Genomic DNA, 107,880 nt, shown 5'->3' with positions numbered 1-107,880 from the left:
AAAAATTAGACAGTTCGCTTGAATAAATCAGGCTTTCCAATGCTACATAAGAGAGAGCGCCATTTTGGACAAAATTATTCACTGGAATGATTTGAACTGTCCGAATACATATGAGAGAAAAAGGACAGTTTAAGACAAACTGATTCACTAGAATGAATCACACGTAACCTTTTTAAGTGTGATTTACGCTCTGCAGTAAAGTAATATGATCACTGTGCTAGATCACTATGTCGTTCCACACAATGCATTTAAATGGAGGCGGGTCTTTTACATTCTGTTTCTTTTATTTCCACATTATTAGTATATCCCTGGCAACTTTGATTGTGTGGACACGTGCCATCTAAGACCTTATGTGGCCTCACCACTGAACAAACAATCTAAGAATTTTTTTTTTATAGATCCAATTAATTACCTAGATTGATTCATGTGGTTTCACGGAGATTACTTGAATGTGTTTATTTTCCACACGCAGCACATTGCATGCCCCTTTTCTGAAAACAGCCTGAGGTAACTTCTCAATAGAAAGACAGCTCATGAGAAAGTAAAACAATGTGGGTACAGCAAAAGAAAAAAAATTCAGTGTCTCACTTTAGGCTGACATTCCACACACAGGACCAAAATCCTCATTTCAAGAGGTGAAGGAGAGTTGAAAGCTTGACCTTTAACCCCCGAACCTACTCTTTTCCGATTCACTTATACGCATACACTGATATGTCGAATTACATCACCCTGACCCACCTCAAAACAAACAAAAACACACAAAGGAGTTCTCTGTGTTAGTTAGAATGAAGATGTGACTGATCTGAAAACTCAGTGCAGTAAAAACAAGCAAACACAGGCTGAAAGTAAGTCTTTTGTACAATTCTTTTCTAAAATCAATTTAATTAGCTGGACAAAGAGCTAATCCAGTATATAACAAAAAATTCTAAAGTAGGACATATATAATTTATTTTGAAATAAAAAAAATAAAAGAAAATGAGAATGATTCTTTCCCATTCAAAATGGCTGCCAGGATGTTGGAGATGGGCTGATAATTTTTTTTAATTTTTTTTTATTTAATAACATTTATTTATTTTGCAGATGCTTTTATCCAGTGACTTACATATAAGGAATACAGCAAGCGATGTGTCATAAAGAGGCAAATAAAAAAACAAAACAAAAAAAAACACAAGAACTGCTCATAATAAAGTTTCAGACATTGCTTAGAGTAGCATAAGCAAAAAGAGAGGGATTAGAGGGAAAATGAAAGCACAGAATTATTATTATTATTATTTTTTTTTTTTTCTTACATATGAGTTAAGTGCTTACAGAAGAGTTTTCAGCTGACTTTTAAATATTGTCAGGAATTCTGCATTCCAGATGAAGGTGGGGAGATCATTCCACCAGCAAGGAACTGTGAATGAAAATGTACTGGAAAGTGATTTCGTGCCTCTCTGTGATGGCACCACAAGCCGTCGCTCCCTTACCAGTCGCAGGCTTCTGGAGGGGATGTAGACTCGTAAGAGCGAGTGGAAGTAGGAGGGTGCTGAGCCTATGGTAGATCTGTAAGCAAGCATCAATGTCTTAAACTTCAATCAATGCAACTGGATGCCAGTGCAGAGAGATGAAGAGAGGTGTGACGTAGGCCCCTCTTGGGCTCATTGAAAACAAGACGCGATGCAGCTTTCTGAATCATTTGTACAGGGTTTGACTGCACATGATGGAAGTCCAGCCATAAGAGCATTGCAGTAATCAAGCCTAGTAATGACCAGGTCCTGGACGAGAAGTATGCTTTGTTAGGTGGATGTTGAAATCGTGCTGTAGAGTCGGATTGGCAGGAAAGCTCAGTCTTTGCCAGGTTGAGCTGCAGGTGATGTTCTTTCATCCATGCTGAGACGTCCGCCAGACAGCTTGAGATATTGTAATTCACAGTGCTGCCCCCTAATATTCGACTAACATTTAGTCAATGAGAAGAGGCTTAGTCGACCAAAATTTTATTAGTCGCAGGAAAAAAAAAATTCCACAGGAAGTTGCAAAGTCACACAGTCTATGACGGAATGATCATTAACAGCTGGTCTATGTGGTAATTTCAGTACATCGAACAGGACATCCATACACTCACCTATCATTCATTGACCTCAAATATGGTTTATCAAACATGTAAGTAGCAACTTTACATGACCACTCGCTTTAACGTTAACCTAGAAAAATGTGGGCTTTCAAGTGTTGGTGTGGAGGGTGAAAGCTGAATAGTAGGGTGCTTACTGCATGACAGCTAAACATGGAGGCACCGGTGCAATCACTTGCATTTAAAATAATCAGTCATTTGTGGTCATACAGATAAGAGTAATACATCTTTTGAATCTGTGAAGAGTCTATTTTTATTTGTGTGCACTCACAATAACAAAACGTACTTTTGTAAAATAATGAAAGCAAACAGGGTTCGCTTTCTGCCGTCTCTCTCTGTGAACTTGGAGCACGCTGAATAAAAGAGCCGAAACTCTATGTAAACTTGCCTGATAGGCATGAAAAATATAGCTTAAATGTAGAAAGTGAAATGTGTACTTTTAAATGAACCAATTCAAATGGAAAACAAATATTTTCAGATTATGTACAACCCGAATTCTGAAAAAGTTGGGACGTCACATGAGCCAATATTTTATTCACAATAGAACATAGATAAATGTTTAAACTGAGAAATTTTACAATTTTATGCACAAAATGAGCTCATTTCAAATTTGATGCCTGCTACAGGTCTCAAAATAGTTGGGATGGAGGCATGTTTACCATGGTGTAGCATCTCCTCTTTTCAAAACAGTTTGAAGGCATCTGGGCATCGAAGTTATGGGTTTCTGGAGTTTTGGTGTTGAAATTTGGTCCCATTCTTGCTCGATATAGGTTTCCAGCTGCTGAAGAGTTTGTGGTTGCCTTTGACGTATTTTTCATTTAATGTTGCTCTAAAACCTTTATATACACACACACACACACACACACCTTTCAGCACTCATAGTGCCTTCCAAAACATGCAAGCTGCCCATACTGTATGCACTTATGCACCTCCATACCATCAGAGATGCTGGCTTTTGAACTGAACGCTGATAACACGTTGGAAGGTCTCCCTCCTCTTTAGCCCAGAGGACATGGCGTCCGTGATTTCCAACAAGAATGTCAAATTTGGACTCGTCTGACCATAGAACACTTTTCCACTTTGAAACAGTCCATTTTAAATGAGCCTTGGCCCACAGGACACAACGGCGCTTCTGGACCATGTTCACATATGGCTTCCTTTTTGCATGATAGAGCTTTAGTTGGCATCTGCAGATGGCACAGTGGATTGTGTTTACCGACAGTGGTTTCTGGAAGTATTCCTGGGCCCATTTAGTAATGTCATTGACACAATCATGCCGATGAGTGATGCAGTGTCGTCTGAGGGCCTGAAGACCACAGGCATCCAATGAAGGTCTTCAGCCTTGTCCCTTACACAGAGATTTCTCCAGTTTTTCTGAATCTTTTGATGATATTATGCACTTTAGATGATGAGATTTGCAAAGCCTTTGCAATTTCACGTTGAGGAACATTGTTTTTAAAGTATTCCACAATCTTTTTACATACTCTTTCACAGCTCTGCCCATCTTTACTTCTGAGAGAGACTGCCTCTCTAAGACATCCCTTTATAGCTAATCATGTTACAGACCTGATATCAATTAACTTAATTAGTTGCTAGATGTTCTCCTAGCTGAATCTTTTCAAAATGTCTTGCTTTTTCAGCCATTTTTGCCCCTGTGCCAACTTTGAGACCTGTAGCAGTTTAAACATTTATGTAATCTATGTTCTATTGTGAATAAAATATTGGCTCATGTGATTTGAAAGTCTTTTAGTTTTCATTTTATTCAAATTTAAAAAACATCCCAACTTTTCCAGAATTCAGGTTGTAATCCATATGAAACATGCATATAGGCACGTTCACTACTGCAGAGATGACGAGTCAGCATCGTCGACTTCATCACTGCAGCCGAAAATACAGAAAACACTAGTTTATCAATTAATTATTAAAATGTTAAACCAATCTCCTTGCGGGTTTTTCTCCCGATGCATTCATAATGATTACTTCTTGCTGGTGCGCTGCAGCAAGCTTATGTGTGTGTTTGAACGCTGATTAGGCTATAGGCATTAAAGGTTCTTTATTATGAGTTTTTTGGTTCATTAATAAACGTGCGATTAGTTGATTAGTTGACTAATTGCTTAAAATGAACGACTATTACTCGAACAGAAAATTTAGTCGAGGGCACTCAAGGGACACTGGATGGAAATGCCACAATGCGCATAAATTATGTGCTAACTGAATTTATGTGATACAAAAACATGCGCATAAGCTATGATGGAAACGCCAAATAAATTTCTTGATATGCATCAAAAAAAGACGGGATTTTGTGATAGCGTAAGTGGACTCACCAACCGTCCGATATTGTTGCACAACATCTGAAATGCTGTTTTGGTCATTCTATAATGCCCGAGCAAGGTCTTTCATTAAAGTGGTTTAGTATAATTCCCTCCCAGAAGCGCCTCCCACGATTGCGTTCACAAACACTAAGCATCTGAATGCAAGATAACATGACAGCGTTTATTGCAGTTTGTACACTGCACACTCTGAGGCGCAAGTAATTTATTATATATGAAAAATATTATATACAGTTGCTTCTACTGCAGCAATTTCCATTTTTCTTAGGATATTTAACGGCAGTTTATCAGGAAGTGACGATTTTGTTCTTGACTCACTGGATGGAAACAGTGCTTTATTCACAAATGTTTTATGCGATATTCCAAATTTGCACACAAGTCACAACTTTGGATGGAAACAAAGCTAGGTGATTGGCTACAATGATCAACACTTCAAAAACATGTAAATGGACATCAATGACGCTCTTCAATCAAGTGCTTTCATAGATACATGGGAGCGTTTGAAAGCTTTCAAGCCTGCTTTCAAACGCTCACGCTTTCAAATTCAAACACTTTCACGTGCCTTCAAACGCTCCCATGCGTTGATCATTGTAGCCAATCAGACATATCTGATGAGCGTGTGAACACAAAGGCCAATCAGGTGTTTACTAATCTGCTCAACAGTGCTCAAAGAGTCACATTTTTAATTTTAGTACTGACTTGGTATCGCGGTCGGTACTTTTGACAACACTAGTGAATAGCACAAATCAAAGGATAATGTCTAAAAACGAACATCTGTTAGTTGGTTCAGTCACTAAAATTAACATTGAGTCAATTACTTTTACAAATTTTTATTTATTTATTTTTTTTTTTACTTGCATGTGCTCTGCAACAGTGAAAAAATACATTAGATATGACATTGGGTCGAACAATTACAAAAATAAAACAAAATGAAACCATACTGCAAACATTTTTCATATAAGCATACATCATTCTGAAATTAACATTAAAGTATCCAAATTAACACCCAAAACCTTTCTTTGAAAGACAGTTGGATTCATAACAAAAGATGTTTTTATAAATCACAAATTAAACCCAACACCTTTAGTGCAACTATCATTTTACATCAACCCCAACAGCTCGCTCTGAAGACCTGCAGACCACAAATTCAACATGATCAACTTTATCTGTGATGCAAAACTCTTCATGAGGCTTTATATGGCCATGATTTATGACTGAATATCAGCCACTTTTTGATAAATCATACTGAAATCTTGGAGAAAAAAAAAAAAAAAAAAAAAAAAAAAGTGCTAATTGCCAATTAGTGCAAAGATGACCTTGATAGAAGGACTAATGGAATATGCTTAAAGTAGACAGTTTAAAAATTAGGAGAAGGGGAATTGAGGTTAACCGGAAAAAGAATACAGATAAACTGATGAATGTGGTCCGTCACAAAATCCAATTCATGCTTAGCGTCGTCCTGTGTTTCAGGTCATTGTAGAGAGAGGTCAAAGGGTCAGTGCTCATTTATGATGCTACAGCCAGATATCCTGTAGCTGATCTGCAGTCAGGGGAAAAAAAAAAAAAAAAAAAAAAAAAAAAACAAACAAACAAACAAACTTAATCTTACAATAAAAAAAGACCAAGGGCCGAATTTACTAAACAGGCCAAATTAGCATTAGACAGCAAAATCACATAAAAGCACCGATTTACTGACAATGCACAAAAAAAAAAAAAAAAAAAAAAAAGACAAGACGCAGCAGCTCATTTCTATTATGACCAACACAATCTACCTAAAATGGTGCAAATTAGGGTACGTTTACATGACAACGATGTTGTCAAAATGACCCTCGTTCACACGGATCTGCAAAATGATTAAAAGCGCTGTATAGTTGACGATGTCACTTGTAAAGAAACACTACGTGCCTATAGACTGAACATGTAATACGCATGTGCATGATGTCACCATTTTCAAAAATTTGCATTTTGTAGTTCACACAGAGACAATAACTCTATAGTTTTCAAAAACTTGCACATTGAAACCCATTTTCAAAAGTTTGCATCATCAGGTCTGGGTGATCTAACACCACAGGCACAGCAAATTAAAAAAAAAAAAAAAAAAAAAAAAAATTAAATAAATGCAACTTGGCAACAGATACGTTCAGATGTCTTACTAATAAATAAATAAATAAATAATAAAAATAAAAATAGAACAATGTCTAAAAGCTGCTGTGACATGGTGTACAGCAAACAAGCTAAAAAGCCCAGAACTAAGTTTCTATAAGCTGTCGACCCCCCCCCAAAAAATGAATGTTTAAAGACACAAAAGTGGATAAAGGCAGTGAGACAGAGCACAACGGGTCATATTACTATAAGAACTACAATGGAGGGGAACGTATTCGGCGACAGGTGAAATAATTCTTTGACGTGGTTAAAAATAATGAATGGTTTGTTTTTGTTTGTTTAGCATATGTTGTCACCGATTACGTTCCCCTCCAGTGTATTTCTTATAGTAATATGACCAGTTGCGATCTGTCTCACTTCCTGTATCCACTTTTGTGTCCTTAAACATTCATTTTTTGGGGTCGACAGCTCATTTCTGGGTTTTTTAGCTTGTTAGCTGTACACCTTGTCTTACAGCAGCTTTTAGGCATTGTTCTGTTTTTTGTAATAAGTCAGAAATGACAAGGAGGCAGCCTCACGCAATACAAAGTCAATGGAGACGGTTGAATCGTATAACAGCAACTACCACAACCTTGTCCAGTGCAAAATGGGTTAAGATGAGTGCAAAACTCAGTTCCTGAAAGGCCACAGCCTTGCAGAGTTTAGTTCCATCCCTGCTCAACACACATACCTGTAGTTTTGTTTATAAACAATGTAGTCTCAGTGGGAAAATAAATAAATGCGTAAGAGTTCAGGTAAGAGGCTAAATGTATGTTGAGACAAATCTATGTAATAGATGTATAAAAAAAAAAAAAAGAACATCAGCATAATTTCATGTGTAAAACCACAGAGCAATTCAGAAGCAAAAAGGACCAAAACGCAAAAGGTGTAATGGACCCGAATGCAACAGGGTTAAATACTCTCCTCCCATAAATGTTGTGTCTGAAACGGAAAATCCTACAAATGCACATGCAATATGGTCAGCCGCAAAAATAATTGCCCATGCCTTTTCAATGCTAATTTCTCACAGCATGTCTTTATAAAAAAAAAAAAAAAAAAAAAACGAACTACTGTCAGAATTTACTAATGCCAAATGAGGGTTTGCGCTGTTGCAAGCTGTAAGTAAATTTAGCTGCAAGTGTGTAATATTCATGTGCAGATAAAACAAGCAAGCTATGGGTAGGATGACGTACTGAAAATCTCTAACATAGTGAGTGTGAAAATCTCAGTTCATTCAGAGCATAAAAGTGTGGATGAAAAGGGTTCAAACATTCTCATTAAGAGAAACTATACAGTACAGGTATCAGCAAATCTAATGGCTGTGCAAATATGCAATTTGATTTTTAAAGGAATCGTTCACCCCTCAAACTCGTATACACACTCTGTCACTGCAAACCTGTATGAATTTCTTCAGTGAATCACCTGAAGGAGGTGGTCTCTGCCAGAATGGAAGCGAACTCTGGAACAGTTCGCTTGTGGTAAGAAACCAATCTGATAAACAAAACTATCAATGAAACAAGCGACACATCTTTTAGTGTATAATTTTTTGGTGAACATTACTTATTGTTGAATACCAAAAAGCAACACCTTAATGTCACTGCTCTTTTCCTAAACAGGAGGAATTGCAAGAATGCAGTCCTGACAAGGCCTTGATTTCATTCTCTAATGGATTTATCAGTTACAGTGGGAACCCAGGCTTACATACACATTCATATTTGTGTTGGCAATGACAGCTAGTCCACGGAGCTAACAATCCATTGTGGACAACTGCTACGAGCAAAGCCCTCTCAAAATAAACTGGTGAACCAATGAGAGGACAGTTTTACTTGCATGTGACTTGGATAAATTGCGATATGCATTTGTTATAAAGTTGAATTTTCTCATTGGTTCAGTTTACCTTCACAAGGCTACATTTCAATTTATGTCTCCATTTCACAAAGCAAAAGGTCTGAAAATGCCCTAAGAGGTATGCAAAGTGTGAAGTATTGAGTGCAGTATTTAGACTTACTCCATGTTGTTCTTTAGTCGGTGTATGGTCCGCTTGTCCAGATAGCGACAGAAAAGTGTTAGCAGGTTGGAGGGCAGAAGTAATGGCTCAACAAGTGTTGTCTGGGATAGCTGCCGGGCCACATGGAATACGGTATCCGTCCTTGACGGTTGTTAGAAAAATTACGTTACAATTTTAACATTTTTTTTAAAAATAGTATTTTTGTCTTGTTTCCAGTCCAAATATCTAAAAATTCTTAAGTCAAGATGCATTTACTAGATAAGCAAAACAGCATAAGATATTATATCTTGTTTTCTGGGAGAAAAAAAAAAAAAAAAAAAAAAAAAAAAAAAAAATATTAAAACAGAAACAAGATTTTTTTTTCTTACCCCACCGGCAGAGAATTTAGCTTGTTTTAAGGAAAAACTTAGATTTTGGACTGGAAACAAGACAAAATACTAAATTAGAAAAGCATGTTTATAGATTTTCAGTGACTTGTGCCTTAAATTTGGATCTGTTTCTCACACAAAGTTACCGTATGATTTCTATGTACATGATATTTGACATACAGAGACACAGACTAATGTAATTGTTCTAAGTAATTTGAAGGCAAGCACAAATGGTACCAGGTCTCAAAATCTCCAATGCTGGGCTCCATGGGAAGGTCAGAAGATAAGAGCCTTTCTCCCTGCGAGAGCAGAGCATACAGCAGCGACAGACCAAACTGCAAAGCAACAATTAAGTTAATTTAAGAATGCTGCTTTTTTTTTTTTTTTTTTTTTAAATACAGTACACATTGTAAAGACTACCTGCCTTCATTAAACCTGAAAATACTAGAAAGCAATACCACTAGGAAGCCCTGAAAAAATGTAAAGCTGTTAAACATTAGCTAACTGTAGTTATAGTAAAACCACATACACAGAAAAGGACAAAAAATATATAATAATAATAATAATAATAATAATAAAAACAAAATTATAATAAACTGCCTGAAAGCTGACCTTGTTTTGGCAGGCCAGCGTTAACCGTGTGTCTTTTGAGTCGGGCAGTGATGTGGTGAACTCTTTGAGAATTCTGATTAGCTGACTGAATGCAAGTCCATCAATCACAGCACGGAGAGATGGATACAAAACAGGCAGGGCCTGTGAAGAGGTTTGAGCGTGAATATGTGATCAACATCAAAAGCTATACTGAAAACACAAATTATTACACATGTTCCAGACCTCATCTGTATCTCTGCTCATCAATACCGGGAGGTGTTTGGTCACCACGCTCAGGATATGTAGGGATGCATCATGTGACAGGAAGGGCAGGAGTCTGGCCAACATCCTCTTTCCTTTAGATACAAGTAGACACGAAATAAATTCCTCTCCTGAATCCCTGTAGGGAGGGAGAAGAATATGAATTATATTATAATATATATATATATATATATATATATATATAAATAAAATAAATAAATAAAATAGACCACAGGAGTATGAAATCAAACTTATGGTTCGTTTCCACCGAGTGGTACGGTTCAGTTCAGTACAATTCGGGACAGCAAACCCTGATCCGGATTGCATTTCCACCACCAACCCTTACTTGATAGGCGTGGTGTATGCCGGAAAGTAGTGATTACCGTCACTTTCTTCACACGAGAATGACGTCAAACAACAATGGATGACATACAGCAGGTTTGTTTGAGCAAAGGCTGAAGGCTGCAAAAGGAAAAAAAGCCGAAAAATACACATTGTGTTGCAATGGTATTGTGTTGTCATTCAACTTGTAGCACGCGCAAGTGATGATTCTCTGTAAACCAATCAACGTTCTGCAGTGAGTGTAGCTCCACCCTTTTGGTATCCATACTATTGGTACTATTATGCTTGGTACCCCAACGGAAGAGTCCCAAAAAAGTGGTATGGTATGGTTCAGAATTAGGGTACCATTCACAACTTTTGACAATGGAAATGGCAAAAATTGCATACCTTACTGCCCAGTGGAAACAAGCCATTATACTGTACATTCAAAACTAAATTAAAAGAAGTTTCTTACAATAGATTAGTGCACCTCAGCTCAGTGTAAAGCTGCTGCACCTTCCTCTTCATGTTCTGCATCAACTGCCTCTCCTCATCTTTGTCAGACACTGTTGCCTTCATTTTCTCTGCCTCTTCTACTTCTAACAAAACTATGTACAACTGTGAGAAAGCAAAGTGGTTAAACAGTCATACGGTGCTCAAAATCAGAATGCAACTAAAGTTACCCCCTAAAGTAGAGTACTAAATACGGAAGACAAAATATGTCGCTACTTTGGTTTCATTGTGACTTTGTGAAGTACATCTGAGATTCATGGATTAATGGAGGAAAAAAAAAAAAAAAAAAAAAAAAAAAAAGTTGTTTCAATGCAGTTGTTGACTGAATATTGAGATGTGTGTGTTCCACTCAAAAGTGAATGCAGATGAATGCAAGTTTGCAGTGGCAGGTTTAAGCAGACTAAAAGATTGGAGAAGTCATGCATATCACAAGAGAGTGTCATTTTCACTTGAAGGACCAGTTATAACAATAACAATGATTATTTATAATCAAAAAAAAAAAAAAAAAAAGAAGAAAAGCAGACACTAACAATATGGAGAATAGAGCTGGGCGATATGGCCAAAAACCTCACAATATTTTTTTTCCATATCATATGATATCAATATTTAATCACATTATTCTTTTAACGTTAATAGACATTGGGAATACATTTAAACTTGTTCACAATTAAACAGAGTACAGAGTAGCTACCTTTTAATTTAGGGCCCCATGAAATCCATTTTATTTTTCCCTAAATTCTGTTTTCCCATTTTATTTTTTGGGGGATTCTGTTTGATTACAAATTTATATAAACTTTAGCAATTTAATAAAAGCTTTAAAAATGTAAATCAAATGAATGTATAACAATTACTTAAAACATTTTTATTTTTTGTCAAATAAGATGCACAACAGAACTGTTTTAATTTAAAACATGGATGAAAAAAATATCTTGGTTGTATGATAATAATAATAATACTTTTAGAAGTACATTTTAGTATACAGTAGTGATCTATTTCTGTCAATTCATTGAAGTCAATTTGTTGTGAAGAACTTTCAGTTTTAGTGTGTATTTATTTGATGGTAGACTCTCAAAGCAGCTCTGGAGATGAAGTTCATGTGTTCATGTCCTCATGAGACTGCAAACGCTGAAAACACTGAGCGTCACATGCGTCTGAGTTTGTGTATCAGATGAAACCGCACAGTTCATTCAAAGAGAGACACTCAGAAATCACTTATTAGCAACATGCACTGACTGGCTGTCGTCACGTTTATTTCTGCTGTGTGATAGGCTGTTAGATTAATCCATATAGAGTAAAAATGTCCAGAACTTATCATTGATGCAAATTTTATCGATATGATATAGTTTAGTTTATCGCCCAGCCCTAATGGAGAACATGTGCGGGATGGCAAGTCACTGATGGTTGGTGACATGTTTGGTTAGGGCACAGTATAAGAGTGAAAAAAAATGTTCCAAACCAAAATAAAAACTTCAGAACCAGATTCAAATATTAAAGTGGTTACTTTACCTTCTCAATGGTGCTCAACACCTCCAACCTTTGCTGTCTAGTGTCTTTGTGCTCCTGCTCAAATAAGAAGGTACAGCTTTTTTTTTTTAGCCCCCCTCCTCACCAAAATATTCCAAATTATTTTTGCATCTTCAGTTAAAGACAGCAAATCTCACCTCATCAGGTGTGTTTGCATGAACAGCATCAATTGCTCTTCTGGGAGAGAAACAGGTGGACACCGCAACCTGCCCGAGCGAACCTTCAATGTGGACCACTGTAGTAATGTAGTAATGCAAGAATCACTACAAACTACTCGTACTGTAAATTTATAAAACAGGCATTCCATCAGATTATTGTGCCAGACCTGGGATGTACGAGACCGTTTTCGTAACATAAGGGGTTGTGAGTTTAGGTGGTTCCTTCTTTAGCCGGTCACCCAGGAACTCCTCTTCATTAAGTTTGGCTTCCATCCTCTGATAGTACTCCTGAAGAGGTTAAAAATAACACTCATACATTTGTAAGGAAGTAACTTTTTTAAAGCCAGCACACAGCCAACAGGACAGTGTTGAGAAAACAGATGTCGAACAGTAGTTAAACCCAACAACTTCCTTGCCCATTTTCAGGAGGGCGGAGCAGTTTAGGACTGATACAGACCTGGTAATAGTAGTCATCCAGATGTGGATTCTCACTCTGTAGCTGGATCATCTGCAACCTGATTATCCATTCCTTTTCTTTATCGGTCATGATTTGAGAATATGGGTCCCAGCTCACTGGTTTTCTAAGAATTACATTTCAATTCAGAAAAGGGAAAGACAACATTTCCTGGTAAACATTTATTTCCATAAGACAACGTTCATTGCACTTACCTGTGAGGTCTCTGCTGTCGCTGACTCAAAAGCCGCTTGTGCTGTGGGTGGAACTGAGCAACAGGACCTGGTGCTCTAAAAGTTGACAAATAAAAATCAGTTATGGAAAGACCAAATAGTAGCTAGTAAGATCAAATTACAGAACCAAAGTTGAAAACTTAACCTCAAAATAAAATCCTGTCATAAGAATTTTTTTATTTTTTTATTTTTTTTATTTATTTTTTTTTTTTTTACAGCCAATACCAGATTTCTTATTCAATACGAATTTAAGTTATCAGGATGTAGAAGCTTTTAATTTATCATCATCATCATCATCATCATCATCATCATCATCATCATCATCATCATCTTAGTACCCGTAACTTGTTCATCTATATTAGAATATATCCTAATACAAGTGCACAACATGTCTTCACTTCCTTCGTAGTAAAATTAAGCCAAAATATTCTAGAAAATGCCAGAGTGTGTGCATTAGTGAAGCAATATCAAGGTCCCACCCATACCCCCACAGACTCAATCGCAAGCACAGCTGTTAATCATGACATTACCCCACCATTTTTACAGCCTCAAACTAAAATTACTGGAGAAAAAAAAAAAAAAAAAAACACACTTGGACATAAGTCAGCATGGTAAGAATTACCTAAAATGTCAGAATCCATCTTTAGAAAAAAAAAAAAAAAAATGATTTCAAGTGTGATTGGATTTATTTTTTTAAAGTTTGACTAAATTAACCCATTCGATTACATGGAGAGGATGGGGTTTATGACCTATACTGCAGACAGCCACCAGGGGGCAACGGAAAAGTTTTGGCTTTAATTTTCAGGACATGTGCTGCACACTTGAGATACATACAGGTGCTGGTCATATAATTAGAATATCATCAAAAAGTTGATTTATTTCACTAATTCCATTCAAAAAGTGAAACTTGTATATATTCATTCATTACACACAGATTGATATATTTCAAATGTTTATTTCTTTTAATTTTGATGATTATAACTGACAACTAAGGAAAATCCCAAATTCAGTATCTCAGAAAATTAGAATACTACTTAAGACCAATACAAAGAAAGGATTTTTAGAAATCTTGGCCAACTGAGAAGTATGAACATGAAAAGTATGAGCATGTACAGCACTCAATACTTAGTTGGGGCTCCTTTTGCCTGAATTACTGCAGCAATGCGGCGTGGCATGGAGTCGATCAGTCTGTGGCACTGCTCAGGTGTTATAAGAGCCCAGGTTGCTCTGATAGTGGCCTTCAGCTCTTCTGCATTGTTGGGTCTGGCATATCGCATCTTCCTCTTCACAATACCCCATAGATTTTCTATGGGGTTAAGGTCAGGCGAGTTTGCTGGCCAATTAAGAACTGGGATACCATGGTCCTTAAACCAGGTACTGGTAGCTTTGGCACTGTGTGCAGGTGCCAAGTCCTGTTGGAAAATGAAATCTGCATCTCCATAAAGTTGGTCAGCAGCAGGAAGCATGAAGTGCTCTAAAACTTCCTGGTATACGGCTGCGTTGACCTTGGACCTCAGAAAACACAGTGGACCAACACCAGCGGATGACATGGCACCCCAAACCATCACTGACTGTGGAAACTTTACACTGGACCTCAAGCAACATGGATTGTGTGCCTCTCCTCTCTTCCTCCAGACTCTGGGACCCTGATTTCCAAAGGAAATGCAAAATTTACTTTCATCAGAGAACATAACTTTGGACCACTCAGCAGCAGTCCAGTCCTTTTTGTCTTTAGCCCAGGCGAGACGCTTCTGACGCTGTCTGTTGTTCAAGAGTGGCTTGACACAAGGAATGCAACAGCTAAAACCCATGTCTTGCATACGTCTGTGCGTAGTGGTTCTTGAAGCACTGACTCCAGCTGCAGTCCACTCTTTGTGAATCTCCCCCACATTTTTGAATGGGTTTTGTTTCACAATCCTCTCCAGGGTGCGGTTATCCCTATTGCTTGTACACTTTTTTTTCTACCACATCTTTACCTTCCCTTCGCCTCTCTATTAATGTGCTTGGACACAGAGCTCTGTGAACAGCCAGCCTCTTTTGCAATGACCTTTTGTGTCTTGCCCTCCTTGTGCAAGGTGTCAGTGGTCGTCTTTTGGACAACTGTCAAGTCAGCAGTCTTCCCCATGATTGTGTAGCCTACAGAACTAGACTGAGAGACCATTTAAAGGCCTTTGCAGGTGTTTTGAGTTAATTAGCTGATTAGAGTGTGGCACCAGGTGGCTTCAATATTGAACCTTTATTTATATTTATATATATATATATATATATATATATATATATATATATATATATATATATATATATATATATATATATATATATATACATATATATACAAAATTGACTCCGTTTTAGGCTTTTTACTGAAGCACAATATGAAGATATTTGGTAGAATTTTCACACTCATTCATGCGTGAAATGGGAGTAAGAATGTTTTCACAAGCAAATCATGATTAATCGACTTTCATTCTACATTTTTCTAAATGTACAAAAAATTTTTTAGGAACAACTGAAATTGCTCTTCTGAGTGAACCACACATATATAGAGAGCTAGACAGTTACTCGGTGTGTGTGTGTGTGTGTACACATTTTGTGAATTAGGCAGAAATTTCTCATGAGAAGTTCTCCTGTGCGTATAAATGAATCCAAGCAAATATTAGTAAATGAGACCCATTTGTTATCAAATCTCATTTGCACTTACACAAACTTTCCATGATGTGGTCAGTTTCGAGACATCACACCTAGTGTGACCTTTTCATGAGTCAAGTTTGAATAAATGGAAGTACATTATTCAGTTTGCTTTACAATGTGGCTGTATGACTTGGTCTATAACGTATTGAAGTTGTATACATCCCAGTACCATTAACCATTTGAAAAAATGCTTGATAGCAGGGTTTGGAAGAACATGACGGTTCATATTTTTCTTTGAAATCTTCAAAAGTATTCCTTTACAGAGTAGATGACCAACCTGAAGCCCTGCATGATGTTGGAGGATGGGCTGTAGAATGGAGCAGGCCTGGGGGAGTCCGTCCCGAACTGCAGGTGCATGAGTTTGGGCGTGTGGGGCATTGGGGTAGAGAGATGAGGACGGGAAGGTGACAGAAAGCCTCCAGGCTGGACAAAAACAAAAACGGATATGAGCTTCTGGACAAAAAAAAAAAAAAAAAAAAAAAAAAAAAAAAGGTGGCTTTATTCAGGAACAGAAAATTAGCAATTGTATGAACAAGAGGGTCACCTGGTTATATTGTTGCTGGGGTGTAAAGAGTCTTTGGGGACGAAAAGGTGAACAAGGCACCATGGGACTCTTTTGTGCCTAAACAAGAGAAAGAAAAAAGTAGATCCATTTCTGTACATCTTGCTCTTTATTAAAAACTGGATTGACACAGCAGACTGCCTAAACTTCTAGATAATTACTGGTGTTTGCCAAGTAAAGCATGACTAGAGCAAATTCAAGGGTTTTGAACAAACCGCTAACCATATTAAATAATTAACTTAAATAGAATTGGCTTTTGTATCGTTATAATGCTAAAGTCAAAGAATAAAGTTGACTGTGAATCTTTTTTCAAGCCACTATAAAAAGACCTGTCAGATGTATACACCTTTGGGACACTGAAAGGTTTGTGAACACTACACAAATCTGAATTGTGAAAATGGACATGACAGCTAATCTGACTGCTAAGCTAAACCAAATAGGGGTACTGAGCATGCACAATTAAATATCCTGTATGAGCTGATATTTCAAACCAGTTTAGACAGCAAAACAAAACATCAGATAATGTGCTTTAAAAAAATAAAAAAATAAAAATAACTTCTCTCTCTGAAACTTTCCCAGCAGCACTCTGTGAGTCCCCAAACCCAATTTGTTTGTTGATGGTTTAACGACATTAACCCCATCACAGAAAATAAGCTTAGGACAAGCTATTGTTTGTTTATGGTTTAAATTTCTAAAACTAAAACTGGTCTCACTTTATTAAAATCTTTACATAAGAATCAAAAGGAGGATCTAAACCCATTAACAAAAACTTATGGTTTAGTCTGGAATGTCAAGCTATTATTGACTTGGGTACAAGAAAAACTGTAGAAAACACCTAGCAATGCTAATAACCACCAAGAACATTCTAGAGTAGTGGCAGCTAGTTTTGCACAGGGAAACACCACTCAAATTTACCTTTACAGAACGTAAAACTCAATCTCCTCTAGTTCCCCATTTATATTAGAAACCCCACTACCTGATAATGACATCTCTGGTTAAAGGATCCAACAAAAGGCTGTCCTCTCCTGCCCCGGCTAGTGGAAAAAGGCCTCATAGGAGAAAGAAAGTTTGGAGAGACAGGTGGGACCCTGCCACGTCCTGATCGGTCAATCACTCCCACGATCGCCTGGTCCTAAATGGTGAGAAGATCAAAATGATCTTTGAAACAGATGGTTATGTTGTATAATTGCAAATGACACATCTGAGATTTGCTTGATCACCTGATATATAGATGCTGGAGGTGGCCTACTGGACTTTAAAGATGCCATCATCCACTGTGAAGTAGAGGGGGAAGAAAAAAAAAAAAAAGAAAAAAAATATTGCACCTCAGGTCAAATAAAAAAAATAATATTGCTAAATATTGAAGACTACACACTGTATTTGAATTGAGGTCCTCCCAGTAGGAGCTGAGGCTGCAATCCACAATGGCACTATCAAGGCTCTAAAAACAAATCCAATTCAGAAAAAAGACAATTTGTGTTCACACCAGCATTTCTGAAATGTTAAAAAAAAAAAAAAAAAAAAACAGGCAGGTAAACCTTCAGGCTTGGTCGACCCTCCACAGTCTTCACCACAGCTGGGTCATCAAACAGCTGGCCTCGACCAGCTCTCCCTCTCTGAGACCGGCCCGTTGGAGTGTGGGGCCAAATGCGAGGTCCCGGTCTGGGGGGTGAACGGGAACTGTGAGAAGAAGGTGGTCTAGGAGGTGGTGGAGGTGAAGACCTTGGTGTTGGAGTGCTGTCACTACATAGCAGCAGTAGATCCGTAGGGTCTGCATCTGGATTTTCACCACTCGCACCATCATCTGGCAATTTTTGCATAGTGGTGTTTAGGGAGTTTGAGAGGGAAAAAAAAAAAAAAACATGCTGCAGGGATAATTCTTAAAAGTGATTACAATGCATCTAGCAATACAAATACAATATTACCCTCCACTTAAACAAAAATGGATGGGGACCTTTCTGCTTTATACAACTTTAAATGGATCATATATTGGTTTCCAAACCCTTCCTCAGTCAGTTACCAATTTGTGCATGTTATGATTTTATAATATAATAATACCTAAGCCAAATGTTTCCTCATTGTAGAGGTCAATCTCCTCATCCTCTTCAGCCATTTCCTGCAACAGTCCACATTCATCATCCTCTTCTTTGTCGCTCCACTGATCTCCATTCTCTGGCCAAATGGCATCAGGAACAGATTCCCCGTTTTTCTCCTGAGAGACACAAAATATATATAATAAAACATTGCTAACAATCACCTTATTAGCAATGGATTACATACAAATAAAATATGGTAACACTTTACAAGAAGATTCAATTTGTTAGCCATGTTAGCTAACATGCTAAAAGTTCAGTCCATCTTCAGTTTAACATTTACTATAACATTAAAATCAAAAGTTGTATCTGCTGATATTTAATTTACCTGGGCTAGCATGAACAAACAATGAACAGTTGTATTTTTAATAACGTTAACAAAGACTAATAAATACTGTAACAAATGTATTGCGCATTATTCGTTATTGTCTGTAAAAGCATTAACTAATGGGACCTTATTGTAAAGTACTATCGAAAATATTACGTTTAAATGAGTACATTTATAATAGGCTATATGCACGGCATTGCTTTCATCCAAAATGTTCATCTTATTTACAATGTTATTGTTTCATCTACTTACGGGATGTTCAGAATCACCCATTTAAATATTGTCAGTATTTCAATATTTTGTTAAATATTTCGTCAAGCATCCACATTCGCTAAACTTCTACAACTGCCCGTGATGTAACATGTGCTTATCAGTGTTTGCAAATGAACACACCTGCGCGCCCTTAGGTGGTGCTTCACGCAAGGCCGACGTAACTACCATAGACATTAAAGGGGACACGTTCCCACTCCCACCAACAACTAAATACTGATACAGCAAAAATAATAATATTGTGAAATATTGTTACATTTTAAAATAACTGTTTTCTATTTGAATATATTTTAAAATGCAATTTATTCCTGTGATGGTAAAGCTGAATTTTCAGCATCCGTCTTCTTCAGTGTCACATGATCCCTCAAAAATCATTCTAATATGCTAATTTACTGCTCAAGAAACATTTATTATTATTATCAATGTATTTTTTTTTTCAGGATTCTTTGTTTAATAGAAAGTTCAAAAGAACGGCATTTTTCTGAAATAGAAAGCTTTTGTAACATTATAAAATAAATGCCTTCACTGTTAGTTTTGATCAATTTAATGCATCCTTGCTAATTAAAATTATTCATTTCTTTATTTTTCTTTTAAAAATAAATAAATAAATAAAGACCCCAAACAGCAAATTTGTGACTTAGTAGTGTGCATATTGGGAGACTAAACCAAAGTCCCTTTCAAGGAAAGCCTGTTCACTCGTCGGCGGCCATATTTGCAACGCCTCCGGGCAGCTATTTTGGGCATCCAAGGCCAAGTCCAATCTATTTGAATGGGGGAATCCTGAAATCTCAAAAACTGCTTGGCGAACTCCAAATTAAATTACATATTTCAAATCAGCAACAAAAATAAATGTTGTTTCTTATGCTAAAATAGCATTTAAAAAGCTTATTTTTCATGCTAGACAAGCTAATGCGCACGTGCAGTTCTATGCGCGAGTCTCAGGTTTCTATGGGAACCGGAGCCGGCAGCTACAATGACGAAATGGCTTTATCAATCAGCGATTGGCTCTTTTACTTAGAAGGCGGGACGTATTCCACCCTATCGCGCGTTGAAGTTTCTCCTATTCATAAGTGAACCGTGTGCCCTGATTAGCCAAGATCTCCCTATACACAAAACCAGCACTACAAATTAATAAAATAACACATTATAGTACAGACGCTTTTTTAGATAACATAATAGATTTTAATTTCATAAGAACATGGATTAGTCTGTAAAAGTGTCATTATATAATTTGGACCACCAGAGTGTGGTATTTTCAGCACTGGTGTCGCCAGTGTGAGGTGTTTCCAGCATCGGTTTCCAGCGCCTAGAATTATGGAATCATTTTCCGAAGCACTTTTAGAAAGCTCCGTTTCTCCCACCACTAACTTGCTGACCGTTCCAAGATGGGGGCGCATATGTGGCATCTTCTTATGAATATGATAGAGACAGTGAAGGCAGCGAAGGATAGGTGTCTCAGGAGACAGGATGTGGCACGATCATTGGATTCGGACGTGCCATGTTACCTTCCTACAGAATTTGTTTGTCAGATTATGATATAAATCTAATCCTAATAAATTTTACACAATGTTAATTAATCACATATTATTTAATTAGAATAATTATTCATTAAAAGCTCATATTATCGCCTACTTTAACTTAATTTATAAAAAAACATAATTTAACGTCAAAACTGTTTAACTGTACTCATGTACCCGACGTCAGGTGTCCGTATGCATAATTCGAAATGTAGTTGCTATAGCGACGCGTGTAATGAATTTTGACTGAATATATACACTCGAACTATCGGTATCTGTTGGTTGAGAGACAAGGCGACTTAAGAGACTTTTGAAGAGTATTTTCTGTGCTGAGATTGTGATTTTTGAAGGAGTTCGGAGGATATTTTCTTTGAGTTTTATAGTTTTATTTTTGAAGGAGTTCTTCTCTTTGAAAGAGACACGTTTGGTTTATTGTTTGAGTTTTATTTTTCATTTTTTTCTTTTTTTTTCTTGGAGTTTGGAGGAGATTTTCAGTGGCTCGCATGGGTGAAAGACGAGGTGAGTGTTTTAATTTTTCATTTGTTTATATTGGTATGTTAAAGTTTGATATTTTACATTATTTGACTTAATTCATGTGAAGTAATTTGTGAAAGTTAAGCCATTTGAACCCATTTTTTTTTTCAAAGCTAAATGATCACATGTATTTTATTCCTTGTAAATGAAACACTGCATACCTTTTCTAAAAAGCAAATTCAAAAAAGTATTTTTTTTTCTTGTCACAATTATAATGGGGGGAAACAGCTGATTTGCTCATTTGTAATTCACAACCCAATAGAAAGTTGAAAAATATAATTTACCATAATTTGATGTAACTACTGAACTTGATTATTGATTATCAATATAACATTACCAATAGAGCCTTTAAGTATTTGATGTGTGAAATATTTCAGCCTCAGGCCGCTCCAGATCCAGGAGTGGAGCTTTCACCCAGATGGCTAGTCATGTTGGGACACATGGCTTCGGTGACAATGATCAGGAACTGCTGCCAAACCCAAACCAGCCACTGAGTCAAGAGCTACCTGGCTATTTAGCTCCTCTGCCTTCCGAGTTGGCTTCTTCTGTGTCAACAGATCATCAGACTCACAGGAAGAGGAAGTGGCAGAGCGGCAGCCAGCAAGCTCCAGATGATGGACATCCATCCACCTCATATAAGAGACCTGCCAAACGGTCTCGCACAGGTCAGCATAGGCTTATATTAAAGAAGTAAGCCTAGCCAATACTTAAATTACTAATAGAGGCTTTAAGTATTTGATGTGTGAAATATTTCAGCTTCAGGCCGCTCCAGACCCAGGAGTGCAGCTTTTACCCAGACGGCCAGTCAGGAGGTTGGGAGACATGGCTCTGGTGACAACAATAATCAGGAACCGCTGCCAAACCCAACCCAGCCACTGAGTCAAGAGCTACCTGGCTATTTAGCACCTCTGCCTTCCGAGTTGGCTTCTTCTGTGTCAACAGATCATCAGACTCACAGGAAGAGGAAGTGGCAGAGCGGCAGCCAGCAAGCTCCAGATGATGGACATCCATCCACCTCATATAAGAGACCTGCCAAACGGTCTTGCACAGGTCAGAATAGGCTTATATTAAAGAAGTTATGGCTCAACTATTAATTGATTTGTCATTGTAAAATATTCTCAAGATCTTTGATGTAAAAACTGCATTAAAGTAAAATTCTTTTAGAGATTTATATACTGCAACATGTCTTAAAGACATCTTGTGATCTTATATTTTGCAGAAGCATATGCGAAGGGCCCATTGCTGGGGCAAGGTGGATTTGGCTCTGTGTATGCTGGGACCCGCAGGTCTGATGGACTGCCAGTAAGACATTTTCTTCCCTCCTTCATTCAAACAGCCTTTAGAAGTGTTCTCAGAATTGATAATAGTAAATGTCATATGTCACAATGAGGCAGGTGTGATTTACTGTGCTTTCTGTCTACAGGTTGCCATCAAGTATGTCTCTAAAGGCAAGATGAACAAGAGGCTGAATGTTGTAAGTTCCAGCGTGAATCTGTTGTTCTGTTTCACATTTTATTGGTTTGCACACACACACACTTCCGCATTCAGCCCTGGATGTAATGCAACATTTGTCATTGCAGGAAGGCCAGGGTCTGCTGCCGCTGGAGGTCGCACTGATGACCCGGGTCAATTCAGCTCCTGCCTGCCCCAATGTCCTGCAGCTCGTGGAGTGGTTTGACTGTCCCACTGATTACATCATGATCCTGGAACGACCAGTTCCTTGCCAAGATCTCCAGAGTTTCTATGAGGAGAACGGCTGTCTGGATGAGAACCTGGCCAAGAAAGTGCTGGTCCAGCTCATCACTGCGCTGAAACATTGCGAGAGCCGAGGAGTCTTGCACCGGGACGTCAAGCCACAGAACCTGCTGATTTCCACAGCTTCACATGACATCAAGCTGCTGGACTTTGGTTGTGGAGACCTCCTAAAGGACTCGGCCTACACATCGTTTTCAGGTTGGTTTGCATTACAGAAAGAAAGCTCTTACTACTTCAGTCTGTGTGATGTTCTTATACATGGATATTTTGTAAACGTTTGATTATCCACCAAAAGGAAACTCTACATTGATTCAGAAATACATTTAGTTTGGACTGGAACCTTTTCAGTGGATGTTTTTGATCTTTTTGGGTATCTCAGGCACTCGTCAGTACGCTCCTCCTGAGTGGTTTCTTCAGCAATGCTATCATGCAGGACCGGCTACTGTTTGGTCAGTGGGGGTGACGCTCTAAAAAGATCCTATGTGGTTTTTTACCCTTCAGAGCCGCATGGAGGGTCACCTCTAACAGCAGACTGCACTTCCCTAGAGAGCTGTCTACAGGCAAGAGATAGCATTCAGAGATAGAGCCAGACAGAGAAGTTTGTTCTGTTGTGTTATTGAAGGCAAGTACTGTGTTATGTGTAACAGAGTGCCGTCAGTTGATTAGCTGGTGTCTCAGTGCAGAGGTGGCAGACCGTCCCAGCTTAGACGACATTGAGCACCATCCCTGGTTACACAGAACAGGTGGCCAGTGACGTTACACTTATCTGAAGCACAGCAGTCATAGGTTGGATGGATTGTTAGAATCAGTCTAGATAAAAGGTTTTAATGATTTGTATAGGGTGATCAGGATTGACACAGGACCTGCAGAGACAGCTTCCTGTGCACCTACGGAAAAGAGGAGTGGACCATGAACTAATGGACGCTCCACAAACATGTTATTTTATCCTCTGCTCCACTGGTAGGGTCCCTGTGTGCATGAATATGCAGCCCCAGCTGAAACCGGAGCCCGATTGGTCAGAGATCGGCTAGTTGGGCAGAGTCTAAGGTAGCAAAATGTGTATTTTTCCTCACAATTAGAGTAGAAAACTTGGGACAGAGTATAAACTAGCATAATGCGCTTTTGAAAATTTGGACAAGGAAATAAGAAAAATCAGAATAACAAATCTTAGAGGTCAGGTAAGTCCAGTAGGTGGCAATACATACAGGTGCTGGTCATATAATTAGAATATCATCAAAAAGTTGATTTATTTCAATAATTCCATTCAAAAAGTGAAACTTGTATATTATATTCATTCATTACACACAGACTAATATATTTCAAATGTTTATTTCTTTTAATTTTGATGATTATAACTGACAACTAAGGAAAATCCCAAATTCAGTATCTCAGAAAATTAGAATATTGTGAAAAGGTTCAATATTGAAGACACCTGGTGCCACACTCTAATCAGCTAATTAACTCAAAACACCTGCAAAGGCCTTTAAATGGTCTCTCAGTCTAGTTCTGTAGGCTACACAATCATGGGGAAGACTGCTGACTTGACAGTTGTCCAAAAGACGACCATTGACACCTTGCACAAGGAGGGCAAGACACAAAAGGTCATTGCAAAAGAGGCTGGCTGTTCACAGAGCTCTGTGTCCAAGAACATTAATAGAGAGGCGAAGGGAAGGAAAAGATGTGGTAGAAAAAAGTGTACAAGCAATAGGGATAACCGCACCCTGGAGAGGATTGTGAAACAAAACCCATTCAAAAATGTGGGGGAGATTCACAAAGAGTGGACTGCAGCTGGAGTCAGTGCTTCAAGAACCACTACGCACAGACGTATGCAAGACATGGGTTTCAGCTGTCGCATTCCTTGTGTCAAGCCACTCTTGAACAACAGACAGCGTCAGAAGCGTCTCGCCTGGGCTAAAGACAAAAAGGACTGGACTGCTGCTGAGTGGTCCAAAGTTATGTTCTCTGATGAAAGTAAATTTTGCATTTCCTTTGGAAATCAGGGTCCCAGAGTCTGGAGGAAGAGAGGAGAGGCACACAATCCACGTTGCTTGAGGTCCAGTGTAAAGTTTCCACAGTCAGTGATGGTTTGGGGTGCCATGTCATCTGCTGGTGTTGGTCCACTGTGTTTTCTGAGGTCCAAGGTCAACGCAGCCGTATACCAGGAAGTTTTAGAGCACTTCATGCTTCCTGCTGCTGACCAACTTTATGGAGATGCAGATTTCATTTTCCAACAGGACTTGGCACCTGCACACAGTGCCAAAGCTACCAGTACCTGGTTTAAGGACCATGGTATCCCAGTTCTTAATTGGCCAGCAAACTCGCCTGACCTTAACCCCATAGAAAATCTATGGGGTATTGTGAAGAGGAAGATGCGATATGTCAGACCCAACAATGCAGAAGAGCTGAAGGCCACTATCAGAGCAACCTGGGCTCTTATAACACCTGAGCAGTGCCACAGACTGATCGACTCCATGCCATGCCGCATTGCTGCAGTAATTCAGGCAAAAGGAGCCCCAACTAAGTATTGAGTGCTGTACATGCTCATACTTTTCATGTTCATACTTTTCAGTTGGCCAAGATTTCTAAAAATCCTTTCTTTGTATTGGTCTTAAGTAATATTCTAATTTTCTGAGATACTGAATTTGGGATTTTCCTTAGTTGTCAGTTATAATCATCAAAATTAAAAGAAATAAACATCTGAAATATATCAGTCTGTGTGTAATGAATGAATATAATATACAAGTTTCACTTTTTGAATGGAATTAGTGAAATAAATCAACTTTTTGATGATATTCTAATTATATGACCAGCACCTGTTCATAGAATGCAAAACACTAAAGATTTTTTTTATGCTCAGAACAATAATCAACATATGATAAGGTAGTCAAATGGAACCGGTTGCACTGAGCACCTGGGTTATTATCAGTAACTAAAACTAAAACCATAAAAAAAAAAAAAAAATACATTTTTGTTGCTTGAAACAATTAAGATAAACAGTAATTGAAAAAAAAAGATTATAAAATACTTATTTTATTTCTGCTTGTTGCTTGGAAGTTTACATGGACAGACCCTCGACCCCTCAATTTTGACTTTGGGAGCGAGTCTACTCGTATGTACACTTCAGGCAGCTTCATATATCACAATGCGACAACTCTAGAGTATGATTTGTGAATTATTTAGAGATTTAACATTAACCTTGATTTAACCTCTGTCATAGTCAATTTTCATTTGTGTAATTTTTAATTTAAAAAGTTTTTTCCCAGCAGCCTAAGTGTACCTATAGACCTAAAGAACAGTATATAAAACAACTTATAGTGAAAACTGTAAATACAGGGCTTGACGCTTACTTTTTTCCCGAGGAGCACATGTGCTCGTAAGTTGAAAAATTTAGGAGCGCATTAAAAACTGTAGGGATGCAATGCAAATTTTTCAAACATGTTTTAGCTTAATAAGGGGATATAAAGAGACATTATAAGGAGAATACAAAATGTACACAAGGTTTTAAATATTTCTGCTTCAAACTGTTTTGAATAATTATGTAATTATTTATAGTCCTACTTTAAACTGTTTATATAGGCATGTGACAATATCAAATTTTCATTTAATGATAATTGCTGAAGATTTTATTAGGGTAGCCTATTTGGTAATAGCTTTAGGTAACAGGTAACTCTGAACATTGAATTATACAGTAAAACAATACACAAAAATGTATAAAGCACACAAATGTTTCAAACAGATTAAAATGCAATACAAGAACAATAGGTAACACTTTACAATATGGTCCCATTGGTTAACGTTAGTTAATGCAATTAAGTAGGCTAACGTTAACTAACAATAGCTTGGTTCAGTAGTTACTATTCTTTGTTAACATTAATCAATAAGAATACAACTGTTCATTGTTAGTTCATGTTAGCTCAAGTCTATTAATAATAGCAGATACAACTTTTGATTTTAATAATGTACACTGTAACAAAATGTCGCCTTGGTTTTATTCCAAAAAAATTATTTCAAAAGGCAATTATTTGCATCAGACTTAAGTATTTTGAACTCATCTAATTTGTGTTTGACCAATTAGACTTTACATGTCTTCAACAGGGATCCCTGCGACTGAGGTGGCATAGAGTACCAGCTTTGACTGATATGGGAACCTCTGGGGCAACCAAGACATGGAGCTCTAGGACCTCGTCAACCATGATGGGTAGCTTGGAGTCCAGGTTGTCCAAGAAAGGAACTTTTGTGGAAGGAGCATCTGGGGCGGCAGCTCTGACTGAGACTAACAGGACTCTCTGGGACTGGAACAGCTAAGATGGAAATGGCTGAGACAGGAAGCCCTAGCAGTGGTGAGGCCTTATGCAGCAGCTCTGAGACTGGGGTGTCCATGATAGGGAGCATCAGTAAAAAAGAGGGGCAAAGAAATTAACTATGGACAAAAAACTATGCACACATCCCCAGGCCACAAGATGCAAATACTGATACCTCAACCCTGGTGCCAGATGCTACCAGAGATGGCCAGCCTCACAAGACGCTAAGAACTGGAGGGGTGGAGAGGCCACTCGTGTAAACCTGCCAGATGCTAAGCTGACTAAAAAGCACTTCCTTGGTGGCTGTGACAGGGTGCTCTTGTCTCCACAACTTATGGGATGACCTAAAACAAAAAGGTTTATTGTCTAAAATCAAGTTTATTGTCTAAATACAATACAGAACAGATTTGACATGGCATTTAAAAACTGTTCATAACTTGTCATCTCTGAACACTTTTTGTTGATCTTAGGTACCTTAAACCAGTTGTGGAGAAGGAGCCTGTCAAGAAGAATCCTCTCTTCAGGATCGGGATGCAGACAGACATTGATCAAATGGCTGCATTCTGTGCAGACTATTACCTTTAACTTCCTTTACACCTGCTCACTTTTTTTTTTTTAATCATATTATTCTAAGCTGCACAGTTTGGAAAAATTCAAATTCAAAGCACTGGCTTTGCACAGAAACAGTTATAACAGAAACGGTTATATACATAAGGTGAAGTGTGTAAGATTTTTTTTATATATAGCTCAATGTATAGCGAGAGTTTGGGCCGTGACTACTGTAGCAGGCGGAGCCATGGGAAAAGAAATTCAGCTTTAGTTACAGCGGTGAACGCCAAAATTCGTCGCATTTACTGTATACCTTCAAAGATTAAACGGGTCATGAACACGTCAAAGTGAACAGAACATTGTGATGCTACGCACTACAAAGCATGCTTTAATACCATATAGCATCATCGTGCACCTGTTCAGAAGGACAAATTTTCATAAAGACAAATGCAACACAGCCAAAAGTATTGGACCTGAAACATGCCTTCACAAGAACCAGTAAGAGCTGTGTTTGCGCGAAAGGGGCATTTGCAAGGTTTTTTGAAAACGTGCTTTATTTTGTAATTCCGCTCGGTGCCACTAGTGTCACAAAAACTACATACTTCACTTTTAAAGGAAAGATAAGGAAAATTTTATATTAATCATGTTTTAGGTGCTGTTTTCATAGATGCCAAGTCACATGGTCATGACTAACCAGCTCTCTCCTTATTAAAATTTGTACAGAATGCAGTGATCTGATTAGCCAGTGCCTAACCTGGGATCCAACATCAATGGATTAGAAATGATCTGGATTGGAGAAGTTCAGGAGATTCACTCGATCAGTGATTTCAGGTGTGAGGAAATGTAACAGAGTGGGATTATTATTACTTGTCTTTAATTCTGGATTATTTGTAGTGAGATTTTCAATTTGCGTTCATTGTAATGTCAAGTCAAGTCACCTTCATTTATATAGTGCTTTATGCAATCCAGATTGTTTCAAAGCGGCTTCACGGTAATAAACAGGAAAATAGCAGAATATGTAATGCAAACAGAATTCAATTCTGTTGTAAATCAGCTCTAAAAACATTCATGAGTTGACTTGTCCATATAATATTTGTATTGGATAGGAAATAACATACTTGCTGTCCTTGGTGGAGGGCTTGAGCTCGAGACTTGACCCGAAGCCTGAAGTCTAACTCCAACCTGACAGGGAACTCAAGCCGCCACACCAGAGACCTCAGAGCCTGTCCATGCCTGAGCAAGAACATGAGAGACTTCAAGACTGGAAAGAAGCCATCAAGTCATCACAGCCACATTTGCTTTCTTTTTAAAAGTAATTTTTGCTTTGTTTTTAAAAGTCAAGACAAGTCATCTTTGTTTATATAGCGTTTTAATGTTGGGGAGTAAAGTTACATGTAACGGCATTACGTGATTTAATTACAAAATAAATGTAACTGTAATCCGTTGAGAAAAAAATGTGTAATTGAATTAGTTACTTATGAAAATGCTAACGATTAAAAAGGGAGTTGCATCTGAATATTTTCTGTAAAAAGCTAGGATATGTTGAATAATATTAATTTGTTGCTTTGCCTGTTTTTTATGTGCACAATGCCTTCTCCTGCCATTTAAAGACCGTTTAGTAAAGTGATGCTATTCTGATGCTTTTGATTGGCTTTCTTTCTTGAATTTGCAGCGCACCACACCTGCCAATTACATCAATCCACATTGCCGCTCAAAGAGTTGCCACCATGGCGAGTGATAAAAATTCATTCCAGTGCTGGAAATTTAAAAATGATTTCATCCAGAAATCTGTATTTAACCTCAGAACGATCTCAAAGTAAAAATAGATGCTAAAGTCTGATTTTGTGGTGGCTGTGCTCTTTAAAATTAAACTATTATGATCTTAATTCAAGTGATGAAGGATTTTGAAAGTCTGACAGTAATCAGTGTTGAGAACTACTGTAAGGTTAACCCTGCCTGGTTTAAATGTTTGAAAATGATTAGCAGTTAAAAACATTCGTTAGAAATTTAGAAAAGTGATCAAATGTAATTAGTTACATTACTTTAATAAGGTAATTGAAATTACACTACTTATTACATTTTAAATAGGGTAACTTGTAATCTGTAACCTATTACTGCACTTAATACAATACAGATTGTTTCAAAGCAGCTTTATAGTGTTAAACAGGAAGATAATGATCAATGATGCAAACACAATTCAGTTCTTGTTTTGGAGAAAACATCAGGGTCAGTAAATAATATATTGAAAATTGAATTGAAAATAAATAAATAAAGAAAGGATTTTTTTACATTTAAAGGTAACATGAGCAAACAGATGTTTTTTTTTTCTTTTTTTTTAAAAGAGGAAGTTAACTAGTTATTTCACCAGGCTACTTCATATCCTAAGAAGCAAATAGCTTGACAAAGTTTCTTCAAATTATGTCTTGAAAAAGAGTAGCCTACACTTTTAACAAGTGTAATTCTTATAATAAATAAATAAATAAATAAATAAAATACTTTAAAGAATATACTTGAGTGTGAACTGAATGTAATGTTTTCGGACACTGCATGCTCATTGCAATGAGATAGGCTAACATTTATGTTAAATGCAATTAGCTCAACTTTTGACTGTTTTTTTTTCGATCCACTTAAGTAGGACTTAAATGTAATTTCATAATGTCTTCTATCGTCACTGAAATATGGTTCAAATGTACGGACAATAATTTATGGTAAACTAAAATACACTTTAATTTCATTTTTATTGAAACTTGTATGCTTTTAAATATGTTCTTCCTACAGTACCTCCTTATCCTGCCTGCGGAGGCAGCATTTTTCAGTTTTCGGACGCAGCCAGAAACAATGACCACGCCGCTAAGCGACGCCTATTTCCGGGTATACCCGCAGTATGAGGAATGCAGACGTCAGTGTCAGCTGTTTTTACACAACATGCTCTCATGCCGGTAGGACATACTTCCACAATAACATAGAATGTGATGAGAAGAACCAGTCCTCCAGTCGACAACTGCATATCGAGTATCGACTAACCATCGGATCAGGTGGAAGCTTTACCAGTGACAGTAAGCGGGCTTGACTCCTATGGTGGATTTCCACGCCCAGCTGTACTCGCCTTCGGATGAAATCTTACAGGCAGCCGTTCAGATAAGGTGTGGGTTCCCTTTTCACTGCGCGCATTTGTCTGTTGTATTTATTATCTACGTTGATATAGACTATAGTTTGCTCGTAGTGGCTTTATCATGTGAGTTGATGTGTTTTTGACATTGTTTACATTCCCGGGTCATTCAGTGGCAGATGTTTTTACTCACATTGATATGGAAAAACTTCAATTTAAACTCTCTTTTGAACATACACATTTTTAAAATTTAATGCTTAAGATTTGCAATAATAGTATTATTATTGTTGTTTGCATTTTTTTTTTTTGTTTCTTTGAAAGTCACTTATAACGAGAATGTAAATATCCATTTTCTTATAATGCAGCCAGGTATTATTTATAAAACATTATTTTACAATTTACATATAAACATTTTGAATGAAATATACTTTTTGAAATAATTATTTTATATTTTCACCAGTGTTACACAATAATTTGTGTCTTTGAAAATATTTATAATTAAAAGAAGCACTCCATGACTGTCAAAAGAACATGACATATATATATATTTCAGATGGAAACATGACCGCAGTTGTAGAATGACCCTTCTATGACTATCAGAAAATGATAACATACAGTACACATCAAATCACATGTCTATCACATGTCTGGATTTTTATATCAGTCATCTTTTGGTTGGATTATTATTGGATACTAATTTGAGATTTATTATTTGACATTTTAATGTGCTGATTTTTCCCCTGATCAAGTGGGTGAAGCATTTTTAAGCATTTTCCATGATAGCTATGCCAATTGATTGGTCCAAAGAACAAACCAACAACAACAACAACAATTAATGTTAATGCAACCTTCTTGTCTGTGTGACAAGAACAATTCAAGCAGATGATATAAACACTTTTGTGGCATTTTAAAGGTTTGAAGGTCAGACACAGGTAATGATGGCCTTTAAGTAATGTGACACTCCCTTGCTACAAAAGGACTGATACTGATGTGGCCAAAACTGTGAGGCCAATAATGATCTCTTATAATTTTTAATGATTCATGATTGCATAATGCTTATAGATGTGTTTTAGTCTAGCCTGTATGAAACAAATAATGACCATGCTGATCTTTGCTTACTCTTACGTGTTTTTAATGATAAGAAGCGAATTAGCCACTTTTTTGTCTAATATGATTATCAATAAGATAAGCTTTACTGGTGCTAGTTAGTAGGGTCCAGCAGGTTTGTTTGCTGTGGTTCAGAACATGCTGGATTAAAAGAACCATGTGCTCAATATAATTACTGCGTGTCTCACCCCCCATCCCCCCACCCCTAACATAAACTCTACTCTCTGCTGTTCTTGGCTTTCTCCGATATCTGATCTCCATAGATAATTCATGCTTTGGCCTCTCTGGCAGAGTTTGTGGTGGTTGGGTGTGGTTTGTGCAGTAGCCTGAGCAAGCCAGAGGGTGTCTGTGCATGGTAAAGAAATGTCCCAGTTGTGCCATCAGTCCATAGATACATTTGGTCAATTTTTTTTTTATGCTCTGCTGCTTTGCCAACCTATTAACCCTTGAGATGTATACCTAGCATTTTAAGTTATCATATGTGATGAGAGATCATTATAAGACAGATATTTAGCATCTTTGACAGTAGGGTAGGGCGATATAATCAAAATCTTATATCATGATAACAATAGTTTTTTTTTTTCTGTAAATAATGTTTTTTAAATTTCACAATTCTCAAAAACAACATTATAAATAAATCTCAAGAAATATATTTAAAAAATTCATGATTTTTTATATCATATGTTTATGTACAACTTACGTCATACAAATTAATTCAAAATAGACGATTTTAAGCCTAATGCATGGATCCAATATAGGCATTTGTTTTTTTAAATTAAATCAGATTTATTCTGCCATATTGCGTTTTGCACTTTCTCCCATACTTAGTGATATAAATGCACCGTCTTTCTATATATAAAGTCTTTGTTTGCATAGAGGGCAATGGTCAAAAATTCACCCTCATTGTTGTGATAGTCTCAAGCTACTACAGAAAAATACTTGTTGGTTGTTGCTGCTAAAGGAGGATTAGTACAGGTTACTATTCACTTGTTTCACACATTTTCACACAGGCACATTTTTGTGTGCATTATTTGCACAGTGGCCTAGATACAGTGACTTGTTTGTTTAGTTCAGAATTTGCTTGATGCAGCTTTGTTGCCTCATTGTCTGCACTATCAGGTGATTTGTTCAGATTAGGTGCTCTGAAATAGAGCAAGTCAACCCACAAAGGTAGCAACATAAAATAAGGAAAATAAGCACCTTTTTTTAAATTTATTTATTTATTTATTTTTTTATACATATTGCATGCACTTTGTTTTTCCAGCATTTCATGGGCCATCAAATATGTTGCTGGCTTTTGAACTGAATGCTGATAACACGCTAGAAGGTCTCCCTCCTCTTTAGCCTGGGATTTCTAACAAGAATGTCAAATTTGGACTCGTCTGACCATAGAACACTTTTACACTTTGAAACTTTTTAAATGAGCCTTGGCCCACAGGACACGACGGCACTTCTGGACCATGTTCACACATATTGTTTCCTTTTTGCATGATAGAGCTTTAGTTGGCCTCTGCAGACGGCATGGCGGATTGTGTTTACCGATAGTGGTTTCTGAAAGTATTCCTGGGCCCATTTAGTAATGTCATTGACACAATCATGCCGATGAGTGATGCAGTGTCGTCTGAGGGCCCGATGATGTTATGCGCTGTAGATGATGCATTTTTATTGGCTGGTCAGTAGACGTAGGTCGTAGCAGCAAACACACTGTGCATTGATCAGGCTGAATTTCTGACACTGTCAGAAAAATATTGTAGGCTATCTTTGGTCGTAAGACCGGGAAAACGGCTGTCTTTGAACCTCTCTCACTGTACGACATAGGACCACAGATTAAGAGCCACAATCACAGAAATCGCCACGATTGTTTCACGATGGCAATCTTTCGTCTGGGACAGCCAAAAATCGTGCCGTGTATCCCGGGCTTTAGACATCCCTTTTATAGCTAGGCTAATCATGTTACAGACCTGATATCAATTCACTTAATTAGTTGCTAGATGTTCTCCCAGCTGAATCTTTTCAAAATTTCTGTAAGTGTAAAATTTCTCCGTTTAAACATTTGTTATATCTATGTTCTATTGTGAATAAAATATTGGCTCATGTGATTTGAAAGTCTTTTAGTTTTCATTTTATACAAATATAAAAAACGTCCCAACATTTCTGGAAATCGGGTTGTATAAGATTTAGATTTTCTGTGTGGTTTTCAAAACTGTCACCTTATCATCATGTTAGCTCTTCTACCAGACCAAGAGGTGTAGGCAGAGGCAAAAGAAGAGATAGCAGGAAACAAAGGTATTAAAAAAAAAAAAAAAATGAGCACACTATATTTAAAAATCTTATTTGCATATTTCTCAGTGTTTGTTTACATGTAAGAGAGAGACTGTAGATTTTAAATCTGCATATCTGTTGAAACCAAAGTAGTACACTAGCATAGATGACTTTGAAGCTAGCAGATGTGTTCAGTGCATGCTTTATGGTGATGAAGCTAGTCCTTAGCTGAAAAAAAAAAAAAAAAGTCGGTAACACTTTACTTTAAGGTTCTTTATTAACATTATTAACATGAACTAATAATGAACTGCACTTATACAGCGTTTATTAATCTTTGTTAATGTTAATTTCAACATTTACTAATACATTATTAAAATCTTGTTAACATTAGTTAATGCACTGTGAACTAACATGAACAAACAATGAACAACTGTATTTTCATTAACTAACGTAAACAAAGATTAGTAAATACTGTAACAAATGTGGTTAGCTCATGTTAGTTAATACATTAACTAATGAACCTTATTGTAAAGTGTTACCAAAAAGTCTCTACCTGCATTTCTGCAAAACTCCAAAAACTTACCTATACATACAATTCACTGCAGTTTCCAACTGAACAATATTGGCAGTAAAGCACCAACAAATTTTGTACTTTTTCACACAACGATAACAGTGATTTCATAACAATAACAGCACAGAGGAACAATATAATTGGAATCACTTTCAGAACATTTTTTTTTTTCCAGCTGATGAATGATAAAAACATTGACAGCCAATCACAATCCATTCAACTTTAAAGAACTTGAACATTTAAAGCGGCAGGCGACATAACTGCATTGTGTGCTTATAATAAACAAAAGGTTATTGTACGTTGGCGTGGATGCAACTGCAACTTCCATTTAATGTTGATTTAATAAAAAAATAAAAGTAAATGCCTCCTAACATTCTGTTTCTCCCCCCAACATTCAGACTGATAGTCAACAGATATGAGTTCAGTGTCTGAATATTATTACATCTGGTCCCCCCATTCTGAATATTTGGTGACATTCTTGTCAACAGCTAGTAGCTACTGAGATTCACTATGGACTAAACCATTTGATGAGGGCAGAGAGGGGTGTGATGAGAATGAAGCTGTGAAGTTTATTTGCTGTAGGGTAAGTCAACATAGATAGTGCTTGTTTAAATGCTTCTTTGGTGCTTTGCAAGCTGAAAGAAAAAATGGGAGTGATTTATTTTTTTCTTTGTCCCAACCTGATTAAAAATAGCCAATGTACAGTTTTCTGTTATTCACCTTTTGCAGTGCCTTAACAATATAGTTCACCTACAAATGAACGTTTTGTCATCAGTTATGCAGCCTAATGCCATTCAGAATGCTTTTTCCCCTCATTGCTCTTTTCCATAAAAGCTATTGTCAAGGTCTAAAACTGAATAAAAAGCCCCCACAAAAGTTGTTTGTGGATGAGTACATTATATTCTTCTGCAGCAATATTATTCTGTTGATTATGAAAAAGTTTTGGGAGATAATGTGATGAACATCCTCCAAGATAACGTGTGTGTGATATAATAATCTTGTGACTATGAGATGATATACTTCCTTTTTCATGGAGGCTGGAGGGTGCATCATCACAGTTGACTGCTACGTATGATTTTCAAACAGAAAGCTATATAAAGAGCTGTGTGATACGCAACACCTCAGTTGAAGGTGACTTGGGGGGTCATCATCTCTATTTAGCATGTAACCTCTAATGGTTTTCCAGTGTTTTCACCTTTAGCAGGGCTGTATAGGCTTACTTTTTAACTCAACTGTATTCATTTTCAGTTTTTCTCTTTCCCTTTTTCTCTTTTAATGAAAATGTTCTTTATTTAGTCAATATTTCATTGTGTCACTTTCACACATATCATCATAATATGTCCAATGCAGGCCCATTGACATGCCAGTAGAGACATTTCAGCAAATTATGTTACATTGCTTATTGTATGTTTCAAACACTTTCAAAGTGAAATGTCCAGTGTGTACATGAATCTGGCGATGTTTTATTTTGTTGGTTGCTATAAGTATTGTGGCAGTTCGGAAATGTCCAGTGAGTGTCACTAAAGGTTAATGCTCTAATTCCATTTGGAAATAATGTACCACCTACACTAAGCCCTACCCTATACCTAACCGGTAGCATATGGGAGATAAAAGCGCATTTGTTGAAGCAACCATGTCATGACTTGGTTGTACAAGTCTTTGAACTCTTTTATCTTGACTCGTGCTTCCTTGGACTCGTACACAAGTGGTTTGCGTTGCAAGTGCAATGCTGTACCAGGTGAGCTACCAAGCAAGTTTACTACGTTACTACTATTTGTTACTACTAATGGAAAATATTCCTTTTTTTGTTTAAATATTCCTCATTATCACTATCGTTAACAGTATGTTTTAGGCTAACCTTTAACCTTTTACACCTGTAATAGAAGACAAACTCTTTTGTAACAGCAGGACTGTAACAGTTTAGAAGGTTGTGGTTATGTTGTCTGTGCCATTAATGGTTTGCTTTGTTAAGGGCTTGGTGGTATGATAGTATATACCGTTCAGAGATTATACTGTTTATACCATAGTAGATATTCTGTATTTGAGCAGAAATGCTTTACATTACACATGAGAAGAAACATGGAAAAGAAAAATTGTAAAAACAGATTAGGATATGCATCAAACAAGTCAAGACAAGGAAGAACTTGTTATTAAGGGCGTAATGTTAAGTGGAGATTAGTTAATTACAGTTGCCGAGCAACATAACAATTTGCCACAAAATATAGAATATCTATAATTCAAATGTGTGTCACAGGAATGTAAATGAATAATCTTATCTTTTGGTTTGTATCCATACATTTTCAAATAAAAAAGTAAATAAAAGAAAATAAATAAATACATTTCATTTGTGAAGTATTTAATTAATTTTATTATCAAAAATAGGAATGATTATACAAAGATAAACATTGTTTTGAGGACTTGCCAGTTATTATTATATTGCTACTGTTACAGGTTATATACTGTATGTTATACACACATACTGTATGTTATACATACAGTATGTATAACATACATACTATTATATGTATGTATGTTTAAACTCAGCAAAAAAAGATACGTCCCTTTTTCAGCATACTGTATTTTAAAGAAAATACAAATAAGCTTTACAAATCTTTATTGGAAAGGGTTTAAATAATGTTTTTTTTTTTCCAATGCTTGTTCAATAAACCGTAAACAATTAGCCTATTGCACATGCACCCGTGGAACAGTCCTTTAGACACTAAGGCCCTGTTTACACCTGGGGCCCATTCTTCGTACGTTGCTAACTCAGTTAGCTGGATTTGATTGATGAGGATTTGGCATTATCTTGGATTGTTCGGTTCTTCAACGCTCATTCTGGACTTGCTGTCATAGCAACAGGTCCGTAAGCTTAAACCTGCTCGCAGGCTGATTTCATTTAAACAGGATTAGATTGCATCTTTTTAAGCGGAGGTGATGCTCAAAGTTTGTCCGAGCCACTGCAACTTTCTCACAAGAGTACCCTAATGTAAACCAGGGACAATAATAATGATTTAAAAATAAATTTGAAAATAATATTATAATGTCATGTAGTATATCATAATATAGACACAGCCAGTTTTACTCATTGAGAGATTCATTTGTGAGGGAATAATTACCTAATAATTTTATTGGAGTCTTACACACATGATGTACAGATATTCTATGCCGTGCGTGCATTAATTTGAACCCGTGACAGCTACTATGGGAGTGGCTTGATGAAGCGCAGGAGATGCAGATAACTTGGGGCACATTCAAGCTCAAACCGGTGCACAACGTTTTGCTACGGTTTCCGGGTTGAACGACATGTTTCGTAGAAACGGTGTGCAACGGGGTTTGAGATACATTTTCTCTTGTTTGGTGGGTGTGTCAAAAATGTCAGCCCAATCAGCAACAACATGTATATAAACCATGCGGTATTAAAGAGACAGCTCGCACAATGGGTATGAATGTAACAAAGTACTATACATATTTATATATTTTGCTATTGTATTTTGGAGTGACACTTTCAAAAACTTTTCTATTCTCCTCTGATTATATAATGGTAAATATTACAATATCATAGCACAACAACAGTGATCAGCAATAATGATAAGCCTAATACTCACAATAGAAATAATAAGGTCATAAAGATCATAACACAGTCTCGGAGGTAAGAAGTGGATTATCCTTCATCTGAAATGTTTGTCTTTTCATCCTGAAATGCGAGGCAAATGTTGGATCACAATAATTAGGAACAACAGTTTCCACAAATCCCTTCACTCGATTGGGATGTTCTCTTATTCTGGATGGCAAGGGCAGTGAGCGTATTTTGCCATATTAAACACGTATTTATACTGATTTCATCAGGCTCCGAAAATTCTTCAAAAAGAACACAAAGAATGGCCTTCTCAGCTGCCATAGTTGCAACTCTTGCGTCATCAGAACAGGATGTTCAATGCACCACTGTTTCCGTTTAAAAAACATTTTGCAACGTTTTATCGGGGCTGAACGCAGCCCTGATCTTGACCCTTAAGAAACTTTAATTAATGCTGTCAAATCTGCTTCAAAGGTAAATTAGTTGCTAATTACAACATTGAAATAAAAAGTGCCTGTACAAATACTAGAAATCGTGAATATAGCCTAAATAACTGGGTAATCATGTAAAAAAAAACAAAAAAAAACGGTGCACATTTTATTTATCTATGATAACATTTATGTCATTCGTCTGTCATTATATTCGCTTGGCTGTTTCCTTATAAATGTCTAGAAATTCGTCAAGTTTTTCGTCAGGTGTCTTTTTTAAATATATGATGTCATTACGTTCCCGTCTTGACTCCAGCCAATCGCTGCATTGCTGATCGTGGTTTCGATTATCGATACATCTGCTCTTTTCAGGGAACACGAGAACGCGCAGTAATCTTAGACAACTTAATCCAGATATTTTTATCCAATCCGCAAATTCGTTGAAGAACCAAATTAGCCAGAGTTCAGTTATCACGATTAGAAGATCTAGCATCTGTCAAATCATCTCAGATGTATTAGGGAGGTACGAAGAACGGACCCCATGTATTAAGATGCGTTTTGGTCAATCGGATCACAAGTGGATGACGCTAAATACAGGTGTAAATGGGGTCTAAAAGGTTTTAAGCATTGTCCACTTTCGACCAATTCCAGAGGTTGTCAAATACGTATTCGACCGGATTGCTTTTGTAGTGTAGACGCTAATGTGGTCGAATGTGTTTGAAGAGCCACAAAAAACAGCCTATACTCTCCAAATACTGACAATGTGTAAACATTATGGGAAGCGCGCTAGCTAGAGGGGATTTAAACTTTGTTAGCTGAAGACCCAAGTTTGGTTGGTACCAAGCACAATGTTCTCTCATCATTCCTGATTTCAACACGCACTCACAGTGTTCGGCGTGGTCTTGCGGCTAGCAGAGCAGAAACTAAAGCTGATGCTTTCCGTATGTTTTTCCGTCGTCTCCATGCGTCTCATGTGTAAATTGTGCAAGCTTATTTTGCCCATGCTGAAAAAAGAACATTTACCCAGCTATAGGCATTCCCTTTAAGAAATCAAGACAGAAGTGGTTGAAAACCAAAAGAGACAGATTTAAACACCAGGTGCAAACAGGAATGTGTCTGCTTCGTCTACTTGTAATCTGATTGACCAAAACGCGTCTTAATACCAGGTGTAAACATGGCCTAAGTCTATGTTCACTCTGTCAGTACAAATCCGATTATTTGTGTATCCGATTGTAATATGATCTAAATGATTTGTGATCTATGATGACTGTCCACACTGTGTATCACAACTGTTCAGATCTGATTTGTGTGTCCCGTGGCTCTCTTTAGTTTTCCGGAATGTCTGCGTTGGTTTCCATGGCAATGACATTGTGTTGGTAGGACTGCGACAAAAATGACATGGAGGTGTTTGCAATGTTGTCTTACAATATGACATGATATGTGTCATATTCTAAGAATATGATATGTGTAGTTGCAGTGCTGGATTACTAATGAAGCAACAATCTATGACATGCGTGACTACTATATCAGCACGGCAATGATGACATGCGTGAACATGTCATAACCATGCTGATATAGAGCCAAATCGCATGACTACGAGTGTGATATTGCTCATAAATATGTACACCCTTTTTACCTTCAGAACTGCTTTTATTCTTCATGACATAAATTTAACAAGGTGCTGGAAACATTCCTCAGAGATTTTGTTCCATATTGACACGATAGCATCAAAGATCCAGGATGGATCCATGCTTTCCTGTTGTTTATGCCAAATTCTGACCCTACCATCTGAATGTCGCAGCAGAAATTGAGACTCATCAAACTAGGCATTTTTCCAATCTTCTATTTTCCAATTTTGATGAGCCCGTGTGAATTGTAGCCTCAGTTTCCTGTTCTTAGCTGACAGGAGTGGCACCCGGTGTGGTCTTCTGCTGCTGTAGCCCATCTGCTTCAAGGTTCAATGTGTTGTGCATTCAGAGATGCTCTTCTGCATACCTTGGTTGTAACAAGTGGTTATTTGATTTACTGTTGCCTTTATATCAGCTGGAACCAGTTTGGCCATTCTACTCTGACCTCTGGCATCAACAAGGCATTTTCACCCACAGAACTGCCGCTCACTGGATATTTTCTCTGTAAACCCTACAGATGGTTGAGCATGAAAATCCCAGTATACCAGCAGTTTCTGAAATACTCAGACCAGCCCATCTGGCACGAACAACTTTGCCACGTTTAAAGTCACTTAAATCACTTTTCTTCCCCATTTTGATGCTCAGTTTGAACTTCAGCAGATCATCTTGACCGTGTCTAAATGGTAAATCCACCGAGTTGCTGCCATGTACTGGCTGATGTACCTAATAATGTGACCTGTGAGTGTATGAAATATCCTCTCACTTTTAACTGCTTTAATTTTCAGCAAATGTCTTGAAACATGTCTAATTTTTTTTTAAATCTGGGAAATTATACAGTGGAGTGTGAGTAGGCAGGGAGGACTGTTAAAGCATCACTACCATTTGCCTTAGTGTTCTTAGTTCTGACTTTATCAGTGAGAGTGTATCAGAAATATGAGCAAACTGTATGTCTGTCATTCTGTCTTATTGTCAGTCTTTGACAGGCAGTATTTGATGTCTAATGCATGTGTCTATGTGCACCACCTCATGTGTCATTTTGTAAACATGGGTGTGCCTGGGAGTTTGACTGCAAACACATTAACCCACTTAGCACAACATACAGTACAAACACAAATATTGAGGGAAAGCAAACGTGAGTCTTAGCAGTAGATATATTTTTCCACATTTTGCAATGTGGAAGTAAGCTATTTTTTTATGTGCAAGACTTCCGATTCACTAGCACCTATAGGTAAATAACTAGAAGAATAGAAGTGCCATAAACTGTAAATCTGTGTGTTTATGATTATGATAATGAAATTAAAATAATATGATAACAATTGAAAGTTTGCAACATAAAGCAGTATAATGGTATGTTTTACCATTTTTATGTTTTTAAGCAGTATGATTTTGTACAGGTAGAATAACTGGAAGCAAATGACACTGGAAGCCAGACAAGTTACAAATGGCTGTGCCCACTCTTTCGTGAAAAATATGGTGGATAGTCTTATATCTTCATTTAATCCAGTAGGCCCAGGAAGAGAACTTCCTGGAATTTTTGCATGACAGTATTCCTTGTCACATGTGCTCTTGTGTATATATAAACTTACTGTACAATAATAACCTGGGGCTGTATTCACAAAACAATTTATCTTGCAACTAAGAGTTTTCCTAAATAGCAGTAAAAGTTCTTAAGAGTTTTCTCTTAAAACCTATTCACAAAACTGCTGAGACCAACTTTTACTAAGGAATGGAGAGAAGTCTTAAAGGGTTAGTTCACCCAAAAATGAAAATTCTGTCATTAATTAGGTCATAAGACCTTTGTTCGTCTTCAGAACACAAATTAAGATATTTTTGATGAAATCTGAGAGCTCTCTGACTCCTCAATAGACAGTAATTTAACCACCACTTTCAAGGTCCAGAAAGGTACTAAAGACATCGTTAAAATAGTCAACGTGACTGCAGTGGTTCAACCTTAATTTTATGAAGCAACAAGAATACTTTTTTGCACAAAAACGAAAATAAATAACAACTTTATTCAACAATATCTTCCCTTCTGTGTCATTCTCTTATGCTGTTTACGTCCACTGCTTCCAGGTTCTATGTCAGAATGCTGACTCATTATTGCTCTTCCGCCCAAATTGACGTGCACGGTCGTCCGCCGGAAGCTCTTTCTTTGAATTTATAAAGTTTTAAATATGGATATTTTTCTTACAAAAATGCATCCTTTCGCTTCAAAAGGCCTTTATTAACCCTCCTGAGTCGTATGGATTACTTTTTTTATGGATGGATGCATTTTATCTGTCTTCAGAATTTGGCCTATCATTCACAACCGTTATAAACCTTGGAGGACTAAGGATATTTGTAAATATATCTCGGATTGTGTTCGTCTGAAAGAAAATGGTCATATACACCTAGGATGGCTTGAGGGTGAGTAAATTATGGGATTATTTTCATTTTTGGGTGAACTATTCCTTTAAGATGTTTTGTGAATAGGGCCCCTGAACTATATCTGCAGACCAGACTATCGTACATTTTTGTACATTTTGGGGGGTTGGCCCCACAAAATCAATGTAAATCATCTAATTTATAATTATTTATAATTATATTTGGACACACAATGGCTCAGTGTCACCTCTCAACAAAAAGGTCCCTGATTCGAGTCTGACTCGAGAGGCCTTTTTGAGAAATGTACGTGTTTTCCCTGTGTTGATGTCAGTTCCCTTTGGCCCAAGACATGCTGGGATAGACTCCAGCATTCCCTGTGACCCTACAGTGGATAAGGAATATGGATTGTTTGGATGGATGGATTGTTGGAACTTGATGGACATAAAGCAAAGGATAATATTATTTATAACAACTGAATAAGGGGCCATGCACATATCACGTCTAAAACGCGTGGAAAGCGCAGCCGCACAGCTTTCTCCTTCTTTCCAAAGCGCTTGCGCTCTCCACGAGGAGTAGGAAGTTTCAGCAAAGGATAAATTGATTTCTAGCCCTTGCATTTGCTTTACTACTAGATTTATTTATGGAGATGAGATATAAAAACCACCCTGTACAGCGATGATCAGCAGTTTGGCTGAGATTTCAATGTTTTGTTATGGAGGCTGCATTTTCAGGACCGCATTTCTAGGACTGCAGTTCTAGGACCCTAGCAATGATTTAGTTGTTTAATTGATTAAGTTTAATTTATATATTGTTCTAACCAACCCCTAGCCCTGAACCTACCCGTTGGTAATGCTATTGATTCAATTTAATTGATATATTGTCCTAACCAACCCCAATCTCTAAACCTACCCATTGGTAACCCTGTTTAAATATTTAAAACTAGATGGCGCTGTCACAAAAACTAGGGTCCTAAAAGTGCAGCCTCCGGCAAAGCTACTGGAAGGCAAGCCTGCAACCTTTAGCCAAAAAAGCGTAACGGCTAATGCTAATGCGTAACGGCTAATGCTAATGCCAAAGGATGAGAGGCTTCACTATGCTGATTAAACAGCTTTTGTGGGGAAATAGCTAATCATTTAATTAATCGACAGCCTGTTTGCTAATCTTCAGCATGTTTTACACTAAATAATACTTTCGCTGGGAACTATATGTAAATTTTAGCTTGATTAAAAATGTATTTTTTTTTAAGAGAATGCAGACTAGGGAATGTTGCGACTGATGTCACTGCCATTACACGATAGGCTGAGAAGGGAGCACGTGATTAAGTTAGCCGTTACACTTTCTCCAATGGTAAGAGATACAGAGCCTCTTATCTCCCTATTATATACAATCTCTGCCTCCGGTATTGCAGGCAGATAATATTGGAAGCTGATCAGTTGGTTCTTGTCACATGACCGACGGTATATTTGCGGCATTCTGAAAAGTTGAGAATTTTTCATTTCGATGCGCCTGAAAAACGCACCGCATGTGCGTTGCGACCGCGTCGCTTCCACGCCTGCCGCGCGGCTACATTTGAAATAACTGACTTGCGCGCGGAAAAGACGCGATATGTGAACGGCCACTGAACAATGCAAAACAGCCTCATATTATGTAGATTAACACTAAAACAGTAAAACTAATAAAACTCATAAAATGGCCTGGATTTTAATTTCTGGATGACCTGCAATCAAAGGCATTGTAAAATTGACTATACATCAGATTTATTATATTAATGCTGCATATGAAGTTGCTTGCTCATCAACCCTAAAACAAAACTGTGCTAGTATAGTGCCTAATACCCAGAAATGTTGATGATATAAAACTGATTTGTAGGGAGGAACGGTGCAATTCACCCTCAATGTTGTGCAAAACTTTTTATTACAATTATAGTCCAATTCTTTAGAGGATTGAATGGGTAATAAACATCATAACATGGTTCCAATACAGAAGTATCTCAGCTGGTCACAGGGCATGTTGCTTTGTCTTGCTCCTGAATAGATACTTTGTATCCACCAACTTTTGGCAAATGGTGATATCTTTACTTGGTCATGCTTTATCCCTCCAGTGAATTCATTAATATGGACAGGGCTTTTAAACATTTGTCACATAATGAATGAATACAATGAATAATGCTTTGTGCCCCTGCATCAGGTTAATCTTTATCACATTACACACGTGGCTTTCACCTCTCTGATCTTAATCAGAGTATTGTCTGGAAGTGTGAGCCTCTCATATGATGCCTACTTTTGTTGTCCTTGTATATTATTGGCCTGCAATTTCAAAGCCTCAAGGACTGCATTTAATAGCGTTATTGTTTGACTTCCTTATGCTGACCCCCTCAAGCAAGGGGAAGTCTGAGGACAAGGACTAAGATGTTAGGCTCATCTATAACTAAATTTTCCATAGGCGCTGAACCAGTGGGTGCTCGAGCCCCCGAAAAACAAAAGGTATTCTTCATTTATTTTAACCAATCAAACAAATCATTTGAGATTCTGAAACCTCTCTGATTGGTGGATCTCATATTGCATGCCAACGGGTCATAATACACAGTTCTACCATTATTTAGCACTACAACATAACTTGCACATTTTTTGCACAATGATAAATTGCATTTAAGTAATTAATAAAATAATTAATCAACAGATTTGAATTTCTAGAAATGTAATAGTGTGTTATGTGTATGCTAGGTTAAAGAGATGTCTTTTTAATCTAGATTTAAACTGATAAGAGTGTGTCTGCATCAAGAACAACACTAAGAAGACTGTTCCAAAGTTTGGGTACTAAATAGGAAAATAATCTACTTCCCGCAATCGATTTTGATATGTATTATCAACTGGTCAGAATTTTGAAACTGCAATAGACGTGAAGGACTATAATGCGTTAAGAGCTTGCTCAAGTACTGAGGACCATTTAGAGCTTTGTAAGTAATTAGCAAGATTTTAAAATGTATGCAACGTTTAATAGGGAGCCAGTGCAGTGTTGACAGAACCGGGCTAATATGGTCATACTTCCTGGTTCTAGTAAGAACTCTAGCTGCTGCATTTTTGGATCAGCTGAAGTTTGTTTATTAAGCCTGCAGGGCAACCACCCAGTAGAGCATTAAAGTAATCTAGCCTTGAGGTCATGAATGCATGAACTAACTTTTCTGAAACTTGGTTTGCATCATCACTCATCAAAATGTCCTGTTGTCTTTGTGTGCCAAGCTGCTTTGTTAAGTTTAGACATATTGTTCAGCAGCTATAGGTCAACTCGGGCATTAACTTACAACTTTGCAATGCTTCAGCGAATCAAAACTCTTTTGATAACTTTTTGCCAGCACTGTCCCTAGCTGCTCCAAAGCATTAAAAAAAAAAAAAAAAAAAAAAATTGAACTGATAAGCATTTTTAAATAACAGATCACTGAAATATTGAGAAAAAGCTGATTCCAATCTCAGTTGGAGGCATAGTCAGTTGTTGAAGTTCTTTCCAATACATGGACATATGTCGTAAAAAAAAAAAAAAATGACTCTTTGAATTGGCTTTGCTCAATGTGGATACAGAACAACACAGAGGAGCAGAGAGAGAAACATAATGTCTGCTGAGAGAGAGGAGTAGTTGAAAGAGGAGAGTAGCTGGATAAGGACAAGGCAGAAGAAGAGGTAGGGGAGAGGAATAAGAATGTGTGCTGGACTGTGCATCTTTATGTTTTCCCTTACACATGTGGAACCAAAGATTCATATATGTTGGATTTTTTGTTGATCACTGGCAGCAATTTCATGTTTATAATAAAGCTTTTACTACAGTGATTCCAGTACCGCTAATCTGTATGAATACGCGGTCTGCGTAGGTCGCCAACTACCAATGGGGAACCATCGACACCCCACCCCTACAGTATGTCCTGGAAAGCAATTTCAACCAAGATGGCAATTGAAGTTCTACATAGAGAACCCATTTGACCAGTGGCGGCCCTGAGCAATTCTCAATTTTTTTTTTTTTTTTTTTTTTTTTTGCATTTTGAAATGTAGACTTGGTATTTAATGAACATAATGTGGTTTTGAGCAGAAAATTAACTATTTGGCTAATTGTGTGATGTAGGTGAGTTGCTGTGTTAAGAGTTTAGAAAAAGTACTTTAAGTATTGGTAAACGTTAACAATTGTAAAAAAAAAAAAAAAAAAAAAAAAAAAACTATAAGGGGCCAAGCACAAGAAAGGTATGACGAGGCATTCAGGCATGGCTGTGAGCATCAGACCAACTGCAACAATGAGTGATTAAAGACATTTTTAGATTATTTTAGTCAAAACTGTTGAAAAACCACAAATACAATCACTAGTAGTATGATTTAATTGTTTATCACTTTTGACCATTAGGTTTGTTACCAAATTGATGTGGTGTGGTCAGTATGAGGTGACGATGACATGCATTGAAGTGTGGTGTCAATATGCCAATGCTTTGTAGAGTTACAACCTCAGAATCAGCTTGGCACCATGCCATTAATTTCATTGATGTATTATTCGAAAGCAGTTTTGTCTATCAAAAAGCTTTTAATAACTTCGCATTTTTATATTGTGATATCTTGATATAAAATGTATCGTTACACCCCTAGAAAATTCAAAATGGTGCAAAAAAACACAGCAAAGTTGTCTGCAATTCTTCCATTTGAAATGTTGTGTAATGTGTGACCCCCTATCGTCGATCCAACGTGTAATGTGCCCAAGACAGCAACTAAATGGTACCCCAGAAAGTTATTGTGAGAAGAACAGTGATCAGATGACTTTGTGTTCTTTGCATTACATTCCAACTTGAAAGTTTTAGAGCACCCCCCCCACCCCCCCCCCCCCCCCCCCCCCCCCTTATCATTATACATTATACGTACATCAGCATAGATGTAGTCCTTACAAAAATGCAACATGCTTAGCACCAAAAAAAAAAAAGAGTTGAAACTGCTGAAACTTCACTTGCCCCAGTGTGCATTATCATCATGGCATTTTTCATCATCATGGAAAGTTTACTAATTTTTCTATCTTTAAATCACAGAACGTGCATGTAAAATATTGTGAAATGGCTCTGTCATCAGTGTGACATTAAATCATGCATACCTTGCATTTCCAGACTCTGCACCACTGGCTGTTGTATACAACATGCAAACAATTTGCTTTTTTTCATATTTCGTCTTCTTTCTCTCTTTTTGCAGTTTTGTCCTCACATCCATGGTTGTCAACCTAGCTGATGGAAAGGAACGCTGTCAAACAGCTCAGCATGGTCTCCAGGCTGCCCAAGTTTGCTTCCCAAACCTCAGGCACCACCATGACCCCCCTTCCCCAAGGATCTGCCCTCCCGGTTTCCTCCTTAGAGTCTAAAAGTGGACCTATAGGCAGGCACAATAGTTCGACACGTGTGCAATCCCTAAATTGGAGAAAGGGTGAAGAGGATAGTGGAAATAAAGTTCAACAGTCTGGCAGATTGGATGAGGAGAGTAGTGTACCTATAGATTCACAGATGGTGACTGAAAAGCCTTCCCCTGCAGCTGCAGTTAAATGTAAGAGTACAATCCCCACTGCACAAAGTAGCTATCCCAGGAGTATACCCCAGCCTAGCAAAACCATTTCCCGCATGACTACTCCCAAACGCCCCTCCACAGGAAATCCCCTCAATGGTATAGCTACTCTGAATGGAGTCAGTGGTGGTAATGGGCATTATGGCTCCTCAGGGCCTGGTCTTGGTCATGTATCCCAACAAAGAACCCTGCAGAGCAAACGGTCCCTGTCCAATGACATTGCCAAGTCTGCCTCTAAAGAGAGTCTCATAGTGCGCTCTCAGAGTTTCACCCACTTCAAGAAGGCAGCTTGCCCCACCAACCCACCTATGACCCGTTCTTTCTCCTTTAACAAAGCTACAGAGCTTGCTCAAGAACTCCCCAAACCTTTAGCACAATCTCCAGTGGCTAGATCACCCCTCATTCAGCCAAATCCAGTATTATACGAAGGGAAAGTAGGTAAATATGAGATTGCAAGGCCCTCTGTAACAACTAGTGTTCCTCTTTTGCCAACGACCACAATAAAGAAATCCCTTTTACCCAGCTTTTCAGTTAAGAAACCCTCTGTGCTCAGTTATAGACTTACACGTCCAACACTCACCAAACATCTCCGTCCCGTTGTCTCTGGAACTGTCCAAAAAGAAGCAGAATTAAGTAAAAATATCCAAGACCCTACACCGATAGCAGAAACCAGTTCAGAACCATCTAGCACCAATGAAAGTATTGAAACTTCTCCAAATGAGACTTCATTTGAAGTAAAGGAAGTTGAAGACATTCTGGGCCCCTCTATGGAGGTTTTGGAGGATATGTCGCTATCATCGTCCTCCTCTGTGGAGAACAATGATACTAGTGAAGAGTACATGGATGACTTTGATAATCTCGGAAATGGAGGTGAGGCCCTGTTTCTGCCTGTCCTCAATGAGGGGTTTGACCACTTAGGACTATGTACAGATGACAGCACTCTAATCACCAAGTGCAACGAGGAATCATCGATGACCAACCTGCACACCTTCTTATCCGAAACTGTTGACTGGGCAGGGATGGGACTTACAGGTGTGACTGAGAATTTATCTACTTCTATTGCTACTAATTGAAAATGTATGCATTTTTTTTCTGACTTTTGACTGTTCAAACCCTAGTTACCTTTAGAGTGTAATTCACGACCCATGAGAAGAGTGAAATGATTGGTGTTATCTGATTGGTTTGGCAGTTCTTGCTGAAGTTCTTGGTGAAGACTCGCTGATTAACTAAATGAAAAACCTCAAAAGCTTTCCTTTTGCACTGCCTTCAGATTACTGCTATACTCATAATAAAAGTTAACGTATTGATAAATAATTATTTGAGATTTAACATAACTATTTGAGTTACGACTGGCTTGAGGGGAGTCCAGCCCCCGCCATTGTGTTTTTTTTAATGTGCCATTTGTTCTTTTACTTGACTAATTTTTTTTAAGAGTTGTTACTGAATTTTAAATTCAGCAAATAGTCATGTTACGCATAATCATGACTGATCATTGTTTACATTATCAATCACTGGCGTCACAGGGTACTCGTGCACATCCCTAATAATAGTAATGTGTAGGGATGTAACAATATATCGTGTCGCAATCACAATGAAAAAATGCAAAAATATGTATCGTGGATAGTGACAATATGTATTATGTATAGTCAAAGACTTTATATCTTAAATGGACTTTGGTATAGTTCATGAAACTTACTGAGAAAAAATTCAAGTTTACAGAGTTTTAGTGTCAGTACGACATTAAACTACTATATGTAGTGTTGAATATAATGTATAATAATAAAATGGGGGAATATTTGTGAGTCCTGATAATACCAAATGTCTTATGTTACCAGTAAAAAGTGGACTTCATTACTTTAAATATATCTAGTCAGTGACAGATTGCAAGCATATCCATCTAAAATAATTCTGTATTTTCAGCTTCAGAATCATGAATATTTTTATTCTGGTGTCACCATTGTCCTGTGCATTGGGTTACCAGCACCAAGCCTAGTCCAAGCCTATTTATTTCCACCCCCAATGTAATACCAAATTTAGCATTTTTAACAACAGTACATTTTTTGTTAACCTTTTACCATAAGTCTTGGAATATCTCAATAATATCGTATCGTGAGTTTAGTTTTGTGATATGTATCGAATCGTGACATGGGGGTATCGTTACACCCCTAGTAGCTAGTGTTGTGTTGTAATTCTTAATATTTGAAACAACACAATAAATGAAGTCAACATCTTACCTTTGGTGATTTAAGACCAGTTGGAGGTTATTTATGATGAATTTTTAGAGTTTTTAAATTAAAAAAAAAAGAAAAAGAAAATAGCAGTTAAGAAGATTTTGATTCTCCATAATGTTTTGTGAATCTGGCCTCTCATCACCCTATTAGGTTTAGTAATGACAGGTTGACATTACATTATCCCTTAGCCACAAGCCAGTGTGATTTAAACTAAAAAGGTGTTAAAAGGTGAAGTATGTCATTTTTCATTGTTAAAAAAATAATCTCAGTATATACTATACATAGCCTACATTAACTGTTTTTATCTGTACTTCCCAGCATTGTGTGTAATATTGTATGCATAGTGTATACACTTGTGGCAAAGCTGCATACACTTGTTTGATGCTGCCTTAGATTTTGGCCCAAACAATGTACCTCATAAGGCAACATAATGATGTTGTAACAGCCTTTTGGAATAGTATTCCATCTTTAATGTGCCTCAAAATCCTGTCTGTTTAGCTTTTGAAAAAGGTTTTCCATATTTCAACAATATGAGCATCCATACTTTCACTAAGATTACTTTAAAATATATTTCTGTCACTTTCTTACCCAGTTCATTGTCTGTCTTTCAGCTGGTAAAGATGACTTTGTGCATGAGACGTCTCCAACAGACGATTTTCCTCATGGCTCGTCTCTGGACCTGTCGCCCTCAGACAGCTCTGGAGGGACTTACATGTGGGATGAAGAGGGGATGGAGGCACTGGGAGGGTCTGGACACCCCTGTGGAAGTTTTGGCTCTGATCTCAACAGCATGGTGAGTCCAAAGCCTTATGAAATGATCGACCTAAGCAACTTAGAGAGAAGAGAGAAATAACACAACAACACAGCATTTTTTCATAAACATTTTCACAATTAGTGGATTAGTCATTATTTTATCTAGATTTTTTTTCTTATGTATTTTTATTTTAGTAGTGGTTTTCTAACTTCCTTAAGCAGAATGCCCTTGTGGTCTTTGGCCCTGCAGTGGAGAATCGCTCCTCTAGGCAACTCTCTGCAATCTTATTTCCAAGCTCCTAAAATACACTGTCAAAGCTTTCTTGAATCAGTGTGCTTTATGGTTGACATTTAAAATCTCAGCTGATGAGCACAGTTGATTTCATCTGTCTTAAAAAATAAGGACTGTCTTGTGTTCATAGCCCAGAGACTGACTAGATAAGTCTGTCAGCTTGAGTTATTGAAGACGCGTCTCTGATTATACATCATAATACTGAGAGTACTCCAAATTGGCTCCTGCTGATAGTCATTTGTCTTTCTTCTGGAAGCAGCCGATCAGATTGTCAGCTTCATCGCAGTTAGTAAATAGTGAGGTGAAATCAAAGTCAAATGAGAGGATGACTCGGCATTTATGCTTAAAGCGCTAGCCTTTATCTTTCTTTGCATCTATGATAGCTTGTTAAATGCCTGTACTTATTATATTTATCTTTATGTGTTTAACAAATCACTCAATTATTGTAACTGCATCTCTGTTTAGTAATTATTTAGCAAAATATTTCATTTTAAATATGGCACATATTAGATAAACAACAGATGCATTGTGCTCAAGCGCAGCTTTTTGCCCCAGACGCAGCCGATGCGAGACGACAAAACAATCTGCTTTCGTCGCCACAATTCTTTGATGTCGACTTGATGTGTCACGGCCTTTAGAAAGCCAACAAGGTGTACAGTGCATTCAGAAAGTATTCAGACCCCTTCATTTTTCACATTTTGTGATATTGCAGCCTTATTCTTTAAATTGTATTTTAACAATCACATTGACAAATGAGTATTGAGAATTTAGATCCTTTGCTATGACCCTCAGATGCATCCCATTTTTCTGGAAGATCTTTGATCTAATTCTACTTTTTGACCAAAGTCCACCTCTGGCAACCTGCCTATATAAGGTCTAACAGCTGAAAATGCATATCAGAGCAAAAATCGAGCCATGAGGTCAAAGGCTCACAAACAGGATTGTTTCGAGGCACAGATCTGGAATGATGTTTGAAACAACCATGACTCATAGAGCTGGTGGTCCAGCCAAAGTGAGCAATCGGTGGAGAAGGACCTTGGTAAGAGAGATTACCAAGAACCTGAGATAATGTTTGGAGATGGGAGAAACTTGCATAAGTACAGCCATTACTTCCGAAATTTAAAGCAGAGTGGCCAGACGAAAGCCTCTCCTCAGTGAAGACACATTAAAGCCCACTTGGAATTTTCAAAAACACACCTAAAAGATCTTAGACTGTGAGAAACAAGATTCTCTGGTTTGATTAACCTCAATACCATTTCTGTAGGAAACCAGCTAAACAAAGCAGCTGCAGTAGTGCTGTGCAGCCTCTTTATTAGCCTATCTTCAAGGACCACATGGGGGCAGCAGAAACTCACAAACATTCAAAGATGGTGAAAAAAGTAGTGTCAGAATTTTCAACTATTTTCTTCTGACAATACAGCCAATGTGCATTGCGTTTTACAGATTAATGTGATGTCACCTATTTCACTTTGTGTCATTGAGGTCTAGTTTCATTTATGTATTCACCCATACTTGTTTTGGTTTGTTTAAGGTGCTTCACCACTCTGCTATGTAATTTCATCAGTTGTGTGATAAAATATAGGCAAAATCATGACAGTTCTATGTTTTGGCCACTGTGAAGGTGTGAATTAGGATGAAAAGTTGTAAGTAGCTGACAGTATCCACCTTTCTCATGTGTGGCTGATATAGATGGCCTCTTTTACACCTTTTAGAATGTATATAATTGATTAAAAAAGGTGTTTTTTTTTTAAATATTGGTCTACTTAAATTGGAAGACAGTCAATCTGATCGACCACAGTTCCTTTTGTTTTTATTTGTCATTTAGGCCTCTTTTTCTTAAATACATTAATATTATTATAGCAATGAAATTTACCAATACAGCCTCCCAATGGCTGTACAGAAAATAATGGAAAAATAGTGTAAAATGTGTGTAGACTTTGTAATCAATTTCTGCCCATTCAAAAGTACCATACAAGTTTTTAACAAACCTAACTTAGCAAAAAAATTGACAGTTCTGCTTATGGAAATCTAGTTTATAAATCAGTATGCCCCAAGATGCCGTGGTTTACAGTGAATTTTAAACAGCTAAGTGGTGTTGCTGGATATAGAATAGTAGAATAGTTGAAGCTACACATAGACTCAGTGTCGCAGTAATAGTGATGCAATGAGATCACAGGTGTGTTTGTATATTACAATGGCTTCGAACACAGCTCGGCCAATCATAATCAAGGACTGTAACTATCTGTTTCATAAATGCTATTAAGCACCTCAAACAAAATCTCTTAAATATATAGCATGTTTAACCTGATATCTTGTAAACACAACTTTGTTTCCAGACATTCCAGATTTAGTCTTTTCATCCTTTCCAGCCTGGTGTCAGTTTTAGCCTTAGTCTTTTCATGGGTGCTCTGTTGCTTCTTCAGCTTGGGGCGTTGTTTCCTTTAAATACTGTTCTTTAACTTATTCGACAGTTACATCACTTAAAAACGTTTACACTAGTGGCAGTAAAACACCTACAACTTTCACACAAATTATGATTACAGGTGCAGATTATCAATAAATAACGATTTGTTTCCACAAGGTTGCTTGCACAATACTGTTATAACCTCAAAACACTTTTACAGTAATGCATGCATGATTTGTAAATTAATATATTTTGACATGTGCATCAAATAACCTGCTCCATATGTTTGACATTTACATAGCAAACTTGCTCAGGTGAAACACAGATCATGATTAAAGAGATTAAAGGCTTGTAGTAGGAAGCTAAAATGGCATGGTTTCATTTCTGAACGGCCGCAATATGTACAACAGTCAATAATAAAACGTTGCCAGATTCACACTCATCTGTTTAGAATAAAACTGAACACGCTTTTAGTGCCTCTCACTGGATATTTTGCTTTGAAAGTTTATTGAAATGTGCAATAAGTAACGTAATATCATTTTAAAGAAATGTTGCCACAGGCATGGGTTGACTGAAAATCATAAACCAGTGTTTTGTCTCAAAATATATGTGATAATTTTAAGTATTCTCATTCGTTTCTAGAAGGACTCCAAGGACTTAAGCTAACTGGCATGTATAGAGTGCTGCAGTGAAGTTGTGATGTTGCACTTTTATTGGCCAGTCCAGAAGTTTGCATCACCCTGACAAAAGCTGTATAGGATTTTTCCATTGGCGTTTAGATTATTATAAAACTTATATATAAAAATATATAAAACTTTTCCCTGAAAGTTTGAGTTAGAATAGTTTGCAAGAGTGCGGACTAGTGAGTAGATGAATGTTCCTGTTTGGTGTGATGATGTTTAATGTCCCTGACATCCTCTGTAGGCAAGTCCTATTTAGCTTGTTAGCAGCTGCCATTTCAAGACAAGTAACAGCTTTAAATCACTAAGGGTAGTACAGATCTATTTAATTTCATAGAATAAACTGTGAAAATATCTTGAGCTTGTTTTAACCACAGACCTTATTTCAGGCATTTAACCAAAAACCATTCTAAAAACCCATTGACTTTAAGACAGTGGAACAAGAAGTGATAAAATGCTAACTTGTTTTCGGGTTTTGGCCTACAAAAATGCATTACCCCTGCAGGACTCTATAAGCAAATAATGTGAGCTAGCAAATATTTGACTCCCTGTTTATAGTAATTATTCTGAAGTGTTAATCCATTTTGGAGAAACCTTGGTTAATTACCAAATACAGTAAATGTCTCTCTCTCTCTCTCTCTCTCACACACACACACACACACACACACACACACACACACACACACACACACACACACACACACACACAGTGACTTGTCAAGTTTTAAACCAAGGAACAGAAGTGACTCAGGATGCAACCAAGTGAGAAATCTCTGAGCGATGGTGTTCTGCTCCCTCTCCACACAGAACGTCTGTCATGCTCAGATATCAGTGCTCCTTCTCTGATTGGCTGAGTCAGAAAGGATGATTTCCTCCCCACTGCTTATGGGTATGTCCTCAGACAGTTCAGCTGACCCAGTGTGCTGTGCTGCGACACCTGCTCTCTGACTAGGGTAATGCTGAACGCAGGATATGAAAGTCATGCAACTTTGTTTCAAAGTGACGTGTCTGAGACACTGTGAAGCCAAACAAGCTAAATTTATAGGAAGCCGTGTGGTAGTGTACTCATAAAAGTAGAGAAAATAAATGTATATAGGATGTATTTTAAATTACAGTCTTTAACTTCTGGGAAAATGAACCAACAGTGTTTGGATCAAACTGATTTTTGTATGGCATGCCTGACAATGGTTTGTTTTATCAAAACATTGCTGTTGGAATTAAGAAACATTAAAAAAGGGGAAAACCTGAACAGATAAAATAACTGACCGGTCAGATGAGACAGTGCTCCACTAGGGGGCAGCGTGTTTCCAACATGGTGAATTGCTACAAGATTGTTGTTTGCAAGAGAGATGCTGTGACGTTATACATAATTTTGTTATCTCTCTTTCTTTCACTCTTTTATTCTTTGTTCTGATCTTTCTCGCTTTCACTTTCACATATGGGCTTTCATTGCAACTTTCTCAACATTGCCTAGTCATTTGGGCTGTTTAGAAGTTTGATGCATGTCCCTTGTTCACCAGGACCGTCTGTTGTTGTTGCCTGCCAAGCGTCACTTGAGGGCCCTCACTATGGCACTGAATCCATTAAGATAACACATGTTTCTCATGTTTTTTTCTCTTTCCTGAAGGCAAAACCTAATATATAACCATCCCCAGAAGAATCTGCAAGATTGCTACTATTTTAATTTTAAACACCATTACAAAGGGTTTAACTAAGTAACTTTTTCCCACTGTATAAAAGTTTTAGGGTGCAATGGGGCTAAATGTGCTTTTCACTACTTTCTTAGGGGCCATTTACACACACGTTTTGGGGGGGCTGAAAATGCAAACTTTTGAAAACAGGTTTCAAAGTTTTTGAAGTTTTTTTTTTTTTTTTTTCAAGCTTTTGAAAACAATACTGTTACCATCTCTGCGTAAACTACAAAAACACTAATTTGAGAAAATGGTGATGTCATGCGCATCTGATTATCTCCAAGGTAGACTCCCAACTTAAAGGGTTAGTTCACTCAAAAATTAAAATGATTTACTCACCCTCAAGCCATCCTAGGTGTATATAACTTCAGACGAACACAGTTGGAGATATATTTGAAAATATCCTGGCTCTTTCAAGCTTTATAATGGTGGTGAATGGGCCCAAAAAATCCATCCATCCATCCATCCATCCTAAAAATAATCCATACAGCTCCATGCAAGGGGTTAATAAATGCCTTCTAAAGCAAAGTGATGGATTTTTTTGAGAAAAATATCCATATTTAAAACTTCATAAACTAAAATAACTAGCTTCTGGTAGATGAACGTATGCATACTATGCAAGTCGACTTGCGCCAAAAGAGTAACCCCTGATGTGATGTAGGACACAGGATGTAGGAGTAGCGTAAGCTTAGACGCCTCTCACGGTTTAAACAAATAGGGCTGGGCAACAAACTCAAGCTCCTCTTCTCTTATATCGAAATCTTCCGACATTTCTCTTTAAAATTTCTCGTTTTTGACTTCAAATTTGTGACTGGGGTTTTGTTTTGCTCTATCTTCTGCGCTTCTGCATTCATCATCGCGTCATGCATCGGGTCAGGGATTACTCTTCCGCCGCAAATCGATGCATATGCCATCTGCCGGAAGCTAGTTCCCTTTCAATATTACAGTCGTACTGTGTCATCTGCCTTTAGGCAAGACGCAACGGGGAAACTCCTATTTTCACCGATTTCTGAAGCCTTTTTCAATCATGCAGTGAAACTGCACGGGCATTGGTTCGTGGAGTTCAAGTAAACGAACCAATGACGGCGTGGCGGAGCCGTGTGAGCCAATGGTGAGCGAGTCCGCTCGAGCCCGCCAAAATGGCCGTCTCACCTTGGCAAATTAATTCATTCTCCTTCAGCGACGCAGATCACATCTCTTCGTTGATCCTGAGACTTGAAGCCGCCTTCTACCTGCAAGCAGCTGGAATTCGCAGCTGATCAGCTCACCGCTCTGCAGCAGCAAGATCAGCTCGCCGCTCTCAAGCAGCCCACCGCTCACGAGCAGCTTTCCCTTTCAAGCTCGCCGCTCAGTTTGCCACTCTTGTGCAGCTCTGATCAGTGCGCCGCTTCGTCAGCAGCCAGATCAGTTTGCGCTCTCAAGCAGCTCTGTTCTCCATGTTTGCCAAAGTGAGACGGCCGCCAATTTGGCGGGTTCAAGCGGGCTCGTTGGGTCTTGCCCAAAGGCAGACAACGCTGTACTCGTTCCGTATCTAAGGGAACCGAGATTACGTTAGTAACCGAGTAAGTTATTATAGTTAAAGTTTTAATTATGGATATTTTTCTTAAAAAAAAAACCCATCGCTTCGCTAAGGAAAGCCTTTATTAACCCCCCTGGATCTGTATGGATTAATTTTATGATGGATGGATGCATTTTTTGGGCTTCAAAATCGTGCCCCCCATTCACTACCATTAAAGCTTGCAAGAGCCAGGATATTTTTAAATATATCTCTGATTGTGTTTATCTGAAAGAAGATAGTCATATACACCTAGAATGGCTTGAGGGTGAGTAAATAATGGGATAGTTTTCATTTTTGGATGAACTAACCCTTTAATAAATGATATTAACAATTTTAATCTAACCCCAATAATAGGAGCGCTTTTTACCCCAAATACCATATTTTTATGTAATATCTTCAGTTATTAAAAAACTTCTGAATTACCTTGAAACTGAAAACTAACTGGACCTTTGTCTTAAAATATATTTAGTAATATTAATGATTGTCATTTGAATTGACAATTGTGTTGTTGCCAACAATCGTGTCAAGGATCAGACACATTGCCAGGTTTAAAAAAAAATAAAAAAATCTGCATTGAGTTTTGTGCCATCTAGTGGTTAAGAAGAAAATTAAATCAAATGTGACTTTTACCTTGGTTCACCTTTAGCCCTGTTGTACCCTACCCATAAAAAATAGAAAAAGGAAAAGAAAGGGAGCCCTACTAGATGTACTTTCAAAATTACAGAAATGTGAAGGCAAGTCTGTTTACAAACATAAAGACTTATCCTTTTTAAGTAATATCTATGACTTACAGTATTTCCTGGTGGTGGACTTTGTTCCATTGTGAGGTCTTTCTGGCTTGCTCATTAGCTAGTAACATTTTCAGTCAGCAATTTAAGTTGCTTTGTTTGAGTTGCTTTGACTCATTAAGATTAAAGCAACCCCAGCCTCTGGAACAGTGCTAGATAATCAATATTTATTTAGAGGCCTGACAGAGCTGAGCAAACAGCACTGTGCACAGTACAGTAGTTTCACTAGATCCGATAAGCAACCATTTAACTTAGACTAAATAACTCTCCTTATAATACAGCAAATAGTGATGATATGCCACACTTAATGAACAAAATGCAGAGAGAATGCTTTTTTCATTAATGGAATATTTCACTTAAAGCGAAAATTCTGCCATAACTCCGTCATTCTCATGTCATTTCAAACCCTTATGATGGTATTTCTTCTGTGAAAAATAAAAGGAGACATTTAGAAGATTGTCTCTTTTTTTTGGCATACAGTGAATGTGAAGCCCCAGAGTGACAAAAATATCATCTTGCCATCTATCCATCAATGAGAACCAATGGTATTTGGTATCACTTACATCTGGGCATATTTGAATGTATGCAAGTGATGAAGGAGATGAAGATTTTAGTAAATAACAACATAAATTTGGTCTTTGTAACAAATCTATTGTATGGATTTAGATGATTTTTAAAGACAACTTTTTAAATAATTTTTTAATTCTTTTTTCTTTTTTAAATGGTCATTTTTGGAGCTTGATAGTTCACACCAACATGAATGTATGGCAGAAAAATTTGGTCCAATTAGGTCCATGGCAAGCGATTTGTTCAAACCAATGTTCATCAGTGTGTAGAATTTCTTCTTAACCCTGATCTAATGGTGCATTTTGATGGTCCTGATCTGTCTCTCCACTTGACAATTCCTAGCTTCCTCTACATTCTGACCCATTCTTCATTGGCCATTGTATGGAGGGAGGATGACAGTGGCTTCCTTCTGGGTGACCTTGTCATTATTTCTTCTAATCTGATGATCTAGTTTGCCGTAGATGTAATTGTTTTTCTACCTTTACCATTTTCTCCTTCCCATTACTAAATGCTGTTGGGACAGTAAACCGAGAACCGGGAAATTGTAACATCTTTCCCTGAAGTAGAAATGATAAAATTATGCATTTCTTGTGAGGTTTTATATCATTTAGATCTTATAGAGATATTATTGATATGTACATTTCTGTATTTCACCATCATTTGTATAAACAAATATTGTGGGAGAACAGTTTCACTACAGTAAAAATCTACACGTCTATTAGTTAAAACAAAGTAAATGAGAATTTGTCATGTATTTGGGCCAGATTGCTGGCAATGAAAAATAACATGAATTCATTTATTTATTTTTATTATTTATTTCAGGTTTATTTGACAGGGACAATGCACATCAATAATGTACGATGTGCCAGAATTAGCCAAAAGGCATGTCATGTCAAGTCAGATTAAAATCATATTATGATAATAGATAGATTGTCATAACATGTCAGTAGAGGGCTAAAGATCCGGGCCCATGGCGTCATCATAGAGATGCAGCCAAAGTGAGGGCTCCAAGCCCTAGCAAAAGGTGGTGAGGAGGGCTGGCTCATTCCAGGAAACTGCCATGAGGGTATGGAACTGCAGAGCATAATCAGTAATCGAGGAGTTTCCCTGAAGTAGACGATAAAGCTGTTTGTTCACTGATGAGTCACTGACAGCTTGATGACGGGGCCGGCCTAGTGCCAGATAGTACTGGCCCACTGCAGCGCTTTACCAGTGAGCAAGGAGATGACAAAGGCAATTTTCGTTCTTTCTGTAGGATAGCACTGCGCCTTCATCTCTGGCACGGCAACAGTAAGCAACTGCAATCCTCCTGAGCAGGGCACTGAAGTGCCCATGGGACTGGCTTAGAGCGGTGAAATGGCGTGCGCAGATGGAGAATGAGGACTGGTGAATGAGGAAATGGCAGTATCTTCTTAGCGTGGTGTTTCATGAGCACTCGACCAAGCTCTTGAACCAATTCCTCAATCAGGTCTATGGCAGGTAAAATGGGTGGATCTGTTGGTGAGTGGTCTGGTCTTCTGTCATGTATAGAAGGATCCAGAGAAAAATCACCACATTTTTATAAATTGGTTATATATGTTAAAAAAAGAAAAGAAAAAGAAATTGGTCAAAATCAGACTGTACAACTAGTACAATACAACAACTAGTCATCTGAAACCATTTGACTGGTGTGTGAAGAAAAGGCTGAAATATAAGTTACTGAAAATCTTTTTTTTCCTCCTGTAGTGAATCAGTTGATCTAGAAAGCGAAACCATCCCATGAAACCTTCAGGGAGAAACAAGACCAGATCACCCTTGTCTTTATTTTGCAGTAATGACTAGCTGACTGTATATTGTCTTGCACTTTCGTCTGTTCCTCACATAAAGCTATTAAACGTGAAATATAGTCCTTGAGTTGTATAGACTTCTTTAATGATACCTTTATTGTGCTTTTTTGTCCTTTTTGAAGCATGAAGCCAAAGTCCCCCGTCATTTTAATTGCATGGGGAAGGTTTTGTTTACGTGAGGTCCTTCATTAATTCGCTGACTATTTGTCTGGTGCAAAATGTTAACAAAGAACTGATGACCTAAATACAACAGACATTAAATCTACTTTTCACACCCTCTTTCTTTCTGTCTCCCTCCTTGAAACCACTGCCTAGAGTGCTACAGAATTTCAATTCAATGCGTTCAGGCTGTCACACGCCACTGACACAAGAAACCATCTAAAATATTGATTGGTGACTTTCTCTTCCACCCCCTCTGCTACTACTCAAAAACCCATATTTATTTTATTTATTTATTTTTCTTTTCTGTGGTAATCTGTCAGCTTGGTAATATTTCTGGTTTGTTTCAGTTTGCTGCTGTGACGATTTTACAACAGCATAACTACTTTACAAAATGGTACACCAGTGTCAAGAAATCCAACATGAAGGTTTAGGAGATTAATTTCTCATGTAGACCTTTATTTTCCCATAAGAACCTATTTTTAAGACTGTAAACGATAAGTTAACAATACATGAACAATGAATTAATTGTGAACACTACTATGTTAATCATGTTGTTTTAACACCCAGTTCACTAACGTAAATTTGCAAATATGCCGGGATCAGGTTGCTCTATGATGGTCATTGACTGACAAGCCACCATGTTCCAAAAATCTGATAGACCATATTAAGTTGGCAAGTTTACTTGCACCAGTTCGCACCAGCTCTTGTTCCAAAACACAGCTATCAAATTAAACTGAATTTTCTAGCTGGGCGGTCTAATCACAATAGAAAAAATTCTAAATTGATATAGAGTGAAATTTTTACAATTCTTGATACTAATGAAGATTCCACAGCAAAAACTAATACTGTATTGAACAAATTACTTTATTGAAGTATTTTGAAAAAAGTATAGAATGGATTATAAAAACAAGAGGGAAGGATTTTTTTTTTTTTTTTTTAATGAGAAATGGATGTCAGGCATGGGAAGGTTTAATTTTATGCTATCAACAAATTGGAAAAAAGAATCAAATGCAAAAACAAACCATAATGTATTGCCATTGTCTTTATTGCTTGATTATTATTAAACACTGATTCTTCATTGCAATTATCAATTAGTGTTTAATTCAGAGCATATTTCACATATGGTTTGGTGAGACATAAATATATGACATCTATCATAAAGCAAAGCAAAAGCTTTGAAAATCAAGTTATGCAATGAACAAGGTAATTGCATGTATGTTTGGATAGCGCCGGTCACATCTGGGCCATGTTTAAAAGGCTGTACCTCCATTGTGTGAAGGCTTGGAGGCTGTGTGAGAAAAGCCTTTTGTTGTCTTAAAGAAAAAAGCACCATGAAATAGCAAATTACTGTCTGATGGGAAAAAAAGGCCAAAAATGGAGCAGACCGTAAAGCTCATTCAGGAGCAGTTCCTGTGTCTTGAAACAAGGCTGCTCTGAGAGCTACAGAAATGAGAGGGACTGCAGATAATGATGTTTCCCAAATACAATTCAGACATGCTAGTTATTTAGTTTCTACTTGCAAGGTCAGATATTATTTTCTTGCATCTGTTCTCATGGTTGAGGTAGGCAAGCACTTACGAGGCCTACTTGAAACTATATCTGCCTCTCCCACTTTATTTGCATTTTAATAGCTAAATCGAAAAACCTTGGCCCAGTCAATAGTCTGTAGTATGTACCATGCTGATATACGTCCAAAACAAACTCTTGCAGGTAGGGTTGTCATGGTACCAAAATTCCAGTAGACAGGACCAATTCCATCTAAATTTCATGGTTCTCTGTACCAATTTCAGTAACATAGCAAAAATTGTTATTTTTTAGTGGTCTTGAGCAGATTCTGACTACTTAAACACCTCTGATTGGCCATTGCATTAATGCTCTCAAGAGATATGTCTGTGATTGTTACAATGATCAACACTTCAAAAACATGTTGTAAATAGAAACCTTTGATGCGCCTCACAGCGCCTGACGCGCCTGACTAATTTGAAACTATAACATTTCTGTAATAAAACCATTTACTGTTAATACAGTAAAACAGTGAAAAATTTTAGTAATGTTTATGATGTGTAGCCTAAAAAAAGTATGATTTACTTTTGTGCATGGCAGCAGTATCATCTCCTCTTCTCATCAGTGCTGTTTGTTGAGGCTGTCTAAATGTTTGACCTGCTTCATATCACCGTAAATGAGCAATATCACACAAGCAGGAACACAATATGGCTCAGCACGGCTGTTATTACCTCAGGCATGAGGCCTTGTGCTGATATAGAGCCTTTGCACATGACTTTGAGTGTGATATTGCTTTTACGTAAAAGAGACGTCATTCACCCCAATGGAAATCATATTTACACTTTCTTAATAGCTCCCTATCCCCTATATCAGGGATTTACAAACTTTTTTTGTCAGCTGAACCCCTTTGACATAAAATATTTTCTTGAAGTACTCTCTGAGATTTGTAGTTGATATTAAGAATTTAACAACACATTTGCATGTTTGTCGCTCTTTGATGTTGATATATTATAATTATTTTGTCATATATTTGTGATTGTAAAGTGATAAACATTTCATCTCATGGGAAAACTATATTGGTTCTTGTAAAGACTGAACCCAAGTGTGAACACCCTTAAAATGCAACTAATTCTATTTGGCATCAGAGTGTGGTATCTTTGTTATCATACTTATTAAAGATAAGTATAATTATTTTATTTTACACTATAAGATACTAAATGCTAATATGTCTTAAATTATTCACTTTCAAATGTTATTCATGTTTCAAACATTTATTTTGGCAGAAAATTCCAAGGATACCTTTAAGTCTGTGTTTAGTTGACAACACGTTTATAAACACATATAAAAGTGACATGCAAAGATGGTGTTCGTGTGGAGCAGCGTTTACTGTTTTAATAATAGCCCTATTTCTAATTTTTAATTTTATGATTTAATTAGCTTTTCATCAACTCACCAAACCCACTGCAGTTTTCTCACAAACCTCAAGGAATTCATGAGATGCATTTGAGAGAACCTGCCCTATATAGTGTGAACAAGCGACTGAGTTCAAATTCAGTTTTAGTCAGATGTAGCTGGTATTTATAATTTAGTGAGGACAATCAAGCTATTTAAATCCCAGCTAACATAAGATTAGGGTTGGGGTTAGACACACCCATGACATGCACCATTTCTGTGTGCTTTCCCTTAACATCCATACGCTCTATTACTTTATGCTAGCACAAACAGAAGCTGTGTTTGACAGAAATGTATCGGTGTTACATATGACTCGCCCACAAAACATCTTAGACTACTAATGTGATGTTATTTTTTACGCTGGACTGCTTCACAAACAAGGGTCAATTAAACGCTGAATTTGAACAAAAGATTAACATGGCGGCACATGCTAGTCGATGAGTTGAATCAACTACATAAATTTATCCACAAACCATTCAGAAACGTCCAGATGTATTTTAAAAGTTGTAACTTCTTCCTGAGTCTCTCCATCAGTGTCCGACACTGGTTTGAACAATGTAAGGCTGAACACCGTTACTGACATTTTGGCTGCGTGAGATTCTCCAGCTTTGTTGTTGTTGAGCAACCGAAGTGCGAGCTGTTAAAGCTCCACCCTCTTCTGGAAAAAGGGCCGGAGCAGCAGCTCATTTGCATGTAAAGGGACACACACAAAAACAGTGTGTTTTTGCTCACACCCAAAAAATTTGACAAGCTATAATAAATGATCTGTGGGGTATTTTGAGCTGAAACTTCACAGACACTTTCTGGGGACACTTATATTACATCTTGTGAAAAGGGGGACCATGTCTGAAATGAAACTGATTTAGAGTGCCTTGTTTAATTCACATTTAAAGCACAGTGTTATATAAATGGCTTGTCAGAGCTGCATGCTTTTGTTGACAGTTTAATTTTCACACTTTATTACTAGGCCTATTTACTGTATGCTGTGTGACTATGAAGAATGATTACCTCAAAATGATCAGTATGCAGGTAAATGAACTATTGTGCCATTAGCCTAATAATACTTAGCATAATATCTTGGCCATCAGACAGGGCTGTATTTTACTGACCAATACTATAAAACAAAGAATCAAAGTCAAGCAGTTCATTGACTTTAGCCCTTGGCGGCATTTGTTGCTTTATCAACATTTTTCAATGAACCAAAAAACGGTCAGTTTCTTCCAAGAAACTGATTTGCACTGCTTTGCAAATTGCCTGTTCCCTTCTGAGTATCCCTCTATTGACATGCCATGAGTAGATAGCCGGTCATGGGGAAAAATCATTTAACGGAGGTCCTCAGCTGGCACTAAATCTTTTCTGAGAGAGATGAATTGTGGATAGGGGAGGTGGCTTCCGTCATGTGTTCCGTCAACTGTTCCTCGCTTGAATATACATCAGTTGTATTCCTTCCCCCTTCAGTGAAGTCTACTCTGCCTATTGCTTTCTCATCCTAACAGTACCCATGCTTATCTTAAATTTGTTTGGTCTTTTACTTTTGGCTAAAGTGCTTCTTGTGCTTCTTGTACGCCCCGCTTTCTGAAACCGATTTTTTAAAATGTATATTTAAGCATATATTAAGCAGTTTTAAGCATAGTTTAGGGATGAAGGTAGCATATTCTTCTGCCACATATGCTTTTGTGCTTGTGAAATTGAGGGAAATGAGCCATTGTGTTTTCAGAAAACTTACATCTATGCTATGTTCTAATCTATGCTATTGGCCATTTTACTGTTCAAATGATTTTATAAACTGTATACATTTTCAGTTGCCAATTCCAAATTCATTTTATATCAGAAAATGACTGTAAAGTCCTATCTCTCATAGACAGTACTTTTGTTTTTGGTCCCCCTTATTATTAGGTGTTTTTAAGTACTATGTACTTACATAAAAAAAGATTAATTGTTTTGTACATTTGTAGTTATTGTGTTCATGTTGTTTTGCCAAATAGATGGGTTAAGGGGTAGCGGTAAGGTCAGCAGTGTAATCTGTTTGTTTTATTCTTCTTTTTATTATAATACTTGAGTGAAAGTCTATAGCAGCCCACAGAATCGTTTGGTCAAAATGCATGAACTTTGGATCATAGAGGAGAGTCTAAATTTTAACCATAGCAAATTTTAGTGTCTCTCTAAAGATCTCAAACCCTCTAACTCCACCAATGGGTCAAAGATACACTAATGTTTTTTTTTTTTTCCTTTTTTTTTGCTTTTTTGCTTCTTCTCCTACAAATTTTGTCCAGTCTTCATCAAATTTTGCTTAGATGATTGTGAGGTCGAGTCACAAAAAAGTTATCACTTTTCCCCCAATATTAACTCAATATACATCCAATAGTTTTTGAGAAATAGTTTTACAAATTAGCATGCAAACGTGGACGTTAGGCTATATCTCCACAATGCTTTGGCGTATAGAAATTAAACTTGGTACCTGTCATCACAAGCATTACCTGAGAGTAACTGCACAGTTTCAGAAAAGTGCCACCTACTGGTCAAGATGCAAAATTTATATTTTTGCTTTTAACTTCTGAACAGTTTGACCAATCATGAAACTCATCTCTTTAGATTCGATGCAGCATGCAGAGTTGAACATTATTCAGTTTTCCCATGTAGGCCATTTTTGGCATCTGCCATTTTGAATTTTGTAGAAAAATGCTGTATTTTAGAAATGTATTGCCGTATTGATAGGAAAATTGGTATGTGTCTTCGGCAATAATCCCTGAAGCTACCTGTGGAGTTTTGGGTTGGCACACAATTTACAATAATGCTTTTAGCTTTTTTTAACTTCCTCTTTCTATTCCTTGAGTCCTACAGAATCTGATCAACAGCCAAAAAGAATCAACTTAATTCCACAACCAATAAAACTTTATGTGGTTGGTGGGCTTGGCTTAGCCCTGTAATTGCTGCTTGCAGCTATATTGACAGAAGATTTTAAAAATAAATACATAGTAAATACATATCTACACAATAATTGCATTGTATCAAATTATGAATCTAAATGTTAGTACATTTTGTGTGTGTGTGTGTGTGTATATATATATATATATATATATATTTTTTTTTTTTTTAAATATGATAGATGATAGATTGCAAAGATCCTGGCTGCAGTGTTGACTCTCATTTCACATATTACATTTATAAGGACATTCTCAACAACCTGGAGAATGTGGAGTCATGTGACCTGGAGGAAGATGATCTCATGTTGGATTTGGACTTGTCTGAAGATACATCATTCCACAGTGGTGAGTGATATAGTTTGGCTAGCATTCTCTTGAACCTGTTTCTTTGCCATGACAGTGTTTATCCTGAAAGGGAAAAGTAGAAAGTAGAACTAGTACACTATATAGTTTTATTCAGGAAGGTTGCATTAAACTGATAAAAAATGACAGTAAAGACATGTATAGTGTTACAAATGATTTCTATTTCAAATAAATGCTGTTATTTTGAACTTTCTATTCAAAGAATTCTTTTAAAAAATATATCATGTTTTCTACAAAAAATATTAAGCCACAAAAACTCTTTTTTTTAACATTGATAAAAATAAGACTCATTATTAATAATTGGTGGATGATCGTCGATGACAAAACAGACAAATCTTATAGACCTATTTTGCAGGATGGACACTAGCCATATCTAGAGGCCTGATTATATTAGAGAGGTGAATTTTACTTGGGCCAGAAGCAACCACCTTGCAACACTCTAGCAAGCACAAATGTTTTGTAAGCCACATTGTGGTGGAAAATTCTGCACTCACAAAACTAGATATTGATATACTTATATCTGTTGTAGACACTGATGGGATATCACCTTATGAGTGTTCTGAAAAAGAAGGCTGGCCCATTCAGAGGAGACGACAGCAACACTGGGGCAGGCGTGAAAACAGGTGACCATTTCATTTATGCATTTTGACATTTTGTGAAATTGTTGTAAATTTTATGCCAGTGCCTATCACACTGTGCAAGCAACTACATTGTCATATTTTTTTCAGGTTAGTACTATTAGTACTACAGAGCTGAACTAATGACATTTAGCATAAAGTCTGGTCCATTCTGGTCCATCTTCTGCTTAACCTGGAAGAGACTGTCTGATTGACATTGACCAATCGTAGTTTGTTTTGTTTTGTAAAAGGTGTTTAAAAGGGGCAGAAATATAATGGATTTATCATTTACTTGCTTTGTTTAAATGTTTCAAAGAAAGTAAAAGAGTATCTTTCAATTATTTAATTCCACGTAAAGGGCATACGTAAGGACTAGTTCTTAAGCACCCCAATACCTTGTAAACATGACTTTGTTTCCAGCAAAATGGCAAAAAACACTGGCTCATTGGAAAAACGTGCCTCTACCTGCAGAAATGAACTTTCGCATTAAGGGGCAATATTTGCATTTTTTACCTTTGTAGGGTAATTTTTTATAATTACCTTATGAAATGTATATGTATTGTTTTTCGTTTGTTTGTTTAATATACATGTTAAATATTTAAATTTAACCATTTAAATGCTATAGACTGATTTTTTTTTTTAACATTAAGAAAAGCCATCTTTTGGCTTTTGGCATCTTTTATCAAAGTTGAAAAGCATATATTCTGGCTACAGACGAAACAAGCTAAAAACCAATTTGTTATTGCTTTGTATGTATTAGAAAATTGAGGCTTCACATTGGTTATTTCAGTAACATGAAAAACAAAACAGTTATTCAAACTATATTCATAAATTATATAAAGAAAGCGAGCAAAGAACACTTAAGTGGTCCATGACAATTTCAGTCCATGACTTATCGTTTGCATACGTTTTAAAACATTGCAGTTTAAAAACAAGTGATTTAAAATGTTCACTATATGCACACCATGTCTGAGAGATAGTTTCTAAGTGCTGACTGAGATACACTTTCACATGAAGCTGATTCTCAGAGTGCGTGAGTACTGAACTAAGTTCTTTTTGTCGCATTCTTTACAAGCATCCTCATAAACACAGTCATTAATATCTTAAGTGAATGTAAACAGTTGAGAAAGAAAATGTATGTGTAACAGTATATTAAATCCATGCTTTCAGTCTTAAAGTGACAGCAGCCTAATATACCAGCAGTCGTCTGTCATTAAGATTTTTGACATAGTCCACCCCATCTGAAAGTGTTGCGAAACGTTGAAGTAGCAACATAATATAATTTCGTAGAAATGTTTTTCCAAAGAGCCTGGGTTAGGCAAAAACCTATGCACCCTAACTTATAAATGTATCCATCTCTTGCGATTTTTCAGTCCGATATGAGTCCAGATAGTCTGTGAACAGACTGTGAGAGGTCTGCCGGCGAGCCGTCTGAGACTGAAGATAACCTATAAAAAATAAGTAAATGTTTTGTAATGAATACCCACATTCTGAAGGCAGTCTTTGTTATAAAATTTTGTTCCATTTAGTTCCAGTTTTCAAGCTTTAGTCCCCACAAGTACATTTGTTTCTGTTTTATATCTGTTTAAAAAGCAAATTTGTCTCAGAAAGCCACATTCTCAGCATACCTCCTACATGCCTTTCATCTCCTGACTCATGGGGATTTTGGATATCATGGCTGTCATTGGACAGCTAACCTGTCTAAAGATTTTTTTTTTTGTGGGCTGAGGCCTCTGGCTGACCTGGTACATGCTTTCTGATCGCTTTCTCTCTGTTTGACCTACAGGGCTGACATTTTGCAGTCGTTTGACGGTTTTAGGGGACAGGGGCTGGAGAGGTCAATGTCAGATCATGTGACACTGGATGAGCTGACACTGAAACTCATGGTTCAAGACTGCTCTTCTGTCAAAGAACAGCTGCTTCAACTGAAGACACTGCTTCAGGTCAGATACAAATGCATGCTGTGCAAATATAACCTTTAATGTCTTTTTTGAATGGTGTCCAAATACTGTTATAGCTGCATATATAACTGTGTTGTTAGTTAAATAGCATGTCGTGAGGTTTATTAGGACATTTCATTGACAGATTTCATTGACAGGTCTCTTTTAATTAGTGATGTTTGCTCATACCTAAATATTTGAAGAATCCCATAAACTTAAGTTTTACATTTTGGTGCTTATTGCGAGCCAGGCCTTCTCATCCAACATCAATGCCTGAACTCATAAATTCCAAAGCCACTTGAAGGCAATCCTGCAAGCTTAGCAGAAAAAAACGTAATACCTGCTAACGCTGCAGTATGCAGGGAAAGAGACGAGGCAGGTTTTTTTTTGAATGGATGTCAATGGAGGAGAGGCTTCACTACGCTCAATAAACTGCTTTTGTGAGGAAATAGCTTAACATTTAATAAATCGATAACCCATCGGCTAATCTTCAACATGTTTGCTCTTAAACATTTGTTTTGGAATGATCTGTTTTTAGAGTTTACAATACATGAAATACTGGTTTATAAGAGAAGTCACGGACAAATGTGCGACAGGTAGGATTCATTTTTACAGCACTTCTCATTCATTTCTATGGTACCCGCAAACAATGATTGACTGTTACACAACTCTGGATGAAATTCAGTGACGTCAAGGCTTTAATGTGCTCATCCATGCTCTACTGGATGAATGGGCAAAAATTCCCACTCCAAAATTTTGTCAAAAGCCTTCCCAGAAAAGTGGGAGCTGTTATAGTTTTAAAGGGGGACCAACTCCATATTAATGTCTATGTATTTAAAATGCAATGTCATTACAGTCCCTGTTGGTGTAATGGTCAGGTGTCCCAATACTTTTGCCCATATCGTGTATGTCCAAGGTCATAACAAGATAATAACAATGTCCTTTGAGACTTTGGGTGGGCTCTTTTGACATCCACTCAGAATTCCCTAGAAACCCCTTAGCCAAACGCTAGTGACATTATAAATCTTGTTGTATACTGCAATATGATGTTTCTGCAGTTAAAGTGTCAGTGTTTGTATCTGTAAGAGACAAACTGGACCTTATTGAATTGGTTTGGGGTAGTGTGGCATTTACCAAGGCAGTCGTAGTTGTGGCACAGTTCATCCGAGCCAAAGAGTTTTGCCATCATATGGCTACGGGGCCGGATTAAGACTCTTTGGCGCCCTGGGCACTGACATCTTAAGTTCACCTATTCAAATTTTCTGGGAACCAAAAATGTGTTAAAGGAACTGGTTTTATTGGTAACACTTACACAACAAAGGTCTCATTTGTTAGAATTAGGGGGCTTTCACACTGGGTTCGACTTGGTTCTATCAAACCCTGGTGCGTTTGCGTTCATTTTACGTCATCACAGACGTACACAGCGCATGATAGAAAACAGAACGCGGGTCAATTGTGTTTTTTATTAATTTGGTGCTATTATGTGCAGCAGAATATACAACACTTCTGTTTACTGTATTTGCTGCATGTAGACGTTTTCCGCTGCTTGCAAGCAGCCTGTTTTGAGGAGACTGCTGATTGCCATTCATTTGATGCTCTGATTGCACTCGCAAAGCGTGAATACACTGCAGGCTCACTCCTGCTTGAATCCAAGGTAAATCATCAACACATCATCTCTTACATGTGTTTTATTTAAGTAAATACATTATAATCGGCAAAAAAAACATGCGCAGTTTACTTTACTTCCTGAACAAGTGCGCACCCGAGTCCGTGTTGCTTTCATACTCACGTGAACCGCGACACAGTTTGAGTGCAACCAAACTCAGTCCACCTCCTTCAGGTGGTCTCGGGTTCGGTATCCCGGTGTGCGCCCGGGTTCGCATGACAGCTTTCACATTAGCGATTTTTCATGCGAACCGTACCCCGTTTCAAACTAAACTGCCACTGTGAAAGCCCCCTTAGTTGATGCATTAACTAACATAAACTACTAGCATTTATTTAACCTTTGTTAAAATGTCCATGTTAGTTCACAGTGCATTAACTAATATTGTAAATGTTGAGATTAACATTAACTAATATTAATAAATGCTGTAGAAGTATAGTTCATTCTTAGTTCATGTTAACTAATGTAGTTAACTAAACTTAACAAATGAAACCTTATTGTAAAGTGTTATTTCATTTTCCTTTTTTTTTTTATTATACTCAAATTATTAACATTAATAAACTTACCTTATTATTTAAGATTACATCAACAAAAGTCATTAAGTGTTAGATAAAGTACAAAAAAATCCTTACAGATTGAAACTATCCTTTTTACAATGTAGTTGTTATATGGTAGTGGATAAGGAAGGAGTAGTTGAGGTGAAGATCAAATTCACAGATGTTTAATGATGACAAAAACAAAGTCTTAGGAACATGCAAGCATAGAAATCCAGGATAACAAGAAGATAATCAAAGAAGAAGAAAACAAACCCAAGGGGTAAATCCAACATAACAGCTTTGCAAACATGCTAAGACTATAAAAGAGAAAGACTGAACTGAAACACAGGGCTACAAATACACAGGCTTACAAATACACAGGCTGTATCCCAGTTTTGCCTACTTAAACTATGCTCTAAAAGTATGTACTGTTTTTGTGAAGGAAAAAGTACATACTTTTGAGTGTGTATCAGGAATCTTTGGGACATACTATAATTGTCTTTAACAGAGCCGCTCTGTTGCTTACTTACACACATCCTGTCACCAATTAAACTGTCCTGTCAATCCTCTTATCACAGTTAATATCCGCCACATTCAGTTTCTTTTAATTTCCTACCATATCAGAGAGAACTGTAGTACCACATTGATCTGCCAATCGTGGCTCTTTCATACGTTGAACTATCCTCATGTTTTGCATAATGATGCACTTTAAAAGTTAATGACCAAATGTATCTTTATGAAAGTTCACAATGTTGTTGCAGATCAAATTTAATGTGGATACTGATACTGGTTAGATACTGATTATTAACCACTCAAACCTCTTTATTTTCTAATGCTTTTTATTTATGTTTGTAGTTCTAATCGAATCCTCGTGCAACACACTATGAGTTGTGGGCAATATTAGCAATTAGAATGTGCATGGATAGTATGCGAATTTGGAAACAAGGTACTAAACAAGACACAGGTCAACATAATGAGGTATCAATGAAACAAACTCAAACACAAGATGTGAAAACAGAAGCAATAGGAACAAAATACAAACTGAAAGTTTCAGAAGACATCGACTAAATGTGACAGTAGTCTATTTTGATAAATTTTATAAATTGTGAATCCAGCTGTGACAATATAGCTGCTGTTGCATTAAAGTAGTCCTAGGGGTTATAGACAGAGATAACAAAAAGTGGCAAGTGTATACTGGAAACTTCTCATCTCCAGTCCCGACACTTGGAACAACACTTTGACCAGAAATAAACTGAAATTGGATTTATTGAGACAAAGGAAAAATAATAGAAACACAAAATACTTGAAGAGGAAGCAAGGATAAAAAAATAAACAAGACTCCTAACTAAATGTTAGAAATGTAACTTTCCTATACACGTATCAATGAATTAAATGAACAACAATTAAACTTCCCTGACTTCCTTGCTAACCAAGATATATAGGAGAAATCGGTAGTTGCTCCAAACAAAGGCCTTTTTTACACCTGTATTAAAATGTAAAATGTGTTTTCATCAATCCGATCACATACAGGTGTAAATGGGGTCTAAAACATTTTGAGCTTGTCCACTTTCGACCACCTCCAGAACGAAAAAGCTGCTGCTCTCCGTGGAAGATCTGAAAAAGCCCATCGATTTACCCGCCCATCAGGACAGAAGTAATTTAAAGTGGACAAAAGAGGATTAAAACACCAGGTGTAAACGGGTATGCATCTCCCTCTTCTACTTGTGATCCAATCGAGCAAAACGCATCTTAATGCCAGGTGTAAACGCCAAGATGGCATCCACTTCCTAACTGATTTCCACAAATATTAATACATATTTACTGAAAAGTTCCCAAAATCTAACTTCAATAGTAGCCATTGACTAGTCTCATAATTTCAGCAAATACACTGAAGTCAAAATAGAAGATGGCTGACATTCAACAACAGAAGGCATAGTGAAATGTCTGGTGCAGAAGAAAAGGAGAACCTGTGGGGAGACAAGTCTCTCATTTGTCTCTGTCTCTCTGTGAGGCATCAGCTGGCCTTGCTGGCCTTCTCCTTGCAGGAGCAAATCATTGTAGCTGATGTTGCCAGGCAGCAAATTAGCACCAGGTGAACACAATCAGTACCTGTGAGAGCAGTAACACAGCACAAACCTTGGAAACAGACAGAAACAGTAACAGCTGAAAACAACACATCACCAGGGGCAGTAATACATCTCAGGATGTGACATATTTAAATGTGCATCAGAGATGTGTCCTGCTGCTGTATGTGCATTACAAGAAAATCACAGGGAAAGAGGTATGAGTCTTTTCTAATTTGCACATTTTGGCACAGGTGCATCTTTCTTCAGCCCCATGGTATAGGGTCTAAAGAGACAGTAGCTACGTTTTACATGTACACCTTTTGTTTCAATTGGAATGAATGAATTCAAATTGATGAATCTGAAAATAGTGTTTACATGAACGCTAAATAAAGTCATCGGGTTGATGTGCTCGGGTTATGTATCGATACTGAATTATCTGAAAAGGTTCCAATACTCCTTCTGCAGTATTGATACACCGATACCAGCTGCGCGTTCTTGCTCTCTTCTCTGACGGGGAATTGACACACACCCGCCTCCTGTCACTCACTCATCTCATTCACTCCAGTTGAATAGTGCTTGTATTGAGCATAATTTTACTCAGGTTCACACAGGTTTTGCGCTCACACCAAAAGTCTGCACCCCACTGATCTATATAAGTGGTGCCCACATAAAGCCGCCTCTCAAACAGCTTGCAAATACCAAATTGACTTCTTTTTCGTGGCTTATTGTTCTTAAACGGTCAAATGAATTCAAAATTATGTCAAAATACCCATCTTGCCGAATATTCAGATTAATACAGTCAGTTTTGAAATGAAAATAGTTGAGAGAAAACGCATGTTGTGTAACAGTATATTGGATCCGTGCATGAACTCTTAAAGTGACAGCAGCCTAATATACCCACTGCTGCCTGTCATGTTAATCAAATAGCAATAGACAGAGAAAATCACTCGCTGCTCTTGATTGAATAACTTTTGTAACTTTAATTGTAACCATTAATCTGGTTTTGCATCACATTATGATGTAATAACAAATTATCTGTATGGAGGTACAGTATATATGACAGTTTTCCCCGTGGTATCGAAATTTGGAATTCCAGTATCGTGACAACACTACCTCTTACAATCCAAATGAAATTTTAATTGAATTTGGCCAATTAATTCCGATTGACATGGTTACATGCGACTTTTTTTTTATTACAAATCTGCTACAAATTACAATCGGAATTTTAGGGTCCATGTAAATGCAGCTAGTGTTGCCATCTTGCTAGTAAATGCAAAACAAAACCCACACTGCTACTTCCAAGTTTATTAACTGCAAAAATTGGCTCATAACATTGAAAAGAAACAAGCTCAAAGATGCTTGTGATATTATAAGTGGACATGGCAACACAGGGCTCGAAATTAACTTTTTTACTTGGGAGCACTGGTGCTCCAGCTAGGAGCACCACAACTAATATGTTTATATGATCCTAAATTCTTTGGTCACACCATGTTTAATCAAGCTCTCGCGCTTAAAATGTGTGGGTTAGTAATGCGGTTATGTCTGCGGATAATATGCGGCTCAGGCGTGCCAAATAATAAAAAATAACATTACTATTAATTGCGTGTGGGTCACGGTTGGATGAGAGATAAATCATTAATGTGTTGATTTTAATAAAAACACAAATGTCATTTCACGGTAAAACACAACTGTGGTAGTTGGTAGTTAAGTTAAAAATTGTCCAACATAATGCATCTTTGTCAATAATATTACAGTGCTTTGGTCAAAAATAGGGGATTCCAAACAGGTTAAACTATTTTCCAAAACATGGTTAACAATGACAATCAACCCAACAGTGTTATTTACCAAGATACCACTAGCTTTTCATTACTGTTTGAAGAACGAGAGGCACACGGGTTCAATTAGTCATGATATTTACTCCTCACATTAAATCAGTCAAACACCCCTCCCCCCCTTTTTTGTCTTAGCAAACACTATAATTTTGTCTTCTTTAGTGCAAAAGCACAAAAGAATACAAGTATAAACGTTGTCATTATGTGTTTCATTATACATCTTCAGTCAGTCAGTTCAGTCGACAATTGTCACACTAATGTTACCATAATTTAAAGTTAAAATAATTAAAACTTTCCTTATTAAATTATAATTAAAGCTTTTCCAGTGTGCAGTAATGTAATCCTTCTTTGTCTACTTTTAATTTTAAGCACATTTATTTAGCAGCTGCGTTAGACTATGCCAGAGTCATCAACAGGTTTTTCCTCCACTAAGCTCAGATCCTTATTATTTTTTAGTAATTCAGAAGTTATATTGACTTGATGGCTTGAATGAATGCTGCGGTGTGTGTTGTTTTCAGAGATGCAGTTTTAACGCCATATAAAAAAAAGATTCAAAAAATCAATTTTGACACAAGCTAAACAAACAACAATTAAAATCAAATCAAAACCACCACAATTACTTTCCTTTGCTGACAAAATATCAATATCAGTGGCTACAGCAGAAGATTTCTTTATACAATCTACATCAAGACAGAAAAAACACAAGACACTTTTTTCAATGGGTGGTAATTTGTTTGATGGGAGACAAAGTAAGGGTGCCCTGTTATTATAGAAACATTTTTTAGTTTGCTCCGTGTTGATTTTTTTTTTTTAAGCGATTAAATGTGTGACGATAGGAACATAACAATGAAGTACACAACAAAGATGTCCTCCTTTGTATGCTCCAATAGAAACAGTATGAACAAGAGTCGAGTCCAGTGTTTGTAGACCATACAAGTAATATGGTCCATCCTAGTAATAAGTAACTAGATAAGAATGTTTGGGGTGTGAGTGTACGTAGTTTAACCGTCCAGTGTGTAAAATTTAGGGGGATCTATTGACAGAAATGCAATATAATATACATAACTATGTTTCAGTGGTGTATAAAGACCTTACATAATGAACCTGTTATGTTTTTATTACCTTAAAATGAGCCATTTCTATCTACATACACCGCGGGTCCCCTTACATTGAATTCGCCATTTTGGGTCACCATGTTTCTACAGTAGTCCTAAATGGACAAACTGCTCTACAGAGTGCATTTGTTTGACTGGCTACTACTTATTTCACTCATAAATTGAAAAATTTAAAAAACTATAGAAAAAAAACCCCCACATAAAATCTTGAAGGAAACAATGGCAAATTAGTTAAGTGTGACTGTCTATTTAACTGCTTATGATCTTCACTTAACTGTTTGATGATCTACAAGATCGCAACCTATCTGTGAATAAAGACTTGTTAATTTTATCTCTGTGTCTCACTTCCAGTTTTATGACACTTGCAATGTGTTACCCCCCAACTCTGATGTTAATAGATACACAGACATGCTGTGAGCATGTAAGATTTGCTGCTGCTGCATGGATAGGCATAAATAAAAACTGTAGAGGATCTAGACAGGCGAATCTGGGGGTGATGGAGAGTTATATATGGAGAGTAATAGAGATGGAGAGTAATATAGACACCCTCATCCTGACGAGTCAGTTTAAATACATGTGTATTGCCACGATTGGTCAAATAATTAGCCAGTTTCATTCATCATCACTGCAAATAGGTAATTCTGATACATGCAATGACTATCTATTATGACATGTAGGCATTTTTATCTTTATGTACACAAGAATAATCTTTTACAGCATTGTAATCCTTTTATTTTTAACATTTGGCATGTTTGTGTGCTGCTGCGTGTCTCTGTGTGTGTAACAAGCAGGGTGTATGTGCGTTGTGCACCCTCATATAGGTGCATATTACTATCGTGCCCTTTAAATAAATAAAAAAAATACTTTTTGAGGCAACTGAAAACCACTGCACCATTGACCAACAAAAACCTGGTCTAAAGTAAATGGCGCAGTGGTTTTCAGTTGCCTCAAAATAGCAACACGCCAACAATACACCTGAACACACCTCGTTTTCAGACCAGCACGCCCATGGGCGAACAGATGTGTGCGAGTGCATTTGTTATTTAAACAACGTGGGCGCTGCACATGAAAATGATAACTGCGTCAGGCTGAAACTAGCAAAAAACAATTGAGACACGCCTGGCAGCGCATTGCGCCGGGTGTATGATAGGGCTCAGTGTGTCATGTTTTGTATTTTGACACCCCTGAGTTCTGTTCCATTCTGTTGCCTTCCATTTAACTGTCAAATGGAACCCCAGGGGGAGTTCCATTTCTTTCTCTCAGGAAGCAATGGGAGAGAAGAGAGGGAAAGGTTCTCAAGCCGGGTCATCTGAGGCACTATTCTGTGTGCTGTCCACAAAAGCTATGGCTTTAACTCTGAGCCTGTTCTGAGCTACATGAGCTCAAGCGGTCTTTGTTTTGAGCTGATTGTAGATCATTTCTGATAGATGTGACATGTTCTAGAGCTCCTTAGAGGAGTTTAACAACTCCCTAAGTTACACTTAAGGCTTTGAAGGCTTTTAAAGGGATAAAAGGATGAGAAAGATGTTATGGGAGTATGGAAAGATTACACATAAGGAAGAAAGGACACTCCTACATTCTTTTTCATCATGGGGCCTGTGTACTTTTACGAGCTCTTCAAGTGTGTTTGTGAAAGAGAGAGAGTGGTTAAAAGAAAGATTCTCTTATCCTTAGTCACTGAATACCATTAGTCCCCTACTTTCAACTCTCTGAGAGTATTTTAAAATTTCTCCCCTTTTTTTTTTTTTTTTTAGTTTAAGCAAGTGCCTCATTTTTATTTTATGTTTTTGATTGATGGGTTAAAAACAGTCCAGAGGCGAGTCGTTCAAAAAAGGGAAAAACAATGGCTGGGGAAAAAAAGATGGCATTTATTTGCAATAAGAAGTAACACAACCAACAAAAGATATAAACAGAAACAAAACTTAAATAAAGACTTAAATAAGGAGATATTTTGGCCTTTTGATTTCATGTTGAATTGAGGGGATAGTAGACAAAGAAATAATTTGTTAGAAGATAACAGGATAAAGGGATTGACAAATGATACAGACACCAAACAGCATTTAGACAGCATGGCTCAGCATGCTGTCTAAAGGGCATTTACACTGATTGGTGGAGTTGGTGATTTGAGGTCATAATGACCAGTGGCAAAACTTCAAAGTTGGACAAAGGCTTGCATTTGAGTTCTGTGTACACAATGCAGTTAAATTTGGTTGTCAGATCACCTTTTAGTGCTTAATCCCATTCTGTACACAGATAGTTGAGTAATTTACAGGAGTGACAACTGCATTCTGCAGCCAAATTCTGCACTGAAAAATTAAGTCGCTCACCGTCGCTGTAATATTAATCTGGTGAAAAATAGTGGATACCAAACATTGGACACGCCAGAATGTTGCTATGGTTACCACGCTATCAATCATCGAAATTTCGGGAGTTAGTCATGTTCCTTACACACACAGAACAATAATTTAGGGGATTCACTCCCATATTTAAATACGGTTGTCACAACTGAAACTTTACAGTGTGTACATGGCCGAAAAGTCTGTCAATGGAAGTGCAGAATGACTAATATGATGTGATTGATGTGATTGATGATGTAACAGTTGTCAGTGGAAACGCATCATATGCATGTTATTTCCTGCTCTTGTTGATTTTTGGTCAGTTTGCTATTCTGTGTCACAGTGGCTGTTTTTAGTTCAGGGTGCGTTTCCCGTACAATAATGTAACTCACTGCTTAACCACGGAGATACAGTGCACTGTTGGAGAAATTAACTAGCTTCCTGTTTCCTGTAACCATAGTAACTTTGTCGCACATCTGTCAGTCTTCTTGTCATATGATATAGGTCGGAGTTCAAACCTGTAACTTTTTTACACAGCGGAATGCAAAACTTTTTATAAGCTTGCATTACTGGTCTTTCACATTTGCATGCAAATGAATGGAAGCCAAAAAAGTCTAGTGTGACCACCTATAAACACTTAGCAATTTTTGATCAAACAAATTACTCATTTGCAGCATTTTTTCCCCACACTACAAGGGTGATTGTGTTTGTTGTTTGTTTTAGATGGAGACAGATTGTTCAGTTGGAGAGACTTTTGGGGCTTATACTCCACAATCCACTGACCAATCTTTACTTGATCAGAAGGTAAGATCTTCTTTTAAATCCATGACATTTAGCTTTTTCAAGTGAAATCTTTTAGATGTTTTCCAGTTTTACCCAATAATAAAACAAAAGGGTAACCATGTGTTCAAATTTTGAAGTCATATGTACTTTACTATCTTTGTATGTAATAGTTTTTCTTTTTTGAGATAATGCATTGTCCAAGGCCCTCTATTTCTAGAAAATCATCTTTTCATCTTTAGAAATGGAAATCAGTACAAGTTTTTCAACTTTTTTGCTTCCACTAGTTAATTTCTTGTGGTGTCATAAATTTTGCTTCAATTTTTTAAGAGCAAATATTCCAAGTATCTCTATTAATATCACCTCATGAAAACTACATGCACAATTATAATAAATAGGGATGTCCCGATCAAGTTTTTTGTGAGCCCGATCCGATATGAGTCATTGAATGTTGAGTATCTACCGAGTCCCGATCCAATACTTTTATTTTCCTAGTGCTTGCTGCACAATTTCAAATGCATTCAAGTTATTAAAATCAGTCCAGGGTATACAAGGATGTGCAAAGAGTTTCTCAGGGGCAGGGGCAAGGGCTCAAATGTAAAAAAAAAAAAAAAAAAAAGGGCATCTATCACTACAGAGTAATTCCAATATAACAATTACTATATTAATTATATTTACAGGCATATGGCAGATGTACATTGACAGTAAACACACTGTGTGTGGTCACAATTATAAATATGGGACTAATGATATAAACTTCTTATATTTTATATATAAAATAAGCAAAATTGGAGTTTATTTTAACAGTTAGGCCCTGTTTACACCTGATATTAAAATCAGACTTAGTAATCCGATCACAAGAGACACATCGCTGTGTACACCTGGTCGTAACATGCGTCTCTTTTGACTACTGCATATTGATATCAAATATACTGAAGAAGTTTCGTGAAGTCTTCACGAGGTAAAATGTACAACCTTTGCATCTGATTGAAATTAACCCTTGTTCTGATTTGGCCCGAAAAAAAAAAAAAAAAGGTTTATATTGTCTTCTGTTATTTTCTAGGTGGCTCTGCTCCTGAAAGAGGTTCAAGAACTGAGAAATGAGCTCAGAAGCAAAGACAGAATGATTGCTGAACTTTCCCAGCAGCTGGTGTGTATTATAGCCTAAAAATTTACTTGCAAGGAACTGACTTTAAACATTGAACAAAAAAGTGGAATTTTTCTGCTACATTATTAGCATGTTAGTTATACTAAATTATTGGCATGTGCTATGGTAATAAAGAATCAATGAGATTGTGAATGGTTTAACACAATCTGACCTTTTTTTTTTTTTTTTTTTTTTTGAAACGTTACAACACTAACACCGAGGTAAATGGAATGTGGAATGTGACCGTTGACGCATCGCATCGCATCGCACCATGCCACAACAGCTAGAAGCTTTCTACACTGGTTGCGACAAAGCACCATCGCAAATCATTTTGTCCTTCCTATGAGAAGTATCATGTAGTACGTCATAAATAGAATGAGGTATCAGTTTACTGTTGGGATTTGTCATGTCACGTCACGACGCATCCAGTGTAAATAACATCACTGATTATCATGGGTTCTATTTTCTGTTGTCGCGTCACATCGCGCCTCTCGCGTCCGGTATAGACATAGTGTAAAATTAAGCTCGAACGTGTATCTGCTCCACCACAGATTTTATTTTGATTTCATTGGTCAAGTCAGTTTGGGATTTTATGATATTTAGATCTTATTTACAAGTTAATTTCATCATCATTTGCATATGGAAATATGCAAATTTATACAACTTCACTACAGTAAAAATCTGAATATGCCATGTATTGTGGGCAGATTGACTTGAAAATTATGTTGACAACAATGGTTGACAATAATGTGACAAAACTGTTTTCTATGCATCCACCTACTGTGTGACAATTCTAGATTTTATGCTTAAAAATGATGCCTTTTGGATATATATTTAGACATGATCCAGATCCACATTTTTTTCTTTCTTCATTTTGAAGAATCATTTTTGCAGTAATATTTATAGTATAAATAAACACATATAAATACATTTTTAATGAAACCTGAGAGAATTCTGTCACTTCATTGAAAGTCCATGTAACCAAAAAATTTCACAAAAACATAAGATGAATCCATATGAATTGAGAAATTTAATCCAGGTCTTCTGGACAGCCACGGTCACTTTATATGATGAACCAATCTAATTTAGTCTTTTATTTGCGTATAAACATTGATTGACGCACATACATAGAGCACATCAAATATGTACACTCAAATGTTAAGAACAAGCCTCATTGGTTTTTGCACGTCAAACAAGCACATTTGAGCAGCCCTGATCATGCATTGTTCAAGGAGGCAACCCTTTTGGGAAATCACCCGTCCTAAAAATAAAAAAAACAGACTGCAAGTCATTGGTGAGGCAGCATAAGGACAAGGATGGCACTGGCCCACTCAGATTGATGGCTAGTCCTCCCAATCATTCCAAATAATTAGTAATTACTTTAGAAGGATGTAGTAACACCTGAGTTATTACCATCCAAAGCCTTACAAAAATCTCAAAAGCTTACAATGATACAGCTTCAGTCATTACTAGGGAGCTATCATGCTTTTAACTTTAGAATACTGTTGCAAATAATTAGTAATTCCTTCCGAAGGATTTGGTAATACTTGATTCATTACTAGTTGGCTACTATGATCTTCACTTTAGAATTATAAATTATGCATTATTCACATTAATTATGAGCCTGTATATAATAGTTCTTAGTAGTCCTCTGGGAGGTATGAAAAAAAGTAGTAGTTACTGACTAGCTAATAGTGAACTACCACATTCAACTGAGCACTATTATCTTAATCAGAGTTTCTTGTTAGTTAATAGTAGTAGAATATTGCTCATTTGTTCCTGTGTAGTTATTAATTAATGATGGAAAATTATTCTAAAGTTTTACCAATTTTGTATCATAAATGTACACGATAATCCATAGATTTGCCCAATTTGGGCACATTAGTCTGTATATAACAATGATTTAACTCACACTGGTGCTCTGGATGGATGGATAGATGGATGGATGGATGGATGTTTCTTCATACATATTGGAAACACAATGTGTTGTGATCTGCTTGTCCTGAATGGATGCATTGTGTTTGTACATCAGTGTAATCTAAACACGATCTAGTCATGATATGCATTCACAGGTGAAACTGGTAGTGCTGAACTGATTATTCATGATGACAAACTCAAACTGCTGCATGCAGAGACTGCATTTATTTATATAGTTTCTTATGAAAGCAACATGAGTAAATATATTTTGTTAGAGGAAATGATATTTGCAGACATGTATTGAAATATTGTTGCCAAATTAGATTTTGTAAATTAACTTCAAACTCAGATTTTTTATTTCACTCATAATTTCTTATTTCTCTAGTTTCTGCTTTCATGAATTTCATGAAAACGTCATATTCCACCCAAAATCAAAATATGAAAATAAGAAATTATATTTTGTATAAAGAAAATGAAGCTAGTTTTAGGTAAAGAATTTTTTCTTGTTGCATTTTGACATATATTTTTTTTTCCTATTCCGTTTATTCTCAATAATGATTCTCATTAGATTTTACCATGTTGTAGGCTATACTTCACATATTTAAATAATATGTAATTTATTTAAGTTGCTTAACTGTTATGAACTGTCATATCACAATACAAAAATACCTCAATGGTCCTAAATAGGATTCGTTTTTCAAAATGTAAGTTCTTTCTTTTGATTTTGGGATGAAATACATGTTTTTGATGATCTTTATAAAATCCACACTCATTTTGTTTATGAATGTTCATAATGTTCAGACATAAAGGACCTGTAAAATTGAAATGTGTGTTGTATTCTATTGTGAAACACAACAGATGTGACATTTGTTAATTATACTTCGTTTTACATAGCAATAGCATTTTATTTTTTTGTATTTTTCATAGTCTTCTCCAGTAGAGGATATGCAGTGCCACTGCCTGCAGGGGTCAGAGGCTAACAAGGAGTCAGCGGAGCACCAGGACAAGGATACTCAAACCTTGAGGCCGCATAATGTGAGTATATATGTAGAGATAGAAAACAGAATCAGGTCAGCTTTATCACTGCAGAGTTGAGCATATTATGTTCATGGTTAGGAATAGTACTGACTGACAAAGGCATGGGCCAAATGATTTCACTCACCTGTGTGGAAATAAGGATGCTCATGCATCTGAGAGGAGTGAAGTTAGGTGCTGGGGTTTTGACTGGTTGGTGCAATTGCCATTCGTGTTTCTGATTCATGGGCTCATTGGAAAAACGTGCCTCTACCTACATTTTTGCAAAACTACCTATACATACAATTCACTGCAGTTTCTATTTGAAATGAACACTAGTGGCAGTAAAACACCATTTTACTCCTTTAGACACACACTGAGTCACAATAAAAGACTTCAAAGACTTGTAGTAGCAAGCTAAAATGGCATGGTTTCTTCAGCAAATGCGTCTTTTTCTCTCATTTGTTAGGGTAAGGTTTAGTTATTGGTGGTACATTATTATCAAACATGATAGAGCATTGATCTTTTAACACCATTTACCTTACATTTAATTTCTGAATGGAAGTGATGCATATAACACTTTTAAAATGTTGCTAGATTCACGTTTATTTGTTTTGAGGAAAACCAAACACAGGTTAGTGGCCTGTCTCTGGGTCTTTCTTAGATGACTCACAAACATCTATCCATACATTTTGGTTAGGGCTGACTCCCGCGTTACAGTTGCATTGAGTGTTGCAGACAGAAGCCTGTTTAGTGTATATGTATAGATGTACATTTTGAGTATATTCCTAGTAGGGTTCCATACGGTAACATACAGTATTTAACTTGCTTAACAGATGATCTTAAAGGCATAGTTAATCACAAAAAAATTAAAATTTTGTCATCCTTTACTCACCCTCACGTCATACTAAACCTGTATGACTTTATTTCTTCTGTGGAACATAACAGAATATATTTTATATTATATATTTGAAATATCTTTCTTTTTTTTTTTTCTCCACACAATGGATGTCAATGTGCACCAACAATTTGGTTACCAATATTCTTCAAAATATCTTCTTTTGTGTTCCTAATAAGAAATAAATTCATACAGATTTGAAATGATATGACAACGTATGAATGATGAAATCTTTCATTTTTGAGTGAACTATCCCTGTAAAGTGCAAACTGCTTGTTTCCGAATGCTGCTGATGATCATATATTTTAGTTTTTAGGACTGCTTTTTTGTGATTTACATTAGCAACTTCACCAGCATGGTTCTCCATTTCTCAATATAGTTAGTTGACTATGCTGAGAAACCAGTGCATTAAAAACAGTTTGTAATTGCACTGTACCCAAAGCATGTTCTAATAAAATGCCGCCACTGGGTGATGTAAAAGTCCTTATTGTCTTGACAGTTCTGAAGAAACTTTGTCTGTAGTCCTGGTAACAGAATTGTGTGAATGATGTAACATTTCTTGCAGGCTCTGGAAGAAATCATTTCAATTCAGTAGATCTCAGTTGGTGGTTCTGTGCTCAAAGTGTAATGGACAACAGGGAAAAACAATGCAGTTATTATTCAGAAAAGACCCCTTGAGAGGTCAGATCAAAGAGAGGAAAATGTTGACGGTCGGCAAAACTAAACAGCCCAAAGTGGGGCAGTGATGATTGTGTATCCTAATTGAATTTGCCTGTGTGTTTAGAAGTCAGCACTTCTCACGAATAGGGTGCAAAATAAGGCCTAAACTTTTTCTTCCACAATAGTTAGTGAAGGGTGCTTAACCTTGAGAAAATGTTGATTGTCAACCTCAGGTGTGCAAGCATTATATGTTTTTTTATTTTGTGTTCATTATAAAAGATTTGCCATTTTTGCAACTCTTTTACCAAAATTAATAGATTTTTGTTATTTTCTAATAGTAAATGTTATTTAGAAAACAGAGTTAAATCAAATAAATCAATTTTAATTTCAATGTATTTGTTTTTAGAATAATGTAAAATGAAAACGTTGTGCTGTTGAGTGTGTACAATGACTATTGAGAACAGTGTGGTCACAATACCAGAATTTCAGTAGTCGGTACCAATGCCAGTAACATTTCCCGGTACCATAGCAAAAATGATTTCACTATTCGACTTTTTACGAAGATAAAAATATTTAAAAAAATTAAATGAGTTAATTGTTAATGCTAATAAAAATGATAAGGAGTCAATGTTTTAAGTATAACCATGTTAGTAGTTGCCATTTCAAATTCAATCCCACATTTAAGTACAGTTGTCTTTCCCGAAAGTTTGTGTGCACATCTTTCTAGCAGATGAAAAAGAACTTTTATTCACATCATGAATGGGTTCTATACAGAAAGCAATGAAAGAGTGCTCACTTTATAATCATTGAAGCTGTCAGTAACTTCTGTTCAGAAGTTCTGCAAACTCTTGTTTTAAAAAAAAACACACAATGAATGTCTTATTTACATCTCGTTTATACTTTGTTGGTTTTTATATTTTGTTTTTGAATACACTTGACTAGTATCTCACAAGAAACTGATCACATGAGCTCCAATAATTTCACTGCACACTCTGCTGCTGCATTAGGTTAAACTTTTCGTTTCCGCTAATTCTCATTTAAAATGAATGTCTTTCTATCACGTTGTCACCGATCACTGTCAATGTAAACACCCCTTTAGAAGTTTCTCTGCATGGGAAGTCAGATGAAGTCAGGGTGTTTTTGTTTTGTTATTGGGTGATATCGGTACATCTATTGAGAATGAACGTTTGTCTTTGGTTGCTTTTACACACAAACAGGGTTTGAAATATTGAACATACTGTAGCAGTGCCTTATGCCAAGCCCCAGAAAGGCCCCGATGGGCAATGTGATGCATACTGCACAGAAAAATGACAAATTGCCATTCTGAGCACAAAGATTTAAAAGTTTTCCAGCATCATCGATTTCCAATTTACTTTCACCTGAACAGTACATAAAAACAAAATGAATTGTGGTTGGTGGATTTACATGCCACCAAGTGAAAAGTGGTCCAGTCTTAATTCAAAAATTGAAAGTCTGTCCCTGAAAGACTATTAATTTGACAGTTAAAGTGGCATTTTACCAAACTTACATTTACAAGTAGGGGTGAATTCAGGCTCAATCAGATTCCATTGAGATGACTAGGGAAAAGTGTCCCAATCAACCTGAATTCACCCTATGCGGCTTGCACTTTTGAAATATTTTTTTTTTTCCCCTGTCGAACTGTAAGTATGTGTTTCAGTATGTACAGTACAGTATCTGTATGTGTATGGTGCAGGGATCAGACTTTCTCTCTTTGTTCCTCTGTACAGGGCATGTTGCTTGCCCCTATCCTCTCTTCTTGGCAACACTCACAGCGGGGGAGTGTGCAGCCATGTGCGCCACGTCACCACAGACAGAGTGAGTCTTTAACCATCCGACCAGCTGAACCAGTCTGTGCACTAGCCCCAGTGCTTGCTGCATGTCCGCCTGCCTCCCCCTTGTGACCCCTCGTGTCATGCACACAGATCCACCGTCCTATCACATTCCAGTGCTGAATCAGTCCATCATTTCTATTCATTTTAGTTTCATTTACATTATGTCCTCTGCCTGTCTGCTTGGTTTAGAATCTCCAGACCCAATTAGTTTTTCTGCATAGCTTTCGAAGACAGACAGTCATACACTGAATAACTTTCTTCTGTACTTTTATCCCTCAACCAAATTTCTTAGAAGATCTGAGCTGTTTTCAATAGAGCATTTGCTGATGAGATCCGGTTTTGTTATCTTTTTCATTGTCTAAAAATATACAGTTGTAACTGAGATCCTTACTGTAGAGGGATGAATAGTTCACCCAAAAATGAAAACTGTCATCATTTACTCTCCGTTATGACATTCCAAACTATTACTTTTATCCTTCTGTCAAATGTTAGCTTTTTTGAGGAACAGACCTCTACCAAAGCTCTCAAATCTCGTTCACGCTTACATTCATGAGACACAAGGTGTTTGATCACGAGACATGAAGCCCAATGATGTAACTTAATGGCAACTCACCTTGAGACGTCAAGTTTGAATGTACGCAAATGCAACTGTGATTTGAGAGCTACAGCAGATTTTTAGTCTTTTTTTAAATAACCCTACAGTTTCTGTTTCTCATAAAACCTATTGCTTGGCTTCAGAGACATATGATACATTTATGATACTTTTATGGTGCGCTTTTGTCTTTTTTGGAGTTGACAGCACCTGTACCCATTTAATTTCATTGTATAGAAAGGAGCAGCTTGGACATTCTGTTTCATGGAAAAAAATAAAGGGTTTGGAACCCTTTATTTTTTGGAACAACATGAGGATGTGTAAAGGATTAGCTCTGTAGTAGAGCTGTCAAAAGTACCGACTTCGGTACCAAGTTGGTACTGAAATTTTAAAAATGTGACGCTTTGAGCGCTGTTGAACAGATTCGTGTATACCTCTGATTGGCCATTGTGTTGACGCACTCATCGGATATGTCTGTGATTGGCTTCAATGATCAACGTTTCATAAATGTTGTAAATAGTCATCAGTGACACTCTTCATCAAGCGCTTACACAGATACACATGGAAGCGTTTGAAAGCAGGCATCTATCGCGAACCAGTCCACTGCCTTCAAACGTTCCCGCTCCCACTCCCGCTTAGAAAACCGCTTTCAAATTCAAACACTTGTGTGCTTTCAAATGCTTTTGTGCATTGATCATTGTAGCCAATCACAGACATATCCCAACACAATGGCCAATCAGAGGTGTTTACGAATCCGCTCAACAGTGCTCAAAGCATCACATTTTTTTAAATTTCAGTACCGATTGGTACTGATGTTGGTACTTTTGACAACTCTGCTCTATAGTAAACCACCATACAGTAGCTGCCATCACGTTTATGGAAACTAACCATCTAATAAACAAGATTTGACTGAAAGATCCTTCCCCACAAAGCTTGTTGGTGAAAGCGCTTGCGAGCTGTGGTTAAGCTGTGATGACTGTTAATACATCAGATGGCAGCTGTGGGAGACTGGTATTGAGAAAGAGAGTCATTACAGTTTTTGATCTGGCACTGTGGGATCCCTCAGAGAAAACGACAACCCTCTGACTCTAAGACACGTGTTCTCTCTCTCTCTCTCTCCTTGGCAGTCGCTTAGATTGAGCAGTCCAGACAGAACCTTAATTCTGCCCAATTTCAGATTTGCTAATGAGCATGGAACTGAATGCACTTCCCCTTTTTTCTTTTTGCTTTCATTTGTGTCATGTGAAGCGCAAAAACTTGATCACTGTCATGGCTGAATTGGCTGTTCAATTCTTTGTAATAATGTTATAGTAAAAAAAGTTTGCCTTCATGTTGTGTGTCTTGTGTGCTGAGGTCGCTTCCTGTTCTGCCCCAGTCATCTGTGTGTATATCTTTAATTGACTGATTTTTCCTTATTGTTTCTCTCCCTCTGCCTCTCCCAAATTCTGGCAAAAGGAGTGGAGCATCTAGTACATTACTTCAGAGACACTGCGTGGTATAGTACTGCCTGTCTTTTCTCTAAAACATCCTCTCAACCCCTTCCTTTTTTCTCTCTCTGTTTGCATGGTCTCTTATTCTGTACTGCGAGGACAGCCCATCTGCATCATACAGGTTCATACTGTTTTCATAAAGCTGACTTTCTTCAAACCTCTTTCTGTCTTTCAGTCTCTTCTCTCAAGCCCCCTTTGTCTTTCATTCTCTCATATCTGTTTGACCATCCCCTATAATTTTGTGAAATCTAAGTTTACATTGTTAATTCCAGAGTCAAGACCAGTATCAGACCAGTATAGACTACTTAGCCTGGTCTCACTCTACATAGGTATTATTATGTAAAGTTTACAATACAAAAACTCTTTTTTGTATGTTTTGATAGTAAAACATACAATATATTGTATTGACAGCATCTAAAACCTAAATATTACTACATATTTACAGCTAAAGAAACGTATTAAAAATATTTACGGATCTTTTATATCATAAATAAATTTATAAGGATAAATAGTATAAATGTTATATATGTATATGTATATAGATATATATATATACATACAATGATACAAAGATATACAATGACAATTCAATATACCATTAAATAGATATTTTTAAGCCGCTAAGCCCACACATACTGTACCTCTAAACTTAATCGTAACCATTTTTTAAAAATACAGTATAAGAAAACATAACGGATAAGTGTAATGACCATACTTTATTGCTAAAATGTCAAAAAGCAATACTTAATGACAATGTGTTACATTCAGTCTTCTCAGGAGGTATACAATAGTTTTGTGTGAGGTAAAGAGCAGAATTTAAATTTTTAATAAATCTTGGTGATTGGTGATGAAGCAGGCAACAGCCAATGAGTGTTTGATATCACTATTTTGAGACAGCAAATTGTGAAATTGTAATGAGTGCAAGATTTGACAAAAATAATTAAATATGTTCTTCACAAAAAAAAGAAAAAAAGATTCTGAGTATTTGGATAACAGAGTATGAATAAAATGGATTACTTTTTTTGTGTGTGTTTTGATGGTCATTTTTTGAGTCACGATATTGAGAAAACATTTTTGATACCACAGCAAACAAAATAAATAAATATTACATGATAAGTAATGGTTAAACCACTACAGTAAAGTTATGCATTTTAAGATTTAAAAAAATCTTGTTTAACAGTTTGTAATCTTTTAAAACAAGTTGGCACTACAAATCACACAGAACAGAATGAAATGTTAGTATTAATTTAAGTAAATCAGTACACTGCATTAAGAACCTCAGTATGCATAAATAAGGATTCATACATTTCAAGATTTATGTCTGTAAAGTTGTTCATATGTGCATAATTTACGTTTTAGATGCTGTCAGTACATCAATATTGTATGTTTTTTAGTGATAGGTGCTTTTGAAACACTGCTTTGTAAAACTTTGAAACCTTTGTGAATCATTTGTTTCAAACCATTGATTCAGAAAGCTTATCAAACTGCCAAAGTCACATGATTTCAGTAAACGATGCTTCATTACTTCTTAACTGTTTTGAAATGTTTTCGAAATTCCAATTGTTCACCGCTAGGGGGCAATCACTGTGAACCCATGAACCAGCGTCTGTATGGATCAATTTTATACATTTGTAGACATTTAATAACATTTGTATAATAAAAAAGAAGTGGCTTTAGTTAATAGTCTCTTATTAGCCTGATTAACAAAGCTCTCCATAAAACAAACAAAACAAGTCCTAGAATTTAATTAAATAACACATATTATAAATACACTTCATATTTAATTGTATTAGATATTTTTAATTGCATTTAATAGATTACACTTTCAGTAAAACATTTACAGTTGGTTTGTAAAAAATGTTTTTATGCGTGTGTTTGAGCTGCGTTTTGCTGTGGCGTTTCGAGTGCTTTGAAACAGTGAATCATTTTGCGAAGTACTGCAATTGGTTCAGTTGATTCAAAGTTTCAGAAAGCATTGTTTCACCCATCACTTATGGTTTATGCAAAACACGTACTCATGTGATTATGTTGGACTCCCTTAGATTGAGGACCAGACCAATAGCAAATCCCTAAAGACCCAAACCTCTAGCAGATCTCCTTGTTTGAGTAGTTTTAAAAGCAACAGCCTAACTTTGAGTGTTGCCACCTAGTGGACTGTGCAAATGATGAAATTTATGTCTTGCACGCTGTGCACAAGATGTAGTGGCCAATATACAACTGAAGCATACTTTGGGCTTAATACCCAAACTTAGACACCTTGAGGCCAAGATCCAGACCAAGACCTGTATGTCCAAGAACTAGACTGTCCATTTTAAATGGGGAAAATGCCCAAAAATTAATTCCATCATTCATTTCAAACATTGTACCTCTGACTATAGCTCAGACCAAGACAACAAATTACGAGAGAAAGACCCAGTCCAAGGCTGTATTTACATGGTCCTGAGAGGTCTCAAGACCAAGACTCCAACTCTGGTTTCTATACAATTAGCCCTTTTTGGTAGACTTTTTGCAATTAGTATTGCAGAGAATACTGGTACTAAAAAAATGTAAATAAAAAATCAAATATGATGCCAGCATGGTGAAAATTTGAATCAGTGTGACACACAACAAGCCAGCTGAGTGATAGAAATGGCGGATAAAACAAAAGATGTTGATTTCAATATCTTTGACCTCAGCTCACTGAAAAGCAGTGCTGTAGCCAAATATGGAATTACTTGGCATTCAAAGAAAACAAAATGTTAATCCAGACTTATCAGTCTGCAAACAATGCCACAAGACATGCTGCTTTAGGAGGAAATATATCAAACCATGCAAACCAAAGGCCCTGTGCTCATCCTAAATTATACAATGACACAAGTCGTCGACAAGTGTGCAGGATAACATTGATAATATTGTTGAAAATTAAATTTTATTGTGTCATTTTGATTTACTAGTTATCACTGGACATTTGAGTGCTGATAAATATTGTTTGGACTGAATGACACCACTGGTACACAAATCAAACAAAATATTGTTTGGACTTTAATTTGATGTGTCAATTATGTTGAAATGCTTATAAAACAAGCAAAAAACTTTTGTAACTGCATGAATTTATGTAGCACAGTATTTTTTTTTTTTGTTTGTTTCAGCTCATCAGGCATCTAAGGTGGTTCATTTGTTGCCTACTAAAATATCGATTTAGTACTGCTACTGAGGTAGCAAAGCTTGGTATTGTACAAAATCAGAGCAACACTATGTGTGATAAAAGCAACCACAAGAATGAAAGACTGGCTTTACCAAAAATTCTCAAATGAAAAAAGAAAAAGCCTTCATTAATATGATATTTCATATTTTACTTTCACATAATGCCATATGCTGAAGTGCTTAGAAAAAAATCCCACTTTTAAGGGGCATACTTTTTGCCTAATGAAACCAATTTGTCTTTTTGTATTTCTTAATTTGTTCTTCATTTTTCAGGCAGTGGTTATTCACATTTCCCAATCTTTTTTATTTATTATTTTTTTAATTTAATTTTTTTTTAATAAGTAGGGAACGTGGAGTACATGGGCCGTGAGGCATAATTATGTTCTTTTACATTCTGCAGTTCGTTCATCACACCTCATTGCCATGTGAACACCTCTTTTAAACAAAACTGAAGATTCCCTTGATATTCCTGCCTTTAGAAAGAGACATTATTGTAATTATATGTATATTCTAATTATTTGGAATGCTCCGCACTGGTGCATGTAGCTGGAGGTGGTAGGTTATAATTATTAAAATGCATGTTTGGACTCAATTTAGGTGTGAGTACATGAAAATAAAACAAACCAGCAGCACCTCTGGCATCATCCATATTTTCAAATGATGTGTTTCATGGGAAAAGGGTTTTCCAAATATGAGAAAGTCATTTGCAGAGAACTGGGGGCTTTCATATTTGGGGAATCTTATGACAGTTCTCTTTATTTCACTCACCAATTTGTTTACACTTTAGTGTTCACCTTGTTTACATTTTTTATCTGTTCTCTGTCTTTGCTTCTTTTCTACATCTGTCTGTCTACTTTTCCCTCCCTCCATAGATTCTTTCTGCTCCAGAACTCTGTCACCTTTTCTCAGCTGTCTTATTTTAATTCTTGGTGAGCTGTCATAAATTATGTATGAAACAACTGAGAGCCCTCACACAGCTCCTCTAAGACTTTCTCTGAAGCTTTGACAGGGTTGTAGGTGCTCTCGGGTTAGCCCGATTGAGACTTCACTTCTCTAGATAAACTCCTCACTGCTCTCTCTCTCTCTCATTCATTCTGAACCACATACTGTCGAAAAAAAAAAAAAAAAACTTCAAAGGATTGTATTTTTGAGAAGAAATCTGGGGCCTGGAATTGGCACAAAAAACAGGGAGATGGTCTCAGTCAATAAAACAAGCACACAACACTGCATTGAATGGAAGATGGTCTCCATTAGAGGGTGCTGTAGACCAGGAAATACCTCCTGAGGATCGGCAGAAACACACTATTAGGGTTGCATGTGGCATACACATGTTTGTGAACTTGAGGAGATAATGGAGATTTGCTGTGGACCAATAATGACAATAATGACACACTCGTGTTGTTCGTATATGATAGCTTTGTGGGAACTAATGATACTTTTGAGTCAGATCTTTTCAGTGGATCAGTTAAAAGCCTATAGAATGTGAATGGCTTAAATCGAATATACTGCTGGATAGTTATAAGGGCAATAGTAAGGACAATAAGAGCAATAGATGTAATGAGCAGTACAAATGGGCCAGTTGCATATGGCCGCCATGTTGGAAAACCCAACAATAAATATTTTATTTTTTTTAAAGATATTTTGAAGAATATGGGTAACCAAACTTCCATAGTATTAAAAAAAATACTACACTGCAAAAAAATGCTTTTCTTACTTAGATTTTTTGTCTTGTTTCCAGTCCAAATATCTAAAAATTCTTAAATCAAGAAGCTTTTTCTAGACAAGTAAAAATTATTGTCTTGTTTTCAGAAAAATAAGTCAAAATTAAGTGAGTTTTTGGTTAAAACAAGCAAAATAATCTGCCAATGAGGTAAGCAAAATAATCTTGTTTTTGGTTTGAAATAAGATTTTTTTTTTTTCTGGAAACAAGACAATAATTTGTACTTGTCTAGAAAATCCTGATTTAAGAATTTTTATATATTTGGACTAGAAACAAGACAAAAACTCTAAGTAAGAAAAGCATTTTTTTTGCAGTGTATGGAAGTCATTGGGGACCAGCAACTGTTCTTCATTCTTCAAAATATCTTCTATTGTGTTCAGCAGAAGAAAGAAATTCATACAGGTTTGGAACACCTTGAGGGTGAGTAAATTATAGAATTTTCATTTTTGGGTGAACTATCCCTTTAATGCTGGTGACATTGAAGTCATGTGACTGTGGTGTAGGTCGTTTATAGCCTACATTTAGCTTTGTAATTCTGCCGATTATATTTAAGCTTACAGATTCATAAAAGTTGTGTTCATTTTTGAAGAGTATCATGATGAACAAAACGTGTAACTTTTGTTAGTCACAGAGCTTATTTTCTATCTTTTTGTTTTCTTTTTTTTTTTTTTTTTGAGGGAACCAGGGTAATGCTAACTTCCGGGTTGGCCTACAAAAATATGCCATCACTGCAGCACTCTATACACTCAAAAAGTAAAAACTGGAGTGATCATAGACCACTAGAATAAACCAATAAACATTAAAAAAAATATTGAACTGACACTATTCCAAAAGCATAACCATACCTCAACCACTTCAATCATTTAAAGTATGTAATCGTGGTAACTTTTCATGGTATTTGTGTAAGGATAACACAAGTAAGGTACTATTCCTAAAGCTCTGTTTACACGGAATAAAGGCCTGCCACCTGGAAATCATCCACCAGTGCCAATCAACCAGCACAGCAGACATCAAAGACTGAGCTAACAATAGCACTGTATTCCAGCACCTCAATGTCCTGCGTACCACAGAGCCTCGCATCACATGGAATAATTCACTTTGAGATGGATGTGTTGGCTGTTCCATCAATTTTATGTGTATTTCTTGTGATCCTGAATTTGAAATATTAAATAGAAGGCAGAAATCCTTAGAAAAACTCATTTGCCCTACTTTGGATGTTTTGCTTTGTGACAATGTTAGCTTCTCTGAACTAGACGCTTTTGGGTTCGAGTCGTAAGTTGTTAACTTGAATTGCATTCTTCTTTGTCAGTCTGAGAGATGCGCTCGAGTGCATGTACTGCTTTGACAGTGACCTCACCACCTCACGTGTAAGTCTACATCGTTGCTAATAAGTGTGGAGACGGTGAGCTCCACTTCGCCAAGAACTGTAAGGATCAAAGCCCTCTCAGACAGCTTGTTGTGTGGATGCTTCAATCTGTTTCACTCAAGTCTGAGAGTTAACACCCACAGTAGGTTCATCTGAAGCTGTGTGGCTGCTGCTGAGGATAATGTCTCATAGAGCATGACTGATATATCAGTTTTAAACATTAAACAACACTGAGAGTTGCTTTTTGGATCTATTGGTTATCTGGTAATATCAGCACTGATAGTTTTTAATTTTTAATTCCTCCGTGCATTGGCACTGAAGGGTTTGCCCTCTAGAGGTAAAATAATTCACGGATTCTGCATTGTTGTGACCTGTGACTAAGCTTTGCTCTTAAAAAAAAAAAAATTATTTGAAACATCAAAAGAGAAAAGGCAAGGTGTTTATACAGTAAGCATTATCATTACATATAGTCATGGAATAATAAAGTGTTTTAGAGAATTAAAGGGATCACATTAGTATTATAATATTTTGTCATCATTTAAAGGGTTAGTTCACCCAAAAATGAAATTTCTATTAAGTACTCACCCTCATGTCGTCCCAAACCTGTAAGACCTTTGTTTGTCTTCGGAACAGAAATTAAGATACAGTTGTGGTCAGAATTATTGGCACCCTTGGTAAATATGATCAAAGATGACTGTAAAAATAAATATTCATTGTTTATCCTTTTGATCTTTAATTCATAAAAATTAGCAAAAATCTAACCTTTCATTGAAGGAAAAGAATTAAAAGTGGGGGGAAAATCACATTATGAAATAAATGTTTTTCTCCAAAACACGTTGGCCACAATTATTGGCACTCTTTTATTCAATACTTTTTGCAACATCCTTTTGCCAAGATAACAGCTCTGAGTCTTCACCTATAACATCTGATGAGTTTGGAGAACACCCGACAAAAGATCAGAGACCATTCCTTCATACAGAATCCCTCCAGATCCTTCAGATTCCCAGCTCCATGTTGGTGCTTCTTCTCTTCAGTTCACTCTTCAGTTACTCTCTTCATATAAATAGGACCAAAACATTAAAGAGCCAGCAGTATATTTAACCGTGGGCATGGGGTACTTTTTATCCATGTGTGCACCAAACCCATCTGGTGGGTTTGCTGCCAAAAAGCTCTTGTTTTAGTTTCATCTGACCGTAGAAGCCGGTCCCATTTGAAGTTCCAGTCTTGTCTGACAACTGAATATGCTGGAGATTGTTTCTGGATGAGAGCAGAGGATTTTTCTTGAAACCCTCCCGAACAACTTGTGGGGATGTAGGTGCTGTTTGATAATTTTTTTTAGGCTTTCTGAGACTAAAGACTCAATTAATCTCTGCAATTCTCCAATGATTAAGGGAAGTTGGCCTTTGTGTTTCCTCATGTTTTTACTCCTGTGGAACAGGAAGTCATGGCTGGACAATTTCATGTTTATGGTGTGCTAAATTTTTTTTAAATATGAATGGGAATATACTTCAGAGATATTTTACTCATAAAAAAATCTAGGGGTGCCAGTAATTCTGGCCAACGTGTTTTGGAGAAAAACATTTATTTCATAATGTGATTTTCCCCCCACTTTCAATTCCTTTCCTTCAATGAAAGGTTAGATTTTTGCTAATTTTATGAATTAAAGATCAAAAGGATAAACAATGCAGGTTTATCTTTGATCATATTTACCAAGGGTGCCAAGAATTCTGACCACAACTGTATTTTTGATGAAACATTGCACCTTTTGAGGTCCAGAAAGGTACTAAAGACACCGTTAAAACCGCCGACGTGCCTACAGTGGTTCAACCTTAGAATTATGAAGTGACGAGAATACTTTTGGTGCGCAAAAACAAAACAAAAATAACGAGTTTATTCAACAAATACTGCTACGCTATTTTCGTTGATTTTTCGGCCAATACTGAGCCGCCGTTTGGACGTAAACACTGAGTATGACAGGGGACAGATGAATTTGTTGAATAAAGTCGTTATTTTTGTTTTGTTTTTGCGCACAAAAAGTATTCTCGTTGCTTCATAATATTAAGGTTGAACCACTCTAGGCACGTCGACGGTTTTAACAGTGTCTTTAGTACCTTTCTGGACCTCAAAAGGTGCAATGTTTCATCAAAAATACAGTTGTGGTCAGAATTATTGGCACCCTTGGTAAATATGATCAAAGATGACTGCCTATGTGTGGATCAGATACCCTCGGATTTCAGAGAACATTTCTCAAAATATTTTATTTAGATTTAGATATATCTTTATTGTATGTAATATTATTTATTATTTTGTCTCAGGCACACATCTGATCATATAAATATAGTTTGATTAATTAATTAAATATTAATCTGTTTTGTTTTAAGTAAGAGTAAGCAGTTCTCAAAATGTATTAATGAAATACGGTCGGTTGTCCTAAGTAAATATAACAAAAAGTCTGATGAATAGGTCGAAATAGGTCAACCTCTAGTTTCTCGTGTATCCAGACACTCATGTTGTATATTCTGTCTTCCAATTTTTTATTTATTTATTTATTTATTTTCAAAGCTCTTGCTAAGGGACAGAACAAGTCCCGTAATTGAAGAATCAGCCTAGTCTAATCATTATGAAGTTAAAGCAAACAAATGTTCAATAATTGTTATTTTTTTCTCTTTAATAGCTTCAGATACTACAGACTCCCAGATTCTTACCCAGCAAGCTCCACAACCATGAAGGACTATCAAGTCCAACCTCTACAGAGGCCCCTTGTGACAGTTTGGATGCCGAGCTTAGTCACCACGCACTGACGCCCACGTCCTGCTCTCCAGACCTACAAAGTCCCATCGCTGTTAAGTCTACCCCAAATTGTACTTTACCAACGGTAACTATATCTGCTGATAGCACTGCTGCCTCCTCTTCCAGAACTTCTCAGAGCTCTGATCCTGCTGAGCTCGGCCTTGTGAGCAGCCAGCTTAAAATCAATGAGCCAGCAAGCCCACCAGCTTCTGCTAGCTTTTGCTGTAAGCTAGAGAGAGGTATACAAAAACTTCCTTTAAGAAAAAGCAATTTTTCAACCCTACAGCCACCCACCTATATTAAGAGAGCTTCAACACTCATCAAGCCCCAGGAAGTACAGCGGGTCAGTATGGTCAATGGAGCCCTAGGTAGGGTAGGAGCCACAGGTCTATCCAAAAGACATCAACTTTTACCAGCTACCGGACTACCCTGCATAAACCCAGCCCAACAGACTACCATGGACACCACAACTGTAGCACCAGTATGTAACAAACAAAATCAAGGGTGCAGACAGTCTCTACTTCTCAGAAAGATAGAGAGCAGTTTGCCCAGAGCTCGTGCTCCCCTTCAGCCCAAACATTCCCGCCTTCCTAAACCAAAGGCGCTTTCTTCTCTCCCAAACCCTGCATCTCAATAAGGTCAAACAATAACCTCCCCCGCTCTGCCTTCTCGTATGCTTCCACAATTCTAGATCAGCTAAGCAAAGCTTAGGGCATCTCACCAGAGTATACAAAAGCTGCTTCTTAATGCCCTGCTTATAAGGCACCAGTCAAGTATGCTGACGAATATTAAGGTATTCTTTAAAACCATGCTGCATTGCTTGATCTGCTGGGCTTCAAACAAATAATGCACTCAAGCTATCTGTGTTACCCTGCAAATTAGGAATTCCATAAAAAAAAAGTGATTCTCCACTGTAGCTCCACTACAAATGGTTTGCATCAAAATGATCTCAGTGTAATTTAATATATGTTGAATATAGGAGGTAATTTAGCAAGAGACCTGATCGCTTCTACTTGCTTTTTACCCACAATAATGAATAATCCAGTATTTTTTTCTGGGCTTGCTAGTACTAGAAAAAAAGTAAAAGAAAACTATAATCAAATCTTACAGTCTTACTTTTTACATCCCTGCAGTACAAATATGCAAGCCTACCAATACAGATTTGCTTCCTTTGGGCTGATCTTGCCAGTTATTCTTACTATTTACAAAACGTGACACAGGTAACCACTATTTTTTTCGGAATAATGCACTAAGTTGTAAGAGACACTATTGTCTACCTTGTACCTATGCACCTTGCATAAGATATTTCTTCTGATATTCCTCTGATAGATTAGCAAGGCGCCACTTCTCTAGAACAAAACCAAGTATTGTTATTGCTCCTGCATCAGCTTTTTGTATTGCTCTTACGGATCCTTATCTCATCCTTATGGATGAGACAGACTTGCATTTTCCTGTCTTAACTACCACCAAATGTGGTATGTGCCGCGTGGGCCGTGATGAAGAGTGCCCAGTGAGATTTTCAGAGAAGTTGTCTCCTCCAATTGCTTTTCTACACATCTCTCTTCGTACCTTTGTTCTTTTCTGCTAGCGTGAAGAGTGTGTCTTGCAGGAATTAGCCTCCCACCACCGTACTTAATGAGAGCAAGTTCTGGAAGCTAAGTTGATCTTAACAACAGTATGTGTTGTAAGGCCTTGAACATAATGTGGTGAAAAAAAAAAAAATTCTGGCTGTGAGGAACATTGGCCTACACAGTGAGAGAGTTAGAAGTGGTTGACATGGTTACTTTACAATTACAGTGACTTCACCAAGTAAGGTATGTTTCTTGATTAGGAATCTTTTTGGTCCTGGACCACATTACTAAGAATTACGGTATATTATACCAGGGCCAAAAAAGACACATCCTACATGCCATAGTCAGGGTGAACTGCGCTTGATTGTGAATTGCAGGAATCAAGGGATGCTGTGTGCACATACTTGCGTTCAAACCTTTTTGGCAAAATAAAACAGTTAAACAAATCACAAAACAAGGAAATTGATGATTTATTATGGCTTTACATTAAAAATCTTAAGGACCTAAATCCTATAGCATTCATGCAAACGGTTCATTTCAGGTGCGCTAACAAGGATGCTAAAGACTGCAGCCTCTAGCAAGCCTCTTGAAACCAGGGGAGTGAGGTTTATCTGCGCAGCTTTTACTAGCTGGCCTGCGTTACACTCACCCCCCCAAACCTCACTCCCATCTGGGTCATGGCACCAATGCAACCGGTTCCACCTGACCAGTTCCGAGTGAGGCTTGGCATGGTAGGTGGGTGCAATTACAAGGACACTAAAGAATACATCCTCTATCATCAGTCACTAATGCACCTCTTTAGGAAAGGGAAGTGAAGTTTACTGCGCAGCTCTTACTAGCTGGCCTCTTGTTACATCCAGGTCATACCTGATTAGAATGTTAAATTAATTATACTATAATGTATATGACATGCAATGCCGCACTCATCTTTCTTATTTTTTTTGTTATCAAAGTTATTATTTATAGATTTCATTCATTTTAGAATTATTTTTAGCTAGGTTTGTTAAACAAATGAGCATTTCCCCTTTTCTTACAGTCTCTACTTCCCCCCAGTTTCCAAACTGGAAAAATCCCACTTTCTCTACTCTTGTAGTTCAGTCTCGTGAAAAATAAAATGCCCAAGCTTTGCAGCAGCAGCCCCTACTTTCATTCCATGTCGATTCGCATCAAGATTCAGTCTGTCTGATTGCCTTACCAAACACTGCAGTACACGGTTAGCACATCCACTGACTTATCTGGTGTGAATCCATCAGGCCCTTCAATCAGCACTATCTTGCCTGACAGCTTGCTACACATACCACTGCAAGTCAAACTGTTTATCCCCTGCATGTCAGTTCATCTTATTTCATTTATCTCAGCTATTCTTTGCCACTTCAACATGCATGCAGGTATCTTCTAATGAGGCTGTCGAGATGGCATCCACCTTGCATTAGACGCTGTAGATGTTAAAAAGGGTTTAATTAGAAAGGGTGGCTAGATTAGTCCTAAACCCTCATCCTAATCCCTAAATCCTCCTCAATGTGCACTCACCTCACAAAATCGCTACCTCTACCTATGCTCTCCACTCCTGGCCTCAGCTATTGCTGTAGATATATTTGAGTGAGTAGATGATATCTCTTCTGATGAACCCTAGATGAGATGAGGTGTTCTTTTGCTGAAGTGTTTTGGAGTGAAGATGATAGTCTTTGTCAATGGAGGATAGTGGAACCCTTTCTGAAGGCTCGAGGAAACTCTGTTACATCTTATCTTTTCATATACGACTGACAAAAAGCAGCCAGTGAGAGATAAAGAGGTCTTTTCCTACTTGAACATAAAGCAAGTAACTGCAAAGCTTCTCTGATTATGAATATCATTAATGGTTAATGGATACGTATTATCAAATCTTCTTAGCAGAGTGTATAGTACAAGTATAGTTTAACTATGGACATATTCCAATAACCTTTGCCAGCCACAAATAGTCACTATTTTTGTCTTCATTTTGAACACGATAATGTGATAACTTATTGTGAAATGTTTGGCTTGGCTACTTATTTAGATATTTTGTTATCTAATGTCATGACACAATGTCATACATTTTTAAAATGTGGCTTAAGCCCCCAAATACTTTTCTTTTGCCACACAGCTCAGTTATTTGCCTCCCAGTAGTATGGTGGAACAAAAGAAATTTAATTTAAGACATTGTGGAGAGTAAAGGAGGGACAAAGATACACAACTCAGAGATTTTGTCTCACTCTTATACCAATCCCATTTTCTTGTCTGCACATTTCTAATATTTCATTGAATTTTTCACATAATAATACATACAAATTGACAAAAATCTTCGTTGCCGTGTTCAGAGAAGAGTTTGATTTAGGTAAGGCAAAGCGGGCATGGAGTGTGACTGAAAAATCTGACCTCTACCTGCAGGCTTTTGCAGATGGGAGCATGACAGAATATTGCATAATTTTTGCAGGAGTGGGCAGAATCTCACAGGAACAGGCTCGAGCAGATCTGAAAAATCCAAGAAACATTAAGTGGTACACTACTGTCTTTACAACGATATAAAGGTTTAGGAAATAAAAACTAATGTCTATGACTTCACTTTTATTTTAAGTCTGTATAAAATGCACAAACATTAGAGTGCGTCTGTGGCCTCACTATCCTTTGAATATGTGGATTACTTGAAACATTGTCTTTGTGGGTATAACATAATTGGGTTTGTGTCTTTAGAGGTGGTAACTATTATAAACACTATTTTATTAGGGAGATTAGTGTGTCAACTTCTTGGGTTTCAACTTCTTTTGTCTCATTTGAAGCATGCAAACGTTGAAGAAACAATACCATTGTGTCATTATGTCTCCCTGTATTATTAGATAGAATCAGATGCAGCAATGTGCATCATCATAACACTATTAATTTGCTCTTTTAGTACTGTTTTTATTGTCCTTTATGTTGTATGCCATCTGTTTACTTGATTTTTGCTACATTATGACTGTATGAAATTGCACTGCCCTATAATGTAAAACTCTGTTCAAACGTAATTTATTTGTGCATTTACAAATGTGCGTGTGTGTGTGTGTGTGTGTGTGTTACAGGTAAAAGTAATCCCTTAATCATATTATATGCACTTTAAATGTAAAGACATGAGATGAGAGATGTTTTCATGTGCTTAACATCTTTCCATGAGGCTGAGTGTCCAAGAACTCTAAATAAAGACAGCAACAAAAGCTACTGCAATTACACTATGTGTTTGTGTGCACTTTACAGAACTATGATTAGAGCAGAGTACATATCATACTGGGTGTTCTTTTCAAATGTCTTGAGGTATGAATATTTGTGTCCAACCAAACTTTGGAAGTCCTGCCAAGGGTAACAGAATAGGAGCTCTCATTGACAGTGACAGTAAAATTAAAAAGGTTCAAAGTACTACAGAGGACTGGCGAGAAAGCTTGGGCTGTTGACATTTACCTCAAGATCTATTTACACCAATACTTGATAAAGTGTCACCACAACTATCCACCAATCACAGTGTGACTCATTAGTAAAGGCCTCTTCACACCAAGAAAGATAACTAAAGACAACTAGAATACGACCCGAATTCCTTTGAATAAAATGAAAACTAAAAGACTTTCAAATCACACAAGCCAATATTTTATTCACAATAGAACATAGATAACATAAATGTTTAAACTGAGACATTTTACACTTTTATCCACTAAATGAGCTCATTTCAAATTTGATGCCTGCTACAGGTCTCAAAATAGTTGGGACGTGGGCATGTTTACCATGGTGTAGCATCTCCTCTTCTTTTAAAACAGTGTGAAGACATCTGGGCATCGAGGTTATGAGTTTCTGGAGTTTTGCTATTGGAATTTGATCCCATTCTTGCCTGATACAGGTTTCCAGCTGCTGAAGAGTTTGTGGTCATCTTTGACGTATTTTTTTGTTTAATGATGCACCAAATGTTCTCTATAGGTAAAAGATCTGGACTGCAGGCAGGCCAATTCAGCACCCGGACTCTTCTACGATGAAGCCATGCTGTTGTAAAAGCTGCAGTATGTGGTTTTGCATTGTCCTGCTGAAATACACAAGTCCTTCCCTGAAATAGACGTTGTCTGGAGGGGAGCTTATGTTGCTTTAAAACCTTATTATACCTTTCAGCATTCTTAGTGCCTTCCAAAACATGCAAGCTGCCCATACCGTATGCACTTATGCACCCCCATACCATCAGAGATGCTGGCTTTTGAACTGAACGCTGATAACACACTGGAAGGTCTCCTTCCTCTTTAGCCCGGAGGACACGGTGTCCGTGATTTCCAACAAGAATGTCAAATTTGGACTCGTCTGACCATAGAACACGTTTCCACTTTGAAACAGTCCATTTTAAATGAGCCTTGGCCCACAGGACACGACGGTGCTTCTGGATCATGTTTACATATGGCTTCCTTTTTGCATAATAGAGCTTGAGTTGGCATCTGCAGATGGCACGACGGATTGTGTTTACCTTCAGTGGTTTCTGGAAGTATTCCTGGGCCCATTTAGTAATGTCATTGACACAATCATGTCGATGAGTGATGCAGTGTCGTCTGAGGGCCCGAAGACCACAGGCATCCAGGAAAGGTCTTCGGCCTTGTCCCTTACACACAGAGATTTCTCCAGTTTCTCTGAATGCACTGTAGATGATGAGATTTGCAAAGCCTTTGCAATTTAACATTGAGGAACATTGTTTTTAAAGTATTCCACAATCTTTTTACACACTCTTTCACAGATTGGAGAGCCTCTACCCATCTTTACTTCTGAACGACTTTGCCTCTCTAAGACATCCCTTTTATAGCTAATCATGTTACAGACCTGATATCAATTAACTTAATTAGTTACGAGATGTTTTCCCAGCTGAATCTTTAAAAATTTCTTGCTTTTTCAGCCATTTGTTGCCCCCGTGCCAGACCTGTAGCAGGCATCAAATTTGAAATGAGCTCATTTAGTGGATAAAAGTGTACAATTTCTTCCTTTAAACATTTTTTATGTTATCTATGTTCTACTGTGAATAAAATATTGGCTCATGTGATTTGAAAGTCTTTTAGTTTTCATTTTATTCAAATTTAGTTTTCATTTTATTCTAATTTCATAACTGCAATGTGTTACAACCAGTTATTACAACCCGGAATTCGGGTTGTAATAACTAGTTGTAACACATTGCAGTTATGTCATCTGCCGCTTTAAATGCTCAAGCTCTGAAGTCAACTGGATTCTGATTGGTTGTCAGTGTTTTTATCATTCATTAGTTATGTGTCATTATAGTGGTTTGGACTTCCTTATTCTCATAGAATTAGATCGATTATAGCTATAATATAGTTATAATAGTTGCAGTTATCGCTCTTAGTGTGAACTGGCATTAAAAGGATAGTTCACCCAAAAATGAAAATTATCCAATAATTTACTCACCCTAAAGCCATCCAAGGTTTATATTACTTTCTTCTTTCAGCCAAACAATCTGTGTTATATTAAAAAAAATATCCTGCCTCTTCCAAGCTTTATAATTGGTTTTAAGCCCAAAAAAGTGCATCCATCCATCATAAAAGTAATCCATACGGCTCCAGGGGGTTAATAAAGGTCTTCTGAAGCAAAGCGATGTGTTTTTGTAAGAAAAATATCCACAATTATAATTTATAACTTTTGTGTAAGATTGTGTTTGGCTGAAAGAAGAAAGACATATACACCTAGGATGGCTTGAGTGTGAGTAAATTATAGGATAATTTTAATTTTTTGGGTGAACTGTCCCTTTAAGTATGTTTACATGCACCCATATTACCTGAACAGCCTTCTTCCACTTTAGAAACACTGCCAAGTTTAAAGTATCCTGCATTTTCCACAAACAAGCTGCAGTTGCTATTGAAGCTAGTGAGCTAGTTAATTTATCTATTAATTGATTGACTTCCTCTTTTAATAGAATTATCAGTCATCTCTGTAACACTTTACAATAATGGTCCATCATTAAGGCATTAACTCTTCTGCTACTACTATTAGCTATATGGTAACAAGATTAATCCATAAGTAATAGCAAATTTAGGACTAAGATAGTTCCTTATAAGGTAATCAATTATTACTGAATGACATTAGCATTATTAAAACCTACCTATGACAAATTATACAGAATTACCAATTGATTACTAATCACAACATTAACGTTTTTGAGACGTGAGCAATTGTCTTTTTTACTCAAAACGTGGTAATAAAATGCATCGTAATAACTCAAATGTTACCTGGTCACTCTTCAAGAACTACTAGTAATCTGGATCTGTAAATTTGTGGAAATCACATTCCAGTGCAAGCAGTTAATATTGAGTAATTTATATTTTAGACTAAATATACAGTATATTTACCAATATACAGTATTTTGAACAAACATATTATTTGATCTGCTAACGAAAAGAGCAACACAGTTTTTCTTTAGTTTTTCTTTTCTGAATTAATCAGTTTTGTTTTCTTGATCAAGTGAATGATTCAACCACTTACTCATACACAAAAAAGTTTTACTGCATAGCATGGAGGCAAAGAACCACTGTAAAATGTTTGAAGCACATCTAGCTGTGGATTATCCTACTTCTCAACTTTTTCTCAGTCAGGCCCAGAAAAAGTAGTTATTGCAATGACTTGAAGTTGAAAATAAGAATAATAAAAAAGCTGTATGCATAATTGCAAAAAATATATTCATTTGTTTCTCAAGTCCAGTCCTGGGACCCACGGTCTACCAGAACGTTTCAGATGACTCTCTAATGAAAACACCTGATTCAACTTATCAGCTTCTTAGCGTACGTTTACTTGACAATGATGTACTAAAAAAGAAAAGTTTTTTCCTTTTGTATTTTCGCGTACAGGTTGACAACTATGTCAAAATGATCCCTGTCCACATGGATCCGCGAAAACGATTATAAATAATGTATCCCAGCAAACATTGGTCCTACAGCAACGTCGTGTCCCTGGCCAAAAATAGTCGCGGTATGACGGCATAAATCGGTAAAAAATATGTAACAGAACATTTCCTGAAAATGCATTAAGATACGTTTCATAACTTTCATTTTGGAACTATTTTTCAACCATGATGGGATGTTTTGGAGGGACATCTTTTCAACAGTCATTAAACATCCAAATGTTTGCTGGGATTTTGCTGCCAGTAGTTGGCGATGTCACTTTGTAAAGAAAAAGTACACTGAACACGTAATAGACCTTTATCACAGCTGAATTGGTTACCGGAAATGCTTGTCGAATATCAGTTCTGGTTATGTAGTTTCAATGTGCTGTAATCACCTAGTTGAGAGATGTTCTGATGAATACTGTGTACAGAATTTTCCAAACTCAACTGAATTTGTAGTTTTAATCCAATATAAGCCGATCTGA

General features: G+C 36.9%; 2 protein-coding genes, 1 long non-coding RNA gene and 1 pseudogene across 5 annotated transcripts; 3 read left to right on the top strand and 1 right to left on the bottom strand.

Moving 5' to 3' along the window:
- Nucleotides 1-5,251: 5,251 nt before the first annotated feature.
- On the bottom strand, nucleotides 5,252-19,101 carry patl2 (PAT1 homolog 2). The gene is made up of 19 exons (XM_051915529.1): nucleotides 18,937-19,101; nucleotides 18,322-18,475; nucleotides 17,802-18,067; nucleotides 17,639-17,704; nucleotides 17,484-17,537; nucleotides 17,240-17,395; nucleotides 16,246-16,323; nucleotides 15,979-16,124; nucleotides 12,993-13,067; nucleotides 12,781-12,904; nucleotides 12,491-12,611; nucleotides 12,303-12,400; nucleotides 12,148-12,201; nucleotides 10,604-10,746; nucleotides 9,790-9,946; nucleotides 9,568-9,708; nucleotides 9,193-9,290; nucleotides 8,588-8,728; nucleotides 5,252-5,977 (listed from the first exon to the last, which is right to left on the bottom strand). Exons 1-19 carry the CDS (start codon nucleotides 18,955-18,957, stop codon nucleotides 5,944-5,946), a joined length of 2,127 nt encoding a protein of 708 aa, XP_051771489.1. The 5' UTR covers nucleotides 18,958-19,101; the 3' UTR covers nucleotides 5,252-5,943.
- Nucleotides 19,102-20,054: 953 nt separating this feature from the next.
- Nucleotides 20,055-23,480, top strand: LOC127523180 (serine/threonine-protein kinase pim-3-like; annotated as a pseudogene).
- A 3,961-nt stretch (nucleotides 23,481-27,441) lies between these two features.
- On the top strand, nucleotides 27,442-29,249 carry LOC127523182 (uncharacterized). The gene is made up of 2 exons (XR_007932825.1): nucleotides 27,442-28,441; nucleotides 28,717-29,249. It is a non-coding gene; the product is annotated as an uncharacterized LOC127523182 (long non-coding RNA).
- Nucleotides 29,250-30,462: 1,213 nt separating this feature from the next.
- ccser2b (coiled-coil serine-rich protein 2b) lies at nucleotides 30,463-103,724 on the top strand. 3 transcript variants are annotated; one of them, XM_051913596.1, is made up of 12 exons: nucleotides 30,463-30,753; nucleotides 47,861-49,255; nucleotides 51,066-51,247; nucleotides 67,300-67,399; nucleotides 67,947-68,040; nucleotides 69,821-69,977; nucleotides 80,246-80,326; nucleotides 81,366-81,452; nucleotides 84,294-84,401; nucleotides 87,687-87,774; nucleotides 89,839-89,878; nucleotides 98,817-99,102. In XM_051913596.1, exons 2-12 carry the CDS (start codon nucleotides 47,896-47,898, stop codon nucleotides 98,941-98,943), a joined length of 2,424 nt encoding a protein of 807 aa, XP_051769556.1. In that variant the 5' UTR covers nucleotides 30,463-30,753; nucleotides 47,861-47,895; the 3' UTR covers nucleotides 98,944-99,102. The 3 variants fall into 3 exon arrangements, with proteins under 3 accessions (XP_051769556.1, XP_051769557.1, XP_051769555.1); XM_051913597.1 differs by lacking the exon at nucleotides 89,839-89,878 and having other exon boundaries at nucleotides 98,817-99,071; XM_051913595.1 differs by lacking the exons at nucleotides 87,687-87,774; nucleotides 89,839-89,878 and having other exon boundaries at nucleotides 98,817-103,724.
- Nucleotides 103,725-107,880: the final 4,156 nt, after the last annotated feature.

The sequence above is a fragment of the Ctenopharyngodon idella genome, chromosome 12 (genome assembly GCF_019924925.1).
Source record: "Ctenopharyngodon idella isolate HZGC_01 chromosome 12, HZGC01, whole genome shotgun sequence".
NCBI classification, from domain to species: domain Eukaryota; kingdom Metazoa; phylum Chordata; class Actinopteri; order Cypriniformes; family Xenocyprididae; genus Ctenopharyngodon; species Ctenopharyngodon idella.
Note: the sequence above shows the minus strand (reverse complement) of the source record. Positions and strands in the feature narration are given on the sequence as shown.

Coding starts and splice junctions, on each gene's coding strand:
- patl2 (XM_051915529.1), bottom strand. CDS start 18,957: ATGGGTGATTCTGAACATCCC. Junction 12,905..12,992: donor CGACAGCAGAGACCTCACAG/GTAAGTGCAATG, acceptor TGTAATTCTTAG/AAAACCAGTGAGCTGGGACC. Junction 5,978..8,587: donor CGACTAAAGAACAACATGGA/GTAAGTCTAAAT, acceptor CCCTGACTGCAG/ATCAGCTACAGGATATCTGG.
- ccser2b (XM_051913595.1), top strand. CDS start 47,896: ATGGAAAGGAACGCTGTCAAACAGCTCAGCATGGTCTCCAGGCTGCCC. Junction 68,041..69,820: donor TGGGGCAGGCGTGAAAACAG/GTGACCATTTCA, acceptor TTTGACCTACAG/GGCTGACATTTTGCAGTCGT. Junction 84,402..98,816: donor AAACCTTGAGGCCGCATAAT/GTGAGTATATAT, acceptor TCTCTTTAATAG/CTTCAGATACTACAGACTCC.